The sequence below is a fragment of the Rattus norvegicus genome, chromosome 9 (genome assembly GCF_036323735.1).
Source record: "Rattus norvegicus strain BN/NHsdMcwi chromosome 9, GRCr8, whole genome shotgun sequence".
NCBI classification, from domain to species: domain Eukaryota; kingdom Metazoa; phylum Chordata; class Mammalia; order Rodentia; family Muridae; genus Rattus; species Rattus norvegicus.
Genome location: NC_086027.1, coordinates 57,504,985 through 57,643,506, shown reverse-complemented (window position 1 = coordinate 57,643,506; position 138,522 = coordinate 57,504,985). Strand labels below are relative to the sequence as shown.

The following is a 138,522-nucleotide window of genomic DNA, read 5'->3' as shown; positions in this document are numbered from 1 at the left end:
GGTCTTCCTCCTCACAGACAGGAAAAACCCATCTTGTCTGTGCCCCAAGACAGAGCAGGTGATTAGACACCCAGGAGCAATAAACAAATGACAGATAATCTAAGGGGACCCATTACTAAGAAATCTCCTTCTGAAGTAGAACATACATGGAAACGTTTATCAGTTTAAAATAGCTCGGGGCTTATGTTCTTCAATATACTCATCCCTCACTGCTAGTCTCTTGCTACTAAAGCCATGGCGGCCTGTCAAACAGCAAACATGGTCACAGCTAGTTGCCATTTTCATTACCAAAATATCCCATTTATAATAACCCATTATTTCTTTGGATATAGATGAACATTACTCTTCTTTTTAAAAATATGTTTTTAAATGAAATAGAATGACATGACCCCCCCCCTTCCCTTTTCTCCTTCCAGCCTCTCTCTATACTCTCCCTCTAATCCTTCCCTCGTCTCCCTACACACTCTCAAGTTGAGGGCTTATTTTCTTGACTATTATTGTTACGTGTGTGTGTGTGTGTGTGTGTGTGTGTGTGTGTGTGTGTGTGTGTGTGTGCTCGTGCACGCTTCTGCGCGCACATATGCACACTCACAAATATTATTGTTCTTGACATACTTTCCCATTTGTCGTTATAAGTAGAGCATGAGATCAGGGAGTTTCCAAGATCCAGGTCCATTTCATGGTTATTGTCCATTCTACATAAAGAACTCAACTTCTAAAAGGTTAAACAGCAAAACTAAACTCATTATCTTCCTACAAGTTCTCAACCCAGGGAATCAGTTCCCCTGACTACTTTATCCTTTACTGCTGTTTACATTTTCTCTCCTTTCTTGTGGGACAGCCCTTCCTTCCTCCTCCTCCTTAGGCTCTCTCTGTGTCCATTCTCTTTCCATTTCAACTGCTCATGCCTCTTTGTCTCAAACTGAAACCTTGCAATCGTTCAGTTGTTTACTGCTCTAGTTGGCAGTGTTAACCTGGGAGAATGGGGCCTTAAAGTGAGGTGGGCTAAAGTCTCATCAGATAATTTATACTCTCAGGGTTAAGAAGACTCACACAAACAAGGAGTTCAATCACAAAGACAAGCTACACGTGGCAAAAAGGGAAAAAAACATTTTTTTTCCATAGCAGCACATGAATAACAACTCCTATCCGCTATACAAGCAGAACTAAACTGTGAAGACCCATCTTCTGACAGTGTTTGTTCACTAGGGATCAGCTAGGTTCTGAGTTACATGAGTCAGTAGATTCCCTTTATTGGCCAAACCAGCTCATGTTCTGTCCTTAGTGCAATGTGCTTAAATCTGCCTGTTCGTATCAGACCTTTCAGGGTCAGAGCCCCGCATGAGGAATAAGCAGGACTTCTATCAAGAAATACAGGGGTTGGGGATTTAGCTAAGTGGTAGAGCGCTTGCCTAGGAAGCGCAAGGCCCTGGGTTCGGTCCCCAGCTCCGGAAAAAAAGAACCAAAAAAAAAAAAAAAAAGAAAAGAAAAAAAGAAAAGAAATACAACCAGAGACATTTATTTCCCAATATGAGTCCCTAAAACTATGAACTATATCATGACTGTCTGATGTTGCCATTGGATTAGAACCTGTACTTTCCAATTTCCTTCAAAACCTAGGAGGGACATGAAAGTCCATTCCTAGAACAATTTTGTGTTTTTGAAGAAACTGAAGTCACAAAACTTTTGTCTTGTTTTCTTGGAGTTTTCTCACAAGTACTCAGAATTCTCACACAGCTCCATTCTTGGACTGTGCTCCAACATCCTGTGACTGATTACCTTATCTTCTGTCTCCCCCTTCTCCTCTCTTCTGCATAGTCGCTCTTGCAATTTTCTAGAAATGTTTTCATTTAAAACATTCAAAGTCTCCTTTCCTTATACTCACGGTTAAGTGCAAGTACTTTAGAACAGAACTCAAACCTTTCCCAGTGCTAATTTTGTCTGTACCTTTAATAACATTTCAACATGGATCCTATCTTAGTCTTCATGTGTAACTAAAAACTAATTTTAAAATTAAATAAAACATTGTTCATATTTTATAATGTCTGCCCATGGGAAAGAACTCTTAGAAATTGATAGCAATAGATACAACATACTCTCATTTTAACACTTCTGTTTTTTTAATCTCTGCATATGTCTTCATTGACACCCAACCCTATATGTATCTTCACTGGCATTTACTCATACGACAGCAGTTGCTTACAGATGACCATGGCTTTAGATATGGTTTTGAAGGAAATTGGAAAGTACAGGTTCTAATCCAATGGCAACATCAGACAGTCATAATATAGTTCATATTTTTAGGGACTCATTGGGAAATAAATGTCTCTGGTAGTATTTCTTGATAGAAGTCCTGCTTATTCCTCATGCGGGGCTCTGACCCTGAAAGGTCTGATACGAACAGGCAGATTTAAGCACATTGCACTAAGGACAGAACATGAGCTGGTTTGGCCAATAAAGGGAATCTACTGACTCATGTAACTCAGAACCTAGCTGATCCCTAGTGAACAAACACTGTCAGAAGACGGGTCTTCACAGTTTAATTCTGCTTCTGTCTGTACTTCATTCCCAGCAGATTCTTTCTACAAAGATGATCGCCACCAACCTCTCATGAAACAAACCCAGGAAAAGGACCGATTTATCAACGAAGGATGGATTCTCATTGGTCCAGTTCAAGTTCCATAGCCAATCACTATGGATAAGGTGAAATTATGATATTTGATTGTCCAGCCATGTCTCATGTATTCCTTCTCCCTTTGGAAGCCAGACTCTGATGCCTCCACGACACCATATTCTTACGGGTCTCAGAGAAACTACTGCAGGTGAGAAAAGAAAGATAGACACAGTACAGGATGCTACTTATGAGGATTTGTCCACCGAACTCAAGTGTGAAATAAAGTATCAATAAATCATGTCAACCTACATATGTCTCTTCATAATTGGTAAGTACATACTAAGTTCCCAGTTTGGAAAATGATAAAAGATTAATGACTTTTTTTTGTAAGGCTGTGAAGTTTGTTCTAAGCAGCTGCCTGCGCTACAAAAGCGTGCACAGTCAAGGTTAATCAAACACAGGAAGTCTCTGCACACTGCTTCAAATCTATCAGAGTGTCAGCTTATCATTTAGGAAAAATTGAATGTTTAATCTTTACGACCACTCAAAAATAAATCTTTGTATGTGTTAACTGTCTATTGTCAGGCTGTAGGGAGCTTTAGGCTAAATCCTTTAACCCCAGTGATGCTCAGCGCTGGACACTACAGTAAACGTGAGACTTGCTGTCCTGGGCCAAGAGAGCTGGAGCATTTCAGTCAATGCTGCTTCCCATAGGAGTCCGTCCCTGGCTCACAGCAAATGTGGAGGGAGCACAAAGACCCTGGAGCTAATAAGGAACCTTAGTTACCACAGCTAGGAAGTTAGCCACCATGATAATAGCCCTTCGGACGCAATGCCTGAAGGAGGAAGGACGGAGTCTCCAACATGACCCCTGCCAAGCCATGCACTCTTCACTGCATTCACACTATGCCATGCGGTAAATGTTCTAAGGTCAAGCCCTTCCTGAACCTCAGATGTTATTAGGCTTCCCCTGCTTTTCTTTTCTCTGACCTCTTTACCTAGAGGGCTCAATTAGTTCCTAAGCGTGCCCTTTTCTGTTATGCCCCCTGTCCTCATTCTCCTCAGGAAATGTATCCTCAGCAAACACAGCCCAAAAACACTGAGAAGCTGGGAGGCGCAGCCCGTTTGCACAGGAGCAATGATTAAGTCCCCTGCACTTTAATTTGCATAATCCCTTTTCCTTCCTGCTTCATAACGGTCTTTGATATTTTTTTTTCTCTCCAAATGGCATGGGTTGGGAGAAAGAATTAAGCAAGCATCAAAGTTCTGGTTCCTGTGTTCTCAGCTATTACATTAATCTTTAAGATTTTCTCTCCCATTTATTAAAAATCAGTGACTCATCCAACTTTACACACAAATCCATATCAAAGTTAATTAGAATTTCCGTAGTCTGTTTGTCTTTTCCTTTATTAATTCCTGGAAGCGTGAAGCAAGACTCTGAGTATGCTTATGGAAGAAAGAAATAGAGAAGTCAGCAGGCACAACTGTCAGTCAACAGCCAGCAGCATTTAGAACTGGGCCCAAGTCCCATAGACAGAAGAGGGAGGACCCTTTAAGCAGCCAGAGGGCCAGGTTTGCCATGTCTGAAATTGAGGTTAGTGAATTTTGGCCCCAGCCTCAAAGACAGGAGTTAGACAGGGGGTAGAGGTTAGAAGCAAAAATACACCATGTGCTTTTCTTCTTATTTGTGATCAGAAAAAACAATCAGTTCTTTCTGCCAGTTGATTTCCCCCTTCCTTTCCAGGTGTGTGTGTGTGTGTGTGTGTGTGTGTGTGTGTGTGTGTGTACATGTGTATACATGTGCATGTATGCGCATGTTCTCATCTAAGTACCTTTGCAAAATTTCAACTGGAAGCAGAAAAAAAAAAAGAGTAGGAAACAAAGTGTATATAGACTGGAAGGAAGGAAGTCAGCAGGACAGAGCGAGCCTGGTCAAAAGCTAAGCAAAGCACACTGGAAAGTCGGGGCTGGATCCTGCACTTGCAGCAAAGAACTGAGAGCCACTGCCCCAGCACCCACCGGGGTTTTATTGCATATTGATTTTGCTTTAGGAGATTGGTGTGGAAATCACATAAAACAAACTGAAAAGTAATTTTCTTCCCAAACTGCTCTTGAAACATGTTGGTTGCTCTTCCAATGTATTTTCTTATTTAAAAATATCACTTGCACTCACCATACTGGAATCTAAAGGAAACACAAAAGAAAAGGTAAGAAACACAAGCTTAAATCATGCACAGGCAAAACAAGTTGGAGTTCATTCATTTTACATCCATATGAAAATAAAGGTGTGGGGCTGGGGATTTAGCTCAGTGGTAGAGCGCTTACCTAGGAAGCGCAAGGCCCTGGGTTCGGTCCCCAGCTCCGAAAAAAAGAACCAAAAAAAAAAAAAAGAAAGAAAAAAAAGAAAATAAAGGTGTGTAATCACATACTGCGTGGAAGGCAGCCGTTTGGAACTTAGGGAGTTGGGGAACTCAAAAGGTAATATATATATATATAGGGTTTATCCTGGACTGGAGGACAGACGTGGGCATGCCGGATCCCTGCAAATCATTCTTCCAATCCAATTCTGGAAGCACCCTCTAATTCAGGGGTCCTAGATTCTCCTCTATGTGTGTGGCCTCATCCCTCACTAACTACCCCCACCTCCAGCTCAGCAATGGTCCTGCTGTTACCACGGGACGAGCAATGGGCATCCGGTGAGTAGTATGCAGGTCTTCAGAGCAGTCTTGAGGAGCAGGTAATAGAACCTTCTCCCTCTGCTTTGGCCCATCAGTTGCTAGGCCCTTGCCAGACGACTCAGAGCAACTCTAATGCGAACACCGCTCAGTTCAATTCTGCAGCTGGCCCCTTTCTCAGAGTCCAACCAGCCTGCAACGTGCAGAGGAATTCTGGGCTTTGGGAGTTTATAAATCTATGTCACTTCCAGATTGCCCTCCCTGCTTCCTGTAGGTAAGTAAAAAGTGATGTCATAGTTTCCTGCCGTCATGCCTGCCTGATGCTGTGTACCCCCCCATCATTAGAGACTCCCCTCATAGAATCATAAGGTAAATAAGCTCTCTTCCAGAAGTTGTACTTGGCCATGGGATTTTATCACAGCCACACTTACACTTCACGATTTACACAGCTGAGCCCGTGCTTGTAGAGGCCCTGGCACATTTCCGTCCCTGCCACTTAAGCCTTTTGAGATACTCAGCATCCATCCTCTAGCATCCATTGATCCCTGCTTCCCTGGCCACCACAGTTAGCTTCACCATCCCTTCTCCCACTCTTCCCTGTTGATCCTAAGGAATTATTCTAGTTTTGTAGTGCATCATAATTTTCTGGATTCCAGTGAGCTATTTTCTTTAATTCAATATGTGTATTGGGCAGGGTTTTCTAAAGGAAACCAACCAATAGAACACACACACACACGCACCGCACACACACACACACACACACACACACACACACACACACACACACACACACATCATGAACAAAGATTCACTACATTGGCTCATAAGATACATACTGGGTAATCCAAAAATGGCCATCGTTAGACTGGAGAGGCCGAGAAGCCGATATCGCCTGAGTCCGTGCATCTGGATCCCTTTGCTATCCCAACCTGGTGCTGCAGAAGATTCCTGGAGTCTCGCTGTAATCTGAAGAAGCTGGAGCCTGGAGTCAGTAGAGGGTAACAACAGCCCCAGAAGTGGTGGTAGCAGTGACAGATACTGGGTTACTCATCCCTCTCTTAGCTTGTCGACTCGGGAGCGTCAGGAGAAGGACGTGGCCAGAGTGGAGTCTTACCCTGTGTAATGGATGTCGTACTTCCTGGCACCTGAGCTCACTGCCAGCAGAGCTTCGGTTCATTGACAGAGAACTCATCAGCACAGATAGGAACTGCGAACACTCACTAGTATTTAGAACAGTCTGGGTATACCTAAGCTCACCCGAGGAAACTGTTCAGTCCCTTTCACTGGAAAGATCAAGCTTCTGTGGCCTCCCGATGTCAGCCCGAGGCTTTCCACAGTCAGCCAGAGTGCTCGCTCCGCCTTGCAAACAGGGGATCCATGCAGTGTCAGGTTGATCCCCTAGGTCCCCTCACATTCTAAGCAACCCTAGATTGTTAGATAATGCTTTGGTGTCCTCTGGTAACATGCCGACTCACATTTTAAGGCGCTATACAGGAAAGGAAGGGCAGAGTATATCTGAGCCCTTTCTACAGTCCCTCTTTAGTATCTATCATTATGCGGATGCGTCTTTCTCTACCTTCATGATTGGTTTGAAACAAACTACAGACGCCTTGTTATTGCATATGTAAGTACTTCAATGTAGGTGCTAGTGACAAGTTTATTACTCCTTTTATTACTCCTTATCCCCCAGACGGCAAAACGTAAAGCTTCACCAGTAGAGGGCAGCAGAGAGACGATTGGAGGGAGGGACGCTAGTACAACTGTATGTTCTTGGCTAGAAAGCAACTACCGCTCAGGAGACTCAGGAGACACTAGATAGGGCTCACCTCCTGGGCAGTGTCGCCAACACTGCAAAAGTTGGTCCCCTCAGGGCTAGCTCAGCCACTATCCCAGTGTGTCTTACACATAGCCAGCTGGTGTCTTTCAGGCTGCCAGCACCCACCCGCTGAGCCCTAAACCTGAACGCCTTCAATGAGCTTCTCTGCCCATCAGCAGGCCACAGCACAGTCCTCCAGGAGATCTGCGTTCAACCCCGGGACCAAGAAAGGACACCTGTTTGCTGGGGAGGTGGCTCAGAGGTTAGGAGCACTTGCTGCTCATCCAGAGGACACAAGCTCTGTTCCCAGCACCAGCTGCCTATGACTGCAGCTCTAGGATTCTGACATGCTGCATACGTATGAGTAAAAATAAAAGTTTTGTGTTTGAAAAGAGAGAGGACCTCCAAAACAGAGAGGGCTCCTCAAAAGACAGAAGGCTCCTCCGGACTAATTCCTTCCTCAGCTGTTACTTCATTTTAGAGGAAGCCCGACCCTTACACCTCCTATTCTGCTAGTCTCTGCCCATTGTTCATTAATGCCCTCTTGCTGAGTAGTGAAGCTTGACTTTGAATTTCCCTGTTGAAAGCACAGTGGTAACCATCACTAATATCTTACTAATACAGACAGGAGGCCCAGGGTTCTCTTATTTTCTTGTCTTTCTCAGCACATCAGTGAATCTCAGCCCCCATCCCCTACCCCAGTGTCTGCTGCAGAGAGTGAAATATCCACTTACAACCCACCCAAACTTCAGAACAACACTGCGCTCTTTCTGCCCCTTCATTTTCATATCCCATCATGCATAGTTACACTGCCTGAAAGGGATCTGATATTTTGGGGTATGCGTTCTCCCCACCTTTCCCCCTATGTTTTTCAGTTCTCAATGTCTCTATTGAGACACCCTCATGCACAGACTCTTTCGTCAGTAACATCCAGTCTACTAAAAGGTCTACCTAGTCAAGGGATGGGGGTGAATACGATCCAAGCATAGTGTAAGAAATTCTCCAAGAATTAACAAAAGAGGCTGACTCAAAGCATCCATTTTATCACATTATTTATGGTTTTCAAAACACATTGCTGTTTCTCCACTTACATTGTCCACCCATAGTCCTGTACATTGCCCGCTTTATTTGTTAGAGTCCTTAGGAGATTTGTCATAGTTGTTTTAAATTATGGGTCTGATAAAGCCATCATCCCTTCCATATCTGACTGTTCTGATGCATGGTGTCTTCAAAGGCTCTGTGTGTGTGTGTGTGTGTGTGTGTGTGTGTGTGTGTGTGTGCATGTGTGTGTATGTGTTTAACCTTTTACTATACCTTACATTTTCAATGATAGCTAGGCACAATGAATGAATAAAAGAAATTTCTATGAACAATCACATAGTAACATAGTAACATAATAATATAGGAAGGTATTGGCAAAATTAGGGAGAAGTCTCTTATACTCCTGTGATTGGGTCTCCATCTCTTGGTGAGCATTTGTATAGGACCAGAACTTCACACGTATTCCTCAGTTTTTCTGACCCCCTTAAGGTGGTACAGGATTGCTAGGCTATCGTGAAGTTGGGCATTTCCCTTCCTTAAGTTGTACACTGATTAAACTGTGTCTTCTAAAAAGCACATCCTGTTAAAAAGAGCTGTGACATATTCAAAATGATCTGGAAATAAAATTCAGAAAGGTTTGGGAGACCCAAGTGTGTGGGCTCCTTGTTGTTTTGTTTTGTTTTTTATCTCAGATTTCTTTAGGCTGAACCTCCACCTTTCCACCGACGGCTGAGCAGATTCCCCCAGCTGGGCATTAGTTCCCATACAGTTGTCTGTTCCTGGGTTTGCACTCTGGTATGATTTTCTGTAGTTGCCTGTCTCATGTCAACTTTAGGGACATTGGCTTGTCTTCTGGCCTTATTGCTCCTAGTGTTCTAGGAATTGTCTTTTCAGTGTATTCAGCTGTGAATTCATTGCTCTGATGCAGCGGCAACTCTCACTTCTCAACTCTATGTAGTTATTATACTTTAATGTCTAGGGAATAATGCAAGAAAAGCCAGTTCTCGCTCAATTCAGACACACACCCGGGATGGTGGGATGAATTCACAGTTGCAGAACCCACAGATATGAAAGCTGTGCCTATGGAAGGTCAGCCCTACTTTGTGCTGTATTGCCAACTTGGTCCTTAGGAAGTTCCTCATCAACCTTTCCAAAGTAGCTTTAGAAGACATTGGTAATCATTTCTTAGATTAGTTCCTTAGAGATCACAAAATAGTGAAATTTTGATATTCTCATTCCTCGTTAAGTGGAATTAGTGGTGAAGAAGAAAACATCTGTATCAAAAGTGTTGTGCTCACAAGAGGAAGTATAAACACCCTTTGTCTGTTTTCAGAACAATGAGTGTCTTAGCATCCTGCAAAATATGTCTGTGATTTTAAAACTCATAATTTTTCACATAAACTTCAATTTTGCCATTAACTTAATATATATTTTCCATTTTGGGAATTCTTAAATTGGCCCTCAAGTCCTTTTGAAATGAGCCACTATTCTTTAAAAGATTCCCTTCTTTCAGGTCCAACAAGATGTTTCCAGCTATTCTCTGAACTTCCTGCATACCTCCAAGGAATTCTTATTTCTTAACAGGAAATGGCACTAAGAAACTATAATTGGGGTTCTAGCAGCTCATTACTAGACAGACAAGGACTAGAAAATAGGCCTTTTCAAACAAAATGCATCATGATTCCATGATACTTCCCAAGGAAACTGTACACCTGATTACAACTTAGACTCCTTAGCATCTTTTTGATAGAATGTTTTGATTCCTGGTGTTAACAAAAACTGTATTTTCATTTACTTGAAATATATGTTTCTGAATACTAATATGTTGCTTCCTCTTTACCTTACGCATCCCTACTAAGAATGCTTAGACAAATGTTTATTTTTATACTTCGATTTCTATTTTTAAGAGGCTAACATAGCTTCATTCGTTTTTCTACTGTGATTCTATAACTATCTTTGTCTTTGTTTAGGATGTGTGGAGACAAAACATTAACATGGTTCCAATTCCAGTGCTTTGTAGAAAGCAGTCTAGCATTACCTTTCCCTGTAATAAATCATTGCAGGAGGCTGGACAGCTGTTAAGAGCACTGTCTGCTCTTCCAGAGGTCCTGAGTTCAATCCCCAGTAAGAACACGACAGCTCATAACCATCTGAAGATGCCCTCTTCTGGCAGGCAGGTGTATATGAAAATAGACCACTCCTACACATAAGTATATCTTTTAAAAAGAAAAAGAATCACTGTTTCCTATGAACTTTTCATTTTGTGGTGCTGGAATTGAACCTAGGGCTGCATTAATGCTCAGCACTCAGCCCATACTATTTTTTCAAATAAAATAAAAATGCATACATAGCTGTGTTCTGTTTTTAAAAGGGCAGCATATTATATACTGTTCTGTACTGCTTTTGCTTTTGCATTCACATTCTGCAAATCACTCCATGGAAACCACCCCTGTGCATTGGCAAGTCCAGTAAGTAGATAAGTAGATACTCTGTGCTTTATGAACCATTCCTGAAGAGCAGCAATTTCCAGTCTCCAACTAATATAGGTGGACACGTTTTGTCGTGTTTTTACCATTGTGTCTTTTCTGTTAGCCTTCACTATGCACAGCATACTACTTCAAAATGCAGTGCTGCAAATCAGCTGGTATGACCTTAAGATTCTCCAGATCGGCTATTCTGGCTGGATCAGCCATATCCTTCCCTTGTTCTCAACCTTGGGACTCAAGAAGGTTGACAACTGCATCGGGATAAACCATGTATTCGTGCCTGCTGGTTGGCAGGCTGTCACTGAGGTTTCTCAAATGGCCTCTCATCCCCTGGTAAAATGGTAGTATTCACCCATGTTGGAAACCATAGGGCTTTAAGAAACAAGCATAATATGCAAGTACTTTTTCAGTCTTTGGTGGGTTCAAGTTTATCCTTTGGGCCAAAGCAGGTCACCTTAGCGAGCAGAAGTCAAGGCAGATGATGAACTGTTGAGGGTGTAGTGAGAATTTTGATTTCTTTATAAACCCATTTATGTGAATTGTTTTTGTTTTAATCCCAGGTGTGAAATAAGGGGCTGCTTCACAGCAGGTGATTATAATTTGCCCCATGCCCAAGCAGCGGCATGATTTTTGCCAGGTGTAGTTTAGTGTAGTTTGGTTTAGTCCTGAGAGGTGCTGAGGCAGCTGCTGACCTTGTCTGCTCCTAGTTGCTGGTCGTTGTGGTTTGACAAAAGTTGGAGATATCTTGAGGACAAACACTGGACTTGCCCCTAGGAACCTGACACTCCTAATCACCAGGAGGTAGACAAAGATCTATGCCTTTTTCCCCTTACCTTCTTTTTCTCCTAGTGTTGGAAGGGTGGTGGGTATAAAACCTCAATGAGTCAAACAAACAAAAAAAAACTTCAAGAGGGAAAGGTTAAGAGCCCTGCCCAAACTTAATTCATGTGAACTAACCTGCTTCTTCAGTCACCAAGAAAGCACGACAAACTTTCATAGACTTTTCTAAATGTGAATAGTTCAGCAGTATTTTAAAACTCAATTCCACGTGAATGAAGTGGAAATCTTTGTGCCTCCTACATGCTTCTTACATGTTAGGAACACTGGCCCTTTTTCAGTATGAGATAACAGACTTCCTGGATTTTCATTTGGCTTTAATTTGTATTATAAAAATGTAGTCAAGTGTATCAGTCTTTGTTTAATGCTTAGAGATTTTGAGCCATTTCTTCTCCAAACACTGGGGGAGTTTAAGGCTTCATTTTAAAGTCTGTGTGTGGGTTAGTGGGAATGGTGCTAGACTAATGCTCAAAGTCCATATTTCCCTTGCTGGTATAATGTGCCACTTGGCTGTAGATTTGATTAGTCAGATCTGCATTAGTTGACATTTAAAGTATGATTAATCCCAAGTAAAATGTTAAAGTCTGTGCTTTGCTCTCCATGTTCCCCTCTGCCTATAGATTTTTATAACCACAATCCTCTCTTCTGAATCCCTATCCGTAATGCCAGCAAGAGCCTCAATACATCAGTATCACTCAGCAGTTAAAAGTACAGGGATTTTTATGTGGAGTTTTGTTACTTCCTTCTTGTATGATCTTGGGCAGTTATTCTATCCTTTTATTGAAGATAAAACATCCATCACAGGGTCATTTTATAAAATAGCACAACATAGGGAACCGGCTAGCATCTGACATGGCATATCATCAGTGCCAGTGAATAAATTCGTCTATTAGATAATCCTGAATACCCAAGTAGAAAATGTGATCACTGTAGAAACAGAACTGGAAGTAAACTGTGTTGTGTGTTGTATGTTGTGAGCGCACCCGCACAGAGGGTCTTTGATACATAAGCAATGTGCATACTCTATGCCAACTGAATCTAACCTATCAGTACTAGGAAAACTCAGAACAGCAGAGGGCATTTGGAGTTGACTTATACATAAAGTAACACAACAAAGCTGGGGGGGGGGAATCTCAAGAGCTGAGCACCTCTCCTTAAAACACTCAAGTTCCTAGGTAATGCCTTACTCTTAACTTTCCATACCAAAGCTGGTGCTGTCATACCAACAGGGTAGAAAAATGTCAACCCTGAGGGAAGAATGGTGTGTCCACTGAAGCCAGCCCTCCATCAGCCCTAAAACTGCCAGTCCTCTAGCTTAGTTTCTAGCTCAGCACTGCCTACCCCAATAAATCTGGGCTGTGGGAAGAAATCTGAAACTTTAAATGCCTTTAAACTGAAATAAACGTTTAACGTTGTTTGATGGCTAGAACATCAGTTTCATATGACTAAGAAGCATAACTGAAATTTCTAGAGGAGTGACAATATTTTGAATTTTGATGGGATTTCATGAGTGTGAGGCATTTGCTAAAAGCCACAAAGTGCACCTAAAATAGGGCATTTCATTGTATATAAACTTACCCTAAAACTTAAAAATTCCAATGAACAGACATGTTGGAATATTAAAGAAAAATCTGAAATGGATTCAAATGGATTGACTCTGATGGATAGATGGAAAGTTGGGTGCTAATACAGAGTTTAGATGAATACAGGTGTCTGTAAAGTTCAACATTTTTCAAAAAATGTTGAAAACATTGTTCAAGGCTGTAGTTACAAGCAAACTGCTCTATACATGCAAATGCACAACAATCATGACATCTAAGCAGAAATGCCTTCTAATGTACCTGCTGCCTTGCCCCTGGGCCACTGACCTTGTCCTCTAGCCCTGACATTTGCCCACAAGAGGTCCCTCTTCCACTACACTTTCTTTCATAGGCAGGGCAAAGGAGAAAAGCAGCATGGTACATTTGACTAGTTGGTCAGATCTTTGAAATGAAAGCCAACCCTATGTACTGTCACGGATCAGCAACATACATATTTCTCTGTATCGGGGAAATGTACAAAAACTTGTAATTAGAAGTTTTCAATTGGAGTTGAGCAGGGTGGTGGTTCTTGCCTTGTTTATGTCAGGAAGATCAAGGCTAGTCAGAATTACATGGGACTCACCTCCAAATTTTTTTAAACTCATAAATTTCTTCCTATTCAATTACTTTTTTCTGAATTCCTTCCAAGTGGTTTGGAGAAATGGCAGTATTTGTCTTACTTTTAATGGTTATAAAGGGTTGAATATTTGTGGAGCCTTGAATGTGGACATGCTTTGTATACACTGGCTCAGATTCCTCAAATAGTGCTCTACAGCCCTTTGTCAGATTCACAGCCAAGTTGGTACAACAGCAGATACAGGACTCAAATCACCTCTCCAGCTCAAAACTCCCTAAGAGCAACTTCATTTTCACGAAAACCCCATTTAGCAAGTATCCACTAATACAAAGAGTCTAAGACTTGGCAGTACAGGTTAGGAAGAGACTCAAATAAGAGCACCTGCTGCTCTTACAGAAAACCTGGGTTCAATTCCCAGCACCCGAATGGCAGCTCACAACTATCTCAACTCCAGTTGCAAGGTATCTGTTGCCCTTTTCTCTGTCCTCCACAGGCACCAGGAACACATATGATACACATCTAAACATGCAGGTAAAAGCTCATTAAAATCTTGAAAAAACAATCTTGGCAGTCTTCTTGTGTTATCTTTGAGGACAGTTCAATGATATGCTTAAATAAGGGGATTTTCCAATTTTCTATGATCACTTCTTAATGTCATCTATTTCCTTCATAAATTAAATTATCCTGTTGGGTAATGGACTTCCTCCCCCCTTAAACTGGCTAAACCAGATTCAGTCGCAGATTCAGCTACAGTGATTACCAGTAGATGGCCCTCGTGCTGACTTTTGTCCAAGTAGTCCAGCAACTCGAAGTCTTAGTGCTAAATATTTCAAACTCATGTGGGAATTTTGCTTAAGGTGGGATTGAAATCTGAAGATGTGTGGCATGTATATCCAGTAATGTCAATGCTTCCAACCCTACTTTTAAACTTTTCACATTGAGCTAACAGGAGACGCAAACATCTACTTCCTGCACTAAGCCATAGAATATACTTCAAACGTTAACCTAATGGTCAGGGTGGAAAAGATGGTTTTAACTGGATATATAGGTCAGTTGCAACCCCTCTAGAGAGATCTGATCTTAGGTTAGGCAGTTCTAGGCCAGCCTGGGCCACAATAGATTTCCTCTCAGAAGAGATCCAATCTCAGCTTTGCTCTTCTAACTTGAGTGATTCTACTTAATTCTACCTAATTCAAAATTTCCAGCATTCCTATGTAGAGGGGCTAATTATTTCTACTCAGAAACACTTGCTTCAGCCAGTTACTCTGTGCTTTGGACATTCTTCTAAAAACATTTTCCTTGCTCAACACAATTTAGAACATTCTAGATTTATCTCCTTGTAAAAGGGAGACAGCGAGGACAGTAGACAAAAAGATCTCCAGAGTGTTTGATGCGAGATCTAAGTTCATTTCCAGATAAGACAATCCACGTTTCTGAAAAGCTTTATGTATGTGACTTAAAAGCAGAGTTTTACTGAACATATTTTCAAGCTTACTCCAGTTTGTGAACAAGCTGGCCTAACTTGGATCCAGATATGGATTAATTTTAGAAGGCATAGAATGATCTTTAATTTCTAGCTGGGAATGGTAAGCTTTTTAAAATATGCTTATAGCCCTTCAGTTTGGTGGGCCAATAAATCCGCAGAATTAAGATACTACAGAGCAATGAACTGCCACCCAGTCCCTAATGCTTGGGTATAAAGTTTTGGGTTGTTTACCTTTACTTTTCTTTCTTTTTTTTTTTTTTTTATAATGAGTTCCAGGACAGCTACCCACAGGAACCCTATCTCTTTTTTCTTTTCTTTTTTTTTTCTTTTTCGGAGCTGGGGACCGAACCCAGGGCCTTGCGCTTGCTAGGCAAGCGCTCTACCACTGAGCTAAATCCCCAACCCCCTTACCTTTACTTTTCAAATGGCTAAAAGAACTACTGGTTGAAACGTTACTACATTGAACACCTCCCAAAGGTAAAATCCAGGTCTTGGTAGTGTGTTTGGACCTAATGGTTAGTGTGGGAAAATGCTTATTAGTAACTGGACTTGATCTTAAGTCTGTGATTTGTGTTTTCAGAAATATCAAGCCTTTGTTCATTCAGAAACTTGGCATAATTTGGCTAAAGTTTTCTGATCCAAATTCTAGTGTATTCCCAATAAAGCAAACCTCAAGCCATCTAGAGAACTTAAATATACCTAGAAAACAATCTAGCTTCTTCCTTGGGATGTAATACATCAGGATAATGCATTTTCAAAGGTCACAATTAGATGTTAGCAGAAGCATGTCTGAAGTGTTAATCATTACCCGTGAAACGTGGGGCTGTTTAATCACTCCCACTCATAATCAATGTCTAAAACCTCAGCACACAGGCCAAGTATCTCTGTACCTAACTTCCTCAAAACACCACTGTTACTAGAATATGACTGGAATTAAATGATCCTTGTCTACTAAAATTGATCAGACTTTCATCAGGTAAGAGACAGAAAACTAAATCAGGCTTTAAATAGAGGCAAGACTTCAGTGTGGTTAGAGTTGGGTTGGCACATGCCTGATTGGGAAAGTATTATGTTGCTTCCAGTGCTTTTTAGTCATTAGAGTCTCAAGAGTCACACACAACCTAAAATGGCTTCAAGCAAACAGCCATTATGCTAATGATACTTAATAAGGGAAGCATTTCAGCAACCCAGTATCAAGAATACTCCGTATGTAATCTCAAGGTTAAAAAATTTTTTTAAAAAAAAGGGCTAGTTAACCTTCAATCTATCCTTTAAAAATTAATCATTCTTCATGTTTTAACAAAGTTCCTAAGACTTATCGAGAAAAAGCAAAAGAGTTGGTATAGGAAAACTATGCTTCTGTGATAGCTCAGAGGATAAGAGCACTGGCTGCTCTTCCAGAGGTCCTGAGTTCAATTCCAGCAACCACATAGTGGCTCACAACCATCTATGAGATCTGGTGCCTTCTTCTGACCTACAAGCATGCATACACACAGAAAGCTGTATACATAATACATAAAACTTTTTCTTTAAAAGTGCTTCTGTGAAGCAAACTTCAGCCTTCAAGCATTCGCACATTCATGTTTCACCCTTTACTGTCTATCCTGTGGCAACTCCCTGTAAACCTGACAGGAAAAAAGGGACAAGGCTAGTCTAATCATGAGTTTGTTCTACTCCAGAACTGTGTCTAGAAACAGTAATGGGGACCCAATCCTAGAGGTGCACTTCTATACTGTTTTGTGTTTCATTGGGTCTTGTTGAAATTTGTCATCGACAACTGAAGACACCAGAGAGGAGGAAGGTTGACACTTTCTTCCATAACTTCTTGTTGAGTGGTATCCAAGCAGACTGGGAAGGCAAATTATTCATTATTGTTTGAATTTCACTTTGCTTTGGTTTTAGAAGTTTCCCTTAAGAAAAAAGAAACTTGTTAATAAGTCAAACCATAGAACAGGTAAAACTACTGAGACAAGTATCAATTATAAGTAAAATCCTAGGGCATTTTCTATTCAATCCCAGTATCTCAATGCAGAATACCTCCATACTGAGATCGGCAATTCCTCTATTAACATTTTGATCAGACCACAAGATATGACTGATCATCTACCAAAAGTTATTGTTGTTACCTAGTCAAAGTCCTAAATCCACAAAGGAGTATGAGTCCCACTGCTTGTTTTCCTAATCACAACTTGCCTAGCATCATAGGTGAGAAGAAAACAAACTCAGAAGGTAGAGCCCACTGAGCCATGCCTCACCATACTAAAATCTATTCAAATCCTTTCTTTAGAATCATCTTTAACACCATATCCTATCACAAATAAAAGTTCTGTTACTCCTATCTTAGATTTTTAAGACTAGTTTGTCATTTATTTTTACTCAAAACATCTATAATCACAAAACACAAGCTATCTTAACCCTTAAGTGACTTTTTTGAAGCATTCAGAAATGTAAACAAAAAAAATCACAAATCCAAATCAGCAGTAATTATTAATATATGAACAAATGACAAATATCAAAGCCCTGTACCTATAAACCAAAGTAAACTCCTTGTGACTTCTCAAAATGCTATGATAATCACCACACAAAGCCTGCTACAGTGCACACTGAAAATCTGTTAAACTGAATTAGATCAGAACCTGACACAAATTGTATTCAAATGCTATAGAAGTTGAACAAAAGCTTACTTATTTTACAATATGAGGTAAGGAGAAATGACACGTACAAAACTGGGGAGCAGCCAGACTGAAGCTGATTACAACTTCAGTAAAATGGACTGAGCTCTCCATGTTTACTGAGAGTAAAAAAAGGTAGGTAGATATGTCATCATTAGAGCAAGGTTTTTACTCAAGAGACAATATTTAAGGAGAGACAAATACTAACAATGAAAAAAATTACCAATTACCCACCATAAGTCAAGTCCCACCACACAAATTGCACCTTAACAGAGGTATCATCACTTCTTGAGCCATTTAACTTTTGCTAGTAAGGCTATGTGACTTGTTCAGAAACTTTACACACACACAGCCCTGGAAGAAAGGAATGTCTACTTCTAACTGACTACTTGTAACTGGTGGTCACATGGCTATATGAATTCAATTTGACTTGTATTTACTACAATAACTACCATGAGTATTTGTTCTTTTTTTAAATAATCAGATTAGCCTTGTGTTGTGCTGCACAGCTTTAATAAATGAGACCACTGTCCAATAAGGTATTATAGCTTCCTTCAATCCCTCCAATGACACTTTAACATTTAACATGGTAACTTCAAAAATAAAACATTCAGGGACTCAGTTGTAAATTTTTCTTCAATGTAATCTTCAATGTTTGCAAAAAAAAATGTTAAGAGCATTATCTTAAACAGTTTTCTTCTAAAAATTATTTGTTACAGTACATATTTTATTCCATAATTCTGATAAAGAATCTGGTTATCTGGTAATTAAACAAGAGTTTGGGATGACTCTGTCCTTGGAAAAATCTTAATGGCAGGCGGTCACTCTAGGATTCCTGGATCACAAACACTCAAAAAATGTTGCCAGCACTGACCAAGTTTCTGGCTTGGGGTGTTTATTACTTCAGGTAGCAATATCCAAGTTTGAGACAAAAGAACATTTTCCACTAAACCTCATGGCAAACATTACAAAGTTTATGCAGAAGCCAGACTCACAGAAGCTATATATAAGCTGGTGTCTTAAGTAACTCGCCCTTGAAACAGGGACAAGTTTTCAAGTGATACCCAGTAAGTCCTTGCTCTAAAAATAAATGTTCCTGCTTTTCAGAGTTCCTATTCTTCAACAGGATGGAACTGAGCAGCGTAACAGTTTTTCAGTAAAAACCAACCACTCTTTTTAACAAACCAAAAATATAAAAGGAAACCCGTAAGAGACAAAGTTTTCACAGTTAAGAATAAATAAAAGTGCACTAAGTGTTCAAGTAGGTCACGTAGTTTAAAAACTACATGTGTCTCTTTGGCTTAGGTCATCTTTTAAAGGCTCTCCTCGGATCTCTGGCATTACTTATTGTGGTCCTGACTGTTTGATTACTAGGTTCTCCTGGTAGCTGTGGACTGATGGGTCCTGGGCCATTGCTTCTGCCATATTGAAGAGGATATCCCCTAGATTCAGGGCCAGTCTGAACACCATTTCCTAAGAACACACACACAAAAAAAAAAAAAAAAAAAAAATAATCATCATTTTCAGAAATGGTCCATATTTGCTACAGAAATGCAATCGTTAAAGTTCACCCACACACTATGACGCTGTCAAATACCAGGAAAAACAAGCACTTTTTAATGAAAAGATGTGAGCTCTGTCTATTAACAAATACATTACTTGGTACTGAATGACTAGAAAGCGGGGAAAACAACGTGAGCATTAAGACTAAGAACAGGGTATAAAAACAAACACACCCCAAAAAATGAACTGCAGAGAAATGTTTGAGTGCTCCTGTTCGGCTCTGTATTTGAGTACTGGTGTTTGACTCAAATACAGTTAATGTTTCAATGTAATCAAGCTAGTGGTGGACACAATGGTTTTCCACAATGGGAACTGGTCAAATAAGCCTCCTGCTACCCTAATCAACTCCAATTACAGAAAGATAGATACATCTTAAAAGACATATCCTAGGTTATTCAAAGACAAAGAATTTTTAGAGCTCCAAGATCACTGGTCAGAGGTTTGAGGAAGACAGACTGCTCTTTTTAAAACAGCAGCTAACCAAGAGCGTGTGCAATGTTAAGGTGCTCTCTGCTCCACAGCACCATGTCTGGATAGGTATCTAGCAGTGTCCAAGACAACCAATAATTCTGCATGTATTATAAATAACCATTACAACAAAGACACTGGTAAAATAAGAAAAATAAATAAAAGATCTCATCAGAGGGTCACCAAAATTAATCTAGTTATAATTAATATTTGTCATAATAGGTCTCAGTGTTTAAATAAGAATGTGCTAGGGTTGGGGATTTAGCTCAGTGGTAGAGCGCTTGCCTAGCAAGCGCAAGGCCCTGGGTTCGGTCCCCAGCTCCGGAAAAAAGAAAAAAAAAAAAAAAAAAAAAGAATGTGCTTAATATACTAGCTGGACAAGTGTCTTCCACCTTCCCCCAAATCTTTTATTTGTGTGAACTTGTTTACTAGGAGTTCCTCTTTAACACTAAATTATGCATTAAGAGAATTTTCCCTTTACATTTCTCATAATTCCTATAATGTCTACATATCATCACAACTATGGAAATATCTTACCCACTGTCCCGAATATACTGGTGTTCATTTTATCCTTCTGTTCATTTTGTACCTAAAAGACAAAAGCAACATATTTATAAAATAATTTTTTTAAATATTAAGGGTTTTAAAAATGATTTTCAACAATATTTAAAGGTTTGTCCAAATCCATTCAATGTTAAAGTATTCGGAAATCTTTCTCAAGTCTCTTATAGCTTTTATTATACTCAATACTGGCTGATATTTCCTTCAAGTCTGCAAAGTACTAAAAAGCATGTGTTAGAAATTGTATACAAACTCACAGAATGTAATGAAGGCTACTTTAAGGGTTGTTTTGTTTTGAGATCGGGTCCCATGTCCCTAAAGTAGCCTCGCACCCGCACCCGTATGTAGTCAGGATGACTTTGCACTTCCTATCCTACTTCCAGCCTCCTAAGAGATGGGACTTCAGACATGCCCCAGTGTTTGTCTTTCGCAGTACTTGTCGGCAGAGCCCAGGGCATCATGTATCCTAGACAAGCAGGCTATCAGTGCAGCTATATCCCCAGTCCTCAAGATTGTTTTATAATTCTTCTCATTACACTGTGGACATCAGAGGCTTACCCTGCTGACAGAACTATGGTACACAGTCAACTTAACCCAACCCTAAAAATATACCATATTTTTTGATTAATTACCACTCTGTTCTGCTGTCCTCTATAATCTGGGTTTGGCTCACTGAAATTTGGCACTTCTGAATACACCATACAAAATCTGAAATAAAGGACAAGTTAAATGACTTCAACTTTTTTGTATAATCTCCTTAACTTACAAGAATAAAAACCTTAGGTGTCAAATATTACCTTAACAGTAGCACGTTAACTAAGAACAATCATAGCTCTTCAATTCTAAAATGAACTAGATCCAGTTTGGGAAAATCTTAAATTGACCCTGACAAAGAACAGCTATGAGGAAATGAGTAACTTCCTGTGGTTCTTTACCTAGCTGACCACCATTATTGCAGAATCTCTGTATTTATGACTATCTAGCCAGATCCTGCAATTGTGCCCCACAGACCTTCATAACACATGACTCTAAGGAGCATCATTCTGCATACGAACCTACACCAGTCCCAACAATCACCTTCCTGATGAAGTGGTAACTCAGATTCTGATGTTTAATCAGATTACACTTTTTCCCTTTCATATTAACCAAGACACAATTCATCTCTGGTATGAGTTTTCCTCTCTCTTTTTTAGTTCCATTTATGACTTCTCTACTCCAATCTAATGAGCACTAAGATATATCTAAGCATTAGCAACCAAAGAGAATGGACTAACAATTTGGCTCATTATGTATAACACACATTATGGATGAAACCCAGACAGGTAGGCTAACATGGAGACTAAAACACTTTTATACTCCCCACATGTTCCTGCAGGTCAGGATGCAGTCATTACCCACATGGCACACACTAATTGTGGCTGTATGTACTATACATAGAATAGGACAAACAGAAGGCTTCAACTTTCACTACTTAAAGTCCCTTTAACTCTAGTACAAATTCATCCATAGAGACAATGAAAACTATAGATCAAAACCCATGTCTAGATTCTATTTTAGTAAATCAAGAGAGACTACTTCAAATGACACCTGAAAGACACATTTTTCTAATGTTACAGACAGGGCTCCACTGGAGCTTGTCTAAACTCAGGTCTGCTGGGAAAAGTTCACCTTCTCAACCACAGGGAGCAGAACTGATAGTGTTTAAAACAGTTACCTACCTACGGCATAAAGCCAAGTCTTCACAGGCCAAATGAGTGGCTTACAGTTTATACTTACCAATTATTCTATAAACATTATTTGAAATTTAATTAAACAAAATGCACTTTAATACTTACTCTCCAATTTTTTGAAGTTCACCACCTCTTCCAGTATAAAGTGTCAGGCATCCTTTCCACATTGATGCATATCTAGAGGAAAAGTAAATTATGCTTTCAGTAGAATGTATAGTATTTTCTTTTATAGTTATTGACATGGTCAAGGATGATATAAGTCATCTACTTCTGCAGATCGCAGTTCTCAAACTCCTCAAAGTTTGGCACAACTTTATAAAGGAGCTAAAAAAAGACCACTAACCTTCCTCTTGCCCTGCTGGCCTTCCCAAATTTTGCAAGTTTTAATATCAACATAATGAAACCAATTGTTTAGTGTGAACAATTTTAAATGTGAATGACATCATTAAATCTAAGGAAAATATAATCTAATCGAGTTAGCAGAATCAGACCAAAGTCTGGTTTTTTTCAATGTATTTTTGTACAACTACCAAGGTAACTTCGTGACTAAAAACATATTATGATTAGTAGTAGTATTGTAGTTCTCCCCATAACCCCCAAAAGAAGCAATTCTCTTTTGTGGGAAAAGCTATGAAAGTTAAGAAGATGTAATTTAATGTCACAATGACTCGGTGAATAAGAATAAGATGCCTAAGTTCTGACTCTCACTTCCTGCTTTGATGACACTTTACCTCACTTCCTGAAAATGCTGTAAGGCCTGTAAGATAGTATCAAAGAGCTCCTGCCCAAAGACTCAATACTTCTTAGATTCTCTTAGCCCAACAGCAATTGCCAACTATTTTTCTGATGGCTACCAATAAAGTTATCACAATTCTCTCAATCACAGAAGCTTCCATATTCTACTTTCTAAGATTCTTTCCTGGACTTCTCTTAAGACCAACATTTGGTAAAAATTTCAAGTCTATGAAAAAAAGTACTCTATCTCCATAACCAATTAAATATTCTGAATGGATCAAAGATGCTCTCTCCTGCCACTTGGTGTTTTATTTTGGTTTTCATGAAACACTGATCTTGCTGAGTACATGTGACCACAGAAATGTTAAATTCAAGCTGGGACTGTAAGTCAGATGGCAGAATGTTTGCTTGGCATGCAGAAGGCATTTTGTTCTTTCCCCAGGACGTTTCGGTACCCGCCTGGAATCCTACCACCTGGGGAAGTGGAGGCAGGAAAAAGCAGAAAATCAAGGTCATTCTCTTGGGCATCTTAAAGTTCAAAAAGAACCTGGAATACAGGAGACACTGTTTCCAAAATGAAGGCAAAATTAGGAGTTAAATTCCCCAGCTATTCAATTTATGTCCATACCACCTAAATGATGAGTACAAATAAGGTACTGAAAGGATTTCATGGTACAAGGAAGGAGGTGGAAGACATGGAGTGACTAAAAAGGAAATGTGTCCAAGTGGTGTGGCACAAAAAACTGATTTGGCAGCCAGGTCTCTGTAGGTTCGAGGACAGATTAGTCTATAGAAATTGCTCCAGGTTATATAGAAAAACCCAGTCTCGAAGAAAGGGGAAAAAAAAAGGGGTAATGTGGTCTTTATCGGCCTCACTGATAAAGGCTCACAAACTTCTGTGGTATTTTCAAAATAAAATTAACCTTTAAGATTGGATGATAGGAGTTAATTCCCTACTTAAAACAAGGTAGCTGTGAAAGGTGAGCTGCCCAATGCTGTCCACTAAAACGGCTCACTTCTTGAAGTGGCCCATGGAAGAGCCCGGCAAGTTCTGAACCCCGGAAGTCGGCCAACCCCACACCTACCCCAATTTATGCACACCTACCCTCTGGTCAATCGAATAATATCCCCTGTCTGTATGAGCCCTCCGATCTCATCCCACACAGAAATAGTGATGCTTCCCGTTCTATCAGCTACTTTGCAGGATCTCACTTCATGGCCGTCTTTGGTTTTGGTCACTCGTCCTGTGAAGATTTAAAAAATCAAACAGGGGAGAAGGAAAGATGTGTTAGATAAGGAGTCCATTCGAGAGAGCTGTCTCACCCTCCTCTGGCATGCTACGTGACTGACTTCTGTCCCCGGGTAGGAGTCTCAGCTGGGAGCACGTGGGGTCGCGGGCGGGGAAGAAGTCCGAGCGCTCGAGGGTGTGGGGCGGGCTGCGGACCTCACTTACCTATCTCCAGGACAATAAAGACGACATTTAAGTTTTTCAGTCCGGCCTTAATGTCTTTTATAAAAAGAGGAGGGTCGTTGACCCCATGCATACTGAGAGGCAGGTGCGGCTAAGCTTCAGAGACCCTCTAAGCAAGGCTTCCCACCCTCCGAGGCCAGGGGCAGAGCCGGGGGCAACCTGAGGCAGGCCTGGCGACCAGAGTCGGGAAGCGGTTATTCAGGGGCCGGGGAAACCAGCCCTAGAGGCGCCAAGCCGAAAGGGGGAAAAAAAAATGGAAGAGGGGAGTGGGGGTCGGGGGAGACTCTCACAAGTTCCAAAATCAAAAAAGCACCCCGAGACCGCTCCCAAGTGGGCGGCGAGCAAACGAGCGTGCAGACTGCCGCCTCCGCTAAGGGAAAAGGGAACAGGGGACGGCCCTGCCCGAGTCCCGCTTTCCCTCAAACACACGCACACGCGCGCGCCCCCTCAGTCCCAGGCTCCGGGAAGGTACGTGACAGCAAAACAGCAACGCTGTACACCAACCACGCAGCCCGCGTCCGAAACAGCAACCGGCGAATGCGCCCTCAGCTTTATTAAGCCGCGCCCCGCCCCTTATGGCGTCACGCGACGTCACCACGCCCACTAGCACGCCTCTGGGGCGGAGCCCAGCGCCAATGATCACGCAGCCTCTCTAGCTCCTCCCCTGCTGTCAGCTCAAGCCCCGCCCCCAGGCCGTCCAATGGGCTCTCGGCCACACCCTCTTCCCGCCGGTCGCGCAGGTTTCCGGGTTTCTGTAGGGCTGTGTCTTTTGCTGCTCGGAGGGAACTTAGGCTTCTTTACCTAGTTCCTCAGGAGCCTTCAGTTCGGTCACCTTTGCCCTTTAGGATCAAGGAGGGAGAGAAAGATCGAACTGAAGGCTCTCAAGAAAGAGTTTCCAAGTCGCAGGGAACTTGGCGATCAACTTCTTACTTTAGAGGTGTTTAAATTGGGACCCAGAAACACCACGTCGTCTTTTTAAAAGCAATTTGTAAACCTGTTCTCATGCTGATAATAACCATACACAGTTAAGTTCCACAGATAATTCATTTTTTCTTTAACCCTTTTCTTTAAATTTGGCTTTTATATAACTAAGGTGAATTAATCATACACTGGTGAAAAAGAACCTTAAAACAAAACCTAAAAGGGAGGGGTGTACGTTTTACAACCAAACAAGCTGGAGCTGGTGCCTAATTGTGTGAACTTGAAAATAGTTGGTTAAGCTTCCTAGCCAGAATTTAATATTCTGAACAATAAAACTAAGATCCTTACCTCATAAGGGAAGAAATGGGGTCATAAATAAATTGCCCAAGTGATGTAGCAAATAGATCCGTGATCAATATTTCATTTCATCAGTTTTCTATTGAAAATAATAACCTGTTATTTAGTCTCGTGATGAGTGATAATTTTAACCCCATTTTACAAGTAATAGAACTCACTAGAGAATAACCAAACAGGGTTTCAATTTAGGCAATCTTGACTCTAGGAGGCTTCAACCAGAAATATTTTATGTTGAAGTAGTGTGATTGTAAGGCTCCAAAACAGACTGAAGAAGTAAAATGGAAAGAGCAGAGTATATTCTAGTATAATAGACAGTCATATAAGCAAATGCTGTGGAAAATAGAGAACTTCTATATCAAAGCATGTGGGACTGGAGAGCTGGCTCAGGGGTTAAGAGCAGTGACTGCTCTTCCAGAGGTCTCGAGTTCAAATCCCAGCAACCACATAGTGGCTCACAACCATCTGTAATGGGATCTAATACCCTCTTCTGATGTGTCTGAAGACTCAATAAATAAATAAATTTTAAAAAAAGAAACATGCTTCTGTTTTCCTTTCAGGATAATATCGGCAAACAGCATAGACATATTGCTAGAAACATTTTTAAAAATAATCACATTATCGAGAATGTTTAAGTATTTGTAAGGAAGTAGTTGTGTGCATTAAACGTAAATTGGAACCTTTTTTAAAAGGTTTGATAATGAGCTCTTTAAAAGTTTAAGAATAGACATCAAGCCATGTTGAGAATATTTGAGCAGCCTGGAGGTGGAGCATACCTTTAGTCCCACCATTCCGGAGGCAACAGCAACCGGTGAGTTCAAGGTCAGCATGGTCTACAACCTGAGCTACACAGAAACCCCACCTTGAAAAAAACAACAAAAAACGATAATAGAGCAAAGTGGTGGCCAGGGGTTTGGGGGTGAGGGGACTAGCCACTCCCTGAATTATCAACCATTTGCCCTCATAGAAAGGACTAAGAGGCATGCTCAGAATTATATACACATTTCTTAAAGAGGGCCCAAACATCAGGAGCCCAGGCCCTGTGTAGGTAAGGCCCAGGTGGGTTCTCAGCGCTGACCAGCAGTGAGGGGAGACGTGGACAGACTCATGCCTCTATCCCCAAACTGAAACTGATAACTGATCACAAACAAAAATTAGTTTTCTCTAACAGTTTCACTGGGGATACAAACCACTCTTAAAGCCAGGCCATACAAAAACAACTCGATGACATTTTGGGAGGTTCTTTGGCTCATAACATTTTGTCCGGACTTTTTTTTAACCTTACCAGTCATATATTATGGTTTCTTGTACAATTTCTGCGTGTCTGAAAGAGAGTCACAGTGTCCATCTGTTTCTTGTCCTTTTTTCTTATGTTTTGTTTTTTCTTTGTTTTTATCTTATTACAATTTTTTTTAGATTCCTGTTTTCTAACAGAGAGGGGGGGAAGGGGGAGGGAGGGAGGGAGGGAGGGAGGGAGGGAGGGAGGGAGAGGGAGAGAGAGAATGAATTAGATAGGATGCAAGGATGGACCGATCTGGAAGAAGTTGAGAAAGGGAAACCATAATCAGAATATATTGTATGAAAAGATCTATGTTCAATAAAAAACACACTTGCATGCAAGAAAGAAAGAAAAAACAAAGAAAGAAAGGAGCAGGCTCTATAAAAAGCAGAAGCTAGTGCCGAGGCTGTCCCTGCCCTTCCGGGCCCTCCCTCCCTCAAGGACAGACTCAGCTGATTCTCTCTCACTTCCTCCCCAGCACAGAGCACCCACAATGAAAATGGCACCATGTTCTCACAAATCCAAAGGCAGCCTTGAGAAACTGCAACAAGAGCACACAATGGAGAGCCGTAGGCTTCAGTTAAGCCTAAGTCAGTTCCCAAAGATGATAAAAGAAAAGAAAAAAGCCTGGTCGCGATGCTACAGGTCCTTAAACCAGCACTAGAGGTAAAGGCAGATCAACTGCCAGCTGGTCTACATCTTGAGTTCCTGCCCAGTCAAGGCCACAGAGTGAACCCATCTCAAAGAAAATAAATAGATAGATAGATAGATAGATAGATAGATAGATAGATAGATAGATAAATAGATAGATAAATAGGGAGATATCAAGGACTTTCGATGGGACTGGAGAGATGATTCCATGGTTAAGAGCACTGGCTGTGGGGTTGGGGATTTAGCTCAGCAGTAGAGCACTTGCCTAACGAGCGAGGGCAAGGCCCTGGGTTCGGTCCCCAGCTCCGGAAAAAAAGAAAAAAGAAAAAAAAAAAAAAGCATTGGCTGCTCTCCCAGAGCAGGTCCTAGGTTTGATTCTCAGCATACGCAAGGCAGGCAATACATATTTATGATACACAAACATACATGCTGACAAAATGCCCGTATTCATGAAAATTAAAAATAAAAAGATGAAACCTTGCCGTACTCGTCTAAGCATTCCCTGGAGTACCGGCAAGCATGTGTTTGACATCTACTACATATGAACGCCCCTCACAAGCACGTTCAGGAGCTCTCTCAATGATCTAGTTTTCATGGCATATATTATAAAGCTGAGATTTAAACCCTATGCTCGTCAAAAAATTTCCTTTAAAAAATATAAAACGTGTATATCTTTAGTTATCTAAATTTGCAAATTGACTTTTTGAAGGATTTGTAATTTACAATAATCCCCAGTGCCTGACTGGGGGTGGAGGGTAGTGAACTCTACTAGAGGATAATGAATTTTTAGTTTCTCTTGGAAAGAGACACATCCTTAAGTAGATTAATTCAAAACATATTGCTATGTAATAATGAGGTAGGCAATTTTGGCTTCTATGTTCTGAAAGGCTTGTTTTCAGTATATCCCACTTCTCAGTAGTTTTCTGAATTTGCTATTTATGGGAAAAAAAGCAAAAATATATTGCCCAACAGAACTATCTAGAAACGAATAACATATTATTGGTTCAAGTATATATCATGATTTTCATACTTAAAGAATGTACAAAATGCTCCAAGTCCCATGTCTAAAGAGCCTAAGTGGGGTAGAGCCTCCATGAGGTCAAAGTTTTACAGAACTCAAGAATGCTTAATCTGGATGTTTCCAAGTTGTTTACCTTTTTCCTAGTGACCTAAATAAAACTGAATGTACAAGCAAATACATAAAATAATGTAAAAACTCAAGGGGGCAGGTCTCGGAGTGCTGCTGCTTAACAAGCCCTCTCCCCTACACCAAAGTATCAGTCTCTATCCTCACTCCAGACACATGTTGACTGGGTCTTAGAACTGTCTTAAAATTTCATTTACAAACTGGTTTGTTGGCAAAGGCCTGTAATCTCCAGCATTTGGGAAGCTTAGGCAGAAGGGTCACAAGTTCAAGGACAGCCTAAGCTGTATATCAACACTGACCCAAAAGAAAAAAAGCTCGAAAGTCACAAAATTTTGATTTACTACTTAATTTCTCTACAATAAAAAGTAGATATCCATCTCTTATTTGGGAGAACTGTGAAGTTCACATGCACATAGATATCCACAAATCACCATGAAGAGTCAGTTCTCCATATTAGAGTTCTCTAGAGGAACAGAATTGACATTAAAAAGGGAATTCGTTAAAGTGCCTTATAGGCTGTGGTCTAGCTAGTTCACCAATGGCTGTCTCTCTCTCTCTCTCTCTCTCTCTCTCTCTCTCTCTCTCTAAAGATTTATTTATTTATTTTGTATATGAGTACACTGTAGCTGTCTTCAGACACACCAGAAGAGGGCATCGGATCCCATTACAGATGGTTGTGAGCCACCATGTGGTTGCTGGGACTTGAACTTAGGACCTCTGGAAGAGCAGTCAGTGCTCCTAACCACTGAGCCATCTCTCCAGCCCAGCCAATGGCTGTCTCTTTAGCCAAGAATTCAGTAGGTCTTAGTCCATGAGACTGTGTAGGTCCTAAAGAAGTAGGAACTGAAAACCTTTTATTTTGTGAATGAAAAAAATACATCTGGGCAGTGGTGGCCGCAGGAGGCAGAGGCATGAAGGTCTCTGAATTCTAGGCCACACTGAGTTCAGGATAGCTAGGGCTACACAGAGAAATGTGATTTCAAAATATATATATATATATATATATATATATATATATATATATATATATATGTGTGTGTGTGTGTGTGTGTGTGTGTGTGTGTGTGTGTATGTAAATATATAAGATGTAAATAAGAATACCACCTAGAGTTACTAATGAATTCATAGGTTGATAATATTATGACAAAAATAAACAACTCACAATCGAACTTTCTCAAGTTGGGACGGATATCAGCCTTCAATGTGTTTATAAAGCAGCCCCAGGTAATGTCCATCAGTGTACACCAAAGTGTGACAAGCACAGCCAGATAAGAGATAGTGTTAGAACAAAAATGTTTTCCAGGGGTTGGGAATTTAGCTCAGTGGTAGAGCACTTGCCTAGCAAGCGCAAGGTCCTGGGTTCGGTCCCCAGCTCCGAAAAAAAGAAAAGAAAAAAAAAAGTTTTCCATTTCCCTATTAATTCCCTGGACCAGTGTCTCCTTGTAGTAGTTACGTTGATGAACCAGAAGTGAAATTATTGAGTATGGTTTAATCAGATTCCGTTTGGGGAATTTTGAAATGCACTTCCTGATACACAGTATATACATATTAAACAGGATTATTGACCTATTGATACTGAACTTATCTGTGTTAGAATTGAGGTTGCGTCTGAAAAGAAGAGTCCAAAAAATCCTTGACTTCATGCAACTTACGTTCTAAAGGGGTGCCAGAACAAATTGATAGATAGTAATTAGAGATTCATGACTAGCAAGGTGAAAAATAAAGCCAGGATTCTGGAGGTATATCAGCAGAGTGCTTGGGATCCTGCAGGTGGGCCTGAAGGCTACAGGTAGGCTACAGAGTGCCCCGGATAACATTCATATAAAGAAGGGAGCAGACAAGGGATATTGGGTTTTAGACAACAGGCACAGAGCAAGAACCATTTAAAACAGTCAAGCATCATTTTCGAGAAATATAGTCTTCTGTGGACAAAGCAGTGAATGAAGAGAGTCTAGAAGCTAAGAAGGAGGAAGGGAGCAAATCATATATGCAAGGTTTATACAGTCTTTAGATCTTACTGTGAGACAAGAATCCATTGAAGTATTTAGAGATATGGTCTGACTGCATTAACCTGACTGGAAACTGAGCCATCAGAAGGCTACGTTAACCCACCTGAGATGTGAGCCAGTTTACTACCACAATAACCCAACCATGGCTCAGTGGGATCAGTGTGGATGACACAACCACCAATTACTGCTCTGTTGGAATAGAGTAAGGAAGAAGAATTAAATATAATTAAATAATTAATGTTATTTAAATATTAATTATTTAATTATATTTAATATAATTAAATATAACCCCCCCCCAATCTTGAGTCTAAACAAATATAAATATGGAGTTGTTGGGAGCAGTGGGGAAGGCTCCACGAGAACAGTTTTTTAGGGGGTGGGGGGAGTAAGGGGGCTATCTCAGACATCTAAGCACTGCAGTAGAAAGAACACTAAGTGAGCAGTGTAATGAAGGGCAGATGAGTCATGTTTCTTGGAAGGAGGAGTTGGTCATTGGTCTGCTCTAGATCAAATGAAATTGAACAGGTATATCACTGGGGCGAGGATCAATCAAGAAGTCATTGATGGCACTGACAAGAGCAGTTTCAATAAAGTTGGTGGAGAACAAAAGCGTGAATAGATTTAGTGGTGAAAAGAAGTCCAGGAATCTGGTACATCAAAATAGATATGTACACCTCTACCAGGGGGCTTGCTGCAAAGGAGCAGAGGATGGGGGAAGCAGGGAAGCATGGGATACATGAGACTTTTCAAATACTTTTACCACATTTGTTATTCAGTGAGTGTCAGGGGGAGACGAGTTATAAGAGACAACCTCTAAGAGTCACCTCTCTCCTTGCACCATGTTGGTCTTGGAGAGATCACAGGCTCGGTGCCAAGTACCTGCAGTCACAGTGCTATCTCACTGGCCAAAGATTTCTGTTTGCTTTTTGTTTTGTTGTATAAGTCCACTGTAGCTGTCTTCAGACACACCAGAAGAGGGCATCAGATCCCATTACAGATGGTTGTGAGCCACCATGTGGTTGCTGGGATTTGAACTCAGGACCTCTGGAAGAGCAGCCAGTGCTCTTAACCCCTGAGCCAGCTCTGCAGCTCCCTTGGAGCTGTAGTCTACCACTGAGCTGCAATCCCAGCTCTTCTACCTGGCTGTTTCTATTAGCATTAGTCATTGTGTCGGGCACATGCACCATAGAGAGCCTGAGGGGAGTCAGAGCACAGTGGTGGAATGCTGGGTCTTTTCTTTCACATTTATATGGGTTCCAGATTTTGAGCTCACATCATTGGGTTTATGTGGCAATAGTTTTACCAACTGAGCCACGTCACTGATTGTTTATGTAGTTTTAGATGATAGAATTTTATGATACGGAAATGGGTCCACACATGCCTGACATGCAGAAAGCCCTGGCTTCAGTACCCTAGACTAAATACCACCCCCACCCCTACCCCGTTACCATCCCCTAAGGCCACCACATTTTCCCGTGGGAAGGGAAAGAGCTATTTCAAGGCAAATGACTTATCTTTAAAAAAAAGATTTAACCAGGAGAGTACATTTCAGCCACTGAATGCATCTTTGCAGATTATAAAAGCAAGCTATGACTTTTAAAAACTAAATTGTAGTAAATAAGTGGGATATTAAAATCCATCATCCTCCCCCAGCCCCTATAGCAATGCTACCCAGATTCATGAATGATGCGTAAGGAGTAGATCGGGCCTCATGTTATCCCTGAAAAAAATGAGTCACCAAGAGGCCAGAGAGTGTTTCAAGGTCAGAAAATGAGACAACAGAAGAAGGACCAGATCCTTCATTTCTTATCCATCTTTCCTGGGTCAGACCAACTGGCCCTCCTTTCTGAAGCTCTGAATCATTACTGAACACTATGTTCTTTTTGTTATTGTTGTTAGACAAGACTATCACACTGTAAAAAGGCTAGCTAGCTTGGAGCTCACTATGTTGCCTGTACTGGCCTTGAACTCAAAGCAATCCTCCTGCCTCCGTCTCCTAAATTCTGGAGTTACAGGGATGGACCACCACACTGGATGTATTCTTCATTTAACTTAAGCTCAAAGATGTAAACTGAAGATTGTGGCTTCTCTTTCTGAATGAGTGAATCTAATTAAGCTGCTTCTTCGTCAACACATTCACTAGGGTTAATCTTTGGGTGTGAATTGACTGCATAAAAAGTGTTCATCCAAACCTAGTGGCTTAAAGACAGCAACTATGTACTTTCATGACGTCATCTAGGAGTGACAAACATTCATGTGCTCAAGTCACCTGATGGCTCATGTGAGCCTCAAGGGCCTAAGGAGACATCACTCACATATCTGACACCTGGTGTTGGCTCTAAAGAGCCACTCACATAGCCGGCGGCTGATGCCGGCTCTACACAGGAGCTCCTGTTATTCCCCACAGTGTCTCGTGTCCTCTGGAAAGCAATAACATGGTTTCAGAGGGCAGTAGACATTTCACTGTCTCTAAAGACATAGACTAGCAAAATGTACATTTGTTCCATTTTGTTGATCCAAGCCAATCACATGTCCAACCTAGATCTAAGGAAATGAGGAGATAACCTCGGCTTTTTTTTTTTTTCATTTTATCCCAAACTCTATCTATGATAGAAAAGGCAATATCCCATGGGAGGTAAGACTCCTTAGAGAGTATTGCTATAATGCTTGGCTGTGACTGAGGCATCCTACCATTCTACCTGTTATCTCCTATTTTGTCCACAAAATGGAATTCACGTACTATGGTTTGTACTGGGAGTCTACTCTGGGCTTCAAAAGTCAGGTGACATATTTGACCTTGGATTAGTTAAAATTGGAACTAACTGAAGTCAGAGAGGGAAGTGATAGATGTAAACAAATGTTTATTTCCAGCATTTGTCAAGGTATGGAGGTGAGAACTGACAAGGTGGCTCAGTGGCTAAACCCAGTCTTACAAAAGACCTGAGATTTCTTCCCAGCACTGTGTCAGATGGCTCATAACTTCCTGTAACTCCAATTCCAGGGGAATCTGATACTTCTGGGTTCCACAGACAACCACACATGTGCGCAAGCCCTACAAATACATGTACACCTAATTCAAAACAAAAAATAAAAGTCAAAATAAAAGAACTGAGGAGGTTTCTGAAGGATTGGTCTTGTTGCCTCCCCTGCTCTATCAGCTAACCCCAAGTGGTTTTACGTTAAAAGTCAACTGACAAAGCTTCAAATACTACATTTTATCTCATTTGACAAGGAGAGAGAAAAACAGGTGGAATGTGTTCCAGTCAGGGGTAATTTTTAGAACACACACCTGCCTCTCACACTGTATTGGTTTGTACTAAGTCCTAAATCCAAGGGGGCTTGGGGAGAGGCATGAGCCAAGTCAGAAATTGGTATGTGGATCCCTGAAGAAGAGCAGACATGGATGGAAACACAGCGGGGCAAGGAAAAAAAAGAAGCATGGATCTGAGATAAAAGGTACAGTCAGGGGAAAATCTAAGGTCAAAAGCCAGAGGCTGTGGAGCGAGGCATTTGGGGAATGTCTGGTGAACAGGAAAGAATCCAGCAAAACCAGAATGGGGGAAGGGAGTGATACCAGACAAGGATGAAGAGTCCAACAGAAGCAGAGGTAAGTGTTCGTTCAATAAGGACCAGTGGTGTGCTGTGAAGGAGAAGTAAGGGTGTGTTAGGGGTCCTCAAGTCCAGCGCAATGCTTTGCTGAAGGACTCTATGGACAGTCTTCCACATACCTCTGACAGTGACGCACGCGGAGTTGAATTACCAGGTGGAAAAGGCACATGGCAAAAAGTCTGGAGGAAGCTGTGTCCAAACTGTTCCTGCTGGAGTCACAAGTTACAACACAGGGTGTAAAATGCTGCCCTCCAGGGAAGCACACTGCAGATTTGGTGCCTGGGGCTCTTACTGAGGGCTGAACTTACTAATACTCTCTTCACGGTGCAATCTCAAGTCCCTGAATAGCAGAAGAAAGGTTTTGAATCTGAACTGCATTGTTTGAACAGTTGGACACTCATAATTTGTAGAATGGTGGAAACTCCCCTGGAACCTAAGCTCCCAGATGCCAGTCTGTGGCCAACCTTGCAAACAGATGTCTCTAGAATAGCAGCCTTGGGCCTACTGTTAACTGCCCTTTGTACACAAATCCACAGAGAGGGACTCACAAAATAGAGTGCAGTAGGAGGCAAGAGTCTAAGCAGATAGGAAACAGTCCCCATAGTTAGTATAGAAAAAGTAAATAGAAACCACAAGGCAAATAAACTGAGACGTAGAGCAAGGATCACATTAACTGCAGAATTAAGAGGGAATCACACTGAGTGCAAGGAAGGCTTAATTGGCACAGGAGAATGAGGTAATGACCATCATCGTACCTTTGAGATACTAGAGCTGCTACTTAAATCTGGAGATGAATGGCCAGTGTTCCAGTTCTACGTGAGGCCTAGTTGTTCCATTTAAATACATCTACACCTGCTTCCTCCTTATTCTACTGTAGCTAATTCTCATATCTCAAGATTAGAGGCTCATCTACATTCCTTGAAACCCGAAATCACCAGTAGCATACCATGGGTGTCATTCATTGAAGATGTAGAAAACAATGTTGAGAAAAGTTAGTGTGGTAATCAAGAGATCACTGGCCAGTTAGATAAAGGACCAGGACCTGGAGCATCACATGAAACACTATTCTGAAACCATGCGCCAGCTACATCAAGCTGCTCACAAAAATATTTAGATGAAAAACCCTTATTCGTTTTAACTTGGCTACCGTAGTCTACTAAATCTACAGTCTTTGTGTGATCTTACCATCCTGTAGTCACCAGAAGGACTCTACCCAGCGAGAATATCATCTGCACTTCGTACGAAGCAACTCTGACTGTCTGTTTGGTCTAATGCTGCTCGTACTGTGTTATGATTTGTATAGTGCCCAGGGAATGGCACTATTTGGAGGTGTGGCCTTGTTAGAGTAGGTTTGTCACTATGGGAATGGGCTGCCTGGTAGCCAGTCTTCTCCTAGCAGCCTTCAGATGAAGATGTAGAACTCTCAGCTCCTCCTGCACCATGCCTGCCTGGATGCTGCCATGTTCCCGCCTTGATGATAATGGACTGAATCTCTGAACGTGTTAGCCAGCCCCAACTAAACGTTGTCCTTATAAGACTTGCCTTGGTCATGGTGTCTGTTCCCAGCAGTAAAACCCTAAGACATTTGGATCCCCAAAACTGCATGAGAATCCACACATCCACACGTAAGCCACTGAGGGAACCCTGCCCCACCCCCCCCAGTTGGTTTTGATTGTTAAATAAAGTTGCTGGTGGCTAATAGCTGGGCAGAGAGACAGAGATGGGACATTTAAGATTCCTGGGTAAGGTACAAAGGAAGGAGGAAGGAAGAGGAAGAGCAGCAATGCTGGAAGAAGGTGGGGGCGAAGAGACACTGCACCTGATAAGATATAAGTCAGAGAGCTTAGCCATCATGTAGGAGCTGGGTGGCCCCAAGAAGGCTGCCTGACGGTCCAGGGCAGCCAAGATGAGATATAGATTTTAGTAAGTAATGACTTGGGAATAATGGAGGGGGTTGGATTAGCCACGTGGGGGTTGGGAAGTGGCCCAGACATTTTACTGATTAAGCAATATCAAAATATAAAGGCCGTGTGTGTGTGTGTGTGTGTGTGTGTGTGTGTGTGTGTGTGTGTGTCTGTCTGTCTGTCTGTCTGCCTGTCTGTGTGTGTGGTGTGTGTATGTGTGTGTGTGTCTGTCTGTCTCTGTGTGTGTCTGTCTCTCTGTGTGTGTGCTGTGTGTGTCTGTCTGTCTGTCTGTCTCTGTGTGTCTGTCTCTCTGTGTGTGTGGTGTGTGTGTGTATGTGTGTGTGTGTCTGTCTGTCTCTCTGTGTGTGTCTGTCTGTCTGTGTGTCTGTCTGTGTGTGTGTCTGTCTCTGTGTGTTTGTGTGTGGTGTGTGTGTGTGTGTGTCTGTCTGTGTCTGTCTCTGTGTGTGTGGTGTGTGTGTGTCTGTCTGTGTGTGTGTCCGTCTGTCTGTCTCTCTGTGTGTCTGTCTGTCTCTCTCTCTCTCTCTCTGTGTGTGTGTGTGTGGTGTGTGTGTGTGTGTGTGTGTGTGTGTGTGTGTGTGTGTGTGTGTGTGTTTGTCCATTCAGGAACCCAGAACATTGGGGCAGGTAGTGAGTAACATGCTGCCAGCACTGAGATCAATTTGAGTAGCTTTTATTGGGTATAGCTACATATGACTACTTCCCTTTCCACATTCTTGCTGGTGCCCTTTTGAATGAGTCCTTTCCACTGCACTGCTTTTCCAGGTCTCCCTACATGCTCTGTGGTAATTCTTATTAAAGGTATTATACTCCACTGCCTCCATGCTTAGCTCTAAGCACATAGTTTGCCTAGCACTTAGCGAAATGCTTCAAAAGGATAATCGTTCAAAGATGTTCACTGAATAAATGAAGAAACACAAACAAAGAAATGGTATAATGTTTTATGTGGTGGAGTTCTGATATGAAAATTAAAAATCTTTGATCAAGACATACAATTTTCAAATCTCATGCTTGAAACAATATTTCTTAGCTTTTGGAGTACATGGTATTTCCAAAAATTACCTTGCTTTTGTCCCCACCCCCACCCCACCCCCCACTTCTTTTATTTTGTTTTCCAAGACAGGGTCTCTTCCTGTAGCCCTGGCTGTCCTGGAACTCACTTTTATAGACAAGGCTGGTCTCAAACAAGAGATCAGGCTGGCTCTGCCTCCTGAGTGCTGGAATTAATGGTGTGCAGCACTTCTCCTCACATTCCTGGCCCAAGAGAAACCGGCCTGGAGCCCTCTAGACACAGGAACCTAGGAATAGTCTGGGACAGGATCCTTCCAGTTTCTGCCTACACCAAGAGCTGAAAGACAGTCACCAAGGATGCTGACACACGTGAAAGCAGATGTAAAATCACCACTTCCGCTCCAAAGGACCCATCTGGAGCCCTTAGGACACAGGAACCCAGGAGCAGTCTGGGACAGGATTCTTCCAGTTTCTGCCTGTGCCCACAGCTGACTCTGTGACACAGCTCTCTGTACACAGATCCCACTAAGAGAAATCTGGTCTCCAGAAGTGCTGACACACAGGCTCACAGGAGAGTCAAGCCACTGTCAGAGACAGCAAAGCCAGCTAACATCAGAGGCAACCAGATAGTGAGAGGCAAGGACAGGAACCTAAGCAACAGAAACCAAGACTACTTGGCATCATCAGAACCCAGTTCTCCCACCAAAGCAAATACTGGATATCCCAACACACCAGAAAAGAAAGATTTCGATTTAAAATCAAGTCTCGTGACGATAATTGAGGACTTTAAGAAGGAGATAAATAACTCCCTTAAAGAAATACAGGATAACACAGGTAAACAAGTGGAAACCCTTAAAGAGGAAACACAAAAATCCCTTAAAAAATTACAGGAAAACACAACCAAATAGGTGAATAAATTGAAAAAAAATCAATCCAGGATATAAAAATAAAAATAGAAACAATAAATAAATCACAAAGGGAGACAACTGTGGAGATAGAAAACCTAGGAAAGAGATCAGGAGTCATAGATGCAAGCATCACCAACAGAATACAAGAGATTGAAGAGAGAATCTCATGGTCAGAAGATACCATGGAAAACATTGATAAAACCATCAAAAATAAATAAATAAAACACAAAAAGCTCCTAACCCAAAACATCCAGGAAATCCAGGACACAATGAGAAGATCAAACCTAAGGATAATAGGTATAGAAGAGAGTGAAGATTCCCAGCTCAAAGGACCAGTAAATATCTTCAACAAAATCATAGAAGAAAACTTCCCTAACCTAAAAAAAGAGATACCTATAGGCGTACAAGAAGCCTACAGAACTCCAAATAGATTGGACCAGAAAAGAAATTCTTCCTGTCACATAATAGTCAAAATACCAAATGCATAAAACAAAGAAAGAATATTAAAAGCAGTAAGGAAAAAAGGTCAAGTAACATATAAAGGCAGACTTTTCAGAATTACACCAGACTTCTCACCAGAGACTATGAAAGCCAGAAGATCCTGGGCAGGTGTCATACAGATGAACATAAATGCCAGCACAGGATACTATATCCAGTAAAACTCTCAATTACCATAGATGGAGAAACCAAGCTATTCCACAATATCTTTCCACAAATCCAGTCCTACAAAGATAATAGGATATTGGAAAACTCCAGTACAAGGAGGGAAAACACCATAGAAAAAGTAAGAAAGTAATCTTCTTGCAACAAACCCAAAAGAAGAGAGCCACACAAACATAATTTCATCTCTAACAACAAAAATAACAGGAAACAACACTCACTATTCCTTAATATCTCTTAACATGAATGGACTCAATTCCCCCAATAAAAAGACATAGACTAACAGACTGGATACGTAAACAGGACCCAGCATTTTGCTGCATATAGGAAACACAGTTCAGTGACAAAGACAGACACTACCTCAGAACAAAAGGCTGGAAAACAATTTTTCCAAGCAAATGGTCCTGAGAAACAAGCTGGAGTAGACATTCTAATATTGAGTAAAATCGATATTCAACCAAACTTCTCAAAAAAGTTAAGGGAGGAAAGATAATCATCAAAGGAAAATCCACCAAGATGAACTCTCAATCCTGAATATCCAAATACATTCATAAAAGAAACTTTACTAAAGCTCAAAGCACACATTACACTTCACACAATAATAGTGGGAGACTTCAACACTCCACTCTCATCAATGGACAGATCATGGAAACAGAAACTAAACAGAGACACAGAGAAACTAACAGAAGTTATGAACCAAATTAATTTAACAGATATCTATAGAAAATTTCAACCTAAAAAAAAGAATATACCTTCTTCTTAGCACCTCATGGTACCTTCTCCAAAATTGACCATATAATCAGTCACAAAACAGGCCTCAACAAATACAGGAAGACTGAAAAAATCCCACGCATCCCATCAGTTCACCATGGACTAAGGCTGGTCTTCAATAACAACAAAAATGACAGAATTCCCACATACACATGGACGCTGAACAAAGCTCTCTCTACTCAATGATACTTAGTCAAGGAAGAAATAAAGAAAGAAATTAAAGGCTATTTAGAATTCAATTAAAATGAGTGCATAACATAACCAAACTCATGGGATCCAATGAGAGCAGCGCTAAGAGGAAATCTCATAGCTCTGAGTGCCTCCAGAAACTGGAGAGAGCATATATCAGCAGTTTGACAGCACACCTGAAAAGCTCTAGAACAAAAAGAAGCAAATACACCCAAGAGGAGTAGATGACTGGAAAAAAAAATCAAACACAGGGCTGAAATCAAACAAAAAGAAACAAAAAGAACTATACAAAGAATCAACAGAACCAGGAGCCAAAACCATTATTGTGAGAAAATCAACAAGATAGATAAACCTTTAGCCAGACTAACCAGAGGGCACAGAAACAGTATCCAAATTAACAAAATGAGAAATGAAAAGTGAGACATAACTACAGAAACTGAGGAAATTTAAAAAAAAAAATAAGAACCTACTACAAAAGCCTATATTCCACAAAACTGGAAAATCTGGATGAAATGGACAATTTTCAAAACAGATACAAGGTACCAAAGTTAAATCAGGATCAGATAAACCATCTAAACAGTCCCATAACTCCTAAAGAAATAGAAGCAGTCATTAAAAGTCTCCCAACAAAAAAAAAAAAAAAAAAAAAAAAAAAAAAAAAAGCCCAGAACCAGGTGGATTTAGTGGAGAAATTCTATCAGACCTTCATAGAAGACCTAATACCAACACTTTCCAAATGATTCCACAAAATAGAGACAAAAGGAACACTACCCAATTCCTTGTATGAAGCCACAAATACACTTGTATCTAAACTACACAAAGACCCAACAAAGAATCAGAAGTTCAGACCAATTTCCCTTAGGAATATCGATGCCAAAATACTCAGTAAGATTCTCACAAACTGAATCCAAGAACACATCAAAACAATCATCCATCATGGTCCAGTAGGCTTCATCCCAGGGATCCAGGAATGGTTCAATATACGGAAATCCACCAACCTAATCCGTTATATAAACAAACTCAAAAATAAGAACCACATGATCATCTCATTAGATGCTGAGAAAGCATTTCACAAAATTCAACACCCCTTCATGTTAAAAGTTTTGGAAAGATCAGGAATTCAAGGCCCATACCTAAACATAGTAAAAGCCATATACAGCAAACCAGTAGCCAACATCAAACTAAAGGGAGGGAAACTTGAAGCAATCCCACTAATATCAGGGACTAGACAAGGCTGCCCACTCTCTCCCTACTTATTCAATATAATACTCAAAGTCCTAGCCAGAGCAATAAGACAACAAAAGGAGGTCAAAGAGATAAAAATTGGAAAGGAAGAAGTCAAAATATCACTATTTGCAGAGGATATGATAGTATACTTAAGTGACCCCAAAAGTTCTACCAGAGAACTACTACGCCTGATAAACAACTTCAGCAAAGTAACTGGGTATAAAATTAACTCTACTCAACGGATAAACAGGCTGAGAAAGAAATTAGGGAAACGACACCCTTCATAATAGTCCCAAATAACATAAAATACCTCAGTGTGACTCTAACCAAGCAAGTGAAAGATCTGTATAACAAGAACTTCAAGTCTCTTAAGAAAGAAATCAAAGAAGACCTCAGAATATGGAAAGACCTCCCATGCTCACTGCTAAGTGGATATTAGCCCAAAAACTCGAATTACCCAAGATACAATCCACAGACCACATAAAGCTCAAGAAGCACTACCACCAAAGTCCAGATGCTTCAGTCCTTCTTACAAGGGGGAACACAAATATTCATAGGAGGAGATATGGAGACAAAATTTGGAGCAGAGACTGAAGGAATGGCCATCCAGAGCCTGCCCCACCTGGGGATCCAGCCCATATACATACAACCACCAAACCTACACATTATTTTTTTTCTTTTCTTTTTTTCGGAGCTGGGGATTGAACCCAGGGCCTTGCGCTTGCTAGGCAAGCGCTCTACCACTGAGCTAAATCCCCAACCCCGAAACCTAGACATTATTGATGATGCAAAGAAGTGTATGCTGACAGGACCCTGCTATAGCTGTCTCCCGAGAGGCTTTGCCAGAGCATGACAAATACAGAGGCAAATGCTTGCAGCAAACCTTTGAACTGAGAACGGGGTTCCCATTGGAGGAGTTAAAGAAAGGATTGAAGGAGCTGAAGGGTTTTGCAACCCCATAAGAACAACAATACCAACAACCAGAGCTCCCAGGGATTAAACCACCATCCAAAGAGTATACATGGACAGAGCCATGGCTCCAGCTGCGTATGTAGTGAAGGGTGGCCCTGTTGGGCACCACGAATGGGAAGAGAAGCCCTTGGTCCTGCCATTGCTGGACCCCCCAGTGTAGGGGAATGTCAGGTCAGGGAGGCAGGAAATGGTGGGTGGTTGGGTGGGGAAAAAGGGATAACATTTGAAATATAAATAAAAAAGTATCCAATAAATACATGAGTCACCACAGCTCATAAAATAAAATGGTGTACAGCACCACCACCCACCCACCTTCCCATGTCTTCTTTAATGACATTATTAGTTAGCTTATACAGGTTAACGTGGACCAGAATTAACTTTAATAGTCTCTGCAGTGAAGAAGCAAATTGTTTTGTTTTTAATTGTAGAAGGGCTCGAATATTCCCCAATAATAAAAATCTAATTTAAATTTTTTTTTAAAAATCTAATTTGGGCTTTCCAAAAGGGGCTAATTTCAAGTAGTATCACTTCCATAAGCCAATACTTATGTCACTACATGGAATCCCCTAAAGAATTTAAAACGTCACCAATTCTAAGGAGAGGAGTTACAGTCATAGCACCAATACCGAATGAAATCTAGACTGTCTCTAAGATTTCTTTTGAGTTGCAGCTCTTTAGTCTTTGATAGTACACGTTATAAGCTCCCTTTACTTCCCCGAGATTTGAGATTAAAGGCCTTTGGATAAATACTTTGATGTCAGGTTGTAGTTTATATATAAAGATTCACAGATTCAAAATGTGGACAAAATGAATTCCCAGAAACAAGACAGAATTTGCTTCTCAAATTCAAATTTGAACTTAAGATTTATTAGAATTAATTTTCCAATAAAATGGACGTGTGTGTGGACAGCATGGACTTGTGGCCCAGCTTTCATATGTACATGCAAAGGAGGACATTACTATACAGTCAGAGAAAAAAACTAGTGTTCTTTTCTTTTTTAACATTTCCTTTGTATTAGGCAGCTGGCATCCATTCACATGGACAGCACTATCTATAAGGCAGGAAGTATTACTCACTTCCCATGGGAGAAGGGAGCAAGTGTCCCTCGGCTACTAAGGAACTAGTACTGAGCAGAACTACAAACTCAGCCATATTTCATCCCCTGCATTTCTGTCAGTTATCCTGAAAGACACAAAATCCAAACCCTCCTTGGAAGGTGGAACTTACACTAGGTAATAACCCACAGTGGGTAGCCTGTTTAGAAACTAAAATTAAAGACTTGCCAAAATTTGTTTAAGCTTCTCTCTTCTGTCCCTGTTCTATGGCCACCTGAATTCATCCCCTCAGTCACCACAGTTGCCATTTTCTCATGTGCCATGTCAGAAATGAACTACACTCTCATAAGGAAACTTTTGTGTGTGTTTTCCTCTACTTTTTGCTCCTCGTTTTTAAACGTTCCCTGAGCATTCACATATATATATATATATATATATATATATATATATATATATATATATATATATGTATATATATATATGTATGTATGTATATGTGTGTGTGTGTGTCTGATCATATTCACCATCTCTTCAAACACTTTCCAGATTAATACCCCCTTGCCTACTCACCTGATTTTGTGTACACTTTCCTTTTTTAAATCCACCAAGCCCCCAATTTGTTCTGCTCATAAGTTCTTGGATGTGGCCTTCCATTGGGGTGTGGGCAACCCACAACAGGCAACACTTAAACCTAACTTGACCCTCCCCCTCCACACACACACTTCCTCTCTCTCTCTCTCTCTCTCTCTCTCTCTCTCTCTCTCTCTCTCTCTCTCTCAAGTTTTCAGTTGACAATAGTTCTTTTAATAGGGGTGGAGCATTGTGCCCACCTTGCCTTTCCATGCTGGGTTTCAGTCTGACTTGAATTTCCACAGGTCTTGCACTGTCAAAACTGTGTTCTCTGTGTTCAGAAAACACTGGTTCCTAGTCTTCCATAGAGTCTTTCTGACCCTTCTTCCACAATGACCCTTGAGCCTTAGGAAAAGGTGGTGTGATGAAAATGTCCCATTTAGGGCCTAGCATTCCAACTCTCTTGTTTTCTGCACCTTGGCCAGTTGTGCATCTCTGTGTTAAGGCATCTACTGCAAGGAGATGAGGGTTGAGAGATGCATTAGTCTATAAAGTACAACAATAAGTCTTTAGAGAACAGTTAAAACTATGCCCATCTAGCAGAATAGTAGTAGTAGGTCCCCTCAGGCCATTGAACCATTTGCATTTTACTTCTTTTCCCTTACAATAATTCCAAACAATCTTCCCACGGCGATGCATGGTTTCCTCATTCTTTTTTGATTGACTGTAATTTACTATCAATCTTCTGTTGATGAACATGAGTTATTTCCAATGTTTTGATATTACAGACAAATTTCATTCACCAATATTTTATTTTCTCCCTAACAATATTTTTCACTGATTAAGAGTAGTCACAAAGATATTTTAACATCTTTCGTTTCTCTAAAAGGAGAACCATTCATGTAGCAGACCAAAACCACTTCCAAATTATGCATTCCACGCATTATACCAGAACCCTGCCCCAACTAAAATTCTGCACTTCCTTAGAGCTTGGCTTGTAGTGCAAAACCAGCAAATCGGGGCTTGTTCAAGCCAATATCGCTGGCGCTGTGTGGACCAAGATGTGAACACTGCCAGAAGAGTCCTCATATCACCCAGCACTATAGCAACTAACTGGCCCCAGAATCCTTTATGTTTCCTGTCTGAGCAAGGTCAACAGGTTCCTGGTGATTCTGAGAACATTGTCTACGTGTCACTGCACTGCTGAAGCTAATAGACTCTGAATACATTCCAAGCAACTCCCCCAAGCCATAGACTGTGCAGGTACCCAAGACTGAACAATGAAAGCCCAGTCACTGTCCCTGGGAGCTAAGCATGGGGACCCATGATGATAAACTTACAGCAAGGAAACAACTAGGGGCTAAAGTGATAGCTTAAAAATTAAAAGTGGGGCTGGGGATTTGGCTCAGTGGTAGAGCGCTTACCTAGGAAGCACAAGACCCTGGGTTCGGTCCCCAGCTCCGAAAAAAAGAACCAAAAAAAAAAAATTAAAAGAAAGAAAGGAGAGAGAAAAGAAAGAAAGAAAGAAAGAAAGAAAGAAAGAAAGAAAGGAAGGAAGGAAGGAAGGAAGGAAGAGAGAAAGAAAGAAAGGAAGAAAGAAAGAAGTCAAGACAGTACTCTCCTTCAGGAGGGAAGTTCAGTTCCCAGCACCCCCTCAGGTGGTTTACAACCTCCTGTAACTACAGTTCCAGGGGATCTGATGCATCTGGCCTTGCCAGGCACCTGCCAACATGGACAGAGGCCCACATGCAAAATATGCATAGTATTAAAACTTAACAGTGGGCTGAAGAGATGGCTCAGTGGTTAGGAGCACTGAATGCTTTTCCAGAGGACCTGGGTTCAATTCCCAGCACTTACATGGCAACTCACAATTTTCCATAACTCCAAGAACTGACACCCTGGCATAGATATACAGGTAGGCAAAACACATAAAATAAAAATAAATTATTCCCCCCAAATTAAACCTGAAGAAGATAAAACTTAACTTTTGCTGAGCATTTACTCTGTGCCAGACACTCTGCTAAGAGCTTCACAACATCCTTTTCTTAGATCTCAATCTTTTGCAGATCTACCACTGAGGCCATTCCTTCCTTTATATGCCGACTACCAGGGTGAATTCTGATGGTACCCTTGCATTTGTTCCAAGAACTACTAAAACAAAGTCCCTTGCCTAAGAGAACACAGCAAATTGGACCAGCTTTTACAAACCTTTGACTGACTTTATTATATTCTTTATAGGATATCTTTTCATGAGGCTGGGAAGAAAGTGCTTGTTTCATGAAGTTGGGGACAGAATGACATGGAGAAGAGAGCACTACACCACAGTTGCCATGTGCACCAAAGGAACTTAGCTAGCTTTCCTGTAGTACTAGGGATGTAAGTGTCATTCTTCCAACTTTTAATCCCCTATAAATGTATGGGGAAATGAAGGTCAGGGTGGATTTTCAAATCTGCCACCTATTAATAATAATTAACTTTACTTAATGGTTCATTAAGTAGCAGCGTGCTCAAGGATCGGGAACTTGTAATCAATGCATTAAACAGTCTTCAGGCATTGATTAAGGGTACTTATGAGAGTTGCTTTGGATTGCACCTTTTAAAATATAATTAATACTAAGACCAACTGGTTTCCTGGAGATTTCCTTAAAAAAAAAAACTTATTGAGATTGCATGTTGCTGGTTTAAACGTTGAATAAGAGTCATGTTTCACAGAAGAGTTATGTCTCAAGTTTCAAACCATAAATGCTGTGAGGTTGGCTTGTAGAGTACAGTGCTTGAGCAAAATGGACACCACAGTCAATCACACACACTTAGCCAGACGTAAGCAAGAGGCTATCACCTCTCTGCTTTCTGATCTCTGTCCAGCTTGAAACTCGTGAGCAGTTAGATGGTTTTCAGATTTTGGAGCTTCCACAGGGTATGTCTGTGGTTCCTCACGGCTGGCTGAATATGGTTTGCTGAGGGACTATCTGGAGCTGAAGTGGAAGAAAATCTTTGGCATGTCCCACTCCAGCCCTGGATATAGTCCATAACCAGAAACACAACAGGGTCACAATTGCGTTTATATCTAGAGAATTACCAGCACTGTTGGTAATGGGCTGTCTTGTCCGGTCAAAACTTATTCCCTCAGGAAGTTTTCAGCCCACTGAGTTTCATAACTGCTCCACTTCTTGGAAATTATATAATAAGCTTCTGTGTCTCTTGCTAGGTAAGAGCCGAAGTCATTGCAAAAATGAAAATAAAATTCAAAGCAATTTTGTATCTTGTTCCTTATGAGTAGGACAGGAAGTGAAAATTACATGCAAGAGAACAACACTTAACAACCACAACCATGTGCATGTTGACACTTTGTGGAATCCTCATTCCCAATACAGAAGGGATAAATCCTGCTAGTGAAACAGGCTGGAAGTGTACTATGCCTCAATAACACATGGAAAGTTGAGGCTCACAGAAACTTAAAGGTTGTCTATTTTATACCCTCACGTCCCTGATTTGAGCCCAACGAAATTGTTCCTCACTCACTGTAGTGGGTTGGCCTGTTGCTGCTTGTATTCTAATGCTTATTTGGGTCCCCAAAACCAGTTGCCCCAGAAACAAGGGTCCACAGGTAGATGCTAGCTAGCTAAGTGACCCTGCCCCCAGTTAATTATGATTAGGAAATAAAGATGCCAACAGCTAATAACTAGATAGAAGAGAATATAGGTGGGCTTTAGGTTTTGTGGGCTTGGAGAGGGAGGAAAAGAATGTTGAGGAGAGGAGGAGGAGGAAGAAACCACTGTGGGATAAGAGTCGAGAGAGCATGGTCCTGAGGGCTATCCAATTGGAGCTCAGAGAAGCTCAGATGAAACATAGTAAACAGTAAATAATAACTCAAGGTTATTGATAGGAAAGTAGATAACAGTATGAGGGGTAGGCAGCTGCCCAGCTATTTGCTGTTTAGGACTTATAAAAACATAAAGGCTGTGAGTGTGTCTTTCATGCAGGAACTCAATGATCAGGGCAGGGTAGAAGCCCTTAGCCAGGATTTAAATAATTTAATACAACAACTCACTGCCAGTCTACTCAGGTGGTGCAAAGACCCATCTTAGAGCGACAGATGGACAACTGGAGGTCAAATCCTATTACTGCCCACTGTGTGTACACGCACGAGCACACACGTGCACAAACACTCACAACCCAGGCAAGAAAGCACAGAATGAGAAATGGATCACTTGTAAATGTGTTTGTTAATGTGTTCTAGGAACTCACCATTACATACAGAAAGGAGGATGCTATCTCTGTTTTTGATACTTGACCAGATATTTGGATTTTTTAAAATATATTTGGGAGTGCTAATAATTCCCATCAAAGACAATTCGTGGTAATATCTGGACATTGTCGTGATGAGAAACATAGTGGGAATTTGATAACCCGGGGAACAACCACACAAATAAAATAAAGATGATTGGCAAGAAACAAAGCAAAGTCCCCCCTCAAGAGGCCAGGCACGATGCTGACCCTTTATGAACATTGTGTATTCAATTATCTGCTCACCCTTTGCACAGTTAACGTCATCATCTTCATTGTACTCAACATTGCACAAATAGTCAGATTCAGGAGTTGGGTCTTCTCAAAAAGGTGCCATTCCAGAGCCTGATGTGATTTGCATTTTATTTTTAATAAAGTTAAACACACATTTTTAACAATCAAATATTTCTACAAAGTATGTCCTTAAAACAACTGCCTCAAGCACCTCTCTCAAGTACAACCCTACTCCCCAGACACAATTATGTTCATTCCCTCAACCATGCTCTTAGCTGATTTATATTTCCCTTCATCTCACTAGTGTATTCAGATTGTTATTTTGTAGGTATTCCATCGTTAGGAATTCTCTTACCATGTCATTCTTTCTCATTCTCCACTGAACTACGAACACTTCCCATCTTTCTGCTGGCCTTCTCACTGTGGTCATACCATAACTGTCATAGCTAACATGTCACCTTAGGTAGGGCAACAAAAAAACAAACCAAAGAAATAATTCTATTAAATACAGCTTGGTGAACCAGTGAACTTGGGAGGTTTTAGGAGTGTGAATGAGTCGTGGGTGGCTGCATCACTAAAAAGCCCCCACCCTAAGCCCACACACAACTGATCACATTTACTATGGGGTTGGGGCAATGAGGGGCTAGAGTGTTGGGGGGATGTGATAACCTTTCTCTGTACCTGCTACAAGGTCATGTGGTCTTCTTTAACAAAATCTCAATTGTTTGATTTTACCAATGAAGACTCAGGAGCCAGATGCTGGGGTAAAAGCCTGCTGGCTTAGAGAGACTGAGAAAGCTCCCAGCTGACTTTCCTCCTCATCTGACATCCCAAAAGGAATGCCCCTCTCTCACATTGTCTCCAACAAAACTGAATGTTCCTCCCTTTTACTTCCTATATCTCTCTATTCATCCTCCTGACTCCTTCTCACTCTCTATGTGTTTTCTTAATAATCCTATGTTCATTTCCTGTCCACTGTTTGCTTGCTCTGCCTCTTGATCTATGGTTGACTTTATTTAATCCTGTTTAAAATATTCAAGCAGAGAGCTCTTAGAGTAATGGTGTGTGTTCAGGCAGAGCCACACCACAACTACAAATAATACAATCTTGGTGTTCACGGTGTGATCAAATATGCTGCTACATTGAATGTATAAGGCCCCATCCTGTACAAGTTTTATGTGGTAACCCTATTTAACAAATAATAGAAATACTCCTGCTGGGGCAGATGATTTCCTCAGCCACTCTCCTATGAAGCAGGCCCTACAATCAAATTAGAGCATAGTTGGCTGTATGGCAACAGCTGTACCACTATTGCATCAGCAGATCTATCTTGACTGGCATGTGGGCTATATAACTAAGCAGGTAACTGGTGATGATTCTACAATGGATGTACACAGCACATTTCATGAACGCTGCCTAAAAAGGAAGAAACTTGCACCTAACCCTAGCTTTTATTTTCATTTTCTGTGATAAAGCATGTGGAATCTTCAGTGATGGGGACTATCTAATTCTGGTATTTCAGGGGAGGGGTATGGCCAACAATTCAGTAAGGTAATCCCCTCCTAGCACTGGGGTTTTCATTCAGTAAACTTGTCTTCTGGTTGTGTCTGTGCCTTCTCACACAGGTGCCTTCTGTCTTTAACATCTAAACTGCTGTCTGATTTTGTTATTTTGTTTTGTTTTCATATTTACAGATGTAGACTGCTGTATAAAGTTCTCAGGAATTTTACATTTGTGCCTGAATCCTGCACAGATTGACTTTCTACCCTCACGCCTTGAAGCTGCTTGTATGTATTTTAGATGTGATGCGTTTTGTGGGACTGTGAAAGGTGGCTTGGTTCTCAGTTGGGCTAAGACTTGAAACCCCGGAGACCCTGAAGGGACAGTAGGGTCTTCACTTGGTCCCAGGTATCAGGCCTCTGTCACTAGTTGCAGCCATCCATAGATTTCTGGCCATTAGTCATGTAAGGGTAATGCCCCAAGCCCTGCCACGCATAGAGGATATGACCTGTGGTCACATAGGCTCAAGACAGATCTCCATTTTAATGATGTACCTAAAGGCCTGGAGGGCTTAGTCAATAACCTTTCCTTCCCAGACACTCCTCCCTGAAAAAGGTATTTAATCTCAGACCCACCCTGAGAAGTGGGGTGTGCTTTTACTTATCCACTTTCCGCCATGACAATGTCATAAAACCATGGACTGCCTCTTTTCATCAGGATCCACCAGGGGAGCCGTGGTGGAGAAGGCTTTTGCCTATAGAGCTGTCCGCTGTCTAATCTCCAGTAGAAAGCCTCTCTGTGCTCCCAGCCACAGCTGCACCAAGATAAGCTCAAACCCACCAAGGCAGAGACTCTCCCCTTAGGTCTAGCTAGCGCTCCCCTTTTCCCCCTACCCTAGGCTAAATCCAGCCCTTGGGCCCCCACTCCATTCTCTGCTCTTCTGCATCATCCAGTAGCACCTGGGTGTCCGACAGCCTGAGAACCAGAGCCCACAGCCTCCTTTTGGCCCAGGGAACCCTGAGCCAGCTCCGGCTGCCCCACACCTCAGATTGTGCTTCCCCACCCCTATAGCAGTGTCCTGGGGAGTGTAGAATAAGTGCCATCAACTCCTGCATCCTGTCTCCCAGAGTGGCCAAGCACTGTGGTAGAGCAGAAGTGGGACCTATAACCCTATAGCATTTCTAAATCTGTAAGACACCCAGAGTTGAACACTATATAATGAAATCTTTTTGTAGAGGATGTAGAGATCTCTGAGATCTGGTAGCCATCCATTTCAAGTAAGCATCATTTGTCTTGGGATCCATTAGCTGGGGAGATATCAAAACAAAGAAAATCATCAGCAAAATCCAATGCAGCATAAAAGATTATCTTACTTGTGCCAACTGATCTGTCAAAAGAGCAATGTTGCTATTGAGATGTGTGGGATGATGTCACAGGTGAGGCAGGTACAAGATAGAAGAGGCCTGTCATTGGACGAGAAGGATGGGCAGGAGAAAAGTTTGAAGGAAGAGGAGGAGACAGGAACGGAAGAGGAGAGGAGGGAGAGAAGCCATGGCAGGACAATATGGAAGCTACATTAAGATTCCATGCTGTACCTTTACAGGTTGTTATGAGTGTTCTTAAGGGATGGATGTGATGGGCTTTCTATATTTAGGTGGACAATTATATCTTATCAATTGGATCAAAGGTTATTGTGCTGTGTGTTCTTTCATATGCAGATTTAAGTGTAAGGGACTGTGGGGCGGCTAGTCTGGGCCACCATGGAATTGGAATATGTGCTTCTGGCAAGATATCCAGCAGATATCTTGGGGCACTGCGATGAAAAACCTAGTGGGGGATAAAAGACAGCATTTATTTTTTATAATTTTGCCACAGCAGACATGATTCAGCCTTACTGTGCTTCTAAGTGCTTACTGTGTTGTCACAAAAAACAAGTTCAGGTCCCTACAACCCATGTGAAATCCAGGCCCAGTGGCTTGTGACTGCAATCTCAGCACTGAAAAGACAGAGACAGAAGGACATCTGGGGCTTGCTGGCCACCAGTCTAGTCAATCACCAACCTCCAGATTTTGTAAGGAACCTTTTTTCAAAATATAAAATACAGTGCAACTGAAAAAAATGTATAAGACATTGGTTCCTGACCCCTGTCTTAGGGTTTTATTGCTGTGAAGAGACACCATGACCAAGGCAACTTTTATAAAGGCAAACATTTAATTGGGGCTGGCTTACAGGTTCAGAGGTTCAGTTCATTATCATCATGGCAGGAAGCATGGCAGCACGCAGGCAGATATGTTATTGGTAAGGAGCTGGGAGTTACACATCTTGATCCACAGGCAGCAAGGAAATGGTCTTCTACACATGGCATAGCTTGAGCATAGGAGACCTCAAAGTGGGGCCCCCACAGTGACACACTTTCTCCAACAAGGCCACACCTACTCCAACAAGGCCATACCTCCTAATAATGCCATACCTCATGGACCAAGCATCCAAACATATGGATCTATAGGGGCCATACCTATTCAAACTACTATATTCACCCACACATGTGTGTACACACATACATACACATACACAAATGCATATATTTATAAAGAGAGAGTTAGTCCATATTGTTATGTAGAACAGTATGGATATTTAGTTCTCTATAACCCCTTGTTAATCTCCAAGCCACACTTGAAAGGCCTTTGGCTGGGTGAGTAATCTCTACATTTATAGGCTAACTTCCTTTATATTTCACACTGTTGGACAAACTCCACTAATTGTAGTATTCAAGGTGTATCCCAGCAGTGTATCCACTTCCCATATAATTTCCCACAGAGAAGAAATATATATATATAGTATACTCTGGGGCTTCAGAATACTCGCTTACCCCTAAACTTCACCTGCACCTCTTCAGATTTACTTATTACTACTCACCAGCCCTGCTACTCTCTGGAACAACAGGAAATGAAGGCACCAGAAGGCACTCAGGCCCGGAATCCACCAAAGCTCAAAAATTTTTGACATTAGCAGGAAACTAATCCACGATTCAACTTGGGACTTTTAGTTGCCCTGTGTAGTCCTCACCTACAGGCAACCTTGGTAATCTTATTAGAAAATCACCTGGGATCTTCCCACCACATCAGATCTCCTTGCTTCCCAGTAGACGGTAGACATCACTAGAGCCTCTCTGCTGTCCACCCTCTTAGTGAAATATTATTGTCTTCCACAGGCTTGACGTTACAGCACTTGTCTTTCTGTCAGTTTCCCACCCCCACCCTGTGCTGTGCTCAACACAGATCTTGCCACATTTGTTCTCAAGTGCCCTAGACAAGCATTTTTATCTACTTGGCCTAACCCTCCCTTATCCAGCTGCAAGAAATGGCAAGCCAATTCCTTCTCAACACCCCATCCCCCTCTTACCCACGATTCCTGGCAAACCAGAAGCAAATTTAGAGGCTGCTTCTCACATGTCCTGTTGAAATCATCCCTTAGGAGAGCAAAATCCCTCTGGGCAGATCTCTGAGCCTCAGTAGAATGTCTCTCTATCCAGAGCAGAGGTCATGTAAATGTGGCTGTAACTTCCTTGCAATTCTGTTCCGTGCTGGCTACTTTCAGAGATTATGACACGAGTTCCAGTCTTGCAGCCATTTGTGGGTGACCCATATTCCATGTGGTAGACACCAAGAAGGAGACAGGCCACCCCATAACACAGAGTCAGGTGGCTCTATGGGGAACCTTCTTCAAACTTCACATTCTGACAGTCTTTTGGGGCAGTCAATCTCTGTTGTGTGCCTTACTATCTGTCAAACAGCAAGAAGGTATGCTATCCCTTATTACAGGGGTATGTAAGTCGTGCTGGGGCACTCCCCAGACTGAGACATTGCACTAATAAGTGACTCAGTCCTGGTTAGCCCATATCACTCAGTAAAGGCCATCTATTGCCCCACCAGGGTCACTGTTGCTTCTGTAATACCTCTGTTTCAAAGCCAATTTGTTATATTTTTCTTGAATAGATAGACAGAAACATGTATATTCATCCAAAAGAGCCCCACCAGGAGGAAAGAAATGAATCTATCCAAGTCCGGCATGGTGAATTTATTGGGGTTACCTGCAGGATCATGAGTGACTCTCAGACTTCGCCACTGAAAAGCCCCAACCCACCATGAGTACTGCAAGGCTGTCTCCTGTCAAATCTTCCATCTCCTCTGTACTCTAACATCACGCAAGATCACATGCAGCTGGTGTGGGCCTCAGTGCTGGAGGCTTTCCATGGAGATCTCTGGTCTGGCTAAGTGCTGGGGTTCAGGTGAAGGGGAGAGAACTCCGGCAGGGATTGGGAACGGCTTTTGTTGCCTTCGCTGACTGTTGGTGCTGCTCTGCCTGCCACTGCCACTGCTGCAGGATGTCGTCTTCATCATCCTCATCCTGGGGCTGGGCTGAGCCAGCAGGGTACTGACTAGATGGCAAGGGGTGCAGGGGAGCTTCTGAAGGCGATTTCAGGAGAGCAGAGCTCTTCCCCAAGCAGCGGTGTTATAGCTCTTATGACGGAAGCTCTCAGACGATGGAAAAATTCGTGCACACTTTTATCCTTCTGAATAGGATTCTTAAATAGTTTCAGGGTGGGTCAGGGTCTGGCAGCAGGCACTTCCTTTTGGTTTGACCGAAAACACCTCATCTACATATTTGGGGGCGTGGCTCTGCTTCTATATGACTGATGTGTCTTGAGCCTACATGACCTCATGTCCTCACCTCATCCTGGAGGAGCAGCTTGGGGCATTACCCTACATGACTGATCTCTCTCAAATTTCTCTGCAGGGGGTTTTGTGTGTGTGTGTGTGTGTGTGTGTGTGTGTGTGTGTGTGTGTGTGTGTGTGTCTCGGGGAAGGGGATGGGAGGGGGTCTGTAGCTATGTGAGAGGGGCCTGATCTCCTGGGAGACTGGGAATGCTCCTGCTGTCCTTTTTAGGATCCCCAGGGATTTGACCTATCTCAACCAGGAATCGGTACCATTCATAGCCTGCCACCCCACAGCTGAGACAAGATCATACATGGTAAGGGGGCAGGAAGGAGTGAATAGGACCTCAGACTATAAGCCCTGACAATCCTCCCTGGACATTTTCCTACAGAATATTAGTAGGTCCAGACTTGTGAGGATTGTATGGGACTATTCATCCTGGCTTTAGTTTCAAGACAATGCTGCCAGACCAAGCCTGGAGAACATTTCTGCTACAAGCATGAATAGAAACAGGCAGATGTTGCCAGCTAATCTCAGTACCTAATGGGGATTGCTTTCCTTTCCTATTTGGTATTGTTTCTGTGGTTTACCTAGGTTTTCTTATGTTTATTCCTAATTTAATCTTTCCTTTAATTTTATGGACCTCTTTTGAATATATTCAAATGCATCAAGAACCCAAATAATTCTTTCTTTTGCCACAAACCTGACCGGTTCTAATCTGGATCAAGTGCTCTCCAACGTTAACCATTATAGGAAGCTTAGGGGCTCCTCCACAATTGGTCCTAAGGTGTCTGGCTCTCTGCCTTCTCCTTCTCATTTACTTCCCATCACTTAGGAACTGCCTTCAAAGTAACATAGAGGAGCTAACTGTTGGGAGACCTTATGTATCTAAAAATAGCTTCATTTATTCTTTGTGCTTTTTCAGTAGAGAAGTATAAGGCTTTTTTACCTTTGAATGTCGAAAGCACCTCTATTGTAGTCTAGGTTCGTTTCTGCTATTAAGTACATGTGGGACTTTCTGATTCTTGATTTTGTAAATGTTAAGGTGAAGGGTTTCCCCTTAGGATCTTGTGCTTTCTTTCTACAGAATTTCCATTTATTCTTTGACATAGGTATACAGATTACGTAGGACTCGGAGCATAATTTAATGGTATGGTGTTTGCCTAGCGTGGGTAAGGCCCCAGGTCCAATCTCTGGTAGTATAAAGGAAAAGAAATATGGAATGTCTACCGTGTGCCAACCATGGCTTAAGGTGCTAGGAATAGGGCAATGAGGGTTTCAACATCACATTCCCATGAGGGGCATCTATTCTCACAGCCTTGGAGCAGCTGATCAGTCCATTCCTCTACAAACAGAGTCTGCAACACACTTTCATTATTTTTTTTCATCTCCTATGCACCTTCTCTCCTTTTAATAATCCTGCTGTTGGATATTGAGCTTCCTGAGGGTCCTCTAATTTTCTTACTTTCCTTTCCCACATCCTTACAGTAGTCTGTTCGCTTACTTCCTTGGGCTTTTTCTAACTTTATCTTTTAGCCTCTATGTTAAATTTCTCATTTCTTTTTTTCTTTTCTTTTTTTTCTTTTCTTTTTTTTTCTTTTCCTTTTTTTTTTCTTTTCTTTTTTTTTCAGAGCTGGGGACCGAATCCAGGGCCTTGCGCTTGCTAGGCAAGCGCTCTACCACTGAGCCAAATCCCCAACCCCAAATTTCTCATTTCTAATGTCATATTTTAGTGGCCAGGCCTCTTCTGAACTCACCAAGTTTCTTTCATAGATAGCCCTGTTACTGTTTTGAGCTTCCCCCGTCTCTCTGAAGACAAGAGAGTTTATGTCACAAGTTTTCTATGAGCAGAATTCGCTTCCTTCAGGTTACTGTCGTGTTTCAGTCTCTGCCATTCATTAGTAAGCCTTTTTCAGATGTCCTGCCTCCTGACACTAGCCTCAATGCATCCCTGCCTTTGTTTTGAGAATTGGGATTGTGACCATATCCAGAGGTTAGGCAAGGCCCCTGGTTGAGGGATGGGATCACTCACTCTTCTCAAAATTGTAACCCAGAATTGCTCCTGTCTAAAGGAAATACAGAGACAAAGTGTGGAGCAGAGACTGAAGGAAAGGCCATCCAGAGACTGCTCCACCTGGGGATCCATCCCATATGCAGCCACCAAACCCAGCCACTATTGCTGATGCCAAGAAGCGCTTGCTAACAGGAGCCTGATATGGATGTCTCCTGAGAGATTCTGCCAGTCTTACTAATACAGATGAGAATGCTTGCAGCCAACCATTGAACTGAGAATGGGGACCCAATGGAGGAGTTAGGGGAAGAACTGAAGGAGCTGAAGGGGTTTGCAACCCCACAGGAAGAACAATATCAGCCAACCACACCCTCCAGTGCTCCTAGGGACTAAACCACCAACTAAAGAATACACATGGCTCCACCTGCATATATAGCAAAGGACGGCACTGTCTGGCATCAGTGGGAGGGGAGGCCCTTGGTCCTCTGATGGCTTAGGGAAATGCTAAGGTGGTGAGGGAGGAGGGGGTGGGTGGGTGAGCACCCTCATAGAAGCAAGGGATAGAAGGTGACAGAGAGGTTTTCAGAGGGGAAACCAGGAAGGGGGATAACATTTGAAATGTAAATAAATAAAATAACCAATACAAATTAAAAATAAATAAAATATATTAGCCTTAAAAAATAAGTTGGTGCTTTGTATAAAAAGGAAACTGTTTTTTGTTTGCATCATGATGGTGTGACAGAGACCACAACACTAGGCCAAAGTTAGTGCCTCTCCTCATAGGCTGATGAGACTGCCCTGAGAATATGTCCAGGTTTCTGTTGGGAAAATGCAAGCCTTCTGTCACCCTATCCATGCTCTGGAAGTCAAGAGAAGGGAGGGAAAATGGAGGATGCCACAATAAACAAATTTCAAACTTACTGTTGATCCTAGTCTCTAAGATCATAGCAATTGTTCTTTCTTGGGACCTCAAGTACAGCCTGCTAAGGGGCTTGCATTCTGTCCGCAATGAGCCCTGCACTGTAGCACTTACGGTTACTTGAAGGGTTAGGCCCAGCCTTCCTGGATGTCCTAATTCAGACACTGCTTGTCTAATTTACAATTTTACTGCTGTTGTCTTCTGTTCCACTGCCCCTGTCCTTCGTGTTTGCAATTTTATTATTCTCCTGTGTGAGTCCAAGAGGAAAAGATTTGAAAGTTTGCAGTCAAGCATCTGGTCTGACAGCTTTGCTCTCTTCCTGAGGCAGAGACTCAGATGTAGTCCTCCAGATTCAGCCCATGGAAAGCCAGGGTTCCAGCCATGTACCCCACACTGGATTCCAGCCACGTACCCCATTCTGGCTCAGAAAGTGAGCTGGAATTGGACTTGCCATAACTGTATTCTGGACAAAAGAGCCATCATGCCTTTCTATCATTTTTATGTTTTTATTCCATAACGTAAGATGCAGCAGAGTTAACAGTAGTCACTATCTTAATAAGAGGTACTCATATTCTGTTATGTCAGAAACTGGGGAGTCCCTTGGCGTCCACATCTTCACGTCATCAAGCCCTACCTCTGAAAGACTGGTGTACTAGAAGATTAGCCTGCTTGTGAGGATCTCAGACATGGATGCGTTTCCCTCCATCTCTGCCATGGAGGTTCCAGTTCAAGTTCACAGGACCTCTCCCCTATACTTTTCCAGTTGTGACCTGCTGATCTCCCTGCTGCGTTTTCAGTCTCTTACCTGTTCCTTGCTCAGGTAAATAAAATGTCTTTATAAAATGCCAGCCACGTCTTGATTTATGCATCTGCTTTAATCTATGAAGTACTTCCCATTCATAAGACTGAAAGTCCCTTAGCAAGGCCAGTAAGGACCTGCAGGCATTGGCCACACCCCTTAAGGAATGCTCCTAGAATCCACCTAGAATCTCTTGCTTTCTGTCCTTGTTTTCTGGTGTTGTTTCCTCATTAAGACAGAAAATATCCCTGCTACAGCTGTACCACCCAGCTTGACTACTCACTCTACCCGAGTCCCTACCCTAGTCCCCTGTGTCCTTTCCCCACCCACCTCCCACCCCTCCACACCCACCCCCACCAACTCTCCCCTCACCCCAGCCAACCCTGACCCCAACTTTGCTCTGGTTACTGCCTAAGTCTTGTTTGGTTGAGTACAACTTCCTCAGAGAATCATAGGGAGGTCAAGCACTTCTAGTATAAGAGCATGCTTTATTTTTTTATAGCCTTTATCTTACTTATTAATGAACTCCATTTCACTGAGCATTTGATTATTATCTGTCTCTCCCACCCACTGCAAGTGCCATGAAAGCAGGGAATTACCTGTTATTCCTCATCACTGGACATCCTCAGGACTGGCTGAATGGCTAATTATACATTTTATTTTTCTTATTTATTTAATTAATTTGCAGTATCTTCACAAAGGCTAGGCCAGTGCTCTACCACAGAACCATTTTCTCTCGAGATGTACAGATCTTTTAGAGTTGATTTTAAAAGAAACCAATAATCCCAGGCATGGTGGTCCGCGTGCATACCTTTGACCCAGCACTGGGAAGGCAGAGGCAGGCGGCTCTTTATGAGTTTGTGATGAGCCTGGTCTACATAACGATGTCCAGGCCAGGCAGGGACACAGTGAGACTTTGCTTCAAAACCAAAACCAACAAACCAACAAAAAAAAAGAAGCAAATATAACCTATTATCTTAATCATGCATCATCATGTCTTTTAATGAATCAAGGTGTTTGCTATTTTTAAAATGCTGTAATAAATTCCTTAAGGATTTTGTTGCTTATTTGCATGTTGAGTTGGGATCTTTCTGTATAGCCCAGGTTTATCAGGAACTTGCAAGCTGTTCCCCAAGTAACACAGTGGGACCACATTCCTGTGTCACAAACTACCTGAGTTTATGGGACTATCAACTGTTATGGTAAATGATCTCAGGCTGATTCAATAGTGGGAAAAAGAGAACACTTCAAAGTTTTCAAAAGGCAAATTCATTTTTTTAATGTTCCACAGATTATATAAGTGATTTGTTCAACGATGATTTTGTTCAGACATCGCAAGTGTTTTGTGACAATGGGTGTTTTTTTGTGTTAATCATTATTGAGAATTTATTGCTCTTGTAATAAACAGGAGCTTGAAACATGTTACTGCATGTAATCCTTGTAGCCAGTCCTAAGGCAGCCTACAAGTTTCCATTTTATCAATAACAAAACCCAGGCAGGCTAAGAAAGTGGTTGAGAAGTGTTAGGGACAAATGGTTGAAATAGGGGTCACACACAAGACACTGATTCCAGAGCCTACTTCACTTAATCCTTTAAATGAGAGAAATAATGTCTTTAGAAGCCAGTTTCGTGTTTATTAAATCTTATTTGAGGTGTGTGTGTGTGTACACATTGTACACATGTGTTTGGAAGTCAGAAGACAGCTTGCGCGAGTCTGTTCTCACCTAACAAGTGAGGTGTGGGTATCTACCGCAGGCCATCAACCTTGTTGGTAAAAGCCCCTTACCCTGTGAGCCATCTCACTGGCCGAAGAAATCAGTTTCTCCAGAGAAAGGGACCTAGGGAGGATCTTTATTTGGACACAAAGAAAGAAAGATTTAGAATCATTAAACTCAGAGATAATCAGCATATCTATTTTAATGAATGGTCACATGGCCCCAAAGATCTTTGGGGTATCTTTAAAAACAGAGGTTTGACCTAGGGCCATTTGAAGTCTCTAGTTCTTCAAGTCTGAAAGGTTGTTTGCAGCTATCTTTTGTCTCCAACCTTTTCCCTGGTTGAAAGTTTGCATAAATGTCATCAACTTTGCATTATCCTGGGGCTGCTTAACCAAGACGAATCTGCTTTATTGAGTTTGGTAGTCGCTTTGCTTAATGACTTGCTGTGTGAACAACTTGGCATACTCTTCATCCACAGTCAGCACCTACTCAGTTTAATTACTTGCTTTGTTGACATTCTGCTGTCTTCAGGGAAACACTGGAATCCAAAGCTTAATGTCATGGTTCTTATATGCTGCTATAACAAAATAGATTGCATAATTTGTAATGAGCAGAACTGGATTGGCTCAGGGCTGTATAGGTTAGCAAATCCAAAATCCAGGGCTGGCATCTAGTGAAGGCTTTCTCGTTATGTGTCATGGCACAAAGGCAAAAAGAAAGGAAGAGGAAAGAGGGCTGAGCCTAACCTTTTGTAAGATGATTCATTTAATAATCCATTCCAACAATAATGTCAAGAGTCTGTTCATAGGGCTGACTCTTCATGGCCTATTCACCTCTCACTAGAATCCACCTGCTAATACTGAAGATGAATTTTCTAACACGTGGACTTAGGAACGTATTCAAACCATAGTACTAGTGACTGTCTCAAAAATAAGTAAGACTATAAATAATGGTAAGGAGAAAGACACAAGACAAGAATTTAAGGAAATTAACACGATTGCTATGAAGATTTGGTGAACTCAAAAAGGTCAGAAGAGGAGTCTGAAACAGGAGGATCTTGTTAAATTTAGTCAGCTTTCTCTACATAAGAAACTCTTGGCTAGCCAGAGCTACATAGCGGGGCCTTGCCTCACAAAACCAAAACCAAACAAACAAAAAGTTCTTGGAAAAAAGAAAAAAAGAAAAAGCTGTGATTTTGCAGCAGAAAGGCAAGAGTCCATAAGGGTAGCATTGTGAAGGCTATGCTATCCTATACGAGTATGCTGAAGCTTGCTGGAAAAATTGTTTACTTTGAAAACATGAATTATACATTTTAAAACATAAATAATCTAGGTTAAGTCTGGTGGCAGAAAACCTGTAACCCTAGCATCTAGGAAGCAAAGGAAGGTTATCTAAGGGAAACTCGTATGCGTGTGTGTGTGTGTGTGTGTGTGTGTGTGTGTGTGTGTGTGTGTGTGTTGCTTCCTTTGGACCTGGGAATGTCACTTAATCCTTCTGTTTCTAAACTTGGGTATACATGGTGATCAGGCTAGGAGCTTTTTTATAAAATACAGATTAGTCCTCATATTCAAGCATTCCAAGAGCCATTTACGAAACCCCTGCGGATGACAGGATGAGTTGCTAAATCTGTTAAGCAAGAGCTCAGCTGATCTGGTTTTAGTTTCCTCTTTGAAGAATAGTTGACCCTGCTGTCTCACAGGCAGTCATTAACATCAAATACAATACAGTACAGCATACTCAAGCAAAGAAGGGACCATGATGACCAGGTAGGATAAGAACTCTGCTTGACCAAGTAAGCCTGTCAGAAAGACAAACACAGCATTTATTTCACAATTCGAATGCTTCTCTGTGACTCGCGCATGACTCATCAAAGACGAAGATTTAAATAGGAACTGAATAGTTCCTGAGCAAATCAACTCATCGCCTTTGCCTACAAATCTCCTATGTCTTCCTCCTGTTAACCTTGAAAACAAAGCACCTGTGATAACTGGGAAAGTCACTGGAAATATCTAAGTCTGGGAGGAAGGACCAGTTATTAGTTCCTGGCACTATTTTTCCACCTCCTATTGGAATTAGTTATTTCAGTTTTATAAGAGAGGATACACTAGTTGTTGGTCTCAATACACATTTTGCAAACATTTCCAAGATTTTGACTAGATCCTTGAATCCCTTTTCCTATTGCTATGTGCCTACCCCTTGGCCTTGGCCTTGGCCTTGGCCCATCAGCTCCACCCTATCTAGTCGGCCTCCTTATTCAGAGAACCACCACTTGTAGGCAGTGGAGACCCTTGAACAGTATATGTTGTGATCAAGGACGGTATGGGAGGGATCATTGCCCTACCACCCTACCCCTAGCAGGTATATCAGTTATTATCCAGAATGCCTATAGAACTACAACGACCTCCCGGACTCCCTTCCTGAATTCTTTCAGATTTAAGCATATCTTTTGAGAATTATTTGGTCACGAATCTTCACCTAAGGGTATTTCTGATCATTTCTTCATCTTTCTTAACTGTTGATGTTGTAGAATCCTCAGGTGGCATATGTGTCTATGTATTCATGATAGTAAAGCTTGTTGAGTCTATTTTTGGGATCTCAAGTCTTTCCCCCATCTTTCTCATTCAGACTAGGGTTTCTCATTCACACATATATCATATATATAGCTTTCATTATATATATATATACACACACACATATATATACATATATACATATATATACATATATATGGGAAAGTGAACAGTTTTTAGTGCATAGTTCAACTGATTCTACATATACACATCCATACAATCAACTCCTGGATCTAGGTAAAAAGACTTCCAGCACCTAGGAGCTCTTCATGACTCCTACCAGTCAGTAGTAGTAACAACTCCCCAAGTAACCAGGGTAATAAATACAATCACTGTAGACAAGTTGAGCCTGTTATGTACTTATAAACATGAATATCCTATGTGTGCTCTCTCAGATCAAACTTCTTTCATTCAGTATTGTCTGGGAAATCCAACATTCTTTTACATTTCTGTGTATTTTTTAATCTCTTTTCTTCTTTCCTTCCTTCCTTTTTTTTCCCCTTTTTCTTTTTTGATACAAGTTTCAAAAAGGAAGCCTACTCAAATTCACCGTTATCCTTCTGCCTCAGCCTTCAGAGTGTATGATTTTTCCATTGTTTAAGTATAGTACAGCTTGGGGTTGGGGATTTGGCTCAGTGGTAGAGCACTTGCCTAGGAAGCGCAAGGTCCTGGGTTCGGTCCCCAGCCCCGAAAAAAAAAAAAAAGAAAAAAAAAGTATAGGACAGCTTATATATCCATTCTAATATCATTGAGACTTGTGGTTTTCTGTAATTTGGAGTCGTTATGAACAAAGCAGCTGGAAACATTCCTTTACCTGACATTGGCAGAGCCAATCTCTTATTGTCGATGTATAATGCAGGACTGGAATTGTAAGTCTAAATTATGTTATTGTCTATTGTCACTGATGCTAAAACAAACACATTCTTTCTGTTTGGATCATGAACACTACTATTTAGTTACCTACCTTTTAGTTTACAGTTCTTTTTTTCCCCTTGTTTTATTGTAGTATTATTTTCACTCATAAATTTGAACTCTTAATATAAAGTTTTAATAATTTTAGCTAGGATTATAGTTGCGCAATGAATTCCACAATCACAATAAAGCACATACTACCACCACCTTAATTATTTTCTATTTTCACAGAAACACTGGCATTGTTTATTCAATCTCCCATTTTATGTTTTCTTTTCAAATTTTCCTGTTTCTTCTTTCAGAAGAACTCTAGAAAGATTGCCCAAGTCAGAACGACTATCTCTGTCTTATCTTCAAAGCACATGAGTCGGACAGATCAGTGCAGGAATCCACTTGTGCAGTGTGACACAAGGTAAGCGGCTAGCTTCTCCTATGGCCATGATTTTAACAATGGTGCTTGAGTTGGGTGTTGATGGTTAGAAACGGTGAAAATAACTACTGAACTTAGAGCAAAGGCTTGCGATTTGCCACACACTTCTAAACATTTTGTTTACAATGCTTGACTCAACTCTCACAAGGGTCCTGTGGAGTCCTGATTTTTTTCTCCTAGTTTCACAGATGCAGAAACAAAAACATAGAGTAGGTAAATAAATTTCCAGATCTGAGTCATGCCAAGAGCCATGTGCTGGCGACTGCTGTGCTCCTCTGCCTGTCAGCCAACGGGGCAATTCAAAGAGCCTCACTAAGAATACAGTCATGTTGCCTTTATTACATTTTTCATCTTCTTTACGCTCTTGATAAGTTATATAGTTGTCTTCACTTGTGCCATGAGCATTTTTAGTTAAGATTAGGCATAAATATTTTATGCCCTTTTGTACTATTGTTGATGGGCATCTCTTTTTTTCCATTGTGTTTTCTTACTGGCTACTGGGGAAAATAGCCAAACCATGACTCATTCAAAGCATGGAACAAAACCCACCATATCAGTACCAATGAACACACCCCACAAGAAGCAGCTTCAAGAATGCTAATGCTATTCACTGCTGATTTATGTGGGGAGATAATGAGAAAGAATGGGCTAGCACTTCAGGCCTTCTCCATAGCCCAAAGGAAAAGAGAAGAGAAGGAGTAGAAAGAAAATAAGGTGCTGGAAACACACACTGCACTCAACCCCCCAGGGTTTATTCTTTATGTCTTTTTCTTGTGCAACCTTAAAATATTATCTATGACTTAAACTGACTAAGAGGAATTTTTAATACTATTTTTACTGGTTAAAAAATTCTGAGGTAGCGAACATCTAGATGCTCAAATCCTATTATACTTGACAAATGAATCAGGAGAAACAAGCTTCTTGTTTGTTTTGAATTTAATTTTTCCTCAATAGACAAATATTGTTCACATTCAGGGGAGGAACACTTGGGCAGTATGTTGAGCTGTTTTGACGTGTGTGCAGTCGATGTAATTAAAAGTGAGAATGTCAGTCCTTTGGAGAGCATCTTACTGTCAGTCAGAATCTACTGTGTCACTGGAACAATGATTAATCCACTATCAGTTGGGACAATGGGAAGAAAGGTTGCATTCAAGGTTTAAGAATAGGACGATTTAAAGAAGGTTAAATAGAGAGCTGTTTGCAAAGGGCGTTGGCTGTGGACGAAGTGGAAGGAATCGTAACGTTCACAGGGATCACTGTCTGTGAAACGTGTCCCACCAGACCAGAGGGAAGGCTGATGAGACAGAAGCAGGCCTGCACATAAGGCCACAGTATGAAGACCCCCAAAAGGCAGTCAGATCCAGGCCCAGCATACTACACCCGTTACACACTCAAAGCCCAAAAAAACACAGAAAAAAATTGGTAATTTCTAATACTCACTCGGCAACATGTTTCTTGACAGTAACTTGATTAAACACACACCAAAAGTTTTAATCCAGACTTAAAGTTATAAATAATAAAATCCTAAGCAAAAACAAGAGAGAGACAAAAAAGGAGAGAGAGAGAGAGAGAGAGAGAGAGAGAGAGAGAATATTTGACCACCACTGGGAACTCCAGGAGCATATCTGGGCCTAGGGGCTCAATGACAGCAAATGGAGAACATTTATTGCCTGCTATTCCTAAGTTTCTCCTGCATTAGAGCAGTCATAAGGAGAACCCTCTGAATCCTGGTCCTGTCCCATTCCCCGTAGAGAGAAACTGCAGTAGCTGGGTCTGTAGGTGTGCTCTTGCTGAAGAGCTAAGCAGGGACTCAGAGAGGGCAGGAGCTCTCAGCTCAAGTAACCATGAGTCACAGCTTAGAAAGCCACTCAGCCAGGAATTCCCAGAAAACAACTATCTAGTTCATTGAGCCTGTCCAGAGCCCTGGCCTACTACCGTCCTTCCACTTTGCCCTCCAGCCTTGTACAGGGCGCTCTGCTTTTGAGCACAAGGTTCAAAGATTCCAGCCATACCAGTGGATGCCTGTAAATCACACATACTAGCCAGAAGCAGGAATTTCTTTTGAGAAAAAAAACCCCAAAGTGTGAGCTTCTTAGTTCGATAAGATGAAATACTGTATTTTAAAATTTAGAAATATCAACAAGCTAGCCACAGTGGCTCAGGTCTCCCTATAATCCTAATAGTTGGGAGCCTGAGGCAAATGGACTGTCAAGAGTTCGAAGCCAGCTGGGGCTAAGCAGTAAAACCCTTTTTAACACAGCAAACTACCAACAGTGTTATCAGAATACCTTCTACCCTCAGCAATGTTTTCTTCTCTTTCTAACATCAATTTCCCTCATTGATTGGGGAGTAAAGATTGTAACTGGAAGACACAAGCTTATCATGATCTAGAAGCTCAGTTTCACCTCTTTTATCATAATTCTTCCATAAATCTCACGGGAACTTTTTTTCACTGATTCAGCTGGGTCTGCCTCTGTCCTCAGGGAGAAAGGAAACACCCGATGGGCTGTGCTTCAATGTCTTGACAACCCCAGCTGCCGGGAGCGAGTCTGCCTCACCTGAGCCACACATCGTAATAATGATGGGGGAAGGGACCTGTGTGCAGAACAGACGGTGGAAACGCTTTACCAAATGTTTATTTCTTCACATTAGCAATTATCAAGCTTGGCTACACATTGCAATCACCTGGGAGCACAAGACCCCAGAACAATTCAGTCACAGGCTCTTGGCAGTAGAAACCCAAGAATCAGCCTGATTATAGCAACAGGGTATTCCTAGTGTCCAGCCAAGTTTGTCAGACATCATCTATAGACGATAGCATTTCTCAGGTTGTGACCAGTTAAGGATGATATCGGTCGTGCTCTATGATTGCTATCAACTTGCTATTCAAATCAGAAGCCTGGAAAGATGAACTAGCAGTAACAGATTTTGATTCTTTCTGTGCTCTTGCATAAAAACAGAGCAACCAAAGAGGGGTAGTGGTGGGGAAAATCCATGGATGACACATACAACCAAACTGGGTACGAAATCCACCCTCGAACCGTAAGATAAAACTAAATGACGCCAACCCACAATGTCTATGCAGTTGGTTCAAAGCGGAGCTACGGGATGGCTGAAAGATGAGATGGAGACAAAGCAGATGCTCCTCAACCTCCAATGGGTTATGTCCAGGAAATTTGTCTTAAATTGAAACTGGCACAAGTCACAACACATTAGCCATGGAGGTTAGGCAGTCCACAGCTTATGAATGGTTGCTAACTCTTGCGGCTCCATGACGGACTGAGAGCTGAGATGTCCTCTCATGCTCAGCACCGACAAACAGTATTGTTCAACATATCACTGGGCTCAACATTCAAATGTAAAAGGCTGAGAATGTAGCTCAGTTGTCAAAGTGCTGGCATAGCATTCACAAAGTTCTGGGTTCAATACCCAGCACTCCTTAAACCAAGCTGGCAGCACAAGTCTGTAATCCCAGCACTAGGGAGATAAAAACAGGCAATGCAGAGCTCAAGGTGACCTTCAGTTAGCTCAGGTGTTTGTCTTCCTTTTTATCCTTTTTCTGTTTATTTATTCTTCTCTCACATAATACATCCTGACTGTACTTTTGAAGTCCTTCACTCCTCTCAGTCCCCTCCCCTCCCTTCCCTCTCTCCATTCCCCTTCCAAAAAATAAATCAGGCCTCCTAGGGATACCAACTGAGCATAACAAGTTACAGTAAGACTAGGCACAAACCCTCATATCAAGGCTGGGCAAAGCAATCCACTAGCAGGAAAAGGGTCCCAGGAGCAGGCAAAAGAGTCAGACACCCCCTCCCCGTTCTCCAGATAGGAAACCTGCAAAAAATCTTAAGCTTGAACAACCATAGAATATGTGCAGAGGACCTCAGCTAAGTGAGTTTGAGGACAACTTAGGTACATAAGACCTTGTCTCAAGAAGAAAAAAAAAATCAAAATTCAAAGTACTATGTTAGAGAACATCAGCTCTTTGTGAGGCTAGGGCCCTGGTCAGAGAAAAGCTGGAAGATAGAATCACACTGAGTTGATGTGAAACTTTTCAATTCACCTTCCTAGGTTTCTGGGTGTTTCATATTTCCTATAACAATCACCAGAACATAAGCGTGTGATTATGCTTACAATGCGTATTTATATAATAAGATGTGTGTTACAGAGGGAGTCTCTCCAGCAGTAGAAACAGAACTGTAAAGCATGAGTGCACAGACGTAGGCCTCCAGACTGCAGAGCAGGTTGGACCCGTTACGACGTCACCAACGTCAAAATCATCTCTACTCTGTGAAGCAACCAGGAAATCAAATAGGAAAGTGGAGCTGAGGCAGAAAGTCTGTATGAAAGCAGAGAGGCCACACCCACCATGCGAGCAGCCTCCAGCTGCTGCTGTGCCAACCTTTGCTGCAGACTTGGTCCTGTCTAGATGCTGGGATGTCGATGAAAATTGACTGCCTGGGCTAATGGCGGCACAGTGCCAGAAAACTCAAGTCCGCTGTTCCCGTTAAGCTGAAATATAAACCGACCATCAGGAGAATGAGGGGGTGAGGGAAGTTGATGGAGAGCCTTGTGTCCATAGGTATAGTGGACTGGACTAACTCAGCTCAAGCCAGGTGCCAAACCAACCCTCTAACGTCAGGTCTGTCTTTCCTCTAATCCAGACAAGGGTGACATATGTCATGAACACACTAAGTTCTCACCATTTTTATTAGCCTTCTTCCTCCCTCGAAACTATGTATCAGAAAGCAGATGAATTGTAAGTCCCTTGGAGAAAGGACAGGAGGACAGTTACAGAAGTCTTCGGTGTGACTATTGTCAGGAACCGTGGGAGGTGATTAATACTTTGCTGTTGAAATCAATCAAAATGAGTCTATGTTTGACAGGGAACCTGTGCAATTCTCTCATTCTGTGTCCCCAAGCAAATAACATCTCTAATCTTTATGTTCTCTGGCTGAAAAACACGCTCAATAACTGTATTCACAGTTGGGTGTAGTGGCTGTCCTGTAATTCCAGAGCTTGGCAGGCTTGGGCAAGAGGTTGCCACAAGTTCAAGGGCAGTCTGAGGTACAGACTGAGAGCCCCGGTTATAGAGCGGGACCTTATCTCAAAAAACAAACAGATAACAACAATGATATTTGTGCCTGTGATGTTCTGGTAATAAAATGAAATAAGGAAAGCATGGTATTTAGGACAATGGCAACAAAATGTTAACTCGTGACAATAGTGATCTCCTAAGAACACCAGAATACACAACAAATCACTGAAGACCACTAATCCAATGGTATCAAGTCCCATATTTAGCAAACTTATGTCATTGTCGAAGCGTTTCCCTTACAGTGCTGATGTTAGTTCATCACATGCTCATTTTTAAGTTACTCATAGAGCCACATATGAATTAATAATTAGAAAAGCATTTACCTTAGGTTGCATTTTATTTGGTTCAGTACTCTTGGACAGCTCTTTTCCCAGCTTTGGGTCTCCAAAGGACCTGGGTTGGCAGCTTCAGGGCAGGGCTAGCAGAGCTCCCTTCCCAGTCTGTCAGGTGGGACAAAACTGTGAGCTCACAGATTGACCAGCTCCTTCCAGAAAGTCCCAACATCACATACACCTTGTTCATGAGTTTCAAGTTGCTCAAGCTCCTTTTTCTTCATAAAGCAGCCCTCAGTGTTAGTCAGTGACCTCAGCGGACCCAACAGCCGCCTGTTTTCCTGCACATGGCTTCAACTGACTGGGTTTGAATAATTTCATGGTGAGGTAATTACATCTACAGGTTGGCTCAGGTTTTGTGCAGACTTAGAACCTGTTTTGCATGGTGTAGTTTTAGTGTGGACCATCTTTCCAATATTTTTTTTCCTACAAGCTATTGGCTCTGGGAAGTATTTACATTTTAATTAGAAGTGTTCAACCCCCTTCTACTCAGTCAAGCCGCTTATTTTCTTCCTCCTGGCAGCTTCAGAGGAAACAGTTTAGTATGCCTTGTCTTGCCAAGCCACTGAACCAAAGCACAGTGCCTTGCAGAAGCACAAAATCAAGTCCTCCTTCATTAAATTTGCTTCTTGTCCGGGCTTTTTCATGGGGACTCTGAAATGAGCTGCTTTCTGTAACAAATAGGCCATTACCTACTCCTTTTCTCTCCCTTTGAGAAGCAACATTTTAATAGAGCACATATTCACAGCATTCATTGAACTTATTCAAGAAGTGAGTTTATTTTGGGTGTATCTTCTCAGACAAGTCTATGTTCTTAATCATTTAATCCTTTTCTTTATTTACAAAGAAATTCTACTCCCGGGAGGTAGTGGCACGCGCCTTTAATCCCAGCACTTGCACTTGAGAGGCAGAAGCAGGAGGATCTCTGTGAGTTTGAGGCCAGCCTGGTCTACAGATTGAGTTCCAAAATAGACAGGGCTATTTCACAGAGAAACCCTGTCTCGAATAAAAAAAGAAAGAAAAACTGTTAAATATTATCCAGTCCCATCCCCCATTCTAAAACAGACAGAAAGCATGCCCTTGATAACACACAGCTGTCCACCAAGCATTAGTCTTTGGACTATGTGCTAACACCCATGAGGGTTCCAGACTGGAAGGACTGCTGTTCTCAGCATTAGCTTGTCCCGAAATGATGCCCTTTGCACCCTAGCACCACCTTCTTGCCTTCTTGTTTCTCTTCTCCTCACTTGTTATTTCTAATCGGCCATGAGTTAGGAGATGATTTCAGTGTGTTTCCTAGAACAAGGGGCTAGACCAGCCTGTTCTTAGAATTCAGTGCCTGGTATAACACTTTACAAGTAAACTTCATAAACACCAGCACATGCTTGCTATTAGTTAAGACACTTACAGCTATAAATAACTCATGAGAGCTTCAATATAGGAATACATTGTCCCTAGATTTGTCTCCTTCTCATGGTTGGGTTCGTCCTCCAGCTAGTAGCACGATGACTTGGCAATCAGAGACACGTCAGGGTTCCAAAAATGGAGAGATGGCAGCTACTGCTGTCTCTCTTTCCAGGTAAAAGCACTTCTTTCCCATGACTACCCACTCCAGGCCCAATGTTACCCTCTTCTAAACTTACCGCTGGCTAGGACTCTAGAACTCTTGGGACCAGCTTAGGCCTAATTGGAATGCCCTTAAGAACAAAAAGAAATGTAGACGCTGTAAGTGAACCAGAGTGCTTGCTAGAAATGGGCTGTTCTGCTGCTGATCTCTAAAAATAGCTTCTCTGGCTTGAAAGCTGTGTCTGCAAGTGGCTCACATTTGGAGCAGATCACTTTTAGAAATGTCAAGAATTGTGGGAGATAAAACTGAATAGTTACTGGGGGACATTTAGTTGGCAACAATATAGAACTAGAGACAAGGTTTGGTGTGGATCCTAGGTGACTATTATGGCACTTGAGTTAGTCAGTAGAGCAAGTCTAAACAGTGCATCACAAGAAGATGTTCAAAACACAGAGCATGGCGAATGTGGCCTTAGATTTTTATGTTGGCTGGGAAGCCTTCCAACCATTTTTAGGCAAGTGTATCAAGCAACAGTAATGGTTCATCCAGTGTTTTCTTCTCAGGGAACACTACAAAGGTATTTCAGATACTTCAGTGTTAAGTGACATTTTAACACCTTATCTCCTTGGATTAGAATGAGTTGGAGCATGAAAGCCCCATCCCTCTCCACAAAGCTCATTACACAAAGCACTAACTGGTCACGCAAAGTAATGAAAAGGACAAGGACTTATTTTTTTTTTTAATTTCTTTTTTTCGGAGCTGGGGACCGAACCCAGGGCCTTGCGCTTCCTAGGCGAGCGCTCTACCACTGAGCCAAATCCCCAACCCCAAGGACTTATTTTTGGTCCAATTCCCATCTGGTCAAACTGTGTGCACTTGCTACTATGTCTGCTTTCTCACAGAGCACATGCAGAATGTGGTTCTCGCTCATGCCTGAAAGATTAGAGTGACCTAGTGTGTTACAAGGACATATTCCAGAAGGCAGACTGGCTCCGGAAAGCATCAATTTCACCTCCCACTCCAGACCCTTCGTAAATTGTCAGCAGAACAAGCCATGAGAGCAATGCCAAGATGTCTCAGATTTCAAAACCCATAGCAGTTGATTTGATCAGAATAATTTATCCAAATGAAACTTCACTAAATACAGTTTGGCCAAAATCAAAGTATTTGTAGTTTACTTTAAAATTTATTTTAAAGGCAATTTGTTCAACAGCACAATTATTACAAGTAATACTTACACAAAATGGGTAAATACACTGAGTTCTTTCTGTGTTCTAGTAACTTTGAAGTTAATCACACATTAAACATAATTAGAGGTATATTTCATAGGGTGACTGTCACTTTCTGTGCATCAAGTATTTCATTTGACTCTTATAGTTGGTTCCTTTTGCCAGTTGTTTATGCTTTCAGAAATTAGAAAAAAACATTCATAAAACATTATATACCTGGAACAACCTGCACAATTAACATAAATGTACTGAAAAAAAACAGAGAAAACAGAATTTTTGATATTTTCTTATTTCTCTTTATTATTTAATTTTTTCTTACTTTTCTCCTGGTATATCAGTAATGCTATGTAACATTGAAAAAATTAAAAATGGGATAGGGAGATGTTCAATCAGTAAACAGTTACCTTGACTTCACAAAGCCTGAGCCCAGGCCCCGAAGCCATGTACAAAGGACAGGAATAAGCCAGAGAGATGACTTATAGGTTAAGGAGCCCGGTGCCTAGTAATAGGAGTTCAAGTCCCAGAGCCAGCTCTCAAAAGTTGTCCTCTGACATCCATGTGAACTCCATGGCTTGGCAGATACACATGAACACATATACATGCCCCCACACATATGAACACAGGCACATACATCACACACACACACACACACACACATACATACACACACACACACACACACACACACACACACACACACAGCTGAAAATAGAGCCATATATTCATTATTAGTTACCCTAATCAGTTTACCTTGAAACTTTTTCTGGATCCTTTTTAATGTTCACACACATGCATGTGCACACATATCTAAGCCCTACAAATCTTGATCATGCCATGCTGCTTTCTAAGCCCCAATAGAAACTGTATTAGTCAGGGTTCTCTAGAGTCACAGAACCTATGGGTAGTCTGTATATAGTAAGGGAATTTTTTGATGACTTACATTCTGTAGTCCAACTCCTCAACAGTGGTCAGCAGCAGCTGTGAATAGAAGTCCAAGGATCTATCAGTGGCTCAGTCCCACAAGGCAGGTGAAGAAGAGTCTTCCTTCTTCCAACATCCTTGTGTCATCCAGCAGAAGGTGTGGCCCAGATTAAAGGTGGATACCACCACTCCTGGATCTGGGACTTGCTTTGCCCCAGATGACCTTGAACTCAGAGATCTCCTTGACTTAGTCTCCTGGGATTCACTATACCTTATGATCTCCTTGCCAAGATCCAGGTCAGAAACTTCTAGCTCCCACCCTCAAGATCAGGATCCCAGGTGAGCCCTCCAATTCTGGATGGCAGTTCATTCCAGATATAGTCAAGTTGACAGCCAGGAATACTCACTGCAGAAACTATCATGTAAGGCACTGACTTTTGACCTGTGACTAAAGCCAGCAAATATTCTGTTGGTCAGAAGCAAATTCAGAGCTTAGTTGCAAATAATGGAAACACAGGCGAGCTAGGGACACAACGCTTGCCCAGAGCTGATGCCAGCCACTAATATTTTTTTTAAAGATTTATTTATTTATTATTTATATGAGTACACTGTAGCTGTCCTCAGGCACACCAGAAGAGGGCACTGGATCCCATTACAGATGGTTGTGAGCCACCATGTGGTTGCTGGGATTTGAACTCAGGACCTCTGGAAGAGTAGTGAGTGCTCTTAACCACTGAGCCATCTCTCTCCAGCGGCCACTAATATTTTTAAGACTCAGCTTCCATCAATTTGGAATTTTAAGAATATAGTCTTATTGGGGAGTTTTCTGAGGCATAGTCTTGAGTTCCCCTTGCTGGTGACCCAAGGACTTCAGCAATCACTGGGAGAGTCCGTTCAGGCTTCACTGAGGCCGTCCTTCCACTATGCTGCTGTCTGCAGAATCTCATCAGTCATTTCCAAGCCATTTGTTCTGAGGCAGCCAACATCTGGATGTCCACATCAAGCCATACCTCATGTCTTCTTCCAAAAGAGGATTTCAGGTGACTTTCACAAATATAGTTAACAAAAGAAAAGCAAGAGAAGGTGGAACGGCATACACCGGATCCCTGCTCAACAGTTACAGATGGTTTGGGTCTAAAGTTAACACAAAATGAAAATTTCAGAAAACACACACATAACTTAAAATATTTGTTTCAGTTCCTTTGGAAGGAAACCTTTCCCAAGATTAGGAGGAGCCAAACTACACAGAGAGAGGAAGAGGGGGGAGAGAGAATTGAAGGGTGGAGGGAGAAAGAGAATTTGAGTTAGAGCACCACAGACATCCCCTAGGAGTCTAAAGATTCTATAACTGAGCTCTCCTAGAGTTAAGCAGGAAAATTGCTATCCCAAATTACCTGTCCTCTAAAAGTGTGTCCTAAGAGGAGACACAAAAAATTTCCTGAATAGGAGTCTGGGAGAGACATTTCTGTAGGTTTTCTCAGTGTGACAGATAGTGCGTCAGCCAAGCTTGCTGACGTAAGCTGTAATCTCAGTTATGTGGGAAGCTGAGGCAGGAGAATAGCAAGTTAAAGTTTGCCTAGCCTGTAGAGACAATTCAAGGCTGGCCTGGCCAACTTAGTGACATTGGCTCCAAATGAAAGGTTAAAGGGAGCTGGGGGTGTAGCTCAGCAACTGAGCATCTGCCAGCCCCATATACAGCCTGAGGCTCAGCCTCTAACCCCACATAAAGGTGATGAGTGTGTGCCCACGCCTAAGTTACTAACCACAAATAAAATGGTGTCCCCTAGAAGCATTCTAGGGCCTTAGATGGAGAATCAGGGAAAGATAAAAGGTCTAATTGTGGGCTGCTTAGGGAGGGTTTGAAGAAATGAAATCCTAAGGAGGTAAGACGAAGCAATAGGTCAGCTTCTCAAAATTAGTCAAGACTGAGAAACAGACAAGACTCAAGGCAAGTGAACCTTTAAAGAAACCAGAGCAGTGTGAAGTACCTCAAAATTCATGCTATGCTCCAGGGGTCCACGGCACCCGGACTGCTCAGTGTGTAGCTTCGTCTGTTAAAGGATGAGGGCAAGCCCAGCAAAACCATAAGGCAGGAAAATGCCTTTCTATTTGCTTCCCTTTCCTATCCTTCTCCTACCCCAACTTTAAGGAATGCTCCACCCAGGTTTTCGAGGGATGAAAATCACGCTGTACTCCTGAGGCCCAGCCATGTCTAGAGAAAGATTGCTTAGGGTACAGTCCTAGCACTTGGGAACAGAGAAGTAAACGGAGCAGAACCCAGTGGCTTTCAGGCAGACCTAGCATGTAAGGAAGGGAGATGATCTCATAGCTCTTCTTTCACAAGCTCAATTCTATTCTGGAGAGCCTCTGAGCAGCATCATGACCTGTTCCATTTAAAGACCGAGAGTATTCTCATGTCTTTTAACCCAAGAGCTTTAAGCCTTATTTGGGATTACTTGTTTGCTCTCTAATGTTTAGGAAGTTTTATGAACAGTCTATCACCTTAACCACTTAGCTACCTCATCCCACTAAAGGGATGTTTAAAATAAAAGCAGCCCCATTCCCAATATCCCCGTCCCCTCTAGGAGGTGCAGTTCTCTGCTGCTGAGGCCCTGTAAAACTGTCTGCAATCGGGTAGGGCAGACCTCTCATTGCCATAATGAGAGATTTTTTTCCTTGAATTTTTGCATGTTTTGTCCAGTTCTGCCATTCTTAAAAACTTTTATTGAAATTGAATAAATTTGATCCCGGCCCGCAGCAGCTCTCTGCTCCCAAACCCCGTGGGAGAGAGACCTCACCGCCTGATCAGGTGGGCACTCCTGAGGCTGCAGAGCGGAGGAGACCACCAACACTGCCCACCTCTACCCACATCCCTGGCCCAAGAGGCAACTGTATAAGGCCTCTGGGTTCCCGTAGGGGAGGGCCCAGGAGCGGCAGGACCCCTGCCTGAGACACCACCAGAACCTGAAGGAAACAGACCTGATAAACAGTTCTCTGCACCCAAATCCCGTGGGAGGGAGAGCTAAACCTTCAGAGAGGCAGACACGCCTGGGAAACCAGAAGAGACTGCACTCTGCGCACATCCAGACGCCAGAGGAAAACACCAAACGTCATCTGGAACCCTGGTGCACGGAGGCTCCCGGAAAGAGCGGCGCAGATCTTCCTGGTTGCTGCCGCCGCGGAGAGGACTTAGGCAGTACCCCATGAGCAAACTTGAGCCTTGGAACCACAGGTAGGACCAACTTTTCCCCTGCAAGAAACCTGCCTGGTGAACTCAAGACACAGGCCCACAGGAACAGCTGAAGACCTGTAGAGAGGAAAAACTACACACCCGAAAGCAGAACACTCTGTCCCCATAACTGGCTGAAAGAAAACAGGAAAACAGGTCTACAGCACTCCTGACACACAGGCTTATAGGACAGTCTAGCCACTGTCAGAAATAGCAGAACAAAGTAACACTAGAGATAATCTGATGGCGAGAGGCAAGCGCAGGAACCCAAGCAACAGAAACCAAGACTACATGGCATCATCGGAGCCCAATTCTCCCACCAAAGTAAACACGGAATATCCAAACATACCAGAAAAGCAAGATCTAGTTTCAAAATCACATTTGATCATGATGCTGGAGGACTTCAAGAAAGACATAAAGAACTCCCTTAGAGAACAAGTAGAAGCCTACAGAGAGGAATCGCAAAAATCCCTGAAAGAATTCCAGGAAAACACAATCAAACAGTTGAAGGAATTAAAAATGGAAATAGAAGCAATCAAGAAAGAACACATGGAAACAACCCTGGACATAGAAAATCAAAAGAAAAGACAAGGAGCTGTAGATACAAGCTTCACCAACAGAATACAAGAGATGGAAGAGAGAATCTCGGGAGCAGAAGATTCCATAGAAATCATTGACTCAACTGTCAAAGATAATGTAAAGCAGAAAAAGCTACTGGTCCAAAACATACAAGAAATCCAGGACTCAATGAGAAGATCAAACCTAAGGATAATAGGTATAGAAGAGAGTGAAGACTCCCAGCTCAAAGGACCAGTAAATATCTTCAACAAAATCATAGAAGAAAACTTCCCTAACCTAAAAAAAGAGATACCCATAGACATACAAGAAGCCTACAGAACTCCAAATAGATTGGACCAGAAAAGAAACACCTCCCGTCACATAATTGTCAAAACACCAAACGCACAAAATAAAGAAAGAATATTAAAAGCAGTAAGGGAAAAAGGTCAAGTAACATATAAAGGCAGACCTATCAGAATCACACCAGACTTCTCACCAGAAACTATGAAGGCCAGAAGATCCTGGACTGATGTCATACAGACCCTAAGAGAACACAAATGCCAGCCCAGGTTACTGTATCCTGCAAAACTCTCAATTAACATAGATGGAGAAACCAAGATATTCCATGACAAAACTAAATTTACACAATATCTTTCTACAAATCCAGCACTACAAAGGATAATAAAGGGTAAAGCCCAACATAAGGAGGCAAGCTATACCCTAGAAGAAGCAAGAAACTAATCATCTTGGCAACAAAACAAAGAGAAGAAAAGCACACAAACATAACCTCACATCCAAATATGAATATAACAGGAAGCAATAATCACTATTCCTTAATATCTCTCAAAATCAATGGCCTCAACTCCCCAATAGAAAGACATAGATTAACAAACTGGATATGCAACGAGGACCCTGCATTTTGCTGCCTACAGGAAACACACCTCAGAGACAAAGACAGACACTACCTCAGAGTGAAAGGCTGGAAAACAACTTTCCAAGCAAATGGTCAGAAGAAGCAAGCTGGAGTAGCCATTCTAATATCAAATAAAATCAATTTTCAATTAAAAGTCATCAAAAAAGATAAGGAAGGACACTTCATATTCATCAAAGGAAAAATCCACCAAGATGAACTCTCAATCCTCATCTTCGGTTGGTTTATATACAAGTGTGCAATTTCTAGGCTTGAAAGTAAAATGATGCTATCTGGTGCTGGATAGAGGAGCCTTATTTTTTATGATGGCAGCTTGCTATTTTTGTAACATGGTGATTTGGTTGAACACAATAAAGTACAGTAGTAACTGATCTCCCCCTCTTCCTGGATGAGTGAGGAGATGATTAAATGTTGATGTCAGCATCCTTGAGCATATTCAGATGAGCTTCTGCTTCTGTTGAAAAGGATGCTGTGTTTGATTGTGGTCCGAAGCTTTGAAGCACTACTTGGCATCTCCTTCCTTGGAGGTCTCACTGTTTAAACATAACAGATTTGATAGCTTGTTGGTAAGGTGAGGTCCAGCTTGTCTCCACTAGGTCATCTTCATGTGAATCTGGTGGTTATACGGTTTTGTTCTAGGGATATTTCATTTTTTTAATAACGGTTTTAGCTGACATTCATGGAGAGAATGAATCCTTAGAACTGTGCCACTAGTGAAAGGAAATCCTGTCTAGAGTATGTTTCTTTACAAAGCTGTGTCACACCATCCTTTGGGCCCTCTGCTGGAAAAGTAGAATCAAGTCTCAAATAATGCCTTTTAAATTGTATCCTCTAGTATTATAGATGTAGGACAGTACTGTATCATACCTCTGTGGATGTATAATAGCTTGTACCTGCTTTATGATACGTAGTAGTGACCGTGCTTTATCAGAGCTGTTTTTAATGATGTTGCTCAGAATGTTTTCTTTCCAGATGATGATTGAGAAGCTAATTTAAAAAAAAATGGTGCCAGGTATCACAAGAGTAACAGAACTGTGCTGTTTTCTCGGGTTTTGTTTTTTTACTTGGAAAAGCTGTTGCTGCTGTTGATGCATAACACACTGCTATTATTGGTCTTTTTATATAAATATAAATATATATATACAGATATATAATTTGAATTTTTTGAAACTTTAGCTGTGCTGTCAACTTTGGAAAAAAGTATCCCCGTTTACTGTGTTGAGTTGGCACTGTACAGAAATTAACAGCCATATTGGTCTAGAAATGTTGAACTTAAGTTTTTTCCATTTGTACAGGGGTAACACACTGTATTAAATATGTAAGGTCTTATCTACGTGGGTTTGATTACAAAAACTAATAAAGTATTCTCTAAATTAAAAAAAAAAAATAAAAGCAGCCCTTCATGAGGCCCTAGGGTAGATGGAGCATGTAAACATCCAAGTTTCCTGGTGACAAGCCTAGAACTTGAAGTGAATTCATGATGAGCACGGGCTCCCTAGCTCAGTGACCCTCTCTCTTCATCTACCTTCCTTCTGCCTCAAGATGCAGACCCAGGAGATCTTGCCCCACAGTAACTTCTCAGTTCTGTGCTGTTGCCTACCCAGGCCTCTCCCTCCCAAGCGTGATGACACAGCCTTCCCAGCCTAGGAGGCTATCAACTAGCTTCTAGAAACCTCGTCCTGCTGCCTTTGAGAGTGGCTGGCATACTGCTGCAATGGTGGGGACTAAGGTCTTAAAAGCCATTGCTGCTGGAACATGCTGTAAGACACTCAGAAAAGGAAGTTGAGGATCCATTAATCTACCTCACATTACGTACCAGCCAAGTGATGTGGCTTCTCTTGTGCCACATTTAAGCAAAAAGAAAAACTATAGTCTTTCCAGAAGTGCCCATGCTAACAGGGGTAAAAGACAGGTTATCAGAGAAGTCTTTTACTGAAATTATTTACAGATGTGATAAAACTAAGAAAGCCCCTGTTGACTTAAGTCTTTCTTGCTGCTATGAAATAATATTATAAATATATCAATGCAGAGGAAAATAACTCATAAACATTACCCATACAAGTATGATATTGCTTACATATTTTCATAGCAACAACTTTTTAATGAGTAGACTTCCTCCACCCCCTTTTTCCTTCCATCCTGAAATCAGTCATTGTTTTGATAACCACAGTCAACTGAAAACACTCTTGTAAGTTGGTGAAAAACTTTGAGGAAAAAAGCTCTATTTTAAGACTGAATGACAGCACTATGCAGAGACATTCGTTTTTGGAGGAATTTTTGTTTTTAACAGTGTGTGTATTGGTATTTGAAAACATTTGGGACCAAGCATGGTGGTACACACGTTTAATTCCTACACTTTGGAGCCCAAAGCAGGGATCTCTGTAGGTTTGTGACCATCCGAGTCTACATAGTGAGTTCCAGGCCAAACAGACTACACAATTAGAACCTGTCTCAAACAAAAGCTATTTGGGACCTGGAGGATTAGGTCAGTGAGTAAAGCCTGATGACCAATCAAGCCTGTTGACCAGAATTTGTCCTTTGGGACCCAGGTAATGGAAAGGGGGAGTATTGACTTCACAAAGTTATCTCTGATCTCCACATATGGTACCATGGTACCATGGCACATGCCCCAAATCACAACAATAAACTGAAAACAAAACCATTTTGTCAGCACTTCCTCTCTTGCCTAACAAAGTGTCTTAATGCTTGTTAAATGATTCCATTATTCTTTTGCATTCCAGTTAAACAAGCATGTAACCAAAGTTTAGTGTCCACAAGATTCTGAACTGAGAACTATTGCCGAGAGATGTGGGGAGTTGACAGAGGCAGGACAGCCGCCACAAGTGATAGGAGAGTTCGAAGGCCTGTGGGAAGTTAAAGAAAAGAAGGAGCACAAGTATCTAATCAAAAAGAATTGTGATCAACAATAAATCCAAGGCTTATGAAAAGCAGACGTGGGGACAGTGGCTTAGGATAGTCATGGAGGACAGGAAGGACCGAAAAGAAACCATCCCCGGTTATAGTGGAAATCTTGGAATTTTGGTTTCTTTAAAAGACACAGAAATATTAAAAGAATATGTTGTTTTACTTCCAGGTATGGGATATGGGGCTGCTTCAAACTGTCTCCAGCACCTGACTACGATTTGCCTGGTGATAGAGCAGGGGTGTTGTGTGACATTTGGAATTCTGGGACTTTTCAGGGAGTATATAAATGCTTGGACCCTGAGAGGTGAAGGTTTGTTGGTTGTTGACAGTGAAAATAAAACTTGCTCCAAGGAAGTGGACACCCTCAATCAGCAGGATTAGTCTAACAATACTGTCACCCTCTTTCCTTTCTATTCTTTTTTTTTTTTTTAAAACTCCTATGTAGCATTAGAAGATTGAGAGGGTAGAAAGGGGGAGGAGAAGGTGGAAGAAAGAAGAACCAGCAAAGAAGCAAACTGCCAGAGCATAAGGACTTTTAAAAAAGCATCCAAAATACCTAAATGTCATTTCCCCCAAAGACACAGCTCTTCCCACTGTGGTGAACTCGCCCCAACTTTCAGCCATTTTTATAGTTCCCTAACACGAAAACAAAAGTATGAGAACCCATCGGCCCAGGTCGTTCACTTCTGTGTCATAGACGTCCTGCTTTCTCCCTTTGACGAAGATGGGATCAAGCATGTCCTCAGCACGAATGTGGAGTTCTACAGCTTAATTTACTCACCCCAGCTCGACTTGGTGAGCAGCTGCTGTGTTCCAGGCACTGCCAACAAATCGAACTAGAGGGCCGAATGTAAACCACCAGGAAAATGCCAATCAAAACCACTGCTGGATAGCACCCCGTGCCTGTTAAGCTAGCCTTTTGGTTTTAGAAAGACGAGAGTTGACAAGGATATGGGTATTTTGGATCCCTTGTACAGTACTAATGGGAAGGTACAATCAAGTGGCTTCTGCAACAAATAGGTGTAGACTTCTCTAAACCAGTAAATGTAGAGTTACTATGTTTTTCAACTATCTCTCTTTTGTGTATATATCCAAGGTAGGTGAAATAAGAGTCTAAAGAGCCATTTCCCTTACTCTTCTGTTCTTTACATGCTACTAGTAATAGCCAAACAATCTAAATGTTAGTCAATAGAACGGATAAGGAAAACACAACATGAGTGTACAATAGAATGTTACTGAACATACAAAGAAGGAAATCTTAGCACTCACAACAGCACAGGTGGATCTACAAGACACTAGTGGCATATGCCTGTGATAAGAGTTGCAAACACCTCACAGCTCTGTGAGAATTATCTAAAATGTCGGATTCCAGGGAAAAAGAAGGTAGAATGCCTGCTGCCTGGGGTTGGGGAGGTAGTGGGGGATGGAACTGTTACCTGTGTGAAGTACCTGTTACACAGAATGTCAGTTCTAGAAGTCTGGTAATCATCGCAACACCACAAACTTTAGGATTCTGGGTCAGGCACTCAAAATCTGTCAAAATTGTAGGTCTGTTGTTTTTAGTTTACAGCAATCCGTCCCCCAAGCCCCACTCCTACCCCATCTTAGTTGCATTCCTATTGATGTAAAGAGGATCATGACCTAGACAACATACAGCAGAAGCTGTTTATTGGAGGCTCAGGGTTTCAGAAGGTGAGTTCATGACCAACAGGGAGGTAGCATGACAGCCAGGCAATATGGCCTCTAAGAGGAAGCAGAGAGGCAGGAAAATTAGGGAGAGAGGTGAGAGGGACAGAGGGGGAAGCAGGATGGGGGGATAGAGAGAGAGACGGGGGGGGGAGAGAGAAGAAGAAGAAGGAAGAGGAGGAGGAGGAGGAGGAAGAGGAGGAGGAGGAGGAGGAAGAGGAGGAGGAGGAGGAGGAGGAGGAGGAGGAGGAGGAGGAGAAGAAGAAGAAGAAGAAGAAGAAGAAGAAGAAGAAGAAGAAGAAGGAAGAGGAGGAGGAGGAAGAGGAGGAGGAGGAGGAGGAGGAGAAGGAGGAGGAGGAGGAGGAGAAGGAGGAGGAGGAGGAGGAGAAGAAGAAGAAGAAGAAGAAGAAGAAGAAGAAGAAGAAGAAGAAGAAGAAGAAGAAGAAGAAGAAGAAGAAGAAGAAGAAGAAGAAGAAGAAGAAGCCGCCAGGGGCTTTTGAAACACACCCCCAGTGACACACCTTCTCCAACAAGGTCACAATTCCTAATCCTTCCCAAAAAAGTTCTACCAACTGGTAAGCAAGCATTCTGAACATACTCATTCTCATTCAAACCACCACACTATCTTAGCATTCCACTGGGATTTCAGGTAAAGTACAAGGACACCAGGAAAAGTGTCCTTGATACAATTAAATAAGAAAAAGTGAAGTTAAATTAAAAAAAAAAGAGAAACAAACACACAGCTTAAAAGATTAGGAATAGGCGAAGGAGTTAAGAGACATTAAAAGAAAAAAACTAGCTGGGGAGACAGGCAGAAGAATTAAACTGTTGGATAGAACATCCCCCAGGGGCATCACTGGAAGCAAGCCACCCAGATTAGACTCCCAGGCTCATAATTTCCTATGTACTCCAAATTAGAATGGTGTGTAACACTAGTTTTACCAGTTTGCTAGGAAAAACTGTTTTCTTCCTATAGATGTAGAAATACCCACTGACTCCTTGCCAACGTCACTGCTCTGCTCCTCGGACTCTGCCTCGTTCCCAGACAGCAGGTGTTATTTTTCTCTATCTGTTCTGGACCAAGCTCCAGTACCCTTCTTTTTTTTTTTTTTTTTTCTTTCTTTTTCAGAACTGGGGACCAAACCCAGGTCCTTGCGCTTGCTAGGCAAGCGCTCTACCACTGAGCTAAATCCCCAACCCCTCCAGTACCCTTCTTAAAGACAATGAAAGGAGCAAGTTAAAAGTCATAGGGTTCCATGGTTCCTAATGTGTCTTTTCCTCTTCTCTAGGTATGAGGAGAGGATGAGTCTTTAAGTAGGGGGTTAGGTGCTGGAATAAATGGTCTCATCCTTGAGAGTTAAACAGTCCTGGCCTGATAGGCAGTCTTCACCCCTTCAGACTGAGATAGGCCAGTCACTCTCATGCAATGCACTTTGAAGGTATGCACACAATGGTAGGAGCACCCATGGGAGCACCACAAAAGGAGCACCATCCTCTGGAATATCCTGCCCCATCAGAGAAGAGCAGGGGCACCACTCAATGACTTAGCCAGGGTCTCCTCAGCACACAGGGAGGAACTTGACAACATGTCTTTGGTTTTATTGAGCCTAAATCCTGCATTCTTCAACAACAGAGGTAGCCAAGTGCTCTGGCTGCAAATTAAGGAGAACAATATGGCCTTGTGGCAAGTTTAGGATTTGTAAGCCAATTCCTGCAGCTAAATTCAATCAAGCCAATGATTGAATTTATCTGTCTAGCTTTATTTTTTATCTGTCTAGCTTTTATTTTTTAAATCTCTTTTAGCTCTGTGGAAGTATAACTAACATAGCTATTTTAAAGCACCTGGCTTAGTGATTTTTAGGAAATGTATAGTTTATATAAAATTTGCTTTCTGTCACCTCCTAAAGATTCCTGTATCCTTTTATATTCAATACCTACTCCTGCCGCAGCCCCCAATCACTATTATAGTGTCTTTCTCTTACAGATTTGTCTCCAGGAAATTTCATATAAATTGAGTTATGTAATATGCAGAACTTGTGCGTCCATTTTCCTTTTGTCAGGTTAAGTTAAGAAGGCACTTCAACCTTGCATCGGTATCAGTGCCTCTTTTTGTTGCTAAAGAGTATCTAGTCGGTTGTTTTTGAAGTGTGTCTTAGATAGGGTTTCAATTACTGCAACAAAACACCAGGACTAAAAAGCAAGTTGGGGTGGAAAGAGTTTATTCAGTTTACATTCCACATTGCTGTTCATCACTGAAGGAAGTCAGGACAAGAATTCTAAGAGGTCTGGAACCTAGAGACAGGAGCTAATGCAGAGGCCACAGAGGAGTGATACTTAACTGCTTGCTTCCCATGACTTGCTCAGTCTGCTTTCTTATAAAAGCCAGGATCACCAAGCCAGGGATGGCACCTCCCACAATGGGCTGGCCCCTCCCCCATTAGTCACTAATTGAGAAAAATGCCTTACAGCTGGATCTCATGGAGCCATTTCCTCAACTGAGACTCCTTCCTCTCTAATGACTCTAGCTTGTGTCAAGTTGACACAAAACCAGCCAGTACAAGGAGAATCTTCCCTTTTTCAAAGGCCGAGCTGAACTAAAGCTCCTTAGCATTGAGATTCTTTCTAGATAAGCACAAGCTTTTGCTTTTGCTTCAAAGACTCAAGTGATGTTGTCATTTGTCATGCTATCCCCCCACCCCACCCTACACCACTCCCCTTTCAACTCCTAGAAATAGACGCTCCTAGACTTGGGTTGTAATTGGCTAAGACTTTGAGTAGACGTAGTGGTAGGAGATAGTCATATTGAAGGATCTCATTGTAGTGCAAGGAAGAGCAAGCAAGACACCACCACCATCCAACCCTTATCTCCTAAGGCAGAAAAATCACTTCCCCTCTGCTTCATTTCTACTGAAATCATTCCAGTTTGCTTGTGCAACAATTAATATGTTTACCTGTGACGGCCAAAAGGAATTTCTCAACGGCCACACAAGCAAGATTTAGTATGACGAGTGTTTTTGACCATCTGTTGTAAATAAGCAGCACATGAAATGGAGTAAAACAAACCCTTGGGCTTTGTTCTTAAAGGCTTAGACCTATTCATTCTGGTGTTTGGAGTGGTATACTGGAATTAAGACTTCAATATATAATTTCATAAGAGGTAAAGTGGGGTGGAGGAAAGATGGGTTTTTATTGCATCTTGTGTGTGTGCGCGCGCGCGCGCGCGTGTGTGTGTGTGTGTGTGTGTGTGAGTAGTAGTAGTAGTAATAGTAGTAGACAAAGGCTTGAAAAAGAATGAGGTTAATCATTATGACCTCAATGTCAGCCTGTATACATCACCAATTCTGAGAACTTTGAACTGCTTTTGTATTAGTAGGTCTTTAAGAAACTTTGACTAGATCCTGTTTTGACTCATGACTCACGACTTTGATGCCATTTCAGGGTTTGTGAACATCTTCTGTAGTTATGAGCTGACAGGAGGCAAACTGGAAGGGAAAGCATTTTTGTAAATATATTCCATAGGCTTGTCTTAAACAAGTGGAGACAACGTTCAACTAACATCTGCCTTTCTCACAGAATAGCTTTGCTTACTGGCCCTGAGCAGTGAGCTGGAGATGTCTGTTCAGGTAGCAAGAGGCATTTATGATCACCAGGCTCAGTGTCTAAATTTAGTCTATAACTGGCGAACAGGGAGCCACAGGAGTCCTCCCAGATCCCGCTGTTCCCACCTGAGAAAACACAGATTGAGGACCCCCATACAACTGTGCTCTGCCTCCACAGAGTGGTTTGCTGGTGCTCCGGCCCACCTCTAGCTTCAATATAGTTATTTGGGAAGCTGTCCCTTTGCCAGCACCCCAGAAACATGTATCATCACAGCCAAGAGTGGATCACACATTCTGTAGCAACGCATTCTAGGTATTCCTTCTTTGAGTATAGGAATATTCTCAGGGTTACCTTGGAAGGCCGCTGCAAAAAACACCAGTAAATAAATAAATAAACAAACAAACAAATAAAATAAAAACCTCAAATGAAGCAACAAGTCAGAAACAGTATAGACAGAGTTAGACTGTTTCTTGTTTTGACAGCCATGGTGGAGTGACCTTGGATTTGACCCCACGGCTGCCATTTACGGAGGAAGGTAGCCATTGGGGAATTAAGATCACAATCTCTTAAGATGAAAAAACAACTTCCCAAATAACTATATTGAAGCTAGGGGTGGGCCGGAGCACCAGCAAACCGCTCAGAGGAGGCAGAGCAAAGTTGTATGGGGGTCCTCAATCTGGGAGGACTCCTGTGTTCCCAGTCTCTTGTGTACCCAGGCACCACTGGGAGCTGGGAACAGGTTTCCTGGTTCATGTTTCCCCTCAGGGAGTCCATGAGCTAGGCAGAAAGGTGAAGGCTGAGCCTGGAAGGGGGGTGAGCCAGGTTTGGTTTGAGTGCCCAGAGTAGGGCTGGGAGAGAGAAGGCCTTCTCTGGGAAGCCTTTGTGACAGCTCTTTATGACAAAGGCCCCCCCTGATTGCTTGTCCAAACTGTTTTATTTGATGGCAAATGGGAATGCATACACCTTACCTTGGGGAGGGGAGGAGTGGGGAGACCTAGGGATTCAGTACCTTTTGCAGAAAGGAATGCCTGGGAAGGGACGCTCATTGGCTGAACACTGAAGCCTATCTAGATACCTCATTAACATAAAGAGCTCCAGATTTTTATGCTACATGACTTTTCTCAGGTAAGGGTAAGTGCGGGGACTAGAATCCCCCAGACAAGGTTAAAGGAAGAGAAAACCTCCTAACAACGGAGTCTCCCATTTTGTGCCTAGCTTAAGGGCCATCATCTAGTCATGGTGGTCTTGGACCTTAATAGTTTTCCCACGGTTAGAGTCACATAGTCTGCTGATGGCATGTTTCATCATGCAGTTATCCCCCAAACATAAAGAAATACAAAAATAGGGTTATGAACATTGTCGTATGTTTTAGACTTTTCCACTATATCACTATTTTTAACATATGTGCATACAAAATATAAAAGCAGCTGAAATAGTAACTCACTGACAGGGGCATGGCTTAAATTAAATTAAATGTCTTGATGAACAAGTAGGGATAGTTAGAGAATCCCAGTGCCTGTATGTCAACCTCCTCTGGAAACTTTATCTAAACCCAGGGAGTAAGATGGTAAGAAAGCCCCTCCTTCCATTCAGAACAATAGAAAAGTCCTCGTGGTTTCCAAGTAAAACCAGTTAGCATTTATCCAGAGGAACTGGGGAGTTTTAACGTGACAGAGATGAATTACTCATTAGTGTCTCTCCTTCAAATGCCAAAACAAATTTACCTACATATTAAGTGGGAACATCTCCACAGCCTTCTACTCTCAGATTTCTAAAAGCAGCTATAGAGGGGTGTTGTGACTATGGGGTCTCATCCCATAACATCGTGACCCACGACGCAGGGTTGCCGACTTATGACTCCTCCACTGTCCCCTTGGTGCTTAAGTGGCTTCCTCAGCACATCTGCCCCTAGCAGATTTCTCCTGATTGGCAGTCAATCCAGGTAATCAGTTCTGCAGCTTGTTTAGACGAGATGAGGACTGTATGGCCAGAGATGTGGCAGCTTGTTTTAATGTTTGTAATGAACAATCTGTAACAAGAGGAGCTTGCAACAGCCAACCCCAGTGAAGCTCCCAAATTAACCCCTGAATCTGCATTTCGGGCTCTGATGGTGTCTAGTTTAGCACTGCTCAAACTGGACATCGATGAGGAACTGACATCCAAATAATTCTGTAATTAATTAATGGTAATTAATGGTAGCTGGATTCTGTCCTCTCTTCTCTGAATTTATAACTGAAACCCTAACCCGAAGTCATGATAGGACTGACTATGTTTAGATTCATGTCTCTAAGCAAAAGTAAGTCATTAAAGTAGATGCCAGTGCAGTAAGGAGAGAGGCATACACAGGCATGCAGAGGAGGACCAAGTTTATATCGGTATAGCAGGCCATCTATCAGCCAAGGGGGAAGTCTGCAAAGAGACTGACCCTATTGACACTTTGACATGTTAAGATTTTGGCCTCTAGAATCGTGGGAGAATGTATACTCTGTCATTTAAGCTATCACTTCTACAGCTCGTGCAGCTTTCCTTCACAGTGTAGTATCCTGATATTGTCTCATGTCAGAAATGGGGTCTTCCCCACACCAAGCCTGTCTCAGGATAATTCTTTTATTTCACTGGTAGGCAATTATTTTTAATGTACAGCTCTGCAGGCACTGTACCATAACATCACTGAAGTAAAAGGAGGTCTTCAAAAAAAGGAAAGTGTGTTTTGACACAAGCAAGATAACTGCTGACACCGAAGAAGAATAGGGGGAAGGGAGAGAGGAAAAGGGTGAGGAGCAAGCTGGGTTAGCCATTGTTTTCTTAAGTAACTAAGTTTTCTTAAGTAACGATTGGTTTTTTGTTTTGTTTTTTTAAGGGTAATACAGCCAGGAATAGTGGCACACACCTTTAATCCCGCTTGGCATACTGTTGTGAGTTTGAACCAGTCTGTTCTCCTTAGCACTTAGCAAGTTCCAGGACAGCCTGGGCTAAATAGACAGATCCTGTAAAAAAAAACAAACAAAAAAAAAAAAAAAACTAAATCATGGTCTGGTAAGATGAAACAAATATAACAAAATCCACAAGTAGTCCTCCGACCTTTATACCAACACACAAATAAGTAAGTCATTAAAAGCCATCTAAGTGCTGCATTGGTGTCACACACCTTTGATCCCATCACTCAGGAGGCAGAGGCAGAGGCAGAGGCAGAACAATTTTGTGATTTCAGGGCCAGCTTGGTCTACAAAGTGAATTCCAGGACAGCCAGGGCTGTTATACAGAGAAACCCTGTCTCAAGACAGACAGACACACAGACGTTAAGTCATTGGAGTACTTTCAGACCAAAACCACTATGGAAGATCGCTGTCTATGTGAAGTTTTGAGTTGAATACATTATGAAACACATTCAAGAAAAAATACCAAGAAAGTACTTGCTTAGAATGAAGAAAATGGTATAAGTCTTTGACTACTAAGTAATAAACTATATTCGTCTTTATATAAGTGTTGGTCAGGCTAGCAAACACATAAATACATACTTTACACACACACACACACACACACACACACACACACACACACACACACACGAAGCTGAATTGTTTCAGCAGATTGCTGGTTAAACAATAATAACGCAGATTGTCCACAGGCAGGATATTCCTAACAAAATCCAAGATGAACTAAGTTCCTCCCCACGGGTGCCAGCCTCTTCTTGAATAGAACTCCTTCATGAATGAGAAGCCCAGACACCTCAGAAATATGGGTGGAGTAGGGGACACACAGCACAAGGAAGTTCTAAGGTTTCATATGTTCCCAGGGGTACTATATTCTTTACTTCCTTCCCAGCCCCAGATTCCTGCTAACTTCTTAGAAGTAGTGGCAGTTCTTAAGAACACACTAACAGCAAAATGATTTCTTGAACAGTTCCTTGGTGTTAAAACACAACACCCTTAGACTCACTCAGACTCCCTTTGCAAACTGAACTGTCTCCTACGTGAAAAACACGTTCTTGTGTCTATATTATGCCTGGTGGGTATGCTAAAACAGGATCTAACTGGCTCCTGGAGCCATGAGCCCAGAGATGTACCTTGTGTACTGAATCCCAATCCCAAACAGGCCAGCAAGCCCAAACACGGCCTGACTGAGCCCTATCGCCCTAGGGCAATGAGCTGACGTGTTTGAGACCTTAGCTCCAGACCAGAGAACCTGTGAGCAAAGAAAGAAGCCAGGCAGAGGTTGCTCACCAGATTCCAGAGAACCTGACAGACTGGAAAAGCAGTCACAGCAGAGCATGACCAGGTGTCCATAAACTGGATCACTTAACATCACCTGATTTTACCCCTCTGGAGAACTGATCAGCAAGGACTTGAGCCACCGAGTAACTCACCTGCCCTAAGCTTTAATTAAAGCTTGCTGCAAGTGTTGTAATGTGCCCAGGCAACCATGCCAGACATGCTGGAGTGCTGGCTCATTCCTAGTGCCACAGTTAGTCTTGATTGTATTGTTCCAGGTTTAGAATGATGACTCGGACCATAATTGGCTTTGGAGGTCCTGTCTTGGTTGTTTGTGGGATGGAATCTTCATTTGTGATATGCAGTGAGTGAGCCATATGTTTATGTGTACTTTTGGGCTAATACCCTTCCCCTCTCCACAGCCTACTCTAAACACAGTAAGGCGGTTCGAGTGGGCAGTCCAGGAGGGTGGGGACTCTAGATGTCCTTGATCAGCATAACTACCCATGTCCAGTCTTTCATTCATAAGACTTTTTTTCCCTTCTGATTCAAGGACCTACAATTGCTGTAGTAAAATAATCAACTAGGGGTTCAGGCATTAACTTTGAAATCCATCTCATTCACAGCCTCTGTGATGCACCCACTTATGAACGGAGTCAATGCCCTATTGCTAGTTTAGTATATACTCCATCCTAGAGCCAGTCTAAGGTGGGGACAGCAGGATCAGACCTCAAACCTCAGCCAAGATTTTGATGAAAGCCAAGTATTAGGTTTTGACAAAAACTTGAGTCCATAACTTTTACACAACCATAAAGACTCTTTAAAGCACTGACCTGGTATTGCCAGGTCTCTGTGGCTGGAGCCGTATAACATCAAGAAGATATATTTACCCTGAAACTACTGAAATGTCAATGTCAAGTCCACACTCAAGTCTGTATAAACTGATTCTATTTCTTTTGAAAAGAAACTCTTCAAAACCTGTATACGTCTGGCCTTAGGAAGCCTGAGCAAGGAACAATGAAACTATTCACAAGAACAGTGAAGGACACTTCCTCACCTCCACCTTAACCTGCCTTCCAGAAAGTAGGCCAGCAATGTGGTTTGATAACATCCTGGCATTTCTGAGTTTGTGAATAGAATATTCTAGAGGACCATCTGAAAGTACTCCATTTAAATTGAAAACTAGTTGCTCTTTTTACCACTGAACTCATACCTAGGCCAATCTGTCTTTCTGGAAGTTCTCACCTCTGATTTTTTTTTTCCTACTTGGCTTTCAGGTATCACCTCATATCCTGTCATCATGGCCCCCTAACTTTCTGTGCTGGGCTCTGCAGGTTCCTTCACATTACCCTCTTCATGCAATTCGTCTTGCTGTAATTTTACACAAATTTGCATATTTTGATTACTTGCTATCTGTCCACACAAACTGAAAGGCACACAAAGCTCATTTGACACCAAATTCTCTTTCACCTCTGCAGCTACAGGTTCAGAAGAGAGCTCAGCACACTCACATGCTCATTGTATACCTGTAGACAGAATCAATTAAGAACATAAAGAAAAATTCAATGAGAACCAAAACATCAATGTGATAAAGAATGACGTATTAGGTTATAAGTACATCCTCTGATAATTATTGCTATTCAACAGTGAAATAGGCTATCTTGAAATGCAAAGAATCACTATCAAGAGTACATGCTCACTACCAGGCATGTTGAAAAGGGAAATGTTATAGTGTTCAGAGTTGACTAAGATCAAGTGGAAATCTCGTTAAGTCTATGGCCATGGAAGCATATTGTTTATCTCTGTCACTGATGATGACCTATATGGCTGTTGATATGATGTGTCTTCAGTGTGGGAGAAGACATGAAGAAGATATGGACAGTTTTTGTTACATATTTATGTGCAGTATGGGTGGGAACCAAACATAAGAGAAAGAACACTCAATAAAATGGTAACACAACAGTGGGGATCCAAGCAGCACCTGTTGTCTCCACAATTAAAGAGCAGAAAGAAGTTCTGCAAAGCTAAAATGACTAGAATGTGTAGCCCTGGGTAGCAGAGAGGAGGCTGACGCCAAGAAAGACAGCACCCTAGAAATGGAGCCTTTCCAAGCCTGTGCCTATGAGCCAATCTACAGAAGAAAGAACTTAAAAAAAAGGGGGGGGGTGGGGGTGGGGGGTGGTGCAGAAAAGACTGGTGTAAAATTGGGACTAATTCACAGTTCTGTCAGACAGGGTGGAAAACCCACAGTGTAAAGTACTTTGGGCAGACCAGGCATCAGCAAATGCCAGCTAACAGGCCAAGCTTGTCAGACTATTCCTGACTAGCTCACAAGCTGTGGTTGTTTGAATAAGAATGGCCCCCATAAGCTCTTTTATTTTAATGTTTAGTCATTAGGGAGTAGCACTATTTGAAAAGAATTAGGAGGTGTGGTCTCAGAGGAAGTGTGTCACTAGGGTTGGCTTTGAGGTTTTCAAAGCAGATAGGGCCCAAGTATCTCTCTATACCAGTGTATTTTAGGGTTTTACTGCTGCAAACAGATACCATGACCAAAGCAACTCTTATAAGGACAACATTAACTGGGGCTAGCTTACAGGTTCAGAGGTTTAGTCCATTATCAAGGTAGGAGCATGGCAGCATCCAGGCAGGCATGGTGCAGGCAGAGTTAAGAGTTCTACATTTTCATCTGAAGGCTACTAGGTAAGACTAGCTTCCAGGCAGCTAGAAGGAGGGCATTAAAGCTCACACCCACAATGACACACCTACTCCAACAAGGCCATACCTTCTAAAGGTGCCACGACCTAGGCCAAGCATATATAAGCCATCACACAGAGTCTACCTACATGCTGCCATTCACACCACTAAGATAATAATAGTCTCAATTTCTGAAGCTGTAATCAGCCCCCAACTAAATACTTTCTTTCACAAGAGTTGCCTTGGTTGTGGTATCTCTTCACAGCAGTACAACAGTAATATACAGCTGAGAATAATATGGATATTTTCAAAGGATTGCAAAATAAAGAAATATAAGAGAGACACTGATCTACAGAGCCTAAAACACTTGCCATTTCTAAATAAATAAATAAATCTTTTCCAATTCCTTAAATAACCTCCACAAAGCTATCTGTTTAAAGGACCTACAGAAGACTTCCCTAGACTCAAACTTGGTAGCAATAATCAAGAGAACTCTGATAATTCCCTGTAGCACAGCTAACAATAAGAGGTATTCAGTATTATTTAACAAAATGCAAAGAAAAATCATAAAAATCACATTGATAACTCAATTAAAAATTGCAAGATCTAGAATAGGAAAATACTTTCACATTAGTCATCTGCTGCTGTGTAACAAACTACCCCCAAAGGAACATTTCTTTCTGTGTGGTTCCTACCAGTCAGGAATCCTTGCAGAACACAGTGGGGAATGTTTCTTTGGAATCTCCATTCTTTAACAGCTAAGCTGGAAGATAAAAAAGAATTATTCAAGATCTCATTAATAATTGTTTGGCAACTGGTGCTGGCTACCAGTGACTTTTTATGAGCAAAGCTCATCTTGTCTGTTCGCTTATTTGTTGTATGTGCCCAGGAAAACAGAATGATTAACGCTGATAGGCGTAACCAGGAATACTGCTCTTAGATATTAAGGGTTGGCGGTTTTGTTTATACGTCTAGAGCTGTCCCATTTGAGTTTGTCAGGCTGTTTTGCACAAAGATTGAGATTAATAGTACATGCCAGGTTTCAGTCTTAGGATTTTAAGTTTTAGCTGCTTTGGTTGCATGCATAAAAAGATGTGTTTTGTGACCAGTACACCAAAGGCCTTTGACACAGAGGTTCTAACATGATTGTTTGTATGTGCTCCTGTGTTCACTGCTAGAGAGAATGCAAGTCTCATATCCTCTGAAGGATTCCAGAGCCTATGCTGTGGCTCTGTCCAGGGAAGATGTCTGCCCTGCTGACGTTGTCTGCATCCTTTGCTATAACCAAAGCTATAACCGCCTTTTGAGTCATGTTTTTCCAGGCAATCAATGAACTGGAGGGAGCCTTAGGATCCTCAAAACACCCTGATAAAACTAATTAAAAGAAAGCTAGATAGGCAATGGGGAGACACTTATTTGAGAGGGACCACATTTCTTGCAAATCCAGGTTTGGTTCCCAGCACCTATAGGGTGCCTCACAATTATCTGGCCTCCAGTTCTAAGAGATCTCTACTGCCTTCTGGCCTCCAAGCACATAAGTACTAACATGGCATACATACAAGGAAGCTAACACTTATATACAAAAAATAAAAATAAAGGCTAGATATATAAATTATGTACTGTTCTCTAACAGATTGACCCAATTTAGGTAGGTGTGTCTAACCAACAGGATATGTTATCAGCAAGGTGTTGGCCTTTGATGGGTCTAAGGATCTCCATTAAAGCCTACTTACATGGTAGAGGCTTTAGCTTCTTTTCACATGGATTTCTTTATAGGACTGTTCGTGACATGTTTTTCTGGGAGAAAATAAAAGAAGGAGAGTGAGAGAGCAGAGAGAGTGAGAGAAGAGAGAAGGGGGCATGATATAAACTAGCTTTTTATAAATTCAACTCAGAAGTTATGTGATACTAACTTTGTGACATTGTATTGGTACAGTTTAGGCAAGGACCATCAAGGAGGTAGGGAGCTACAGATCATTAAAGACTGGCTATTATACTAGAATACTGTGTTAACATGAGACTATGGAGATTCCAGAGGAAGGAGTACAAGAAGAGACAGAAAAGTCCGTTTCATAAGAGTAGACTAGTTAATCACCAAGAAACTAAAACCAAGTATGAGAGCCATTCTATTCCAACTCTCAGAGGCAAAGAAAGGGTTTCTTCATGAGTGCTCACCACAAGACAGTTTCTGTAATGAATGCTTAGCGTATTTGTATGACCACAGCAACGTATGCACAAATGTCAGAGGAATTAAACAGATATTTGGGGGAGGTTAGCAAATAATTATGGAGGTTAAAAATAAAGAAAAGTAGTTCTGCTTTATGCAAAAGCATGTCAGGAAAAGTCACTTTTATGTTGAGAAAGGGCATGAATACTTCAAGAATTCTGGTTCAGCAAACAGGGAAGAATAACCACAGACTAGAAACCAGGCAAGGTAGCAGAAGGTGGCATCTCAGTGACACCAAGAACATTTGACTTAGAATTCTAGGCAACACTGTCTAAAGTGGGAAGAGGCCACTGGAAAGTCATCAAGCAGGCCACATGTGCTGTGACTTGAGGACTATTGGGTACCAAGGTACTGTCACACTACCTGGCACAGTAAAGTATAGCAGAGTATTGCAACAAAATGGCACATTAGGTGGGCCAATGGCTTGAAGATATTAATTAAGAACTCTAAGAACACAGACTTCCATGTTGCTCAGTTAAGCTACTTCCTTAGGATGTCTATTGCTGTCAAGAAATGCCATGACCAAAGAGCAAGTTGGAGAGGAAAGGGTTTATTTGCTTTACACATCCATAACACTGTTTATCATCAAAGGAAGTCAGGACAGGAACACAAACGGGAGGAACCGGGAGGCAAGGGTTGACACAGAAGCCATGAAGGGGTGTTGCTTACTGGCTTGCTCATCATGGTTTGTTAAGCTTGCTTTTACATAGAACCCAGGACCACCAGCCCAAGCATGGTATCACCCGTAATGGGTTAGGCCCTCCTACATCAATCACAAATTAAGAAAATGCTCTCTGGTTTGTCTATAAACTGATCTTATGGAGGTTTTACCTCCTCTGGAATTAATATAGTTTGTGTTGAGTTGACATAAATCTAGCCAGCATAGTTACCAGTTTGTGATAAGAATAGAAAGATCTAGAAAAGAACCAAAACAGCACATTTCAGATTGACCCTGGTATGCAAGCTTTCTATGCTTTATTCTTGGTTTTATTTATCAGTTCAGTCTACTAAAGACTGCCATTCTGGTCAAATTGGGTAAACATTAACTTTCCATACCAATGTGTACATTTCTTTCTACTTTTTAATATCCACAAGCAAGGTGTTTTACAGTTTATGCATTTGGATTTGATGGAATGAGGCAACCCTCCTTTCTACATTCTGTAGTCCAAGGTCACCTGAAACTCACTATACAGCAGGGATTTAGCCAAAAAAACTTTAGCATCCTCCTGCCTCAACCTCCAACTGCTAGAATTACAGGAATGAGCCATCATGCCCCCCACTAATAAAGTCTATTTTTATTTGTCTACATTTGGCTAAAGGTATTTTTCCCTTCTTGTATATTCATTGAGGTAAATCTGAAATTTTCAATCCAATCAATTGTTAAAGTCTATAAAGATTAATCAATTAATTAGAACTTTCCTTTTTAGTCTTCCCAGAGTTAATTTGCTCTCCTTAGAGCAAATCTATACTTATACATTCTGAACTACTTGATACCATCTCCTTGTCTTACTTATTTTTCTTTACTTCTTTATATTCTCCAGAGAAAATTGCAGATATCTTCCTCACTTAGATGGTCAGAGCACTTGAATATGTTAGATGGATGATATATTAATGACCACACACAGTTTTGATTAAAGAAGAAATACACTGGGGCTGGAGAGATGGCTCAGTGGTTAAGAGCACCCGACTACTCTTCCAGAGGTCCTGAGTTCAATTCCCAGCAACCACATGGTGGCTCACAACCATCTATAATGAGATCTGCTGCCCTCTTCTGGTGTATCTGAAGACAGCTACAGTGTACTTATATATAATAAATGAATAAATCTTAAAAAAAAAAAAAAGAAAAGAAATACACTGTATAGGACTCAGGAGATAGTTTAGTGGGTGAAGTGATTTCCATGCAGGTTTGAAGCAGATCCCCAGCACCTACACCAAGGCCAGGCCTGGCAGCATGTATATGTAACCTCAACATCAGAGCAGCTGAGACAGGCAGAGCCCCAGAATTCTTGTTCTGACAGTCAAGCTGGACAGAGGAGCTCAAGGTTCAGTGAAAGATCCTAAAAAAACGTCCAGCCACAGGCCCAAAGAGGGTTCCAGCTCAAGGGGAGGCCCCAAGACCTGACACCATTACTGAGGCTATGGGACACTCACAAAAAGGGACCTATCGTGACTGCCCTCCAAAAGACCCAACAAGCAGCTGAAAGAGTCAGATGCAGATATGTGCACCCAACCAATGAACAAAAGCTGCTGACCCCTCTGGTTGAATTAGGAAAAAGCTGGAGAAAGCTAAGGAGGAGGGCAACCCCATAGGAGGACCAGCAGTCTCAATAAACCTGAATCCCTGAGACCTCTTAGACACTGGACCACCCACCAGGCAGCATTCACCAGCTGAGATGAGGCCCCCAACATATATACAGCAGAGGACTTCCAGGTCTGAGTTCAGTCTGAGAAGATGCATCTAACCCTCAAGAGACTAGAGGTCCCAGGAAGTTTAGAGGTCTGGTGGGGCAGATGGGGTGGAATCATCCTTGTGAAGACAGAGGTGGGTATTGGAGGGGGAGAAGAGAGGAGTTATGGGATGTGGAACCGTCAAAAGGTGGACTGGGAGGGGAATAAAATCTGGAGTGTAAAATTTAATTAATTAAAAACCAACACGCTGGTTAGATGGCTAGCATAAAGCACCTGCCTTTTCGGCTGGAAAGCAGTTCAGTTCCTAGAATCCAACTCGAGGTACAAGGAGAGGACTGAGTTCACACAGGTACCCTCTGACGTCAGCAGATGCACCCTGACATGTGCGCGCCTTCCCCCAACATACCATACAAACCAATAATAATAAATAAGAAAACTTTAAAAGTAACAACGAATAGAGGGATACAGGATGAAATTCAACATTTACCTCTGGGTTCCATGGACCACATGTGCATGGAACACAGACACACACACACACACACACACACACACACACACACACACCACAAATAAACACCATCCACCACATGCGTACCCCCAAAATAATAACACAACTTAATGAAAAAGAAAGCAAATGCAACATTATGAGATGTTTATGGTATATCATTAAAGTTGGGGGAAATCAAGTTGCAGAATGTATGTATGAAATTATCTGACTTTCACTAAATGGAAAATGTTCCCTATATCATACAGAATTTGAATATCTAGAAAGTCATTTGGAGTTACACTTAATAGCAGTTGTCTCTAAATGGCAGAATTGACATGATGGGTTTCTGAGAATTTTCTCCATATTTATTTCACACACACATCTACCCACTTTTGAATATTAATATTTCAATATTTTTTAAATTACTGTTGCAGTAAACACTAGCAAGGGAAGGGCTGGCTCTCCGTTGGTATGTCGCTCTATGGAAAAGACAAAAGACAAAACTCTAAACAGCATAGAGAAGAGTGAGTTATGGGATATGACAACCAAGAAATAAGATTAATTCTGAAAATCACAGAAGAAAAGAGTTTTCAGAACCAAGATGTGAAAATATTTTAGGCCTAAGTTTCTACATTGGCTGATTTAAAACTCACGATCACACCAAACAAAGTAGAAGCTGAATGCCTTGGGCCAGAGCAGAAAAACCAGGCAGTTGTTTTAATGGAAAGACTTTCTTATGCAAAGGAGCCACTCAGGCAAGATTTCTATTCCGAGATACCTTCGAAATGTGTTCCTCCCTGAGTGGTGTCACCTGTAATCCTGCCATTTGGGAGGCAAGGCAGTGAAACAGGGGGATTACCTTGTTTACATTCAGTCAGGACTATTTAGAAAAACCTTACCTTAAAACCAACAAAAGAAATGGACAAACACTCAAACACAGAAGACAATCACATTATAAAGGGAAAAAGTTGTCTTTGATCACGATTTGATTAGTTTCAGGCCATGATTAACGGGCCCATTGTTTTTAAACCTATGGCAAAGTGAAAGCACAATAGAAGTACATGGCAAAACAAAACTTCTCAGTGAAAAAGAAGGCAGCTCTGGGGCCCATGATTCTCTGTAGTGTGCACTGTACTACAAGGGCCACCAATTTAATAACCTCCACTAGGCCACACCTCTTAAAGGTCCGACCACCAGCCAGGAGCACCTAACACAAGAGTCTTCTAGGGCCCAGGGCCAAACTCACAAAACTGGCCTTGTCACAAGAGGCATGTTGCTGCTTGGAAATAGTGTCCAATGTTACATAAGAAATAGACAAACACTTGGGGTTGGGGATTTAGCTCAGTGGTAGAGCGCTTGCCTAATAAGCGCAAGGCCCTGGGTTCGGTCCCCAGCTCCGAAAAAAAAAAAGAAAAGAAAAAAGAAATAGACAAACACTCAAACACAGAAGACAATCACATTATAAAGGGAAAAAGTTGTCTTTGATCATGATTTGGGTAGTTTCAGGCCATGATGTCAACCAAATATACTACATGAGTGAGATGCTCATATCTTAATCATGGTAGTTAGAGTTTTATGCCTCTCTCCCTTCCTTTCTTCCTTCTTTTTTATTTCCTTTCTTTTAAGCATTATGCATTTTTGTGGTGTGTGTGTGTGTGTGTGTGTGTGTGTGTGTGTGAGTGTGTGTGTGTGTGTGTGTGTGTGTTTGTGTGTGTGGCTGAAGACTGAAGCCAGGGCTTAGCACATATTGGGCAAGGATGTTTTACATTTATAAACTTCATCCCCTGCCCTCTTTTTAAAATTCAGTGTTCATTTTTCAGATAGTCACAGGAAGTTCTCCAGGATGGCCTTGAGCTTTGTAGACTAGACAAGCCTTGAACATGTGATTTGCCAGTCTCAGCCTCCTGCGGCAGGAGCTGATACAGAGGCCATAAAGTGTGCTGCTTACTGGCTTGTTTAGTCTGCTTTTTAATAGATCTCAGGACTACCAGCCTAGGGTTGGTACCACCCACAGTGGTGGCTGGGCTGGGCCCTTCCCCTTCAACTGCCAATTCCAAAAAAGTGCTACAGGCTTGCCAATAGCCTAAACTTATAGTGGAAGACGCTTTTTCATTTGAGGTTCCCTCCTCTCAGATGACTATAGCTCGAGTCAAGGTAACACAAAACCAGCCAATAGAGCCTCCTTGCTTATCCTGGTGGGCGGGACTCTCTGACCCTCTTCTGGTTCTAAGTGCTGCCTGGGTCATGGTTCGTTCTCTCTTCAAGGACTCTCTGCTAATGTAATCTGTCTCAAATTTTACTTCTACCGAGGACTATTGCAACATTGTGCTCATCCACATGTAATAAAATGATAAGAGGTTATTTCCCATTTTGCTTTCTTATTCACTACTGTGTGAAAATTTGTCCTAATTTTTCAACTTGGTGCTCTCATTACACAAGAATCATCATCACTGCTATTGCACAAAGCAGCAATGACCTTCCAGTTCTTGCCCCGCCAATTCTGGAGCCCCCCCCCAAAGGTTGACAAATGGAAAACTTTCCATAACTCACCTGGCCAAAACCAGACAGTTTGGACCTTATTTGACAACAAGATTTGTCCTGACGTACACTGGCTGAAGGCTGCTTCTGATCTGCACTGTCACCATCACTGTACACACTTACACATCTCACTATTACTATGACTGTCTATCTCACAAGGCAGCTGTGCTCTCCCTGTCTTACCCATGATGTGGCCTACTTACTTTATCATGACTTCAAGTTCCCCTAAGCCTAAATTACAAACACTGCTGGTCTCCAGGGTTTCCGGTGAGCAATTTTAAAAAATATCCTTCTCTCCTTTCTTAGTTTTAAAAATAATTAATACTCATTTTCTTCAGTCTTTATATCTCAGTATAGAAAGTGTCTTTGGTCTTTTTTACATAAACACTTGTGACTTTAGGAAATTCATGGAAAACAATTCTTTCTAAATTTCACTCTTGTAGAATTTTCTTACTTTCCGTGTGTCCAATTTTAAATTGTGCATTGATTGTGAGACATCCCAAAAAAAAATTGAGCTTTTTTAACCACTCAGACAGTGTTTAAATGTGAATGGCTTCTTTACAGACCATTAGTTCTTTGACCTGTCTTGAATATTCATTTTATAATCTTATCCAAAATCGGATTAACTGTGACGTGATTAAACCTGAGATGGTCCCAGAGGGTGTTTAGTGTCTACCTGCTCTTTGCTCATTCCCTCTCCTCTCCCCCCTTCCTTCTCCCTCTCCCCTCTTCTCCCCCTCTCTGTGTACCCCCAAGGTTATTTTTCTGTTCACCCATCACACTCTTCCAGTCCTTTTTGCATGATCTCAGCAACACAGCTGTTAGCGCACAACATCTGAACCTCCACTAAACCTGACGACTGGAAATGTAGAAACCATGCCGAATTACCTATCACTCCGTAAATGAGCATTTACATGATAGCTGGCTGACTCATTAAGCTCAGTTCTAAGAACTGAGAAAAGAATCCCCGGGTCTCAGACACATCCTAGCATTTCTGTGGTAAACCAGTTGCTGTTACAGTAGATGCAGTCATAGAATACAAACCTACGGCATAAACTAGGCAGACTACTTCCCCTTCTGACTCAGAACCTACAGAGAATCACGACATTTTTGACAGCTGAGCATTGTTCCTGGAGTTAGTACGTAGGTTTCCATAGCAGGGTTGAAAAATCTGTCCTGTAGGTATTGAACTTTCAGCAGAGAGAAAAAAAAAATTTCCCTGGGATTACCCACCCACAGGCAACAGTGCATGTAGTGTGTGTGTGTGTGTGTGTGTGTGTGTGTGTGTGTGTGTGTGTGTATGTGTGTGTGTGTTACTTTAAGAGCCTTCATTCAGTTCAAAATTGAAATCATTTTTACTTGAAGTCCACATTTTAAATTAATTCTTTATTAATCTGTATAACATTATCATGGCATAAAATTAGTGTGCGTCTGACCATTTTACAGGGACTGATTAAGCATGTTAGATAAGTTCCCACTTTAATTTTTTTTATTCAGAAATAAACCTAAGTCTGAAGACCTTAGACTCCTAACTCCCTAGCTACTACATGAGGCAGCTGTCTTTCTGTGTACCAAGCTACACCAGATGCTTTTATGTCTCTACTTCCTCTTTACTAAATACTGCATTAAGTAAGTGGGGTATCCAGCAGTGGGGTTGAAAGTGACTGGACAGGGCAGAGATCACTCACAACTGGGAAGCTGGCCGTGCCAGCAGGGTTCCTTGTGTATTACCCACAGCTCTCTGGATTGCTATCCTTGTTGGCAAGCGTCCATGGCACCAGGTCCCTCAGCCGCCCTCTCTCAATCTGTCCAGGTTGTTCTCACACCTGAGTCCTTCTATAAGAGCTTCGCTCATCAGACCTCGCTTTGCTGCCAAAAGCAGTCTGTGAGCTGCCAGACTTGGTGCTCACAGAGCCAGGATCAACGCATTACTGAGAGGCAGATTTAATCTCGTTTCTAAAGCAGAAGAGCCTCATGACCAATTACTAATGTTCTTCAAAGAGTAACTGGAGAGTGCAAAGAAAATCCCTTCTGAAAAATCTTACCTAATGTTCCTCAGCTGGGGAATGCTGAAAAGAATGAGCTGCGACATGCCTCCTCATTTCACCGTCCTGATTATGTGCTAAGGTGGCATTTCACTACGGACCCATTCCTTCAAGGTCGTTCATGAGATACGGTTATTATCTTTCTTTTCTAGGCTGTAGCCTCGGGAATAGCATAAACCCATTGACACTCAGTAGCTTTTGAGCCAGAACTGGCCAACCACGCTGAGAAGTTCTTGAAAAGTTCTGTCCAGAGGTGACTTTGCCTGCAAGTGGCTTCCATTCTGGGAACCTGAGCTGACCTGAGAGCAAAGCCATGAACAAGACACTCGTGACTGTGGCTTTGAAGGGTTGGCTTCTGTTGGAAAAGCAAAAAGGTGGTCTCGTGTCTGTTCTATTTTCAAAGTCAAGTATCAAAATGAAATCCTATAACGAGCTTTGGCATAATACCCAATTTGAGTCACAGAAAATAAGAGTTCTTGAAATAATAGTGGGGTTTTTGTTGTTGTTAATTGCTCTGAAAGATTCTACAGCAGAATCTGAACTAATGCTAACATCATGAGTCTAAAATTGAAATATTGAAAACAAGCAATAAAAAATATTAGTCATCGCTTCTTTATGCTCTTTGGATGGAATTTGGCCACAGATTTATGTTGACTGATTAGTTATTTTGGTCAAAGTGTTGGCGTTAGTTGTTCATTTTGTGAGGTTTGCATGTAAGGGTCATATTCAGTCTGTCCGGTGGTGCTACTTGACTTTACTTACCTACAGTAGATACTACATGCCCTCTCGCTCCCAGGCCAACCTCTAGGTTCATAGTTTCTGGAGAGATAATAGAGCTTCTTGCAACCATCTGTGACCAACTTCCCATCAGGGCATGCTTCGTTCCCTTGGGAGAGCAAGTCCATTTTTATCTCTGCTCAGAAGTTATTAGTACGTACCCTTATGACTCTACCATATCCTTCCAAGGAATAATCCCCATCTAAATCTACTAAACAAATAAACCAGCTCTACTTCTACTGGTCCTGTGGGTATGTGCTAAATGCTTGGCTAATACAGTTGTCATGCTAGGGACCTGGCCTGAAAGTAGCTGTCATGCTCTGTAGCTGCTGTCCTGGACTTTCTGATAGAGACTGGCAGGGCAAGAAGTTCAGCATCCAAACAAGGTCCACCAGGATACCGGGGCCTAAATGAAACTGAGAAAGATAAGGAGATTTGGAGAAGCACTTGGACAGTACTCTTGAATAATCATATTAACTCTTTAATTATTTGCAACACACATTTATTCATATATATGATATATATGAATGCGTTTATATATATATATAGTGAACATAATGAATAGTGTATATATTGTGTATAAGTGAATATATAAAAATATATTTACTCATACATATGCATATATAATCATATATATGCACACATGCATATATGAGACATATGAGATTCTTATACATATATACATATATATTAATATATGAATCTCAAGTTAGCTACAGAAACAGACAAGCACTCAATTTGTGAAGTTATTAGAGATGCTGGACCTGACACAGAGAAGTATTAGAGGCCAGAGAGTAAGCCAGGCCAATAAAATCATCTGACTCATGGTCAACAGTAAACCCACTCCCAGGGCACAACAGAGCGTTGGACCCCTTAGCAGAACTTCCTCAGAGTTCAGCATCAACATTTAAGCAAGTGCCTCACACTAGTGAAGGGTCCTAACATCATCATTATTGGTTCCGATAGCATCTTCTGACCTGTTATCACCCATCTGTTTGCAAATGTCCTATCTAGCCAGTCTTACGTCTAAAAAGCTATTATCATTTCAGTTTTAGTCAATTATGCCAGATAAAAAAGATTTATTCTGGTAGAAATTTCTGATGTCCATAATGGTGGTGTAGATGTTGGGAGAGGTTGGAGTGCATGTGAGTGTGGAGGTCAGAATTCAGCATCCAGCATCGTTTTTTTTTTTTTTTAAAGATTTATTTATTTATTATATATAAGTCCACTGTAGCTGTCTTCAGACACACCAGAAGAGGGCATCAGATTTCATTACAGATGGTTGTGAGCCACCCTGTGGTTGCTGGGATTTGAACTCAGGACCTGAGGAAGAGTAGTCAGTGCCCTTAACCACTGAGCCATATCTGCAGCCCCAGCATCTTTATCAGCAGTTCACTAATGTGCTATTTGAGCCAGAGTCTTTCACCCGACCTGTAGCTCACTGACTCAGCTAGACTCTCAGGTGAGCAAGTCCCAGGGATGTACCTGCCTCTGCTTCACCAGAACTGAGATAACGGGCACAAACTGCTGTACTGAACTTTTTACAGGAGTGCCAGGGATCCAAACTCAGGTCTTCAGACTTACATACGCAGCAAGTACTTCACCTCATGACCTACCTTCCCACCCCCTATACTGTGACCTTTAACCTGCACAGTAAATGACACCAGGGTTGTATGCATAGGGTTGTATATATGGAGGGTTGTGTACGTGGAAGGCTGTGTATGTGTAAGGTTGTAAACATGGGAGAGTTGTGAATATGAAGGGTTGCGGAAGGTTATGTATGGGGTGGGTGGTTTAAATTATATATCCACGTCGATGTGCAGCTCTGGCTACTGTTCGCATTTTGGCCCCATCGGCGGGAGGGGGAGACATCTCTACTTTTTAAAACTCTAGTTTAGCACTCTAGCTTTCTCTGGATACTGAAATATAAATACCAAACCATGACACTGTCGCTCAGCAGGACTTCTGGCTTCACGAAAGCAGGTTTGTTCCATCTCCCAAGCAGATGAGTGCGGATCCAGGTGTGGCTTGCTGCGCTCCCTCTGCATTCTGCCACAACTCCAGATGCTCAGCTGTCAGCCCTAGTCAGCCTTAGTTCAAGAACGAAGCCAGGGGCTGTCAAGATGGCCCAATAGGTAAAGACACTTGCTGCCAGCCTTATGACCTGAATTTAATCCTTGGGACTCACAAGGTAAAGGGGGAGAACCAACTCCCAAAAGTGTTCCTCTGATCCCTAAATATCTCTCTCTCTCTCTCTCTCTCTCTCTCTCTCTCTCTCTCTCTCTCTCTGTCTCTCTCTTTCACACACACACACTCATACACATACACACACTTTCTTACTCTCTCACATACTCACATACACACTCACAATAGTAATACACAACGCACACTCACACACACACACATTCATATACACATGCACACAATTTTTAAAATGAGTCTTGAGCAGAAGCACAGTCCACCCACAGAACACAAAGGAACAAAAGCTAGGCTGCTGTAAGAAGCTGAGGTTTGGAAGCTGTGGTTGTACAATGAACTAGAATATTCTAACTGGATTGGAGTCTACTCTTGGCCTTTTTAAAACTATCTAATCTTGGAAAAATTATTTCATTTTCCTAACTTTTGTTTCTTTATTGGTAAAATAAAGACAATATACAGAATTCCTAGTATATACTCAATCGTGACAACTGTTAAAAATTGATTAATGCTGATAATTATAAATTTCATTTGCATTCAGGAAGAAAAGTGCTAGTGCATCTACTCCTTTTTTACTAATGCAAAATCATAGGTCCAAAGTTTATACAGGGAGAAAGAGGGGAGGGGGGAGGGAGGGAGGGAGGGAGGGAGGAGAGAATCATCTGTGGATTAAAAAAACCCGTCATCCAGACAGGAGCCTTAGTTCCTTGGAAAGTTCTTTCATTTTGATTTTATTTTGTGTCTGTGTTCACATAGATGGAGCAAATCATGCCTGCAGAGGTCAGAGGCCAACCTGCAGGAGTTGGTTCTCTCCTACATGTGGGGCCTGGGAACTGAATTCAGGTCCTCATGCTTGGCGGCCGCCATCTTTACCTATTGCGTCATCTCATGGGCCTGGAAAGCTCTTTAAACATTTCTTAAGAAATAAAATGATTAACTCAAACTGCATATGGGAAAAATGCATTTTAAAGATTTATTTATTTATTTTATATGAATACACTGTAGCTGTCTTCAGACACACCAGAAGAGGGCATCAGATCTTATAACAGATGGTTGTGAGCCACCATGTGGTTGCTGGGAATTGAACTCAGGACCTCTGGAAGAGCAATCAGTGCTCTTAACCACTGAGCCATCTTTCCAGCCCGGAAAAATGCATTTTAATGCTCATTACCAAATGTGCTACAGCTAGTCAATAGCTCAGTGGCTTGGAGGAATTTGTTCCTTCTTTGAGCCATCTATTAGTGAAGAGTCACGCACCAGATATTGCAATAGACCACTCTATCGAATTGTGGAAACCTGTGTGCTCCTTACACCCCTTCCTACAGAGTGATGCGTTTTTTAGTGTGTGGGGGGATTAGAATCTGAAACTTTACAGTATGCAACTTAAAAGCAAGACTTCCACTTTCTCTTTTAACTGAGATTATAATTACACCTATACGTGAATCTAATTCACTTGGTTTTGTAATCAGTAATTATTATGCTCAAGAGGGGACATTTTCTATCTTACACATCTATCTTTGGTGTCTCCTGTTTACTGAGTTATGTCAAATATTGTTGGTTTTTATTTTGGTAGTTTTCTACTACCCTGAAGTTCAGGTCTGAGACAATCATTTGTCCATTTGATATAAAACGTATTTTTGAAAAAGTAATGTATACTAAAACAATACAATATGGTACAGAAAGTAGTTCTTACTATCATATAACAGGGCTACCTAGAGTTTCTCTCTCTCTCTCTCTCTCTCTCTCTCTCTCTCTCTCTCTCACACACACACACACACACACACACAACACACACACACATACACACCAAGGCACACCTTCTAAGTCCTATCCCAACTTAGGAATTAGGATTGATAACAATGGAGTTCAGTTTCTTTCTTTTTTCTCTTTCTTTTTTTCTCACAAAAAGACTTTTCAGACTTTTGTTTTTGATTTGTTGTTTGGTTTATGGTACTTTGTTAGTTCTCTGAGAATTTTATACATGCAAACGATGCATTTTGATTCTGTTCCTCCCTCCACAGTGCTCCCACTAACTCCTCCAGCTACTCCCTCACTCCAACTTTATGACCCCTTATTTAATTGTTTTATGACCCACCAAGTCCAATTTGTGCTGGCCACGGTGTCAGGTGTGGACCAGTCACTAGAGTGTAGTTGGCCTACCAGGGTCCAGACCCTTAAAGAAAACTGATTCCGAGTTCCCCAGAAGTCATCAGCTGTCCACAGCTCCTCAGGTGCAGAGGGAAGCTCATGTGCTATCCACTTGGGAGGAAGAAAACGTCTAGTGGGGTCTCAGAGCTGTGCTAGTCTATAGGTAGAGAGATAAAAAATTGAAGACAATTTGACACTATGTTTGTTTAGAAAAATAATAGGTTTATCCCTGGGATCTGTGAGGTCCCTGTCCATAGGTTGTTGGCCAGATTTATAGAACGTGTCATTCTGTTCACTTCAGTTCATTCAGAAAGCAGTGGGTTACTCACATAGCATCTATATGCCTCTCGCTTATAAGCTTATCTCGCCACACTGGTCATTATTGTAGTTCACAAAGTCCATAGATAGGTAAAACTATTGTTGACTTCCTACTAACAGCTTTCACAGAACCGTCCATACTACAAAACCCAGCCAGCAAGGAGGTAGGGTCAAAGTCAGCATTTTGATTGATCCGTGTCTTGAGGCAAGGTCTCCCACACCTGGCTTGATCTTGCTTTTAAATACCCTTTCTCACTGAAAGTGATCAGTACTCTGGTGAAATGACTGAATCTAAAACTCAGGTGGGAAGGTAAAAGATGAGAATGTTCTTTATATTCCTCAGGTGAGGAGGATCAGGCCCAGGTACACTAAAGCCTGTTGAAGTTGTATTTTTACACATGAAGGAAATTTGAACATGAAAATAGCACATTCTATTCTCATGTTAAATGACAAACAACCAACGGGGATGGGAAAAGTATAGAAGGGAATCATGGCATTAGAAAATCAGAATTGTCCAGAGTTGCTAAAGCTAACAACAGCTTAGTGCTGATAAGAGAGAGTGCTTTTACACTGAGTCAAGGTATGGCCTCAGAAATGGCTTTTTGTTTGTCTGATTTTTTTTTTTTGAGAAAAGATCTTATTATGTGTCTCTTGCTGGCCTGAATTCATGTTGTAAACCAGACTGGCCTTAAAGTCCAAGATATCCCCTGCCTCTGCCTCCTCAGTGCTGGGTTTAAAAGCATGTGATACTATGCCCATCCCACAAAGGGCAAACAGACACTTTATAGTATAAAAAGTCCTTGTTTATCTAAAGTGGTGGCCCCAGGTCATAAAGACATGATGTAACCCTCAGGACCTAAAGAATGTGTCCATATTCAGGAATGAGATCTTCACAATTAAGCTGCCAACATTGTGATGAGACCACCCTCGACTACTCTGGCAGACCTGTCTAGTTCTTAAGACAGAGGAAAAGACAGGACCATGGGAAGGAGAGGGCAGCTGTATGAAGACAGTACCAGAGAGCAGAGTGCCACAAAGAGTGCCAGCCACCAGTCACTAGGCAAAGTTCTCTTCTGCACCAACAGAGGGTATGATATCCCAGCAACACCTTGATTTTGGAATTCTGACCTTCAGCCTGTGAGAGAGAAAATAAAATCTGTTGTGCTAGGCCACATGATTTGCATCAATTTGCAGTCCTAAGAAATTGCCTAACCAAATAGTCAGCGTCAACCTACCAATAAGGGATTTGAACTTCACCAAATGACTCAGGAGACTGCAGGTAAGTTACGTTGCTCACTAGTGTTCCTGAGGAAGTCCCCTGGCCTGACAGATTTATGAGGAAATAACAAGTCTGAACTGAGAACCATTCTAGAAAATAATTAGCCTACATGCCTGGAGAATATTGAAGTTATAAAAAGACAAGTGAAAAGACAAGGAACTGATCTAGATTATAAAGAACTAAAGAAATAGGACAGCAAGATACAACATGTATCCTTCCAATGAGTACCTGAAAAAACAGTGAAAAACTTAGAAAGAACATTTCTGTGGGAATTGGTAAAACTTGAATCTGAACTGTAGACTGGGTGCTAATACTGGGTAATGTTACATTTTTCTGATTAGTCATAACAGGATATACAGAGAATGTCATCATTCTTAGGAAGTATATCCTCAATAGTAAGGGATAATGAAAATACTGCATTCAACTCACCTTTAAATAATTCAATTAAAAAATCATTTATCTCTATATAAAGACTTCACTACGTGGCAAGAATCACCACATGGGAGATAAGAATGTCGGATTCCAGCATTGTAATTTTTCAGTAACTTAAGAATTATTTAAAATAAAATTTATAAAAACAAATATTGCCAGGTTATTAACTACAATGATAACCAGGTATGAAAACAACTGCATAGAATTCCCTCACTAAGCCCTTTTACCTCCCAGAGGAAATTTGCAAACGTCTAAACATATTTTTTCAGTGTTTTTGACTCTAGAGCTGGAGAGCTGTGCAGTCTGGGGAGATGCTGTGGGCACTTAGCATACAGGAATGTTGCTAGACTTCACAGTATGCACGGCACTTCTCCCTACAGCAAAAAATCAGCTAGCCCAAAATGTCAATACGATCGTCAAGCTGGGGAGAGGGCTCACCAGTTAAAAGCTCACAGTGCTCTTGGAGCACTTCTGGCCCCCATGGGCACTGACTCATGCCCTCCCCCACACAAATTAAAAGAAATTTAATCCAAAGAAAGAGACCATCAAAATGTGAAGAACCTTGTCTTTCATCAGGACTGGCAGCCACACTGGTGATTACAGTGTGCAAGATTCTGGGGCTACAGAGTCTCAAGTTCAAGACCAGTAGAGATCACCAAACAAAACTATCTTCAAATCTAAAGGCTCAGATGTTCGGTTGGAGAACGGTCGTTTATCATGTGCAAATCTGTGGGTTTGATCCCCAGCACTGTGAGAAAAAATAACATTGAAGACAGTTTCTTCATTGAAAACTGTTATACACCTTCATGGATAACAATCAGATTTAAAAAGTTCATGCAAAAAACACCAATTTGATATACACTTAAAATATTATAACCAAGTTTTTCAACAATAAATGATTTTTATCTTATACATAGAAATGTATACTTCAAAAATTAGTAATCACATATAGACAATGAAATGCCATATCATGCATCAGACAAAAAGGATGGAGATGTGAAGGAGGACATATGAAAGCAAACAAGTTCTTTTCATACTATCATATAATAGTTTTACTGTGGATATGATTTCAAGATACTAGAATATCTTTGTGAAAAAGACAAGCTGTTCTCAAACTTAAGGGTGTGTTCGTAAAGCAGTATCAATATATCATATTTACAGGCTACCTCATAAAACTTCCTTTAAGCCTAATAAGAGTTCTAGTTTCTATAGTTTAGGCGTAGAACTGCACAAATATCATATAATTCACAGGTCCTATAGTGTCAGCTTGGTTTTTGCATTAACAACTAACTTCAACCCAAATGACAGCTCTCAACAACATTCTATCAGTTTCCCTTGAAGACCTTGCCCTGTCTTGATTAACTGCCTCCAGGTCAGTCCACTGTAATGCCTGTCATATTAGTCCAGTGGTTACCAGAATGGATGGCTGCCACCTCCTGGCAGATCGTAGGAGCTCAGGAATTAGGCCAGACTCTGCAAGGGCACTTAAGGCTTCACTCACCTTAAATCTCTTGTAATACCCAGTTGACCAAAGCGTATGACAGACAGCCAAGCTAGACGTCACCAGGGCAGAGATGTGCACTGTGCCTGCATTGCTGGTGTGTCCAAATGAGAACTTGAGGGCACTGTTGCAGTTGGCCTCATCCTGCACAACATGGCCCACAGTAGGCATTTAAGAAGAACCTTCCTTTTATACTTTTTTCCATACATTTAATGTGGAAGTTCAGAGCTGCTTAATTTTTTCCTATTGTGAACTGATAAACAGCTATAATTTTAGTCTCTGTTGTAAATCTAACATACTTTCCTGAAAGCAGCCTTTGACAATATGTAAACAAAGGAGTCACCTGATCGACTATTCAACAGAACTGTGTGTGTCCACGGCAATGTGAGTTTCAGGGAATCAAGGGTTACAGGATGTTATGAATCTTAGTTTGACATTTTAAATTTTAGGAATGTTGAAACAGTTCTTTGTTTGGGGATGCTAAAGCACAAGTATTTAATCAAAGTTGAGTAATCCACAATCCATGAATTCTACATTAGCCCATGGACAAGCAAAGCACTTGACATTTATAGTGAAGATAGTCCAATAAACAGGAAGCTTGGATATGCTGAGGATGTAGACAACTTTGAAAACATAATTTCTATAGTAATAAAGTCCTAAGCTCTAAATGCTAGAAGTTGTGGCACCAGGAAGAGGTTATTTAGGTAGAGTGAGGAAGACAGAGTCCCTGGAGAGAGGCTTCTAGATGAAATGTGGATTCACTAAAAGACTGAACATCATCTATTTGAAACATGTAAACTCAGCAAGGACTTCCAGGCTACAGTTTATTTTATTAATTTTTATTTCCCATTGCTATTAAAATACGTCTAATTCAAAATACTTATTCAAAGTGCATGGGGCGATAATTTGATGTATGCGTACACTGTAGAATGATTGTAATAATCAGGTTAATTAACATCACCACAGAACAACCATCTTTCAGGTGGGTGTGGGCATCTGCCTTCCTGAAAATATTCACCTTACGAGCCAAATAACTACTATTATTACTCAGAACAAAATTAAGGTTTTTAAAGACAGAAATTGAAAGCCACTCTCTTCCTAGAAGTACCACCATTGACACACGATATGTGTGTGTGTGTATGTGTGTGTGTGTGTAGAGAGAGACAGACAGACAGACATACATGTGCATGTGCAAACACACACACACACAAAAAGCATTTTGTTTCCTAGAGTTATTTTCTCTATACACACAGGCATGTCGTTGTCTATTAAAATATCCCACTATACCTGTCTTAGAAATCTATGTGTGCATTTGGAGGCTATAAATTATCTTTTTTTGTGTATCTTTCTTTAATACTCTCAACCTTATTTTGTCAAACAGGCTCTCTCACCGAGCCTTGAGCTCTTTAACTAGACCAGCTGGTCAGTGAGCTCCCAGAATCCACCTGTCTCTGACTCCTTTACTCCCGGTGCTGGGTTACAGGCACACACTGTCTAAGCCGTACTTTACACAGGACCCAAACTCAGGCCCTTTCACAACCCATTGCTTACTCACTGAGCAATCTGCACAGCACCTGCAATTTGATTTCTTCAACGTAACAATATATTCTGAACATTTTGCTATAACAGTGGGAACAGATTTTACATATCAAACCATGGAAATACCATCATTTAAATCTCACATTGATATACATTTAGGCTATTTCCAGTTTCCTTCTACTAATGTAGCATTACAGTGAACATTCTTATAACTAATCTCTCTGCCTAAATTAACTACTCATCTCTAAGACAACTTTTTTTGGTTAAAAAAAAAAGTATAATATTCTGGGTCAAAGTATATGAGAAAGTAGTTTCAACAGTTTTTTTTTTCTTCTCAGTTTTGTCTGGAATTAAAATCAAAATAGTTGTTGATTGGCAGGTGAAGGATAAGGAAATTGACTGCATTGACCCACGAGGGACGTGGTAATAGTAACAAATTGGTTTATGTATAAATGGTTGTGGAGGGGAGGGAGTGAGGGGAGGAGTGAGGGACAGTGAGATAATGCTACAGTTTCCAGCTCTTACGATGAGAAAGAGTCAAAAGGATGTAGAATGGTGCTCCAGTGTTGTAAAAGAATTGCTCACAGAGGCAAGCACAACACACTTAATATTTATTGATTTAAAAATCATTTAAAAATCAAGAAGCCTTCACATCAGAACCTATCTAAATGTTCTAGAAACTTGAGTAGTCATTTTATATGTTACAGATGTACGCCACTAGAATGGGTCTTAAGACTTTTAGCTGAAATTAATTTACTATTTATCCTTTTTTTCCCCCAGTAAACCATGAAGGGCAGTGGTTCTGAAGAGGGATAGAGGGTGTTACAATTCTGTTTCTCTGTAGTAAATCACACAAAAACACAGTATAGTAAAGCACCAATCAGGCATTAGCTCTCATGGTCCTGTGTTAACTCAACTTAGATAAAAAAAATTCTGGACTGGACTCTTTGGGCAGCTGTGGACAGATGTTGACTAGTGTTGGGAAATGGTTCTAGTGTTTTGACTTAATTCAGCTCCCAAAAGCCACATTTCTAGATGCTGACGGTTGCTGCCTCAGCTGGCTTTGATTGGTAATAAAGAACTGCTATCTAAACAATGGCTGGGCAGGGAGACAGAAGTGGGACTTTTGGATTTTTTGGACAAGGGACAGAGGAGAAGAGAGGAGAATCATCATGACAGGGGAGAAAAGAAAACAGACTTAAAGGCCCACCAACGTGTAAGAATCCAGGAAAGTGGCCTTTGGGGCCACTGCTCCAATTGGGTCTGGGGTAGCAGAGATTAAATATAGATTTTAAAAGATGTTAACTCTGGAATACCAGAGGGGAGTGTGTAGTAGCTGTGGGAAGGTTTTGAAGTGCCCAACCATTGAGCTAGTCAAGGCATATCAAAATTATCTGGTGTGTGTGTGTGTGTGTGTGTGTGTGTGTGTGTGTGTGTGTGTGTTGTGTGTGTTTCATTCCCAGAGCTTGGGTGGGTGCAAAGGAGATGTATGTACCCCATAGGGAGCCTAAAGTAGATTAACTAACTTGCCACTACAGACTGGGGTCAAAGACCTCTGTGTTCTCCACTGTGCTAACCATGAGTAATGTTCACACATAACTCACTGATGACTACAAGCTATGAGCGTGTCAACCAGGTGATGGTGCATGTTCTCTCCCTTTGGTTTACAACCTTTACAATATGGTAGCTAGGTTCACAGGGGGTCATGGGCCAAGAGTGTGTATTTATTATCTTATACTGTATTTATTAAATCCTTTTATAATCTAAGCTTAGGACTCACAGAATATCACTTTTTAAAAAGTTATTCTACTACATTAATGTGTGTGTGTGTGTGTGTGTGTGTGTGTGTGTGTGTGTGTGTGTGTGGAGTGAAGTGGGGGTTCTGTCCTTCTGCTACAGGTTTAAACTCAAACTGTCAAGCTTGGCAGCAAGCAGCTTTGCCAGCTCACCCATCTCACCACCACTTCCCATCCACCAGGGTGTTACTTCTGCCATGTTCCCTGGGGTCAGAAAACCACTTAGAGTACCTGGAAGCAAGAAAGGAGTTCTCTTCTTGAGGGAAGAGAACAAGTCACACTGCAGAAGATCTATGACTATGATTACTCTTGGCAGACATAGTTTATCACCCTCAGGGAGCTATCAGGAACCCTCTGAAAGAATGAATCAAGTTTTTCATATCTGCATCTTCCTCTGAAGGGAATTCTGATGATTCACAATATTCTCAAGGGGCCTAAAAGGTAGGAAGGAAAAAAAATGAAAGAAAAGACATTAATTCTATCTTGGTAGATACAGTCAAATATTTCAACTGTTTTGTACCTTAATACTTAAAACTCATTAAAAAAAAAACCTATGTTAGCATTTTGTCTAAGCTCTGCCCGTCAGTTACATGGCAACAGCCAAGTGTGTCTGATTCACTATAAAAGGGGCTGCTTGCCCCCTCCTCTCTCTCTTGCTCTAGTCTTCTCACTCCCTTTCTGACCCCCCGCCCCCCAACCTGTCTCTCTCCACTTCCTTCCTCCCCTCTCCATATGCTCATAGCCTGCCTCTACTTCTCTTCTCTTCTCTTCTCTTCTCTTCTCTTCTCTTCTCTTCTCTTCTCTTCTCTTCTCTTCTCTTCTCTCCTCTCCTCTCCTCTCCTCTCCTCTCCTCTCCTCTCCTCTCCTCTCCTCTCCTCTCCTTCCTCTCTCTCTCTCTCTCTCTCTCTCTCTCTGCCTTTCTCTGCTTCTATTACCCTCTCAACTCCCCTCCCCATGCTCTGAATCAACTCTATTCTATCTATGCAGTCATGTGGCTGGTCCCTTAGGGGGAAGGGATACCTCACCATGGGACCGCAGAGGCACCCCCTTCCCCCATACCTGACTACACATCCACCAAAACATATTCCTCCTCTCTTTATCTTTTAATAAACACATCATCCTATCCATATATAATTTGCCAAAAAAAAAAGAAAGAAAAAAGACTGGCTTTGATACTGTGACTATCAGTTAAATGAACCTGGAGTGAGATGCACACACATACATAAGCATGCTCTGTATTTTAAATTAAATGGAGTTTGTATTTTGGACCACTGTTCCCACTAGAAATACATAAATTTGATAGAGCGAGCTCTAACCTGCTATAGATATTCTGCACACAGTTGGCAGGAATTTCTCTGTAGCCTCCCTGCAGCACAGTCCTGCCCAGAGCAGAAGCTTATTCCATCATTGGGGCAGGAGATTTGATTGCTTTTATCTCAGCACATGTAACTTTAACCACTATTATTTGGGCACAAAATTATCTTTATTATCTTTACTATTTTTATTACCGCACTTGGCTCTCACAACCCCTCAGGATCCATGATTACTTCAGATAAGTTGCTTGGAGATCCTGCCTTTTTTTTTCTCCAATATTTGCTCAGTTTCTACAGCTTGCCCCTTTAGGATTATGGTGAAGGCAAGAAGGGCAGACAAAGAGCAGGTAGCCTGGAGAGGAATGCTAGGCTCCCAGAGCAGCTACGTTCTTCACCAGAAGTAAGGAGAAGTAATATCCCAGCCAACAGACTAGCCACACATGCAAGTCAGGAGCTTTATTTGAAGTGGGTGTGACCCCAAAGTCTTTTTATCCAGCACAATCATTTTCCACATAATCCTTTTTTCTCCTAAATATTTATTTGCTACTGTGTTTCTATGCACATGTTCTTGCATGGGTATGTGAGGAGAATAGGTGTCTTTGGAGGTCGGAGGTGTCAGATTGCCCAGGAGCTGACGTTATAGGCAGGCGTGAGCCTCAGATGTACACTGGTACTGAGCCCTGCACTGCTGAGTCGTATCTCCAGCCCCATATGACCCTTTTCTTATGCAATGGTATTTTCAACAGACCGAGTTACTTTGAAATAGATCTAGAGGCTTGATTAGAAATAGGGCTAATTACTTAAAGCTTTTACCCCGGCTGACTAGTATTTATGGTAATAGAAAGAATGTTGCATGATACCAAAGGTAAAAGGTAAACACCTACTCAGCTAGGAACCTTTCCATCTACAATGTTTACCTGCCTGCGGGATACACTGGTACAATAGTGGTATAGCTTTTGGGAGTAACCAACCACGATCTGATTGGATTTTAGACCCACTTTGTGAAATGGAAGCCATCCCCAAAACTGATCAGGTGGTCAAGAACCTAAGAGTAGATAGGTCACAGACCTCAGAGAATCCCAAATATTGCTCTTTTGCTAAAGGAACATAGCAGTAAGCTGACTCCTAATGACGTACTTCTCTACTAATAGATAAGCACCACGCTCAAGCATCATCAGACAGGCTCCTGTAGCAGATGAGAACAAATACAGAGATGTACAACCAGGCAAAGTGCAGAGGGAGAGACCTTGAAACACTCTATCTTAAATGGAGTATCTCCATTGAATCCCTCCCTTCAGAATTCAGGGAACTCTAAGGAAACAGGAAAGAAAACAGAAAGATTATAAGTGCCGGGGGACGGAGGACACCAAGAAAACAAGGCTTTATAAGCATATACGAACCCACAGAGACTATGACAGCACACACAGGACCGGCATGGGCTAGATGGGGTCCTAGAACTGAGAGAAGAAGTGGATACAGGCTCCCATTCCCGACCCAGAAGCTATTTCCAATTGATAGCTGCTCACAAAGAAAATATTACTTTTCTATAATGTTATCTCACTAGATATACAAATCATTTAAGGGCAGACCCGATGCCAGCAGTAGATGGCCAACACAAAACCAACACAGTAGCATTTTTGGAAGTTTTTTGTCTTATAATGCTTTTTCTGGGAATTTTTTTTCTATTTCTAATTCTTTTTCCTCCTTATTTGTATATATTATGTTTTCCAGTGGGTTTATTTATTTGTTTATTTATTTACTTTGGTATTTCTGTGTCAGTGAATGTGTGTGTGTGTCCATTTACACTTGTATTGCTGGGCCAACCTAATCCCAATTTAAGATTAAAAGCCATCTTGTTACAAGGTCAAAATACGTTCATTCCTGTTTCCTGTAGAACTTGGATATGACCAGGTCTTGACACATCTTCTGAAAGTTGATGTGATTTCACACTCTATACCTTAACCTCCGCCCTAATAGGGCACGATGTGTTTGAAATGCTTAGCCAGGCTCCTATGCAACCAAAATTCCTGTGGAAATCCCTCAACCCTTGACAAACCCAAGTCTTGCAGTTTTTATGAGCTATATAATATACATCCCACCTTCTCCAGTGCTCAGTGATGTTTTCTCAAATTCCAATTTAGGGAGATAACTCTGACAAAAACCGAAGCTTGATGAATTCAGCGTAAAGAATGTGGGCAATGGACTTCGCTGTCAGTTGGTGAGATTTCTTGAGCCTTTTCTTTGGCTGTGTGTTCTCCTCGTGGTTTGTTTGCTTTGTTCTATTCCAGTTTGTTTGCTTTTGTTTTTATCTCATTTTATTTTATATTATTATTTTAAGATGCTTGTTCGTACTCTAATGAGAGAGGAAAAGATGGGGTGTGGATTTGGGTGGGTGGAGAGTCAAGGAGGTCGTGGGAGGAGGGGAAGCCATAGTCAGAATGTTATTGTGTGGGAAAAAAATCCATTTTAAATTTATTTTAGGAAAAGGGCTAATCCTTGAGACGTGAATGCTCCCTAGGATGCTTCACAACCTAAGTCCCAATCATCTTTTCACCCTGCCTTTACCAATGCTAGGATCAATGACTAGATCTTTGTGGTGATTGCCTGACCCCAGCAGTCGGTGGAGAGGTGGCCTTTTGACTACTCAGATTCCAATTCCTCATCAATAATTTACCTTTTAGTTTTACCATCCACTGATATTTATTTCCTGAATTGTTTCATTACACTTCGTAAAATGGAGATTATTTTTTTTTCTGATCCTGGTGTTTCTTCTTTTGTTATTTATAAGACACCGGGAGCAGAGCTTTTCTTTATCAGCCGGGGCTGTTTTGTAACTTCCAATAATCCTTTTCATAGGGCGTGGCTACTCAGAGTTCAGAGGGCAGGTCACCTTCAAGAGAGACAGCAAGCTGAACATGCTGTTTTGACTTTTTTTTTTTTCTTCCCAATTTTTTCAATCTTTTGCTATTTTTATTCTATTCAATTGCCAAATTTCTTCTACCAGACAGCGGCCAGCAGCCTCACCTTTGATATACGATGATCCCCCCACTTAACAGTATCTATAGCATACCGACAGCCTCTAAGAATCACCGAATTTAAACCTACTTATTTCCTTAACATGTATTTAGTTTATTTTAGGTGTGTGTACCTGAATCTATGTATGTGTACCCTGTTTGTGTAGATGCCTGTGGAACACAGAAGAAGATGTTCTTACACCTGTGGACCTGGAATTACAAATGGCTGTGGACTACCCAATGTAAATTTTCTGTGAGAGCAGCAAGTGCTCTTAACTACTGAGCCTCTTTTCAGTCCCCAAGATAACCCTCTTTTAATATACATTTCTATTTTCTAACTGTGAAAATTGTGATTACTAATAGTATCAACATTAATATGATTTTGAGTCCATAAACTAATATTTATAATAGATTCAGTTGTGGTGTGTCTGCATGTGCGTGTGTGTGTGCATTTTGAGCAGGGTATCATGCTATAACCTGGGCTGGCTTCTGAAGTCACCATGTAGCAAAGATTCAGCGATCCTGCCTTGTCTCCTAAGTGCCACATTCCAATCATAAGCCCCTGTGTCTAGTTCATTATGATATGTTAAAAGAAAGCTGACCAAATTTCGGCTAATAGTAGTACTACCTACAACAGTGGAATGAAGGCATTGTTGTTTTGGTTGTTTTTGTTGTTTTGTAGTTTGTTTTGTTAAATTACAACCCACCGATAATTTATAATACATTTTATACTCTAAAAACAGGTACATAGGTCAAAATTCTGTACTGAGGGAAAAAGGTGTGGCTGGCGTTAGTCCCTCCTCTTCTTTCCCCTCCGAAGCCCCTCCGAAGAGAGGAGGCCCACAGAGGTGGGGGTGAGGGCTAGCTAGCTACAGTGAGGACTGCCTGTCAACTTGTATCCAGAGAAGCTCTGAGCCCCACCCTCCAGGACTATTGGGTGACAGCCCAGGAGACAGGCCAGAAGACACACTGAACAAAGACTCCTGAAATAGGAGACCGGTGTTGATCTGAGCAGCGTCTGAGCAGCAACTGTCAGCACAAGATAGGAAGACGCGTCACCCGAGTGAAGGAACCTTTCATAGCAGCTTGGCACTTAAAAAGAGTAAATCTCACAAAGAACAAATAGAATAAATGGAAAGTAGATGCGTCTCGTCCAAAACATTTCACCAGACAGCATGTGGCACCAGTCTGATATTTTCGAGCACAACGCACAGCTTGTAGCTGTTATTTATCTCTTTTTATCACGTTGGCATTTGAGCACCTTATCACCATATGGGAGGGAAAGATCCGGTTTTCTCTGCTTCGGCTGTGTTTTCAACCTGTGGTTCGGGAGCCCTAGTGTTAATTCTGAACTGTACTCGCGTGTCTGCAGGAAAGCAGCACACAGAAAAGAGGCGACGCTTGTAGCCCTTCAAGGTGAGGACATCCCAGGTTTTTCCCTGGGTAAGCTGAGACTGCTGGGGCGCACAGAGGTTTGTTTCTTGGCTCTGGCTTCCGTTTTGTTTTCTGACCTGCACACCTCAGCCAGAGTAGGAGGGTAAACGCTTGCCCAAGCCCGGGGCTCTAGCTGCCCTTTAATTAGTGAGGCACGGCCTCTGGCACATCTGTTCTTTTCACCTCACACACACTGCTGTTCACTACAATTCAGCAACATTCATTATCAGGGGCAAACTGGCTCCTTCTCTTTTGAGCTCCTTCCTTAACCCTAGACACCTGTAAAATACCCGGACAAAGTAGTAGTTATTCCTGTCGGAGGAAGGGCCAGCTGGAAACATTACTACTTCTCACCTGGGTTTAAATGCAGATCGACTCAGTTTACAACTAAAAGCCGGGTCCTTCTTTTGGATGTTGATATCATTGCTGCTGTTTTGTTCGGTTTTACTTTTAGTTTTTGAAACAGGGGCTTTTGTAGCCCAGGTTGGCCTAGAATCTGTAATGTAGCAAAAGATAAGCTTGAATTCCTGATCTTCCCACCTCCACTGCAGAGTGCTGAAATTGCAGCCGCCATTCTGTCTATATGATGCAATCAAGCCCAGTACTTATTGCATGCTGGGTAAAAACCTATCAGACAGCTACATGTCCGGCTCATGCACTCCTTGATGAAGGCAAGACTTGCACTTCCAGAAAAAAAATAACTTGAGACTTAATTTTAAGATTCATCTTTCTTGTTTCATTTATTGTATATGTGTGTCACCTGTATTCAAATGTACCTTCAAAAGCCAGAAGAGGGTGTCGGATCCCCTGGAGCTAGAGTTACAGATGGTTGCGAGTCACCTGATATGGCTACTGAAAACCAAACCCAGGGCAAACCGAGGTCCCCTGGAAATTCACTGTGTGGCCAGGAATGCAATCCTCTTGCCTTGGCCTCTCCATGGAAGAAATAATGAGCACGAGCCATCAAATGACCTCAAATATTAAGACTTACATTAAAACGAAGGGGGTAAGCAAAAATAATTTCTACATGCTGTCCTAGTAGTCAGTTGGAAAAACCTCCATGTTTCCCAAGGCAAACTTGCCTGCTGCTTGCTCACTTGATACTGATCAACAGTAGCAGGAAGAAATGCTGGCACAGGTGGGACCCACTCTCAGAGGCCTGGCTGAGTGAGAGAAGTCTGTCACAGTGAGGGCACACCGGAAGGAAAGGCAGAGAGGGAATCGATTTGAAAGTGGCCTTTGGGAACTTCCCAGATGATGAAAACGCCGGGGTCTGGACTGACCAGGCTGTGTACTGCAGAACCGCATGCTTCCCCCAGAATCCACGCATGTATTTATGATCTATATGCTTCACATACACACTGCAAGCCCTATCAAACTTTACCTAGAGAATGCTTATCTATGGTGATTAAACATCAACTTTTGTTTTAGCAGTTTGTATCTTTTGAAGTATATAAACCACAAAAGGAAATCTTTCAAAGTAGGAAACAAAGTCACGTGATGATGCACACACAGCAAGCACTGGATAAAAAGGCTGTTTCTGAGTAGTTGTGTAAGGGCGCCCGTTGCAAGAGTTCATTACCGAGAGTTCTTGCTTAAAGGACACCTCCTTCCAGCACAGACACATAGTCAAATTCTGCACTGTACACAAAATGAAAGCTTCCTAGCGCTATGAAAATACCTTTAGTAATCCTCTGTACACTGGTGAGAGTACAGTAAACCAAACCAGCACCTTTTATGATTTTGCCACCTGATATTATTACTATATCCAAACTCAAATGTGTAAAGTAGCATTTTATGAGGAAAGGTACTCTATCCTGAAATCCAAAGAAATATGTTTTATATTGAAAAAAATGTGTAGATAGGTGCTCAGTGCCCTCTGATCGAGCTCTGTGCATTGGTTCAATACTCTATGTGTACTGTGTTCCCATGTGTGATGGGGCTCATGGGGCTCACTGTGGGATCCTCCAGGGATGCAGAGCAGTGAGCTACTCTCACACACCATTTTCTGACTGGGCTGATGGCACAGGCCTGGTAACCCTGCTACCTAAAGGCCTAGGCAAGAAGTCCAAACTTTTAAGGTCAGCCTGAGCAACACACACATACACACACACACCACACACACACACACACACACACACACACACACACACACAAATAATAATTAATAATAATGACAATAACTATTATTAACTTTTAAAATAGTAATAAAAAGTCTTAGCATAGCTCACAGGTAGAACTGGTAGAATGCTTGTCTAGTATGCCTCATGTCCTGGATTCAGTTCCCAGGACTACACATGTGCACACGCATACAAGTTTATTCCTGAAGTACACACTAACTGAGTATTATGTTTATTTCTACAGTAGAATGTTTCTTCCAAGTCCTAGACAAACAGGACAAATTACTGAGTAGTTTTCAACCTATCTTAATCATGATATGTTCTCAGCAACAGTGTATGAAGACCTTTCTTTTTTTCTTTTTTTTTTAAATTTTTATTATATATTTCTTTACTTACATTTCAAAGGTTATACCCCTTCCCAGTTTCCTGTCCATAGCCCCCATTTCCTCCCCTACCTCTACCCCATACTGGTAATCCCCCTTCCACTGTTGCCCCAACAAAGCTATTCTCTGCTACATATTCAGTTGGAGCCCATGTATAGCCTCTCAGTAGTGATTTAGTCCCTGGAAGCTTTGGTTATTGGCAATGTTGTTTTTATAGGGTTGTAAGCTCCTTCAACTCTTTCAATACTTCCTATAGTACCCGCCAAGGAGGTCCTATTCTTGGTTCAGCGGATTGCTGCTAGCATTGACCTCTGTATTGGACATGCTTTGGATGTGTCTCTCAGGAACATGCATTTTTTAGCTTCATCAGACTTATCTAGTATTGGTGGCTGTATATATATGGACCACATATATGTCAGGCTCTGGATGGCCATTCCTTGAGTCGCTGCTCTAAACTTTGCTTCCATATTCCCTTCTATGAATATTCCCCCCCCTTTTTTCTTTTATTAACTTGAGTATTTCTTATACACATTTCTAGTGTTATTCCCTTTCCCGGTTTCTGGGCAAACATCACCCTAATCCCTCCCCCTCCCCTTGCTTATGGGTGTTCCCTTCCCCATCCTCCCCCCACTGCGCCCTCCCCCCAACAATCTAGTTCACTGGGGGTTCAGTCTTAGCGAACCCAGGGCTACTCCTTCCACTGGTGCTCTTACTAGGATATTCATTGCTACCTATGAGGTCAGAGTCCAGGGTCAGTCCATGTATAGTCTTTAGGTAGTGGCTTAGTCCCTGGAAGCTCTGGTTCCTTGGCATTGTTGTACATATGGCGTCACGAGCTCCTTCAAGCTCTTCCAGTTCTTTCTCTGATTCCTTCAATGGGGGTCCCATTCTCAGTTCACTGGTTTGCTGTTGGCATTCGCCTCTGTATTTGCTGTATTCTGGCTGTGTCTCTCAGGAGCGATCTACATCCGGCTCCTGTCAACCTGCACTTCTTTGCTTCATCCATCTTGTCTAATTGGATGGCTGTATATGTATGGGCCACATGTGGGGCAGGCTCTGAATGGGTGTTCCTTCTGTATCTGTTTTAATCTTTGCCTCTCTATTCCCTGCCAAGGGTATTCTTGTTCCCCTTTTAAAGAAGGAGTGAAGCATTCACATTTTGATCATCCGTCTTGAGTTTCATTTGTTCTAGGCATCTAGGGTAAATCAAGCATTTGGGCTAATAGCCACTTATCAATGAGTGCATACCATGTGTGTTTTTCTGTGATTGGGTTACCTCACTCAGGATGATATTTTCCAGTTCCAACCATTTGCCTACAAATTTCATAAAGTCGTTGTTTTTGATAGCTGAGTAATATTCCATTGTGTAGATGTACCACATTTTCTGTATCCATTCTTCTGTTGAAGGGCATCTGGGTTCTTTCCAGCTTCTGGCTATTATAAATAAGGCTGCGATGAACATAGTGGAGCACGTGTCTTTTTTATATGTTGGGGCATCTTTTGGGTATATGCCCAAGAGAGGTATAGCTGGATCCTCAGGCAGTTCAATGTCCAATTTTCTGAGGAACCTCCAGACTGATTTCCAGAATGGTTGTACCAGTCTGCAATCCCACCAACAATGGAGGAGTGTTCCTCTTTCTCCGCATCCTCGCCAGCACCTGCTGTCACCTGAGTTTTTGATCTTAGCCATTCTCACTGGTGTGAGGTGAAATCTCAGGGTTGTTTTGATTTGCATTTCCCTTATGACTAAAGATGTTGAACATTTCTTTAGGTGTTTCTCAGCCATTCGGCATTCCTCAGCTGTGAATTCTTTGTTTACCTCTGACCCCCATTTTTTAATAGGGTTATTTGTCTCCGTGCGGTCTAACTTCTTGAGTTCTTTGTATAGTTTGGATATAAGGCCTCTATCTGTTGTAGGATAGGTAAAGATCTTTTCCCAATCTGTTGGTTGCCGTTTTGTCCTAACCACAGTGTCCTTTGCCTTACAGAAGCTTTGCAGTTTTATGAGATCCCATTTGTCGATTCCTGATCTTAGAGCATAAGCCATTGGTGTTTTGTTCAGGAAATTTTTTCCAGTGCCCATGTGTTCCAGATTCTTCCCTAGTTTTTCTTCTATTAGTTTCAGTGTATCTGGTTTGATGTGGAGGTCCTTGATCCACTTGGACTTAAGCTTTGTACAGGGTGATAAGCATGGATCAATCTGCATTCTTCTACATGTTGCCCTCCAGTTGAACCAGCACCATTTGCTGAAAATGCTATCTTTTTTCCATTGGATGGTTTTGGCTCCTTTGTCAAAAATCAAGTGACCATAGGTGTGTGGGTTCATTTCTGGGTCTTCAATTCTGTTCCATTAGTCTATCCGTCTGTCTCTGTACCGATACCATGCAGTTTTTATCACTATTGCTCTGTAATACTGCTTGAGTTCAGGGATAGTGATTCCTCCTGAAGTCCTTTCATTGTTGAGGATAGCTTTAGCTATCCTGGGTTTTTTGTTATTCCAGATGAATTTGCAAATTGTTCTGTCTAACTCTTTGAAGAATTGGATTGGTATTTTGATGGGAATTGCATTGAATCTGTAGATCGCTTTTGGTAGAATGGCCATTTTTACTATATTGATCCTGCCAATCCATGAGCATGGGAGATCTTTCCATCTTCTGAGGTCTTCTTCAATTTCTTTCTTCAGAGTCTTGAAGTTCTTATTGTACAAATCTTTTACTTGCTTGGTTAAAGTCACACCGAGGTACTTTATATTATTTGGGTCTATTATGAAGGGTGTCATTTCCCTAATTTCTTTCTCGGCTTGTTTCTCTTTTGTGTAGAGGAAGGCTACTGATTTATTTGAGTTAATTTTATACCCAGCCACTTTGCTGAAGTTGTTTATCAGCTTTAGTAGTTCTCTGGTGGAACTTTTGGGATCACTTAAATATACTATCATATAATCTGCAAATAGTGATATTTTGACTTCTTTTTTTCCAATCTGTATCCCCTTGATCTCCTTTTGTTGTCTGATTGCTCTGGCTAGAACTTCAAGAACTATATTGAATAAGTAGGGAGAGAGTGGGCAGCCTTGTCTAGTCCCTGATTTTAGTGGGATTGCTTCAAGTTTCTCTCCAATTAGTTTAATGTTAGCAACTGGTTTGCTGTATATGGCTTTTACTATGTTTAGGTATGGGCCTTGAATTCCTATTCTTTCCAAGACTTTTATCATGAAGGGGTGTTGAATTTTGTCAAATGCTTTCTCAGCATCTAATGAAATGATCATGTGGTTTTATTCTTTCAGTTTGTTTATATAATGGATCACGTTGATGGTTTTCTGTATATTAAACCATCCCTGCTCTCATAAAACTGCAAAGCTTCTGTAAGGCAAAGGACACTGTGGTTAGGACAAAACGGCAACCAACAGATTGGGAAAAGATCTTTACCAATCCTACAACAGATAGAGGCCTTATATCCAAAATATACAAAGAACTCAAGAAGTTAGACCGCACGGAGACAAATAACCCTATTAAAAAATGGGGGTCAGAGCTAAACAAAGAATTCACAGCTGAGGAATGCCGAATGGCTGAGAAACACCTAAAGAAATGTTCAACATCTTTAGTCATAAGGGAAATGCAAATCAAAACAACCCTGAGATTTCACCTCACACCAGTGAGAATGGCTAAGATCAAAAACTCAGGTGACAGCAGGTGCTGGCGAGGATGCGGAGAAAGAGGAACACTCCTCCATTGTTGGTGGGATTGCAGACTGGTACAACCATTCTGGAAATCAGTCTGGAGGTTCCTCAGAAAATTGGACATTGAACTGCCTGAGGATCCAGCTATACCTCTCTTGGGCATATACCCAAAAGATGCCCCAACATATAAAAAAGACACGTGCTCCACTATGTTCATCGCAGCCTTATTTATAATAGCCAGAAGCTGGAAAGAACCCAGATGCCCTTCAACAGAGGAATGGATACAGAAAATGTGGTACATCTACACAATGGAATATTACTCAGCTATCAAAAACAACGACTTTATGAAATTTGTAGGCAAATGGTTGGAACTGGAAAATATCATCCTGAGTGAGGTAACCCAATCACAGAAAAACACACATGGTATGCACTCATTGATAAGTGGCTATTAGCCCAAATGCTTGAATTACCCTAGATGCCTAGAACAAATGAAACTCAAGACAGATGATCAAAATGTGAATGCTTCACTCCTTCTTTAAAAGGGGAACAAGAATACCCTTGGCAGGGAATAGAGAGGCAAAGATTAAAACAGATACAGAAGGAACACCCATTCAGAGCCTGCCCCACATGTGGCCCATACATATACAGCCACCCAATTAGACAAGATGGATGAAGCAAAGAAGTGCAGGCTGACAGGAGCCGGATGTAGATCGCTCCTGAGAGACACAGCCAGAATACAGCAAATACAGAGGCGAATGCCAGTAGCAAACCACTGAACTGAGAATAGGTCCCCCGTTGAAGGAATCAGAGAAAGAACTGGAAGAGCTTGAAGGGGCTCAAGACCCCATATGTACAACAATGCCAAGCAACCAGACCTTCCAGGGACTAAGCCACTACCTAAAGACTATACATGGACTGACCCTGGACTCTGACCTCATAGGTAGCAATGAATATCCTAGTGAGAGCACCAGTGGAAGGGGAATCCCTGGGTCCTGCTAAGACTGAACCCCCAATGAACTAGACTCTTGGGGGGAGGGCGGCAATGGGGGGAGGGTTGGGAGGGGAACACCCATAAGGAAGGGGAGGGGGGAGGGGGATGTTTGCCCGGAAACCGGGAAAGGGAATAACACTCGAAATGTATATAAGAAATACTCAAGTTAATAAAAAAACAAAAAAAAAAAAAACAAAAAAAACAAAAAAAAAAAAAAAAAAACCATCTCTGCATGCCTGGGATGAAGCCTACTTGGTCATGGTGGATGATTGTTTTGATGTGCTCTTGGATTCGGCTTGCCAGAATTTTATTGAGTATTTTTGCATCGATATTCATAAGGGAAATTGGTCTGAAGTTCTCTTTCTTTGTTGTGTCTTTGTGTGGTTTAGGTATAAGACTAATTGTGGCTTCATAGAAGGAATTCGGTAGTGATCCATCTGTTTCAATTTTGTGGAATAGTTTGGATAATATTGGTATGAGGTCTTCTATGAAGGTCTGATAGAATTCTGCACTAAACCCGTCTGGACCTGGGCTCTTTTTGGTTGGGAGACCTTTAATGACTGCTTCTATTTCCTTAGGAGTTATGGGGTTCTTTAACTGGTTTATCTGTTCCTGATTTAACTTCGGTACCTGGTATCTGTCTAGGAAATTGTCCATTTCCTACAGATTTTCAAGTTTTGTTGAATATAGGCTTTTATAGTAAGATCTGATGATTTTTTTGAATTTCCTCTGAATCTGTAGTTATGTCTCCCTTTTCATTTCTGATTTTGTTAATTTGGACACACTCTCTGTGTCCTCTCGTTAGTCTGGCTAAGGGTTTATCTATCTTGTTGATTTTCTCAAAGAACCAACTTTTGGTTCTGTTGATTCTTTGTATGGTCCTTTTTGTTTCTACTTGGTTGATTTCAGCTCTGAGTTTGATTATTTCCTGCCTTCTACTCCTCCTGGGTGTATTTGCTTCTTTTTGTTCTAGAGCTTTGAGGTGTGCTGTCAAGCTGCTGACATATGCTCTTTCCTGTTTCTTTCTGCAGGCACGCAGCGCTATGAGTTTTCCTCTTAGCACAGCTTTCATTGTGTCCCATAAGTTTGGGTATGTTGTACCTTCATTTTCATTAAATTCTAAAAAGTCTTTAATTTCTTTCTTTATTTCTTCCTTGACCAGGTTATCATTGAGTAGAGCATTGTTCAATTTCCACGTATATGTGGGCATTCTTCCCTTATTGTTATTGAAGACCAGTTTTAGGCCGTGGTGGTCTGATAGCATGCATGGGATTATTTCTATCTTTCTGTACCTGTCGAGGCCCGTTTTTTGACCAATTATATGGTCAATTTTGGAGAAAGTACCATGAGGAGCTGAGAAGAAGGTATATCCTTTTGCTTTAGGGTAGAATGTTCTATAAATATCTGTTAAGTCCATTTGGCTCATGACTTCTCTTAGTCTGTCTACGTCTCTGTTCAATTTCTGTTTCCATGATCTGTCCATTGATGAGAGTGGGGTGTTGAAGTCTCCTACTATTATTGTGTGAGGTGCAATGTGTGTTTTGAGCTTTAGTAAGGTTTCTTTTACGTATGTAGGTGCCCTTGTATTTGGGGCATAGATATTTAGGATTGAGAGTTCATCTTGGTGGATTTTTCCTTTGATGAACATGAAGTGTCCTTCCTTATCTTTTTTGATGACTTTTAGTTGAAAATTGATTTTATTTGATATTAGAATGGCTAATCCAGCTTGCTTCTTCTGACCATTTGCTTGGAAAGTTGTTTTCCAGCCTTTCATTCTGAGGTAGTGTCTGTCTTTGTCTCTGAGGTGTGTTTCCTGTAGGCAGCAGAATGCAGGGTCCTCGTTGTGTATCCAGTTTGTTAATCTATGTCTTTTTATTGGGGAGTTGAGGCCATTGATGTTGAGAGATATTAAGGAATAGTGATTATTGCTTCCCTTTATATTCATATTTGGATGTGAGGTTATGTTTGTGTGCTTTCATTCTCTTTGTTTTGTTGCCAAGACGATTAGTTTCTTGCTTCATCTAGGGTATAGCTTGCCTCCTTATGTTGGGCTTTACCATTTATTATCCTTTGTAGTGCTGGATTTGTAGAAAGATATTGTGTAAATTTGGTTTTGTCATGGAATATCTTGGTTTCTCCATCTATGTTAATTGAGAGTTTTGCAGGATACAGTAACCTGGGCTGGCATTTGTGTTCTCTTAGGGTCTGTATGACATCAGTCCAGGATATTCTGGCTTTCATAGTTTCTGGTGAAAAGTCTGGTGTGATTCTGATAGGTCTGCCTTTATATATTACTTGACCCTTTTCCCTTACTGCTTTTAATATTCTTCTTTATTTTGTGCGTTTGGTGTTTTGACTATTATGTGACGGGAGGTATTTCTTTTCTGGTCCAATCTATTTGGAGTTCTGTAGGCTTCTTATATGCCTATGGGTATCTCTTTTTTTAGGTTAGGGAAGTTTTCTTCTATGATTTTGTTGAAGATATTTACTGGTCCTTTGAGCTGGGAGTCTTCACTCTCTTCTATACCTATTATCCTTAGGTTTGATCTTCTCATTGAGTCCTGGATTTCCTGTATGTTTTGGACCAGTAGCTTTTTCTGCTTTACATTATCTTTGACAGTTGAGTCAATGATTTCTATGGAATCTTCTGCTCCTGAGATTCTCTCTTCCATCTCTTGTATTCTGTTGGTGAAGCTCGCATCTACAGCTCCTTGTCTCTTCTTTTGGTTTCCTATATCCAGGGTTGTTTCCATGTGTTCTTTCTTGAATGCTTCTATTTCCATTTTTAATTCCTTCAACTGTTTGATTGTGTTTTCCTGGAATTCTTTCAGGGATTTTTGCGATTCCTCTCTGTAGGCTTCTACTTGTTCTCTAAGGGAGTTCTTCACGTCTTACTTGAAGTCCTTCAGCATCATGATCAGAAATGATTTTGAAACTAGATCTTGCTTTTCTGGTGTGTTTGGATATTCCGTGTTTGCTTTGGTGGGAGAATTGGGCTCCGATGATGCCATGTAGTCTTGGTTTCTGTTGCTTGGGTTCCTGCACTTGCCTCTCGCCATCAGATTATCTCTAGTGTTACTTTGTTCTGCTATTTCTGACAGTGGCTAGACTGTCCTATAAGCCTGTGTGTCGGGAGTGCTGTAGACCTGTTTTCCTGTTTTCTTTCAGCCAGTTATGGGGACAGAGTGTTCTGCTTTCGGGGGTGTAGTTTTTCCTATCTACAGGTCTTCAGCTGTTCCTGTGGGCCTGTGTCTTGAGTTCACCAGGCAGGTCACTTGCAGCAGAAAAGTTGGTCTTACCCTGGTTCCGAGGCTCAAGTTTGCTCGTGGGGTGTTGCTTACGAGCTCTCCGCGGAGGCAGCAACCAGGAAGATCTGCACTGCCCTTTCCGGGAGCTTCTGTGCACCAGGGTTCCAGATGGCATTTGGTGTTTTCCTCTGGTGTCAGAGATGTGTGCAGAGTGCAGTCTCTTCTGGTTTCCCAGGCGTGTCTGCCTCTCTTAAGGTTAAGCTCTCCCTCCCACGGGATTTGGGTGCAGAGAACTGTTTATCTGGTCAGTCCCTTCAGGTTCTGACGGTGTCTCAGACGCAGTGGTCCTGCTGCTCCTGGGCCCTCCTCTATGGGAACCCAGAGGCCATATACAGTTTCCTCTTGGGCCAGGGATGTGAGCAGGGGTGGGCAGTGTTGGTGGTCTCTTCCGCTCTGCAGCCTCAGGAGTGCCCACCTGACCAGGCGGTGAGGTCTCTCTCCCATGGGGTTTGGGAGCAGAGAGCTGCTTCGGTCAGGGATCCTCGGGTTTGGGACTCCCGGTAACCACCCAAGACCTTTCTTTAATAAAAAATATAGTCTGGGTTTGTGTGCATGTGTGTGTGTGTGTGTGTGTGTGTGTGTGTGTGTGTGTGTATCTGTGTCTGTGTGTAGGTGTGTATAGGTGTGTGTGTGTGTGAGTGTATATACCTGTGTGTGTATGCATGTGTGGTTGTGTGTGTATCTGTGTGTGCATGTATATAGGTGTGCATGTTATAGCATGCATGTAGAGGCCAGAAGACAGCTTTGTGGAGTCAGTATTCTTCACTTTTATATGGGTTCCAAGGAGCCCACACAGTGCATCAATCAGGCTTGCACAAAAGTGTTTTTTGTCCAATGAGCCATCTTGTCTGATTTTAATATTTTTATCCACTGGGAGTATGACAAGAAATCAAGCAGCCAAGCAGAAAAACACAAACCAAATTGCAACCTCTAAGTTAAAAGGAGACAATTCCCATTAGATTGGGAATCCATATTGGTACAGAGTTGTGAAACATTCTTTTACCAACAGGGACTTCTCAAACATCCCAATTGTTTTGTCTCTAGAGAATTCACACAATAGATGAAATAAACAATAAAACATTATAGGACAGATATTGCTGAAGAAATATAATTTCCTGTTTCAATTTCTAAAAGATGCATTTTAAAGGGGGGAAAAAACTAGAAGTGATAAGAAAGTAAGGTTACCTCAAAGCTGTGGAAAGGTTTTTACCCTGTTATCATATGCAAACATTCACTTAGGGAGGAAAGCACTACAGCCTTACCCACTCACTGACCACAAGTGTAGGTCCTCAGCCTTGTGGGTAACCCTGGCAATGGGTTAGAAACACATCCTTGTAATACCACTACCACCACCACCATCACCACCACTACCATCACCACCACCACCATCACCACCACCACCATCACCATCACCACCATCACCACCAGCACTGCATCTATCACCCTCACTGCCACCACATCTATCACAACCACCACTCTGCCACACCAGCCAAGTCAGAGTCCCTAGGGACAAGCTCCACAACCAGTGCAGCAAGAACCCTCCATGGTTTGGAGGCTGGAGAAAGGCTGAGAGCCACGGACTCATTCCAACATATTGATTAACTATCCACTGTGTGTTAAGCACTGAGATACAAAAGTAAGAATTTAATAGATCCACAGCTTAACTGGGAGCTTTCTCAGAAAGTGAAGGTGTTTGCTGGGCAAGTACCACGAGGATCAGAGATTGATATCTAGATGTTCCCACACATGCCAGAGACAAGCGTATCTCAGGCACTCACTAGCCAGCCAAGTTAGCTGAAACAGGGCTCCAGGTTCAGTGAGATGCCCTGCCCCAAATAGATACATAGACAGAGACGTAAATGGATACACAGGTGATGGGTAGATAGATGATAGATAGATAGATAGATAGATAGATAGATAGATAGATAGATAGATAATAGATAGATAGATAGATGATAGATAGATAGATAGATAGATGATAGATAGATAGATAGATAGATAGATGATAGATAGATAGATAGATAGATGATAGATAGATAGATAGATAGATAGATAGATAGATAGATAGATGATAGATAGATAGATGATAGATAGATAGATAGATAGATAGATAGATAGATGATAGATAGATAGATGATAGATAGATAGATAGATAGATAGATAGATAGATAGATGATAGATAGATAGATAGATAGATAGATAGATAGATAGATGATAGATAGATAGATAATAGATAGATAGATAGATAGATAGATGATAGATAGATGATAGATAGATAGATAGATGATAGATAGATAGATAGATAGATAGATAGATGATAGATAGATAGATAGATGATAGATAGATAGATAGATAGATGATAGATAGATAGATAGATAGATGATAGATAGATAGATGATAGATAGATAGATGATAGATAGATGATAGATAGATAGATGATAGATAGATAGATAGATAGATGATAGATAGATAGATAGATAGATAGATAATAGATAGATAGATAGATGATAGATAGATAGATAGATGATAGATAGATAGATAGATAGATAGATGATAGATAGATAGATAGATGATAGATAGATAGATAGATGATAGATAGATAGATAGATGATAGATAGATAGATGATAGATAGATAGATAATAGATAGATAGATAGATAATAGATAGATAGATAATAGATAGATAGATGATAGATAGATAGATAGATAGATAGATAGATAGATAGATAGATAGATGATAGATGATAGATAGATAGATAGATAGATGATAGATAGATAGATAGATGATAGATAGATAGATAGATAGATAGATGATAGATAGATAGATGATAGATAGATAGATAGATAGATAATAGATAGATAGATAGATAATAGATAGATAGATGATAGATAGATAGATAGATAGATAGATAGATGATAGATAGATAGATAGATGATAGATAGATAGATAGATAGATAGATAGATGATAGATAGATAGATAGATAGGTAGATAGATGATAGATAGATAGATGATAGATAGATAGATAGATAGATAGATAGATAGATAGATAGATAGATAGATAGATAGATAGGCAGACAGGCAGGCAAATACATAAAGTGAAAAGGAAGCACCCAAAGTCAAAGTCAACCTCTGGCCTCCACACAGTCCCACACAATCAGCATAGTCACCACACACACGCACACAGCGTGAGCCAGCAGAATGGTGTTTTGACTGGAGTTCCCTATGATCACCAACAACCCAGTGTGTGCCGGGTTTCATCCCACACTCACAGCCTATGATGCTTAACTTAAAAGTTAGATTCAGTAAAGGATTTGACTAATGGTCTCTCCACTAATGTTTACCCCTGTCCTCTTTCCTTGAACCCGTGCAAGCATCCCTTGCTTACAGGACAGCTTGATGACAGTACTTGCCTCACACCATCCTTTGCCCAGCCCTTCCGAGCAGCTCAGTGCTTGCTGGCATAGCACGCAGCTATCATTTCAGACACATTTTCCATCCTCAAGTCAGATTTTTTTTTTCTCTTAACTAAACACTTGACAAACTGTGGCTATAGCTTTTAGAGCTTGAGGTGAGACAGCAAAACCAGGATAGATTTCTTTTCCCTTCCTTACACTTTCTCCAAAAATTCATTCTTACCAGAGATCCTAGCAAACTCAGTAACTCTTTCTCTCTCTCTCTCTCTCTCTCTCTCTCTCTCTCTCTCTCTCTCTTTCTCTCTCTCTCCCTCCCTCCTTCCCTCCCTCCTTTCTCTCTTTCTTTCTTCCTTCCTTCCTTCCTTTCTTTCTTTCTTTCTTTCTTTCTTTCTTTCTTTCTTTCTTTCTTTCTTCCTTTCTTTCTTTCTACTTAAATTAAGAACTTTCAACTTTTCACTTTGCAGCTTCTCTTTGGCACAGCCAAGCTGTCAGCATCCCTGCAGGGCACTTTGCTGCCATTATTAAATAAAATAAGAGTACCTGAGCACAAGCACAGTGGTCAGGAGAGCAGTGATGTAATGGGGGCAGAGCTACAAAATGACCAATAGGCAGGTAGCGCGCAGTGTGGCTACACCAGACAAAGGGATAGTTCTTGTCTCTGGTGAATGAGGCAGAATGACACAAATTTTCATCACAGTACTCAGAATGGCACATATTTTTTTTTTAGGTATTTATAAGGTTTGTTGATTTTAATACAGGATCTCATGAATTCCAGGCTAGCCTCAAACTTGATATATAGCCAATGGTATTGTTAAACTTCTGATCCTCCCGGCTCTCTCTCTCTGTGCTGGGATTACAAGCACAAATTACTATGGTGTTACGGATTGCAAACACTACCAATTGAGACATACCCCCCAGCTCCTGAAATTTTGCATTTAATAATTTCCAACTAAAGTTAATCACGAATAGCTAAAACCACAGTGAATCATGAGTGTTGTCCTCATAATTCTGTTATACTCCGTAATCTGCCACCCACCGATTAAAGTTTCCCAAACTGTGGTATGAAAGCTTAACATCATTTTCCTTTGCTCACATAAAATGTTTTTATATTCTTTTCTTTCTAAGGTATTAATATTTCTTTTACTTTCTATCCTTGACTAAACCATATTTTGAAAAAAAATTTAAGTTGTTCTTAAACCCCAAATGTAGAGGAAACTTTTATTTATTCTCTACCAATAAAGGAAAAGTGGGGTCCAAAGATATTTACATTGCACTGGATTAACCCTCCAAGCTTTGAGCCATAAAGCCGAAATCCCCAGTAGATGAATATGTGATAAATACAGGAGAGACCAGCACCTAATTGTGTAAGAGTCCCAGTAGTCTGCACACAGATTCCAAGAAAATCAATCATATGACATCACACCAAATGTAGAGATGCTGCAATAAACTAGCAAAGCATTTATTTACCCACACCCTTAACTACACAGTGCTAACTACTTCTATAAACATTAGGAGGTAGTAAGTAAATCGTTCACAAGTGTAAAGGTTACCTGTGCCTTTGCTGAACAGCACAGTGAGACAAAAGAAATAATAACTGAAACGGGAAACTTAAGTAAATAGTGTTATTGCAGAAAGCAGTGCGTTTAAATAAAGCTAAATGAAAGTGTGGAGATGTATATCCTAGGTGGGAAGAGTAGGATGGCAGGCTATCGTATTACACTACTCAAAGCAGACCACGATTTCAAACTTACATCAAGTTTATCTGAAATTTTCCATTTAATAACTTTTATCGCATTTGACCTCAAATAAATGAAACCGTAGAAAGCAAAATAAATGTGAGGTCACATACCTAAAACGAGGTGACTCTCTCTGGCTGTAGCTGAATCACGTGACCAGCAAGGAGGCTGGCACAAGTTGCTCAGACTCAGGTGCCCTTTCCTTTTTCTCATCTTTGTCGCTTGGAGGCTGCAAGCTTTGAAAGAGGCCATGGTCTCCATGTGGTTGTGTGTTTAAATATGTGGCCCCCTGTAAGCGATGCTGTTTTGGAAAGTTATGAAACGTTTGGTGGGTGGAGCCTATTTGGAAGAAGTATGTCACTATGGGGCCGGGCTTTCACAGTGTATAGCCTCTCCCGGCTCCCAGTTCTCTCAGCCTTCTTTGTAAGGTTGAAATGTGATCTCTCAGCCTCCTTCTTCAGCTACCTGTGGCCACACTACCCTGCCATGAGGACTCTAATCCGTCTAAACTTTTCATCTATAAGTCACTTCTGGTCATGGTCTTTTACCACAGTAACAGTAACAGGAAAGTGATACAAAGGTCATGAGCTGTGTGGTTTCACTCTACCCCACATCCCTACCACAGGCTGCCTCCTTGTAGGCCCAAAGCTGCAGCACCACGAACTGAGCATGGACTGGAACCTGTGAACCAAATAAGTCTTTTGTCTTTCTAAGTTGATTGTATAAGGCACTGCATTATAATGATAGAAAGCTGCTTGCTTTTGATTCTTGATTTCTGTAAGGATAAGTAGTGGTCCCCGGTGGCTGGTTGTCCCTGTACATGTGTGGACACAGGTCTGGTGCTGCTATATATTCAAATGCTAAATGCTGGCTTCCAAGCTCTAGCTGCCCCACCCCCAACCCCAGGAGATTCTCACTTACTTCTGCTTTTGTTGCGTAAAACTTTGTCCCCTAAAGTGATCCCTGATTGGTTGATAAAGATGCCTGCAGCCAGAGCTGGGCACAAGAGAGGGAGACAAAGTGAGCAAGCTTAAGTTCTGAGGCAGGGAACACTGGAAGGGAAAGGAAGAAGGAAGAAGGAAGTCGCCCAGGGCACTAGATAATGATCACATGGCCATGAGGGCTGGCCTGGTGGAATAGAGCAGTCCAGACTGATCATGGCAAGTGATATCTCCAGGATGGCCACCTGGAAATAGACAAAATAGTATAAATGGTTGATATCTGTGCAGTTCTTGTGCTCTATTGCTTATTTTTTTTAATTCTTTTAATTTTTAATTTCTTTCTTTTTTTTTCTTTTTTTAAAGATTTATTCATCCATTATATATAAGTACACTGTAGCTGTCTTCAGATACACCAGAAGAGGGCATCAGATCTCTTTACAGATGGTTGTGAGCCACCATGTGGTTGCTGGGAATTGAACTCATGACCTCTGGAAGAGCAGTCGGGTGCTCTTAACCGCTGAGCCATCTCTCCAGCCCTCTATTGCTTATTATAAACCTAAAGGTCACTGTGTCTTTTATTTGGGAATTAAATGATCTGAAGTGGGGCAGAAACCCCTATGGAAGTCTAAAGGGGTTGACCCAGAATAATAACTATCACAACAATGAGCCTTACAAGAGGAAGCATCTTGGTTAGAAACAAGGAGATGCAACCAACAGTAAGAAAGCCTAGTCGAGGAAAGCTTTGAGGATACTACACTCATAGCTTTAAAGAGGACAGGGCCAGGGAATACAGAAAATCCAAGGACACAGAGACTCCCCTAGAGCCCCAGCTCTACCCACTGAAGTGTCTGAGCCATGGCTCTCAAGACAGCTGTACCCCCACAGCATGTGAAAGCTGCCACCCTCAGGCCAGTAAATCAGTCTTAACGGCTGTGAGACCTAGAGAACATTATTTTCAAACTCTCCAGGCAATCCCTACATGCATCTAAAATTGTGATCCACCATCCTAGAGGCCAAAATGTCAGAGAAGAAGGGAGCATTGTGGTACTGGCTGTGAGACTCTGGCATCCTCTCTCAGGCAAGCATTTTTTTTTTATATGACAATAAGAGTGGGACGGTGCAACCTCTAAAGGTATCACATGCATGAAACTTAGAGCATTTTTGTGTTAAATTGTAAAACAATCCCTCAATTTTCCCCTTATCAGAAGGCTCAAAGGACTCACAGTCTCTCCCATCAAGTCAATGTCTAGAACTTTACTTCTCAAATGGCTCTAGTTGAAAACTTCTGGTTTTCAGGCAGTTGAGCTTATAGGTTTCACATTCAAATTCCTCATAAATATACACCGTGTTCTTACTGACTTGAATATTCAACACTTCCAAATATTTTTAATAATCCACTTGTCAGCTGCCACCTGGTTCAAGTTGTATTATTTTAAATTCATGGTTTTCAGTGGCTGTCTACATGACTTGGAATTTAGAATTCTACAGGTAGACTAAGGTTGTTCCTTTTGGAGAATGACTGCAAGGCAGTATTAACACACAGCTCTCCTGAATTTAATGAGAGAAGCCATGAAAACATTGCTCTGTGTGATCCTTTTTGTTGCATTTAGTTGTAGAGACACTAATATATTCAGACAACTCTGATACAAAGTCTGATAAGGTTACTCATTTTTATCCTTAGTTTGATTGATAATATACAAAGACAGACTTTAGATTCTGCTTCTACCAACAATTAGCATAAATCTCTTAAGAAAACACATTTGTAACATACCAGAAGAAATAGCTGTTAGAGTCACATTTGTCAACCCCAGGCTGCCCAATGCACAATTGCTTCAACATTTATTTTCTTTCTGCCTTT

General features: G+C 41.5%; 1 protein-coding gene, 1 long non-coding RNA gene and 1 other non-coding gene across 8 annotated transcripts in view; 1 reads left to right on the top strand and 2 right to left on the bottom strand.

The window, feature by feature from the left end:
- Positions 1-17,580: 17,580 nt before the first annotated feature.
- Positions 17,581-73,181, bottom strand: Nabp1 (nucleic acid binding protein 1). 6 transcript variants are annotated; one of them, XM_039083850.2, is made up of 7 exons: positions 24,746-24,946; positions 24,165-24,294; positions 23,947-24,085; positions 22,212-22,283; positions 21,009-21,084; positions 20,353-20,404; positions 18,281-19,257 (listed from the first exon to the last, which is right to left on the bottom strand). In XM_039083850.2, exons 2-7 carry the CDS (start codon positions 24,175-24,177, stop codon positions 19,091-19,093), a joined length of 519 nt encoding a protein of 172 aa, XP_038939778.1. In that variant the 5' UTR covers positions 24,178-24,294; positions 24,746-24,946; the 3' UTR covers positions 18,281-19,090. The 6 variants fall into 6 exon arrangements, with proteins under 6 accessions (NP_001014238.1, XP_038939778.1, XP_038939779.1 ...); XM_039083851.2 differs by having other exon boundaries at positions 24,192-24,294; positions 24,746-24,834; NM_001014216.2 differs by lacking the exons at positions 24,165-24,294; positions 24,746-24,946 and adding an exon at positions 24,295-24,566 and having other exon boundaries at positions 17,581-19,257.
- Trnaa-agc29 (transfer RNA alanine (anticodon AGC) 29) lies at positions 41,657-41,737 on the bottom strand. Its single transcript has one exon. It is a non-coding gene; the product is annotated as a tRNA-Ala (tRNA).
- A 44,929-nt stretch (positions 73,182-118,110) lies between the features above and the next one.
- Positions 118,111-138,522, top strand: part of LOC134480572 (uncharacterized) — a 20,875-nt gene continuing 463 nt past the window's right edge. The window contains exon 1 of the long non-coding RNA XR_010054972.1: positions 118,111-120,080. This is a non-coding gene — a long non-coding RNA (uncharacterized LOC134480572). The remainder of the gene's footprint in view (positions 120,081-138,522) is intronic.

Excerpts from the sequence above, each read along its gene's own strand:
- Nabp1 (NM_001014216.2), bottom strand. The coding sequence starts at position 24,385 with ATGCATGGGGTCAACGACCCTCCTCTTTTTATAAAAGACATTAAGGCC. Across the intron at positions 22,284-23,946 it reads ATTATTCGATTGACCAGAGG|ATATGCATCAATGTGGAAAG; the intron begins GTAGGTGTGCAT and ends CTTTTCCTCTAG. Across the intron at positions 20,405-21,008 it reads GAGGACAGCAGAACAGAGTG|GTACAAAATGAACAGAAGGA; the intron begins GTAATTAATCAA and ends TTTGTCTTTTAG.